The sequence below is a fragment of the Pristiophorus japonicus genome, unplaced genomic scaffold, assembly GCF_044704955.1.
Source record: "Pristiophorus japonicus isolate sPriJap1 unplaced genomic scaffold, sPriJap1.hap1 HAP1_SCAFFOLD_929, whole genome shotgun sequence".
NCBI classification, from domain to species: Eukaryota; Metazoa; Chordata; class Chondrichthyes; family Pristiophoridae; genus Pristiophorus; species Pristiophorus japonicus.
This window is the reverse complement of record NW_027254856.1, coordinates 5,343-147,067: the sequence shown is the minus strand read 5'-3', so window position 1 is coordinate 147,067 and position 141,725 is coordinate 5,343. Positions and strand designations below refer to the sequence as shown.

The following is a 141,725-nucleotide window of genomic DNA, read 5'->3' as shown; positions in this document are numbered from 1 at the left end:
GAGGGAGCGCCGTACTGCACTGTCGGAGGGGCAGTACTGAGGGAGCGCCGTACTGCTCTGTCGGAGGGGCAGTACTGAGGGAGCGCCGTACTGCGCTGTCGGAGGGGCAGTACTGAGGGAGCGCCGCACTGTTGGAGGGGCAGTACTGAGGGAGCACCGGACTGTCGGAGGGGCAGTACTGAGGGAGCGCCGGACTGTCGGAGGGGCAGTACTGAGGGAGCGCCGCACTGCGCTGTCGGAGGGGCAGTACTGAGGGAGCGCCGCACTGTTGGAGGGGCAGTGCTGAGGGAGCGCCGCACTGTCGGAGGGGCAGTGCTGAGGGAGCGCCGCAATGTCGGAGACGCTATCTTTCGGATGAGATGTTAAACCGAGGCCCCGTCTGCGCTCTTCGGTGGACATAAAGAACCCACGGCACTATTGGAAGACGAGCAGGTTAAGTTCTCCCCGGTGTCCGGGCCAATATTTATCCCTCAACCAAGATCACGAGCAAACAGATTATTTGGTCATTATCATATTGCTGTTTGTGGGGGCTTGCTGTGCACAAACTGCCTGCCGCATTTGTTATACTACAACAGTAACCACACTTCATAAAGTACTTCATTGGCTGTGAAGTGCTTTGCGGGCGTCCGGAAGTCGTGCAAGGTGCTGTCACAGGGTCAGGCACCCATGTCAGACCACGGGCCACGTGAGCTGTGAAGCCCCTCACAGTCAAACAACCACCCTCACTCACCCCCTCGGGCTTGCGTACAAGGACCAGACAACTTTCCGGGAAGCAGGAGGGCCAGGTGGGGAGGGGGGCTGAAGACGGATTCTAAAAACAATCGAGGCCAAATACAAAACCGGAAATAGGAGAACGTCGCAGGGAGAAGCAGGCGGTCTCCAGAAACGTAGTAGGGATAGTGTGTTAAGCAGATAAATTCAGCGTTTCACCTTGAAGGAGTCAGCAGGAAATGACGTGCGGGGGTGGGGGGAGCGGATTGAGTAGGAAAACAGCAAATGGAACAACAGGGAGAGATGCAGAGGGGCGGGAGGAGGCTCGAGTGTACCGGCAGGGAGTATTTGGGCCGAATGGTCTGTTTCCCTGCCGTATGTTCTTGGCTAATGTCATCGTGCCAACCAATCCCACCCCTGGGGCAATTGCGACGTTACCGAAAAAAAAATAATGCAAGCCCACAGGAGAAAAATGAACGATTCTGCAATCCACAGGCCTCAGGTCTGTGCTGAGCAGAGCGGACAAGGAGAGAGACTGTGTGTCAGCCGTGGCTCAGGGGGCAGCTCACTCGCCTCTGAGGCAGAAGGCTGTTGGTTCAAGTTCCACTCTAGAGACTCGAGCACAAAAATCTAGGCTGACACTCCTGTACATTGCTGAGGGAGCGCCGCACTGTCGGAGGGGCGGTACTGAGGGAGCGCCGCACTGTCGGAGGGGCGGTACTGAGGGAGTGCCGCACTGTCGGAGGGGCGGTGCTGAGGGAGCGCCGCACTGTCGGAGGGGCGGTGCTGAGGGAGCGCCGCGCTGTCGGAGGGGCGGTGCTGAGGGAGTGCCGCACTGTCGGAGGGGCAGTACTGAGGGAGTGCCGCACTGTCGGAGGGGCAGTACTGAGGGAGCGCCGCACTGTCGGAGGGGCGGTACTGAGGGAGCGCCGCACTGTCGGAGGGGCGGTACTGAGGGAGCGCCGCGCTGTCGGAGGGACAGTACTGAGGGAGCGCTGCACTGTCGGAGGGGCGGTGCTGAGGGAGTGTCGCACTGTCGGAGGGGCGGTGCTGAGGGAGTGCCGCACTGTCGGAGGGGCAGTACTGAGGGAGTGCCGCACTGTCGGAGGGGCAGTACTGAGGGAGCGCTGCACTGTCGGAGGGGCGGTGCTGAGGGAGCGCCGCGCTGTCGGAGGGGCGGTGCTGAGGGAGCGCCGCGCTGTCGGAGGGGCCATCTTTCGGGTGAGACGTTAAACCGAGGCCCCGTCTGCTCTCTCATGTAAAAGAAATCCCACGGCCACTATTTGGAAGAAGAGCAGAGGGGAGTTCTCCCCGGTGTCCTGGGGCCACTATTTATCCCTCAATCAACATAACAAAAACAGATTATCTGGGTCATTATCACATTGCTGTTTGTGGGAGCTTGCTGTGCGCAAATTGGCTGCTGTGTTTCCCACAATACAACAGTGACCGCACTTCATTGGCTGTAAAGCGCTTTGGGACGTCCGGTGGCCGTGAAAGGCGCTATGCAAATGCAAGACTCACTTTCCTTTTACTTAACCAAGTCGCTCTCCCTCCCTCCCTCCCTCACCTCCCCGCCGTGTCCCCAATCCCCGCGTACGTAAGTCACCCCCAGTCTCTCACTCACACCCTGTGTTTCCCCACCCCGCAGCTGGAGGTTGAAACTCTTTTATCCGGGACTCCCTCATCCACAACCACCCCTCGTCCGGCACCATTCCCAGCCACCAGGTGGCGCATTCGGAGAACTCAGACATGAACAAATAGAAGTCTTTCCTCGCTGCCAACCCCGCGATCCACCCCTCCCAACGAGCTCTCTGCCGCGCCCCCAGCCCCGATATTCTCTTGCTCAGTACCTGCACCATCCAATTTAACGAGACCATCCGCCCCCACCCCCCACCCCCAGGTACAGTGGCCTGTTTCTCTGCCGTACGCTCTTGCGTAATTGTCATCGTGCCAACCAATCCCTCCCCTGGGGCAATTGCGACGTTATCTAAAAAAAATGCGAGCCCACAGGAGAAAACTGAACGATTCTGCAATCCACAGGCCTCAGGTCTGTACTGAGCAGAGTGGACAAGTGAGAGACTGTGTGTCAGCCGTGGCTCAGGGGCCAGCTCACTCGCCTCCGAGGCAGAAGGTTGTGGGTTCAAGTCCCACTCCAGAGACTCGAGCACAAAATTCTAGGTCGACACCCCTGTGCAATGCTGAGGGAGCGCCGCACTGTCGGAGGGGCAGTACTGAGGGAGCGCCGCACTGCGCTGTCGGAGGAGCAGTACTGAGGGAGCGCCGCACTGCGCTGTCGGAGGGGCAGTACTGAGGGAGCGCCGCACTGTCGGAGGGGCAGTACTCAGGGAGCGCCGCACTGCGCTGTCAGAGGGGCAGTACTCAGGGAGCGCCGCACTGTCGGAGGGGCAGTACTGAGGGAGCACCGCACTGTCGGAGGGGCAGTACTGAGGGAGTGCCGCACTGTCGGAGGGGCAGTACTGAGGGAGCACCGCACTGTCGGAGGGGCAGTACTGAGGGAATGCCGCACTGTAGGAGGGGCAGTACTGAGGGAATGCCGCACTGTCGGAGGGGTAGTACTGAGGGAGCGCCGCACTGTCGGAGGGGCAGTACTGAGGGAGCGCCGCACTGTCGGAGGGGCAGTACTGAGGGAGCACCGCACTGTCGGAGGGGCAGTACTCAGGGAGCGCCGCACTGTCGGAGGGGCAGTACTCAGGGAGCGCCGTCTTTCGTTAAACCGAGGCCCCGTCCGTTCTCTCGGGGGGTGTAAAGAAAAAATCCCAAGACGTTATTTTGAAGAGGAGCAGGGGAGTTATCCCGGTGTCCCGGCTGATCTTTATCCCTCAACATAACAAAAACAGATTATCTGGTCATTATCACATTTCTGTGTGTGGGAGCTTGCTGTGCACAAATTGGCTGCCGTGTTTCCCACATTACAACAGTGACTACACTCCAAAAGTACTTCATTGGCTGTAAAGCGCTTTGGGACGTCCGGTGGTCGTGCTATATAAATGTAAGACTTTCTTTTTACTTAAACCCCAGTCTCTCACTCACTCACAGCCCCCCACCCCCCCGTTCCCAATCCCTGGTACAGTACATCACCTAGTCTCTCTCTCACTCACTACAGTCATTCCCCGGGAGCGTGTCCGTGTTTACAGTGGATCCCAGGAGCGTGTCAGTATTTATAGGGGATCCCCAGGGAGCGTGTCAATATTGACAGTAAATCTCAGAGTGCGTCAGAATTTACAGGCATTTCCCGGGAGTGTGTCAGTATTTACAGGGGGTCCCCGGGAGTGTGTCAGTATTTACAGGGGGTCCCCCGAGAGTGTGTCGGTATTTACAGGGGGTCCCAGGGAGTGTGTCAGTCTTTACAGGGGGTCCCAGGGAGTGCGTCAGTATTTACAGGGGGTCCCCGGGAGTGTGTCAGTATTTACAGGGGGTCCCCGGGAGTGTGTCAGTATTTACAGGGGGTCCCCGGGAGTGTCAGTATTTACAGGGGGTCCCCGGGAGTGTCAGTATTTACAGGGGGTCCCCGGGAGTGTGTCAGTATTTACAGGGGGTCCCCGGGAGTGTGTCAGTATTTACAGGGGGTCCCCGGGAGTGTGTCAGTATTTACAGGGGGTCCCCGGGAGTGTGTCAGTATTTACAGGGGGTCCCCGGGAGTGTGTCAGTATTTACAGGGGGTCCCCGGGAGTGTCAGTATTTACAGGGGGTCCCCGGGAGTGTGTCAGTATTTACAGGGGGTCCCCGGGAGTGTGTCAGTATTTACAGGGGGTCCCCGGGAGTGTGTCAGTATTTATAGGGGGTCCCCGGGAGTGCGTCAGTATTTACAGGTGTTTCCCGGGAGTGCGTCAGTATTGACAGGGGTCCCCGGGAGTGTGTTGATATTGGCAGGGGTTTGCCAGAGTGTGTCAGTATTTACACGGCATTTCACGGAGCGCGTCAGTATTTATAGGGGGTCCCCGGGAGTGTGTTGATATGGGCAGGGGCTTGCCAGAGTGTGTCAGTATTTACACGGCGTTTCAGGGAGTGCGTCAGTATTTACAGGGGGGTCCCCGGGAGTGTGTCGGTATTTCGGACCCAGCGACGTTGAAGGAACGGCCCAAGCCAAGGGATGGTGTGAGAGACTTGGGAGGGGAACAGAGAGGTGGTGGTGTACCCACGTGCCTGCTGCCCTTCTCGGTGGTCGAGGTCCCTGGGAGTGCGTCAGTATTTATCGTGGGTCCCTTGGAGCGTGTCAGTATTTACAGGGGGTCGCTGGAAGTGTGTCCTAGGCCAGTACCTACCCCTCACTAACGTCACAAAACAGATTATTACAGGATCATAGAATGATACAGCACGGAGGGAGGCCATTATACCTGTGCCTTCGATTTGAAACTGCTATACAATTATTCCCACTCCCTTGCTCATCCCTCACAGCTCTGTGAATGATTACTGCTTGAAGTATTTATCCAACTCCCTTTTGAAAGTTACTATCGAATAAACAACTTGCATTCATACAGTGCCTTTAATGTAGTAAAACGTCCCAAGTTGCTTCACAGGAGCCATTATCAAACACACTTTGACACTGAGCCACATAACAAGATACTGGGACAGGTGACCAAAAGCTTGGTCAGAAAGAGCATCTTGAAGGAGAGAGGCGGAGGGGTTTAGGGAATTCCAGAGCCTGTGGTCCAGCTGAAGACACGGCCACCAATCGTGGAGCGATGGAAATCGGGGGAGGATGTGCACAAGGCCAGGAGTGGAGGAGTGCAGATATCTCGGGGGGGCTTGTCGGGCTGAAGGAGGTTACAGAGATCGGGAGGGGCGAGAGCCATAAGGGATTTGAAAACAAGGACGAGCGCTTTTAAAAATCGAGGCGTTGCTGGACCGGGAGCCAATGTCGGTCAGCGAGCACAAGGGGTGATGGGTGAACGGGACTCGGTGCAGGTTAGGACACGGGGCAGCGAGCACATGGGGTGATGGGTGAGCGGGACTCGGTGCAGGTTAGGACACGGGGCAGCGAGCACATGGGGTGATGGGTGAGCGGGACTCGGTGTGAGTTAGGACACGGGGCAGCGAGCACAGGGGGTGATGGGTGAGTGGGACTTGGTGTGAGTTAGGACACGGGGCAGTGAGCACAGGGGGTGATGGGTGAGCGGGGCTCGGTGCGAGTTAGGACACGGGGCAGCGAGCACAGGGGGTGATGGGTGAGCGGGACTCGGTGTGAGTTAGGACACGGGGCAGCGAGCACAGGGGGTGATGGGTGAGCAGGACTCGGTGCGAGTTAGGACACGGGGTCAGAGAGCACAGGGGGTGATGGGTGAGCAGGACTCGGTGCGAGTTAGGACACGGGGATGCCGAGTTTTGGATCACCTCAAGTTTACGTAGGGTAGAATGTGGGAGGCCGACCAGGAGTGCGTTGGAATAGTCAAGTCTGGAGGTAACAAAGGCACGGATGAGGGTTTCAGCAGCAGATGAGCTGGGGCAGGGGTGGAGATGGGCGATGTTACAGAGGTGGAAATAGGCAGTTTAACTTCCTGGCTCTTGTACTCAAGGCCTCTATTGATAAAGCCCAGGATCCCATATGCTTTAACTGCTTCGTTAACCTGTCCTGTTCACCTTCGAAGAGCTCTAATGTGAATTGTAAATCCTACCCAGCCCCATTCTCTCCTGCCATCATTGTATTCAAATCACAATTCTCCATCCTGTCCCTGGAGGGGGAATCCCTCAGTCTCCTAGCAATCTACAGGATTCTGAAACATGTCTAACAAGCACTGGCAGTAAAAAAAAGTTTCAGAAGACAGAATTAAGCCTGGTTATAGAATCACAGAACTATACAGCACTGGAGGTAGCCATTCGGCCCATCGATCCTGTGCCAGCTGTGTGAAAGAACGATCCAATTAAGTCCCACTCCCGCCCTGCTCTTTCCCCACAGCCGTACAAATTATCCCCTTCAGGTATTTATCCAATTGCCTGTTTGAAAGTTACTATTGAATCTGCTTCCCCCGCCCTTTCAGGCAACAACTCGCTGCGTAACAACATTCTCCCCATCTCCCCCTCTGGTTCTGTTCCCAATCACCTTAAATCTGTGTCCCCCTGGTTACCCACTCTCCGACACTAGAAACAGTCACGGCCTTATTTACTCTTATCGAAACCACTCACAATTTAGAACACCTCTCGCAAACCTCTTCTGTTCGAAGGAGAGCAGCCCCAGCTTCTCCAGTCTCCACGTAACCCGAAATTCCTCATCCCTGGAACCATTCTGGTCAATCTCCCCACAACCTTCTCTGCTCTATGGGGAACAATCCCAGCTGCTCCAGTCTCTCCACATAACTGAATTTACGGTGTAGATGTGTAAGTTTGGGTACGAGAGTAAGGGAGGGACAGTCAGAGAGTAATTGCACACTACCCCTCTTCCCACACCCCCCCCACAACACATACATTGAACAGTTACATAAGAAATAGGAGTAGGCCATACAGCCCCTCGAGCCTGCTCCGCCATTTAATACGATCATGGCTGATCCGATCATGGACTCAGCTCCACTTCCCCGTCCGCTTCCCATAACCCCTTATTCCCTTATCGTTTAAGAAACTGTCTATTTCTGTCTTAAATTTATTCAATGACCCAACTTCCACAGCTCTCTGAGGCAGCGAATTCCACAGATTTACAACCCTCTGAGAAGAAATTCCTCCTCATCTCAGTTTTAAATGGGCGGCCCCTTATTCTAAGATCGTGCCCCCTAGTTCTAGTCTCCCCCATCAGTGGAAACATCCTCTCTGCATCCACCTCGTCGAGCCCCCTCATAATCTTATTCGTTTCGATAAGATCACTTCTCATTCTGCTGAATTCCGATGAGTCTCTCCTCATAACTGAAGTTACAGTGTAGATGTGTAAGTTTGGGTATGAGAGTAAGGGAGGGACAGTAAGAGAGTAATTGCCCCTCTTCCCGCACCCCCACGCACAACACATACATTGAACAGTTGCACTGTAAACCCCGCTGAAATGATCGAAAATCCCAGCCCTCTAATTCCCCTCCACTCCTCTAGGGTCAATTTCAAATCTTCGCAAAGCACCGAAATCTCGTCCGTGCCGAGGCACAGCGGGCTCCTGTTCCAACAGGCGCCCGCTGGCAACCTCGGGGCTCGCTCTGCTATTCGCCCGCAGGAGCATCACAGCTCGAGCTGCGATCCTGCCGAGGACAATTGCCGTTGCAACAGAGAACGCAGATCGAGCTTCAGTTTAACATCTCATCCGAAGTGCCAGCCCAGAGTTTTGTGCTCAACTTCCTGGAGTGGGACTTGATCCCACAGCCTTCTGACTCAAGAGGCAAGAGTGCTGCTCCACACAGCAGCAGCTACCCCTTCACGTAGCAGCAACTCCTTAAAGCAGCAGCAACCCTTTTAACAGAAAGATCCCCTTTGGCGGCTGCAGCCCTCCAACAGCAGCTGCGGCCCTTTATAACACACAAAAGCAAGATACTGCGGACGCTGGAACCTGAAATAAAAGCAGAAAATGCTGGAAATCTCAGCGGGTCTGCGGAGAGAGAGAGAGTTAACATTTCGGTTCTAACGAGGGGTCATTGACCCGAAACGTTAACTCGGTTTCGCTCCACAGATGCTGCCTGACCCGCTGAGATTTCCAACCTTTTCTGTTTTTATTATAGCCCTTTAGCAGCAGCTGTCGCCCCTTAAGCAGCAGCCCTTTAAAAGCAGCTGAAGCCCCTTAAGCAGCAGCCCTTTAAAAGCAGCTGTCGCCCCTTAAGCAGCAGCCCTTTAAAAGCAGCTGAAGCCCCTTAAGCAGCAGCCCTTTAAAAGCAGCTGAAGCCCCTTAAGCAGCAGCCCTTTAAAAGCAGCTGAAGCCCCTTAAGCAGCAGCCCTTTAAAAGCAGCTGTCGCCCCTTAAGCAGCAGCCCTTTAAAAGCAGCTGTCGCCCCTTAAGCAGCAGCCCTTTAAAAGCAGCTGAAGCCCCTTAAGCAGCAGCCCTTTAAAAGCAGCTGAAGCCCCTTAAGCAGCAGCCCTTTAAAAGCAGCTGAAGCCCCTTAAGCACTGTAGTATTAACAAAGGTTTAACAATCACGGCACATTACCCGTTCAACTATTTTTGTTGCGATCAGTAATCAAGTGCCCCCTGATTGAAGGGGGCGATCACCAAAATCTTTTCAAGCACCTCCTTGTTTTTTTTTTTGAGGGCACTGAAACACAACTTATGCTAGTGCCCCCTGGCTAAAAGGGGTAAAACCGGCAAATGAAACAAATTGACATTTAGACAGGAAAATCAAATTAAAATGTGGTTGCCGGGGGTGATGACTCACTCCAGCGCCCACCTCTTGCGGAAGGCCGCGAGCATACCAGTTGGCACCGCGTGCTCCATCTCCAGGGACAACCCGGCTCGGATGCAACCACAGAATAGAGGCAGGCAGTCGGGCTGAACGACCCCCTCGACCGCCCGCTGCCTGGACCGGCTGATGGCCCCTTTGTGGCCCCTCAAGCAGCAGCAGCCCTTGAACAACAGCTGCAGCGGCCCTTAGACAGCTGCTGCCGCCCTTTAAGCAGCAGCTGCTGCCCCTTTACTAACAGTACCAACAGCCCTTGAACGGCTGCGGCGGCCCTTAAAAAAGCAGCAGCCCTTAAAGAAGCAGCAGCGGCGGCCCTTAAAAAAGCAGCAGCGGCAGCCCTTAAACAGCTGCGGCAGTGGTCTAGCAGCTGCGGCGGCCCTTTAGCAGCAGCAGCGGCAGCCCTTTAACAGCAGCAGTGGTGGTTTAGCGGCTGCAGCGGCCCTTTAACAGCTGCGGCGGCCCTTTAGCAGCAGCAGCAGCAGCCCTTTAACAGCAGCAGTGGTGGTTTAGCGGCTGCGGCGGCGGCACTTTAGCAGCTGCGGCGGCCCTTTAACAGCTGCGGCGGCCCTTTAACAGCTGCGGCGGCCCCTTTAGCAGCTGCGGCGGTCCTTTAGCAGCTGCGGCGGCCCTTAAAGCAGCTGCGGCGGCCCTTTAGCAGCTTCGGCTGTCCTTTAGCAGCTGCGGCGGCCCTTTAGCAGCTGCGGCGGCCCCTTAGCAGCTGCGGCGGTCCCTTAGCAGCTGCGGCGGCCCTTTAGCAGCTGCGGCGGCCCCTTAGCAGCTGCGGCGGTCCCTTAGCAGCTGCGGCGGTCACTTAGCAGCTGCGGCGGTCCCTTAGCAGCTGCGGCGGCCCTTTAGCAGCTTCGGCTGTCCTTTAGCAGCTGCGGCGGCCCCTTTAGCAGCTGCGGCGGCCCTTTAGCAGCTGCGGCGGCCCCTTTAACAGCCTCCCTCCCTCCCCAAACACGAGGCCCCCCGCCCCCCCCCCCCGAGGGGGGGGCTGCTCGGCTCCTTTGGGTTAACCTGTGCGCCGCTCTCCTGCTCCTCATCCTCGGGGCTCAGCGCCATGTCAGGGCCGGGCCGATCCGCTGGCTCTCCTCAGCAGCGGCAGCAGCGCCTCCTCCTCCTCCGCCGCCGCCGCCATCCTCCTCCTCCTCCTCTTCCTCCCTCCTCCTCCGGTAAAAGCACAGAATGGCCGAGTGTGTGTGTGACAGACAGAGAGAGAGAGAGAGAGAGAGAGTGTGCGCGCTCTCTGAGGTAAATACAGAGAGAAAATCTTCGCTTTTTTAAAGTTTTTCTTCCATCACATCGCCGCTTTTCTTCCGCCCCGCTGCCGCTCCCGGCGCCGTTATTTACAAGCAGCGGACGCCCGCGGCCCGCGGCCTCTCTCCCTCTCCTCCATTTTGCCCCATTATGTCTCCATCATGGCCGCCGCCGCCCGCCCGCCGCTCCTCCTCCATCATCAGGCCAGCGCCGCGCACTGCCCGCCGGGACTTGTAGTGCCCGGCAGGCGGCGGCGGCGCACTACAATTCCCACAAGGCCACGCGGCGCGCACCCTCCCTTTGCCCTTTTTTTTGTTTTTAATAAAAAAAACTGGCTCGCTCACTGCGCACGCGCCACTGCCACTCTCGATTGCAGAAGCGAGCGGTTGGGCACGCCCCTGCCGCCGCTTGGCCCGACGGGAGTTGTAGTCCAGCCGCCTGAGCCCGACGGGAATTGTAGTCCAGCCGCCTGGGCCCGACGGGAATTGTAGTCCCGCCGCCAGCCGCCACACACGCTGCTGACACAGGGCGCCGGCCGACGCGCACTACAACTCCCACAGGGCGCCGCGCGGCGCTCCTCCCCGCAGCCTTGTGTGTGTTGTTTTTTTTCCAAAAATAGTTCCCAACCAATGTGTGTTGTTTTTAAAAATCGCGGCGACTTTATATTATTATTACAGAATCCGCTTTTCTTCTTGTTTTTTGGGTGGGCTTTTAAAAAAAAAAATTTCCCCCCTCAACAACTGGCGAAAGGGCGACAACAAACTGAGGGCGCATGCGCTGCGCCCGACCCCGCCCCCCCAATCGTTTGAACTACATCCCCCAGCAGGCAATGCGGCGAAGAGCCAGCGTGTGCAGGCGCCTGCCGCGCAGGCTGCACGACGGGAAATGTAGTCTTTTTCTTCCACCCCCCCCCCTTTCTTGCCCTCCCACCATATACAATAGACAGGCAGCAATGGTGGACTTTGTCAGTGGAGGTTGGCTGAAGGTTGGGTTGAATTCTCAATGCCATGGCTTTTAAAAAGGTGATGGGGAGCCAAGACTACTCGGAACTCCTTCACGGGCAAACAAGCCAAAGGCGGGCAGAGGAAACGTTACAGGGACACCCTCCAAGCCTCCCTGATCAACATAGAAAATAGGTGCAGGAGTAAGCCCTTCGAGCCTGCACCACCATTCAATATGATCGTGGCTGATCATGCAACTTCAGTACCCCATTCCTGCTTTCTCTCCATACCCCTTGATCCCTTTAGCCGTAAGGGCCACATCTAACTCCCTTTTGAATATATCTAACGATCTGGCCTCAACAACTCTCTGCGGTAGAGAATTCCACAGGTTCACAATTCTCCAAATGAAGAAGTTTCTCCCCATCTCGGTCCTAAATGGCTTACCCCTTATCCTTAGACTGTGTTCCCTGGTTCTGGACTTGCCCCAACATCGGGAACATTCTTCCCACATCTAACCTGTCCCGTCCCGTCAGAATGTTTAGATGTTTCTACGAGATCCCCTCTCATCCTTCTAAACTCCAGCGAATACAAGCCCAGTCGATCCAGTCTCCCCTCATATGTCAGTCCTGTCATCCCGGGAATTAGTCTGGTGAACCTTCGCTGCACTCCCTCAATACCAAGAATGTCCTTCCTCAGATTAGGGGACCAGAACTGAACACAATATTCCAGGTGAGGCCTCACCAAGGCCCTGTACAACTGCAGTAAGAGCTCCCTGCTCCTATACTCAAATCCCCTCGCTATGAAGGCCAACATGCCATTTGCCTTCTTCACCGCCTGCTGTACCTGCATGCCAACTTTCAATGACTGATGTACCATGACACCCAGGTCTCATTGCACCTCCCCTTTTCCTAATCTGCCGCCATTCAGATAATATTCTGCCTTCATGTGTTTGCCACCAAAGTGGATAACCTCACATTTATCCACATTATACTGCATCTGCCATGCATTTGCCCACTCACCTAACCTGTCCAAGTCACCCTGCAGCCTCTTTGCATCCTCCTCACAGTTCACACCGCCACCCAGCTTAGTGTCAACTGCAAACTTGGAGATATTACATTCAATTCCTTCATCTAAATCATTGATGTATATTGTAAATAGCTGGAGTCCCAGCACTGAGCCCTGCGGCACCCCACTAGTCACTGCCTGCCATTCTGAAAAGGACCCGTTTATCCCGACTCTCTGCTTCCTGTCTGCCAACCAGTTCTCTATCCACGTCAGTACATTACCCCCAATACCATGTGCTTTAATTCTGAAAATTAAGTCTGGGAAGTCCAGAACCAGGGGACACAGTCTAAGGATAAGGGGTAAGCCATTTAGGACCGAGATGAGGAGAAACTTCTTCACTCAGCGAGTTGTTAACCTGTGGAATTCTCTACCACAGAGAGTTGTTCATGCCACTGGGTATATTCAAGAGGGAGTTAGATATGGCCCTTACGGCTAATGGAGAGAAAGCAGGAAAGGGGTAATGAGGTGAATGATCAGCCATGATGTTATTGAATGGTGGTGCAGACTCAAAGGGCTGAATGGCCTACTCCTGCACCTATTTTCTATGTTTCTATGAAATTTAACGGGAGCATGCATTGGAATAAACAGGCGGTGCACCACAAAGACAATCACGAGGGGGACATGAGGGTTGTGGGCTGCCTCCTTTAACCATTGCGTTTCATCCAACTGAAGGGCTCGCCGGGCCACTGAGAGCAGGTAAGAGGCGACCATATCGGTGTGGGACTGGAGTCACATGTCGGGCCAGACCGGGTAAGGACGGCATGTTTTCTTCCCTGAAGGACATGAGTAATTGGTAGGAGGTTTAGAGGGGAAATGTCTTCACCCAGAGGGTGGTCGAGGCAGAAAGCCTCACCACATTTAAAAAGCACTTGGAGGTGCACCTGAAGTGCCGTAACCTAAAGGGCTGGAAAGTCATCACCATCAGAGGCAGGCCCTCGAAGCGAGGATGACTTGCTTCCACGCCAAAAACGGATAAGTTCACAGGCATTTCAACGATATTCCGCATCCCGAACTACATCCTGAAGGGGTGGGAGATGCCTGTGGGTGGATTTTTTTTAACGTGGGGTGACCGTTGCACACCAGCCACCACACGGGGCTCGACAGAGCTGGGTCTTGGTCCGGTGGCGAGGGTTAACCAGGACGTCTGGAGATGGCTGGAAAGTGGGATTAGGCTGGGTGGCTCTTTGTCGGCCGGCGCGGACAGAATGGGCTGATGTGGCCTCCTTCCGTGTTGTAAATTTTTAATGGTTCTCGTGAACCAGTTCTGTTTTTACATCAATTCGACAGCTTCACCGCGACCTTTACAGACCCTGGCTTTTTATTTCTAGATTAAAAACAAAACGGAATTCAAATTCCCAAACTCCCATGGGTGGCATTTGACCTCATGTTCTCTGGATCATTAGCCCAAGGGCACTGGGTTATGATCCAGTAACCGAACCACCATCATCATCATCCTTGGTGAGGCCACACCTGGAGTATTGTGTACAGTTTTGGTCTCCTAACTTGAGGAAAGACATTCTTGCTATTGAGGGAGTGCAGCGAAGGTTCACCAGACTGATTCCAGGGATGGTGGGACTGACCTATCAAGAAAGACTGCATCAACTGGGCTTGTATTCACTGGAGTTCAGAAGAATGAGAGGGGACCTCACAGAAACGTTTAAAATCCTGACGGGTTTAGACAGGTTAGATGCAGGAAGAATGTTCCCGATGTTGGGGAAGTCCAGAACCAGGGGTCACAGTCTAAGGATAAGGGGTAAGCCATTTAGGACTGAGATGAGGAGGGACTTCTTCACCCAGAGAGTGGTGAACCTGTGGAATTCTCTGCCACAGAAAGTGGTTGGGGCCAATTCACTAAATATATTCAAAAGGGAGTTAGATGAAGTCCTTACTACTCGGGGGATCAAGGGGTATGGCGAGAAAGCAGGAAGGAGGTACTGAAGTTTCATGTTCAGCCATGAACTCATTGAATGGCGGTGCAGGCTGGAAGGGCTGAATGGCCTGCTCCTGCACCTATTTTCTATGTTTCTATGTTCCCTCGAACCAGGATGACTTGCTCCCACGATAATTCACCGATGTTTCAATGAAGGACCCGATGTTCCAGTCCTGAATCCAGTTGAGGGTGGAAGATGCCTGTGCGTGGATTTTTTTGAGCGTGGGGTGACCGTTGCACACCAGCCACCACACGGGGCTCGACAGAGCTGGGTCTTGGTCCAGTGGCAAGGGTTAACCAGGACGTCTGGAAACCAGCTCTGCTGCACGGACCTAGTGCGCTCACGTATCGTGCAATGTGGGCTGGGCCCTGTGCTGCCCATGGGCCCTCGCCTCTCCTGGGCCCCGTACCCTCATTTGCCTCACCTTAGCCCACGATATTCCAGGGCCTGGTGCCCCAGCTCTATTTCTAGCCCTCGACCTGCAGTGATGTTCTCACACAGGTCTGGGCGGCCCATGAACAGTAACAGAACCATTACACTATCGGACCCCAACACTGAACCAGTTAAAATCTTAGCTGTATTAAAGGGTATTGAATGTATGGTAAAGAACGGTTGAGTCCCAATAATATCCTAGCTCTTGTGCTGAAGACTTGTGCTCCAGAACTAGCAGCGCCTCAAGTCAAGCTGTTCCAGTACAACTACAACACTGGACATCTATCCGACAATGTAGAAAACTGCCCGGGTATGTCCCATCCACAAAGAGCAGGACAAATCCAATCCGGCCAGATACCGCCCCATCAGACTACTCTCAATCATCAGCAAAGTCGTCGACAATGCTATCAAGCGGCACTTACTCACCAATAACCCGCTCACCACTGCCCAGTTTGGGTTGTGCCAGAACCACTCGGCTCCAGACCCCATTACAGCCTCGGTCCAAACATGGACACAAGAGCTGAATTCCAGAGGTGAGGCGAGAGCGACTGCCCTCGACATCAAGGCCCCATTTGACCGACTGTGGCTCCAAAGAGCCCTAGTAAAACTGAAGTCACTGGGAATCAGGGGGAAAACTCTCCACTGGCTGGAGTCATACCCAGCACAAAGGAAGATGGTTGTGGTGGTTGGAGGTCAATCATCTCAGCCCCAGGAACCCCCAGTTCCTCAGGGCAGTGTCCTGGGCCCAACCATCCTCAGCTGCTCCATCAATGACCTTCCCTCCATCCTAAGGTCAGAAGTGGAGATGTTCGCTGAGGACTGCACAGTGTTCAGTTCCATTCGCAACTCCTCAGATAACGGAGCACTCTGTGACCTCATACAGCAAGACCTGGACAACATTCAGGCTCGGGCTGGTACGTGGCAAGTAACATTTGCACCACACAAGTGCCAGGCAATGACCATCTCCAACAAGCGAGGGTCTAACCACCACCCCTCGACATTCAACGGCATTACCATGTCCGAATCCCCCCACCATCAACATCCCGGGGGTCACCATTGACCAGAAACTGAACTGGACCAGACACACAAATACTGTGGTAACAAGAGCGGGTCAGAGGCTGGGTATTCTGTGGCCAGTGTCTCACCTCCTGACTCCCCAAAGCCTTCCCACCATCTACAAGGCACAAGTCAGGAGTGTGAGGGAACACTCCCCACTTGCCTGGATGAGTTGCAGCTCCAACAACACTCGAGAAGCTCGACACCATCCAGGACAAAGCATCCCCGCTCGATCGACACGCTACCCACCACCTTCAACACTCACTCCCCCCACCACCGGCGCCCCCTGGCTGCAGTGTGGTCCATCCACAAGATGCACCGCGGCAACTGGCCAAGGCTTCTCCGGCAGCACCTCCCAAACCCGCGACCTCTACCGCCCAGAAGGTCAAGGGCAGCAGGTCCATGGGAACACCACCACCTCCACGTTCCCCTCCCAGTCACACACCATCCCCACTTGGAGATATATCGGCCGTTCCTTCATCGTCGCTGGGTCACAATCCTGGAACTCCCTCCCTAACAGCACTGTGGGAGCACCTTCACCACACGGACTGCAGCGGTTCAAGAAGGGGGCTCACCACCACCTTCTCAAGGGGCGACGAAGGATGGGCAATAAATGCTGCGCCTTGCCAGAGACGCCCAGATCCCATCAACGAATAAAAAAAAGATCAAGATAGAAAGTCGGAGTGGGGTGGAACTTTTTCAACCAACGGGGAAATATAATTTTGGGGAATTATTTAACAAGCGTACAATATGAATAGCATCAATAGACAATTAGGTGCGTTTCTGGTGAAAAGGAATTGAGGGATAGAGATACCGATTCCCCATTAATACTTGATTGCAAATCTTCTCTTTGCACGATCATCCTGTTTACAAAACCTCACTTCTTGTCGTCACACATCTGACTTTTCCCCCACTACAAGTTCTCATGTTCATGTGTTCAATATCCCACCCAGTCTAATCCCACTAGCCCCCTCACTCCCCATTCCCTTTAATACCCCACCCAGTCTAATCCCACTCTCCCTCTCACACCCCGTACCCTTTAATATCCCACCCAGTCTAATCCCACTCTCCCCGTACCCTTTAATATCCCACTCAGTCTAATCCCACTCTCCCCCTCACTCCCCGTACCCTTTAATATCCCACCCAGTCTAATCCCACTCTCCCCATACCCTTTAATATCCCACTCAGTCTAATCCCACTCTCCTCCTCACTCCCCGTACCCTTTAATATCCCACCCAGTCTAATCCCACTCTCCCCCTCACGCCCTGTACCCTTTAATATCCCACCCAGTCTAATCCCACTCTCCGTACCTTTTAATATCCCACCCAGTCTAATCCCACTCTCCCCCTCACTCCCCATACCCTTTAATATCCCACCCAGTCTAATCCCACTCTCCCCCTCACTCCCCTTACCCTTTAATATCCCACCCAGTCTAATCCCACTCTCCCCCTCATCCTTTAATATCCCACCCAGTCTAATCCCACTCTCCCCCTCACTCCCCGTACCCTTTAATATCCCACCCAGTCGAATCCCACTCTCCCCCTCACTCCCTGTACCCTTTAATATCCCACCCAGTCTAATCCCACTCTCCCCCTCACTCCCCGTAACCTTTAATATCCCACCCAGTCTAATCCCACTCTCCCCTCACTCCTCATACCCTTTAATATCCCACCCAGTCTAATCCCACTCTCCCCTCACTCCCCGTACAATTAATATCCCACCCAGTCTAATCCCACTCTCTCCTCACTCCCCATACCCTTTAATATCCCACCAGTCTAATCCCACTCTCCCCTCACCCTTTAATATCCCACCCAGTCTAATCCCATTCTCCCCCTCACTCCCCATACCCTTTAATATCCCACCCAGTCTAATCCCACTCTCGCTCTCACTCCCCATACCCTTTAATATCCCACCCAGTCTAATCCCACTCTCCCCCTCACTCCCCGTACCGTTTAATATCCCACCCAGTCTAATCCCACTCTCCCCCTCACCCTTTAATATCCCACCCAGTCTAATCCTACTCTCCCCCTCACTCCCTGTACCCTTTAATATCCCACCCAGTCGAATCCCACTCTCCCCCTCACTCCCCATACCCTTTAATATCCCACCCAGTCTAATCCCACTCTCTCCTCACTCCCCATACCCTTTAATATCCCACCAGTCTAATCCCACTCTCCCCTCACCCTTTAATATCCCACCCAGTCTAATCCCATTCTCCCCCTCACTCCCCATACCCTTTAATATCCCACCCAGTCTAATCCCACTCTCCCCCTCACTCCCCATACCCTTTAATATCCCACCCAGTCTAATCCCACTCTCCCCGTACCGTTTAATATCCCACCCAGTCTAATCCCACTCTCCCCCTCACCCTTTAATATCCCACCCAGTCTAATCCTACTCTCCCCCTCACTCCCCATACCCTTTAATATCCCACCCAGTCTAATCCCACTCTCCCCTCACTCCACATACCCTTTAATATCCCACCCAGTCTAATCCCACTCTCTCCTCATTCCCCGTACCCTTCAATATCCCACCCAGTCTAATCCCACTCTCCCCTCATTCCCCGTACCCTTCAATATCCCACCCAGTCTAATCACACTCTCGGCCTCACTCCCCGTACCCTTTAATATCCCACCCAGTCTAATCCCACTCACCGGCTCCCATGGCTCAGTTGGATCGCACTCACCTCCAGTCGGAAAGGTTGTGGGTTCGAGTCACCACGCAAAACACCTAGAGTCTGTAATCTGGGCTGAAGTGCGATCTGCTCTTCGGCAGCAGGTTGAGTGCAGAAAACGTGATCAAGAAATTGCCGGGGAAGTTTCTGAGGCAAATGCACTGAAATGAACCTAAAATGGTGGAGGACCTTGAAAGCGGACCACACAAAATGGAGGTCAGCCGCTAAACTGAACGCTGGAATAAGGCCTTCAGCTAACAGGTTCTCTGTTGGTTCAACCCACCACCCGAGCATTTGGGCACAGGTCGTTTCCCAGATAATCTGGCCATAACATCTTCTCAGATGAAGGTGATACCGCCATAAAACCTTTAAGGTTCATTGGGCCAGAGTGAGCCCCTCTTAAACTGCAGTGCTCCCTCAGTACTGCCCCTCCCACAGTGCAGGACTCCCTCAGTACTGCCCCTCCGACAGTGCGGCACTCCCTCAGTACTGCCCCTCCCACAGTGCAGGACTCCCTCAGTACTGCCCCTCCGACAGTGCAGCACTCCCTCAGTACTGCCCCTCCGACAGTGCGGCACTCCCTCAGTACTGCCCCTCCGACAGTGCAGGACTCCCTCAGTACTGCCCCTCCGACAGTGCGGCACTCCCTCAGTACTGCCCCTCCGACAGTGCAGGACTCCCTCAGTACTGCCCCTCCGACAGCACGGCATTCCCTCAGTACTGCCCCTCCCACAGTGCAGGACTCCCTCAGTACTGCCCCTCCGACAGTGTGGCACTCCCTCAGTACTGCCCCTCCGACAGTGCAGGACTCCCTCAGTACTGCCCCTCCGACAGTGCGGCGCTCCCTCAGTACTACCCCTCCGACAGTGCGGTACTCCCTCAGTACTGCCCCTCCGACAGTGCAGTAAAGCGCTCCCTCAGTACTGCCCCTCCGACAGTGCGGCGCTCCCTCAGCACTACCCCCCCGACAGTGCAGTAAAGCGCTCCCTCAGTACTGCCCCTCCCACAGTGCAGCGCTCCCTCAGTACCGCCATTCTTTGACAGTGCGGCGCTCCCTCGGTACTGCCCCTCCGACAGTGCGGCGCTCACTCAGAACTGTCCATCCGACATGCAGCGCTCACTCAGTACTGCCCCTCCGACAGTGCGGAGCTCCCTCAGTACTGCCCCTCCGACAGTGCGGCACTCCCTCAGTACTGCCCCTCCGACAGTGCGACACTCCCTCAGTACTGCCCCTCCTACAGTGCGGCGCTCCCTCAGTACTGCCCCTCCGACAGTGCGGCGCTCCCTCAGTACTGCCCCTCCGACAGTGCGGCACTCCCTCAGTACTGCCCCCTCCGACAGTACAGCACTCCCTCAGTACTGCCCCTCCGACAGTGCGGCACTCCCTCAGTACTGCCCCTCCGACAGTGCGGGGCTCCCTCAGTACTGCCCCTCCGACAGTGCGGCACTCCCTCAGTACTGCCACTCCGACAGTACGGCGCTCCCTCAGTACTGCCACAGAATTCCTTTGTCAGCCTTGCCTTTACTTATAACGAGGAGAGGAAAGGAAACCGGGGGGGGGAAAAAAAAAAGCTGCTTTTCAGACGTTCATTTAATGAGTATTATCATGTGTGTTGGGATATGTCCCTGTGGAATAGAAATTTCTGATTTGCAGTGAGAATCTGATGGTATGGAAGGATAAGCAAGTCTTTTGGAGCGGGGGGGGCGGTGTGATGGGGGCAGCGAGGTTAAGATGTCAAGCTGTTCCAACTGCCCCGTGCAGTGATATTCGGGCCACGGGACCCTGGCAGGAGAGGCTGAACATGAATGCTGGGGGTGTGTCACTGTGGAAAAATCCAGCTAAAAATCTAGGCCATACCCCTTTAAGGAACGGGCGTGTTCCCCTTTAAGAGACTCCCGCGCTCCGTGAAGCTTCTGCCTGAGTGGCGTGTTCCCTTAAAGGGGCGTGCGGGCCCCCCCCCGCGTGTTAAGGTGGGAGTGCACCGTGGCTAAGCCTTAAAGGGGCATGCCCGTAACCGTAACCACACCCACCCCTTGTGCCAACGCCCGTTGGCTCCACCAGCCGCAGAAAGAGAGACGTTCCCTCTTGCCCCCGCCCATCCACCACACAAAACAAAAAACAAAAACTCTGGAAAATCTCCACAGGCACGAGGTTGCTTGCAAGCAGGAAACATTTAAAGAGAAATAAAGATTAACAGGTTATTGTGACATGCTCGAGAGGGAGAGAGCGAGAGATTCCCGCAAATGTTCCCCACGGCCAAATGGTGGAATAACCCATAAACCAAAATGGCTTTCGCCGTGGACCAGATTTCTCGCGGGCAGAGCAATAGGCTGGCGGGGCAGGGGAGGGGGGAAGGGGGCGGGCAGCAGGGAGGCATCAAAATGGCCGCCAGATTGGTGACCTCTTGCTCGGAAATTTCCAACATGGCCGACGGCTTGGCCCTGCGTTAATTGGAGGGGAATGGCCTGGAATTCTCTAAATAGCCGGCAACTGGACGCTGCGTTAGTTGGAGGGGAACGGTCTGGAAATTTCTCAATGGCCGCCAACTTCACGGTGTGTTAGTTGGAGGGGAATGGTCTGGAAATTTCTCAATGGCCGCCAACTTCACGGTGTGTTAGTTGGAGTGAAATGGTCTGGAAATGTCTCAATGGCCGCCAACTTGAGGGTGTGTTAGTTGGAGTGAAATGGTCTGGAAATTTCTAAATGGCCGCCAACTTCACGGTGTGTTAGTTGGAGGGGAATGCTCTGGAAATTTCTAAATGGCCGCCATCTTGAGGGTGTGTTAGTTGGAGTGAAATGGTCTGGAAATTTCTAAATGGCCGGCAACTTCACGGTGTGTTAGTTGGAGGGGAATGGTCTGGAAATTTCTAAATGGCCGCCATCTTGAGGGCGTGTTAGTTGGAGTGAAATGGTCTGGAAATTTCTAAATGGCCGCCATCTTGAGGGCGTGTTAGTTGGAGTGAAATGGTCTGGAAATTTCTAAATGGCCGGCAACTTCACGGTGTGTTAGTTGGAGGGGAATGGTCTGGAAATTTCTAAATGGCCACCATCTTGAGGGCGTGTTAGTTGGAGTGAAATGGTCTGGAAATTTCTAAATGGCCGGCAACTTCACGGTGTGTTAGTTGGAGTGAAATGGTCTGGAAATTTCTAAATGGCCGCCATCTTGAGGGTGTGTTAGTTGGAGTGAAATGGTCTGGAAATTTCTAAATGGCCGCCATCTTGAGGGTGTGTTAGTTGGGAGTGAAATGGTTCCTAAACTTCGAAATGGCCGGCAGGTTAGCGATGGGCGTCGGTTGGAGTGGAATGGTCTGGAAATGAGAGAGAACTTGAAGTTGTATTCGTTGGAGGGGGGGGGGGGGGGGGGAGAACGGTCTTGAAATTTAAAATGGCCGCCGGATGGACAAAGCCCGAATTGGTAGGCCGCTTCACTCGAAAACAAAACAAAAAAAAAAACAAATTCGACAGACGACATCAACCGCCACACAAGTTGACACCACGGCCGTCTGACTACGCAGGAAACTCGCTCTCTCAATCTTCCCGCACGTTTTATGTTCTTCACTTAGGATTCCCCCTCCCGCCCCCCCGCCCCCCCCCCCACCCTCCCGCTTCGGTACTCCGCAGGCCTCACGGCATCAGGCCGATCCCATCAAATGCGGAAGCTCTCTTCCTTGCCGTCGATGTGCCTCAACCGCAGGTACACGTCGGTGCCGATCCCCTGGAGCGACTGGACCACGAGGGAGCCACTGAGGTACTCGGCGTAGGCACGGGAGGTGGGCAGTCCAAATCCGAAGCTAGGGGGCCGGAAAAAAAGAACACGCGGAAAAGGAGGCGTCAGACTGTATGAGACCATTTCTCTTTTTCGGCAAGGGGGTAGTAAAAGGGTTCATGCAACCAAGGCGGGGGGGAGTTGGAGCGGAGATACTGGTTGGCCACTGATTTGGCGGAACAGGTTCGAGGGGCTGAAGGGCCTCCTCGTGTTCCCATGTACAGATCTGCCACGGTCGAATTGAATGGGAAGGGGTTGGGTCCATTGGGATTGTGGAGAGTGGGAGTGAATGGGAAGGGGTTGGGTCCATTGGGATTGTGTGCAGTGGGAGTGAATGGGAAGGGGTTGGGTCCATTGGGATTGTGTAGAGTGGGAGTGAATGGGAAAGGTTTTGGTCCATTGGGATTGTGTACAATGGGAGTGAATGGGAAGGGGTTTGGGTCCATTGGGATTGTGTAGAGGGGGAGTGAATGGGAAGGGGTTTGGGTCCATTGGGATTGTGTAGAGGGGGAGTGAATGGGAAGGGGTTTGGGTCCATTGGGATTGTGTACAATGGGAGTGAATGGGAAGGGGTTTGGGTCCATTCGGATTGTGTACAATGGGAGTGAATGGGAAGGGGTTTGGGTCCATTGAGATTGTGTATAATGGGAGTGAATGGGAAGGGGTTTGGGTCCATTGGGATTGTGTAGAGTGGGAGTGAATGGAAAGGGGTTTGGGTCCATTGGGATTGTGCAGAGTGGGAGTGAATGGGAAGGGGTTTGGGTCCATTGGGATTGTGCAGAGTGGGAGTGAATGGGAAAGGGTTGGGTCCATTGGAATTGTGTAGAGTGGGAGTGAATGGGAAAGGGTTGGGTCCATTGGGATTGTGTACAATGGGAGTGAATGGGAAGGGGGTGGGTCCATTGGGATTGTGTCGAGTGGGAGTGAATGGGAAGGGGTTTGGGTCCATTGGGATTGTGTACAGTGGGAGTGAATGGGAAGGGGTTTGGGTCCATTGGGATTGTGTAGAGTGGGAGTGAATGGGAAAGGGTTTGGGTCCATTGGGATTGTGTACAGTGGGAGTGAATGGGAAGGGGTTTGGGTCCATTGGGATTGTGTAGAGGGGGAGTGAATGGGAAGGGGTTTGGGTCCATTGGGATTGTGTACAGTGGGAGTGAATGGAAAGGGGTTTGGGTCCATTGGGATTGTGCTGAGTGGGAGTGAATGGGAAGGGGTTTGGGTCCATTGGGATTGTGTTCAATGGGAGTGAATGGGAAAGGGTTGGGTCCATTGGGATTGTGTACAATGGGAGTGAATGGGAAGGGGGTGGGTCCATTGGGATTGTGTCGAGTGGGAGTGAATGGGAAGGGGTTGGGTCCATTGGGATTGTGTACAATGGGAGTGAATGGGAAGGGGTTTGGGTCCATTGGAATTGTGCAGAGGGGGAGTGAATGGGAAGGGATTTGGGTCCATTGGGATTGTGTAGAGGGGGAGTGAATGGGAAGGGGTTTGGGTCCATTGGGATTGTGTACAATGGGAGTGAATGGGAAGGGGTTTGGGTCCATTGGGATTGTGTACAATGGGAGTGAATGGGAAGGGGTTTGGGTCCATTGAGATTGTGTACAATGGGAGTGAATGGGAAGGGGTTTGGGTCCATTGGGATTGTGTAGAGTGGGAGTGAATGGAAAGGGGTTTGGGTCCATTGGGATTGTGCAGAGTGGGAGTGAATGGGAAGGGGTTTGGGTCCATTGGGATTGTGCAGAGTGGGAGTGAATGGGAAAGGGTTGGGTCCATTGGAATTGTGTAGAGTGGGAGTGAATGGGAAAGGGTTGGGTCCATTGGGATTGTGTACAATGGGAGTGAATGGGAAGGGGGTGGGTCCATTGGGATTGTGTCGAGTGGGAGTGAATGGGAAGGGGTTTGGGTCCATTGGGATTGTGTACAGTGGGAGTGAATGGGAAGGGGTTTGGGTCCATTGGGATTGTGTAGAGTGGGAGTGAATGGGAAAGGGTTTGGGTCCATTGGGATTGTGTACAGTGGGAGTGAATGGGAAGGGGTTTGGGTCCATTGGGATTGTGTAGAGGGGGAGTGAATGGGAAGGGGTTTGGGTCCATTGGGATTGTGTAGAGTGGGAGTGAATGGGAAGGGGTTTGGGTCCATTGGGATTGTGTTCAATGGGAGTGAATGGGAAAGGGTTGGGTCCATTGGGATTGTGTAGAGTGGGAGTGAATGGGAAGGGGTTTGGGTCCATTGGGATTGTGTACAATGGGAGTGAATGGGAAGGGGTTTGGGTCCATTGAGATTGTGTAGAGTGGGAGTGAATGGGAAGGGGTTTGGGTCCATTGGGATTGTGTACAATGGGAGTGAATGGGAAGGGGTTTGGGTCCATTGGGATTGTGCAGAGTGGGAGTGAATGGGAAAGGGTTGGGTCCATTGGGATTGTGTAGAGTGGGAGTGAATGGGAAGGGGTTTGGGTCCATTGGAATTGTGTAGAGTGGGAGTGAATGGGAAAGGGTTGGGTCCATTGGGATTGTGTACAATGGGAGTGAATGGGAAGGGGGTGGGTCCATTGGGATTGTGTCGAGTGGGAGTGAATGGGAAGGGGTTTGGGTCCATTGGGATTGTGTACAGTGGGAGTGAATGGGAAGGGGTTTGGGTCCATTGGGATTGTGTAGAGTGGGAGTGAATGGGAAAGGGTTGGGTCCATTGGGATTGTGTACAGTGGGAGTGAATGGGAAGGGGTTTGGGTCCATTGGGATTGTGTAGAGGGGGAGTGAATGGGAAGGGGTTTGGGTCCATTGGGATTGTGTACAGTGGGAGTGAATGGAAAGGGGTTTGGGTCCATTGGGATTGTGCAGAGTGGGAGTGAATGGGAAGGGGTTTGGGTCCATTGGGATTGTGCAGAGTGGGAGTGAATGGGAAAGGGTTGGGTCCATTGGGATTGTGTAGAGTGGGAGTGAATGGGAAGGGGTTTGGGTCCATTGGGATTGTGTTCAATGGGAGTGAATGGGAAAGGGTTGGGTCCATTGGAATTGTGTAGAGTGGGAGTGAATGGGAAAGGGTTGGGTCCATTGGAATTGTGTAGAGTGGGAGTGAATGGGAAAGGGTTGGGTCCATTGGGATTGTGTACAATGGGAGTGAATGGGAAGGGGGTGGGTCCATTGGGATTGTGTCGAGTGGGAGTGAATGGGAAGGGGTTGGGTCCATTGGGATTGTGTAGAGTGGGAGCGAATGGGAAGGGGTTTGGGTCCATTGGGATTGTGTACAATGGGAGTGAATGGGAAGGGGTTTGGTTCCATTGGGATTGGGTACAATGGGAGTGAATGGGAAGGTGTTTAGGTCCATTGGGATTGTGTACAGTGGGAGTGAATGGGAAGGGGTTGGGTCCATTGGGATTGTGTACAGTGGGAGTGAATGGGAAGGTGTTGGGTCTATTGGGATTGTGTACAGTGGGAGTGAATGGGAAGGGGTTTGGGTCCATTGGGATTGTGTACAATGGGAGTGAATGGGAAGGGGTTTGGGTCCATTGGGATTGTGTACAGTGGGAGTGAATGGGAAGGGGTTGGGTCCATTGGGATAGTGTACAGTGGGAGTGAATGGGAAGGGGTTTGGGTCCATTGGGATTGTGTACAATGGGTGTGAATGGGAAGGGGTTTGGGTCCATTGGGATTGTGTACAGTGGGAGTGAATGGGAAAGGGTTGGGTCCATTGGGATTGTGTTCAATGGGAGTGAATGGGAAAGGGTTGGGTCCATTGGGATTGTGTCGAGTGGGAGTGAATGGGAAAGGTTTTGGTCCATTGGGATTGTGTAGAGGGGGAGTGAATGGGAAGGGGTTTAGGTCCATTGGGATTGTGTACAGTGGGAGTGAATGGGAAGGGGTTTGGGTCCATTGGGATTGTGTAGAGGGGGAGTGAATGGGAAGGGGTTTGGGTCCATTGGGATTGTGTACAATGGGAGTGAATGGGAAGGGGTTTGGGTCCATTGGGATTGTGTACAGTGGGAGTGAATGGGAAGGGGTTTGGGTCCATTGGGATTGTGTAGAGTGGGAGTGAATGGGAAAGGGTTTGGGTCCATTGGGATTGTGTACAGTGGGAGTGAATGGGAAGGGGTTTGGGTCCATTGGGATTGTGTAGAGGGGGAGTGAATGGGAAGGGGTTTGGGTCCATTGGGATTGTGTAGAGTGGGAGTGAATGGGAAGGGGTTTGGGTCCATTGGGATTGTGTTCAATGGGAGTGAATGGGAAAGGGTTGGGTCCATTGGGATTGTGTAGAGTGGGAGTGAATGGGAAGGGGTTTGGGTCCATTGGGATTGTGTACAATGGGAGTGAATGGGAAGGGGTTTGGGTCCATTGAGATTGTGTAGAGTGGGAGTGAATGGGAAGGGGTTTGGGTCCATTGGGATTGTGTACAATGGGAGTGAATGGGAAGGGGTTTGGGTCCATTGGGATTGTGCAGAGTGGGAGTGAATGGGAAAGGGTTGGGTCCATTGGGATTGTGTAGAGTGGGAGTGAATGGGAAGGGGTTTGGGTCCATTGGAATTGTGTAGAGTGGGAGTGAATGGGAAAGGGTTGGGTCCATTGGGATTGTGTACAATGGGAGTGAATGGGAAGGGGGTGGGTCCATTGGGATTGTGTCGAGTGGGAGTGAATGGGAAGGGGTTTGGGTCCATTGGGATTGTGTACAGTGGGAGTGAATGGGAAGGGGTTTGGGTCCATTGGGATTGTGTAGAGTGGGAGTGAATGGGAAAGGGTTGGGTCCATTGGGATTGTGTACAGTGGGAGTGAATGGGAAGGGGTTTGGGTCCATTGGGATTGTGTAGAGGGGGAGTGAATGGGAAGGGGTTTGGGTCCATTGGGATTGTGTACAGTGGGAGTGAATGGAAAGGGGTTTGGGTCCATTGGGATTGTGCAGAGTGGGAGTGAATGGGAAGGGGTTTGGGTCCATTGGGATTGTGCAGAGTGGGAGTGAATGGGAAAGGGTTGGGTCCATTGGGATTGTGTAGAGTGGGAGTGAATGGGAAGGGGTTTGGGTCCATTGGGATTGTGTTCAATGGGAGTGAATGGGAAAGGGTTGGGTCCATTGGAATTGTGTAGAGTGGGAGTGAATGGGAAAGGGTTGGGTCCATTGGAATTGTGTAGAGTGGGAGTGAATGGGAAAGGGTTGGGTCCATTGGGATTGTGTACAATGGGAGTGAATGGGAAGGGGGTGGGTCCATTGGGATTGTGTCGAGTGGGAGTGAATGGGAAGGGGTTGGGTCCATTGGGATTGTGTAGAGTGGGAGCGAATGGGAAGGGGTTTGGGTCCATTGGGATTGTGTACAATGGGAGTGAATGGGAAGGGGTTTGGTTCCATTGGGATTGGGTACAATGGGAGTGAATGGGAAAGTGTTTAGGTCCATTGGGATTGTGTACAGTGGGAGTGAATGGGAAGGGGTTGGGTCCATTGGGATTGTGTTCAATGGGAGTGAATGGGAAAGGGTTGGGTCCATTGGGATTGTGTCGAGTGGGAGTGAATGGGAAAGGTTTTGGTCCATTGGGATTGTGTAGAGGGGGAGTGAATGGGAAGGGGTTTAGGTCCATTGGGATTGTGTACAGTGGGAGTGAATGGGAAGGGGTTTGGGTCCATTGGGATTGTGTAGAGGGGGAGTGAATGGGAAGGGGTTTGGGTCCATTGGGATTGTGTACAATGGGAGTGAATGGGAAGGGGTTTGGGTCCATTGGGATTGTGTACAGTGGGAGTGAATGGGAAGGGGTTTGGGTCCATTGGGATTGTGTAGAGTGGGAGTGAATGGGAAAGGGTTTGGGTCCATTGGGATTGTGTACAGTGGGAGTGAATGGGAAGGGGTTTGGGTCCATTGGGATTGTGTAGAGGGGGAGTGAATGGGAAGGGGTTTGGGTCCATTGGGATTGTGTAGAGTGGGAGTGAATGGGAAGGGGTTTGGGTCCATTGGGATTGTGTTCAATGGGAGTGAATGGGAAAGGGTTGGGTCCATTGGGATTGTGTAGAGTGGGAGTGAATGGGAAGGGGTTTGGGTCCATTGGGATTGTGTACAATGGGAGTGAATGGGAAGGGGTTTGGGTCCATTGAGATTGTGTAGAGTGGGAGTGAATGGGAAGGGGTTTGGGTCCATTGGGATTGTGTACAATGGGAGTGAATGGGAAGGGGTTTGGGTCCATTGGGATTGTGCAGAGTGGGAGTGAATGGGAAAGGGTTGGGTCCATTGGGATTGTGTAGAGTGGGAGTGAATGGGAAGGGGTTTGGGTCCATTGGAATTGTGTAGAGTGGGAGTGAATGGGAAAGGGTTGGGTCCATTGGGATTGTGTACAACGGGAGTGAATGGGAAGGGGGTGGGTCCATTGGGATTGTGTCGAGTGGGAGTGAATGGGAAGGGGTTTGGGTCCATTGGGATTGTGTACAGTGGGAGTGAATGGGAAGGGGTTTGGGTCCATTGGGATTGTGTAGAGTGGGAGTGAATGGGAAAGGGTTGGGTCCATTGGGATTGTGTACAGTGGGAGTGAATGGGAAGGGGTTTGGGTCCATTGGGATTGTGTAGAGGGGGAGTGAATGGGAAGGGGTTTGGGTCCATTGGGATTGTGTACAGTGGGAGTGAATGGGAAGGGGTTTGGGTCCATTGGGATTGTGCAGAGTGGGAGTGAATGGGAAGGGGTTTGGGTCCATTGGGATTGTGCAGAGTGGGAGTGAATGGGAAAGGGTTGGGTCCATTGGGATTGTGTAGAGTGGGAGTGAATGGGAAGGGGTTTGGGTCCATTGGGATTGTGTTCAATGGGAGTGAATGGGAAAGGGTTGGGTCCATTGGAATTGTGTAGAGTGGGAGTGAATGGGAAAGGGTTGGGTCCATTGGAATTGTGTAGAGTGGGAGTGAATGGGAAAGGGTTGGGTCCATTGGGATTGTGTACAATGGGAGTGAATGGGAAGGGGGTGGGTCCATTGGGATTGTGTCGAGTGGGAGTGAATGGGAAGGGGTTGGGTCCATTGGGATTGTGTAGAGTGGGAGCGAATGGGAAGGGGTTTGGGTCCATTGGGATTGTGTACAATGGGAGTGAATGGGAAGGGGTTTGGTTCCATTGGGATTGGGTACAATGGGAGTGAATGGGAAGGTGTTTAGGTCCATTGGGATTGTGTACAGTGGGAGTGAATGGGAAGGGGTTGGGTCCATTGGGATTGTGTACAGTGGGAGTGAATGGGAAGGTGTTGGGTCTATTGGGATTGTGTACAGTGGGAGTGAATGGGAAGGGGTTTGGGTCCATTGGGATTGTGTACAATGGGAGTGAATGGGAAGGGGTTTGGGTCCATTGGGATTGTGTACAGTGGGAGTGAATGGGAAGGGGTTGGGTCCATTGGGATAGTGTACAGTGGGAGTGAATGGGAAGGGGTTTGGGTCCATTGGGATTGTGTACAATGGGTGTGAATGGGAAGGGGTTTGGGTCCATTGGGATTGTGTACAGTGGGAGTGAATGGGAAAGGGTTGGGTCCATTGGGATTGTGTTCAATGGGAGTGAATGGGAAAGGGTTGGGTCCATTGGGATTGTGTCGAGTGGGAGTGAATGGGAAAGGTTTTGGTCCATTGGGATTGTGTAGAGGGGGAGTGAATGGGAAGGGGTTTAGGTCCATTGGGATTGTGTACAGTGGGAGTGAATGGGAAGGGGTTTGGGTCCATTGGGATTGTGTAGAGGGGGAGTGAATGGGAAGGGGTTTGGGTCCATTGGGATTGTGTACAATGGGAGTGAATGGGAAGGGGTTTGGGTCCATTGGGATTGTGTACAGTGGGAGTGAATGGGAAGGGGTTTGGGTCCATTGGGATTGTGTAGAGTGGGAGTGAATGGGAAAGGGTTTGGGTCCATTGGGATTGTGTACAGTGGGAGTGAATGGGAAGGGGTTTGGGTCCATTGGGATTGTGTAGAGTGGGAGTGAATGGGAAGGGGTTTGGGTCCATTGGGATTGTGTTCAATGGGAGTGAATGGGAAAGGGTTGGGTCCATTGGGATTGTGTAGAGTGGGAGTGAATGGGAAGGGGTTTGGGTCCATTGGGATTGTGTACAATGGGAGTGAATGGGAAGGGGTTTGGGTCCATTGAGATTGTGTAGAGTGGGAGTGAATGGGAAGGGGTTTGGGTCCATTGGGATTGTGTACAATGGGAGTGAATGGGAAGGGGTTTGGGTCCATTGGGATTGTGCAGAGTGGGAGTGAATGGGAAAGGGTTGGGTCCATTGGGATTGTGTAGAGTGGGAGTGAATGGGAAGGGGTTTGGGTCCATTGGAATTGTGTAGAGTGGGAGTGAATGGGAAAGGGTTGGGTCCATTGGGATTGTGTACAATGGGAGTGAATGGGAAGGGGGTGGGTCCATTGGGATTGTGTCGAGTGGGAGTGAATGGGAAGGGGTTTGGGTCCATTGGGATTGTGTACAGTGGGAGTGAATGGGAAGGGGTTTGGGTCCATTGGGATTGTGTAGAGTGGGAGTGAATGGGAAAGGGTTGGGTCCATTGGGATTGTGTACAGTGGGAGTGAATGGGAAGGGGTTTGGGTCCATTGGGATTGTGTAGAGGGGGAGTGAATGGGAAGGGGTTTGGGTCCATTGGGATTGTGTAGAGTGGGAGTGAATGGAAAGGGGTTTGGGTCCATTGGGATTGTGCAGAGTGGGAGTGAATGGGAAGGGGTTTGGGTCCATTGGGATTGTGCAGAGTGGGAGTGAATGGGAAAGGGTTGGGTCCATTGGGATTGTGTAGAGTGGGAGTGAATGGGAAGGGGTTTGGGTCCATTGGGATTGTGTTCAATGGGAGTGAATGGGAAAGGGTTGGGTCCATTGGAATTGTGTAGAGTGGGAGTGAATGGGAAAGGGTTGGGTCCATTGGAATTGTGTAGAGTGGGAGTGAATGGGAAAGGGTTGGGTCCATTGGGATTGTGTACAATGGGAGTGAATGGGAAGGGGGTGGGTCCATTGGGATTGTGTCGAGTGGGAGTGAATGGGAAGGGGTTGGGTCCATTGGGATTGTGTAGAGTGGGAGCGAATGGGAAGGGGTTTGGGTCCATTGGGATTGTGTACAATGGGAGTGAATGGGAAGGGGTTTGGTTCCATTGGGATTGGGTACAATGGGAGTGAATGGGAAGGTGTTTAGGTCCATTGGGATTGTGTACAGTGGGAGTGAATGGGAAGGGGTTGGGTCCATTGGGATTGTGTACAGTGGGAGTGAATGGGAAGGTGTTGGGTCTATTGGGATTGTGTACAGTGGGAGTGAATGGGAAGGGGTTTGGGTCCATTGGGATTGTGTACAATGGGAGTGAATGGGAAGGGGTTTGGGTCCATTGGGATTGTGTACAGTGGGAGTGAATGGGAAGGGGTTGGGTCCATTGGGATAGTGTACAGTGGGAGTGAATGGGAAGGGGTTTGGGTCCATTGGGATTGTGTACAATGGGTGTGAATGGGAAGGGGTTTGGGTCCATTGGGATTGTGTACAGTGGGAGTGAATGGGAAAGGGTTGGGTCCATTGGGATTGTGTTCAATGGGAGTGAATGGGAAAGGGTTGGGTCCATTGGGATTGTGTCGAGTGGGAGTGAATGGGAAAGGTTTTGGTCCATTGGGATTGTGTAGAGGGGGAGTGAATGGGAAGGGGTTTAGGTCCATTGGGATTGTGTACAGTGGGAGTGAATGGGAAGGGGTTTGGGTCCATTGGGATTGTGTAGAGGGGGAGTGAATGGGAAGGGGTTTGGGTCCATTGGGATTGTGTACAATGGGAGTGAATGGGAAGGGGTTTGGGTCCATTGGGATTGTGTACAGTGGGAGTGAATGGGAAGGGGTTTGGGTCCATTGGGATTGTGTAGAGTGGGAGTGAATGGGAAAGGGTTTGGGTCCATTGGGATTGTGTACAGTGGGAGTGAATGGGAAGGGGTTTGGGTCCATTGGGATTGTGTAGAGGGGGAGTGAATGGGAAGGGGTTTGGGTCCATTGGGATTGTGTAGAGTGGGAGTGAATGGGAAGGGGTTTGGGTCCATTGGGATTGTGTTCAATGGGAGTGAATGGGAAAGGGTTGGGTCCATTGGGATTGTGTAGAGTGGGAGTGAATGGGAAGGGGTTTGGGTCCATTGGGATTGTGTACAATGGGAGTGAATGGGAAGGGGTTTGGGTCCATTGAGATTGTGTAGAGTGGGAGTGAATGGGAAGGGGTTTGGGTCCATTGGGATTGTGTACAATGGGAGTGAATGGGAAGGGGTTTGGGTCCATTGGGATTGTGCAGAGTGGGAGTGAATGGGAAAGGGTTGGGTCCATTGGGATTGTGTAGAGTGGGAGTGAATGGGAAGGGGTTTGGGTCCATTGGAATTGTGTAGAGTGGGAGTGAATGGGAAAGGGTTGGGTCCATTGGGATTGTGTACAATGGGAGTGAATGGGAAGGGGGTGGGTCCATTGGGATTGTGTCGAGTGGGAGTGAATGGGAAGGGGTTTGGGTCCATTGGGATTGTGTACAGTGGGAGTGAATGGGAAGGGGTTTGGGTCCATTGGGATTGTGTAGAGTGGGAGTGAATGGGAAAGGGTTGGGTCCATTGGGATTGTGTACAGTGGGAGTGAATGGGAAGGGGTTTGGGTCCATTGGGATTGTGTAGAGGGGGAGTGAATGGGAAGGGGTTTGGGTCCATTGGGATTGTGTACAGTGGGAGTGAATGGAAAGGGGTTTGGGTCCATTGGGATTGTGCAGAGTGGGAGTGAATGGGAAGGGGTTTGGGTCCATTGGGATTGTGCAGAGTGGGAGTGAATGGGAAAGGGTTGGGTCCATTGGGATTGTGTAGAGTGGGAGTGAATGGGAAGGGGTTTGGGTCCATTGGGATTGTGTTCAATGGGAGTGAATGGGAAAGGGTTGGGTCCATTGGAATTGTGTAGAGTGGGAGTGAATGGGAAAGGGTTGGGTCCATTGGAATTGTGTAGAGTGGGAGTGAATGGGAAAGGGTTGGGTCCATTGGGATTGTGTACAATGGGAGTGAATGGGAAGGGGGTGGGTCCATTGGGATTGTGTCGAGTGGGAGTGAATGGGAAGGGGTTGGGTCCATTGGGATTGTGTAGAGTGGGAGCGAATGGGAAGGGGTTTGGGTCCATTGGGATTGTGTACAATGGGAGTGAATGGGAAGGGGTTTGGTTCCATTGGGATTGGGTACAATGGGAGTGAATGGGAAGGTGTTTAGGTCCATTGGGATTGTGTACAGTGGGAGTGAATGGGAAGGGGTTGGGTCCATTGGGATTGTGTACAGTGGGAGTGAATGGGAAGGTGTTGGGTCTATTGGGATTGTGTACAGTGGGAGTGAATGGGAAGGGGTTTGGGTCCATTGGGATTGTGTACAATGGGAGTGAATGGGAAGGGGTTTGGGTCCATTGGGATTGTGTACAGTGGGAGTGAATGGGAAGGGGTTGGGTCCATTGGGATAGTGTACAGTGGGAGTGAATGGGAAGGGGTTTGGGTCCATTGGGATTGTGTACAATGGGTGTGAATGGGAAGGGGTTTGGGTCCATTGGGATTGTGTACAGTGGGAGTGAATGGGAAAGGGTTGGGTCCATTGGGATTGTGTTCAATGGGAGTGAATGGGAAAGGGTTGGGTCCATTGGGATTGTGTCGAGTGGGAGTGAATGGGAAAGGTTTTGGTCCATTGGGATTGTGTAGAGGGGGAGTGAATGGGAAGGGGTTTAGGTCCATTGGGATTGTGTACAGTGGGAGTGAATGGGAAGGGGTTTGGGTCCATTGGGATTGTGTAGAGGGGGAGTGAATGGGAAGGGGTTTGGGTCCATTGGGATTGTGTACAATGGGAGTGAATGGGAAGGGGTTTGGGTCCATTGGGATTGTGTACAGTGGGAGTGAATGGGAAGGGGTTTGGGTCCATTGGGATTGTGTAGAGTGGGAGTGAATGGGAAAGGGTTTGGGTCCATTGGGATTGTGTACAGTGGGAGTGAATGGGAAGGGGTTTGGGTCCATTGGGATTGTGTAGAGGGGGAGTGAATGGGAAGGGGTTTGGGTCCATTGGGATTGTGTAGAGTGGGAGTGAATGGGAAGGGGTTTGGGTCCATTGGGATTGTGTTCAATGGGAGTGAATGGGAAAGGGTTTGGGTCCATTGGGATTGTGCAGAGTGGGAGTGAATGGGAAAGGGTTGGGTCCATTGGGATTGTGTACAATGGAGAGCGATGGAACCCGCTGTGCGTACACACATATACCCATACACACGCGCTCACGTACCCGTGCATGGGGCTGGACTGCCCACTGTTCACCATATCCACCATGTTCCCCAGGATGGTGTTGTTTGGCAGTTCCTGAGTGCTGGTTTCTGCTGTGGTGTAGTGGTAATGCATGACTTTCTCCAGGCTCTTGTGGGGAATACCTCCTCCTCGGTCTGAAATCCTGTCATCGAGATATGTCGAGATATTGGGGGAGGGGTGAAAACAGGACTGTTAAAGGGACCGCTCGCTACCTGACCGATCAAAACAACAGAGCTTCCAGCCAACTTGGCAGTGTGTGGCCGGGCGACCTGCTGAAGCGAGATCCAGAGCCCAGGGAGACAAGCCCTCCACAAAGACTGCTCATCTACCCCTCGTGATGGGCCATTCGAGTGCTACCGTATCTCAGCATTCCGAATCAGGAGGTCATGGGTCAAGCCCCACCCACTCCAGAGCCTCACGCTCCATCATCCAGACCGACACTCCCGAGTTGCCAGTGCCGAGGGAGCGCCTCACTGTCGGAGGGGCAGCACTGAGGGAGCGCCTCACTGTCGGAGGGGCAGCACTGAGGGAGCGCCTCACTGTCGGAGGGGCAGTGCTGAGGGAGCGCCGCACTGTCGGAGGGGCAGTGCTGAGAGAGCGCCGCACTGTCGGAGGGGCAGTGCTGAGGGAGCGCCGCACTGTCGGAGGGGCAGCACTGAGGGAGTGCCTCACTGTCGGAGGAGCAGTGCTGAGGGAGCGCCGCACTGTCGGAGGGGCAGTACTGAGGGAGTGTTGCACTGTCGGAGGGGCAGGACTGAGGGAGTGCTGCACTGTCGGAGGGGCAGTACTGAGGGAGTGTTGCACTGTCGGAGGGGCAGTACTGAGGGAGTGTTGCACTGTCGGAGGGGCAGGACTGAGGGAGTGCTGCACTGTCGGAGGGGCAGGACTGAGGGAGTGTTGCACTGTCGGAGGGGCAGGACTGAGGGAGTGCTGCACTGTCGGAGGGGCAGTACTGAGGGAGCGCCTCACTGTCGGAGGGGCAGCACTGAGGGAGCGCCTCACTGTCGGAGGGGCAGCACTGAGGGAGCGCCTCACTGTCGGAGGGGCAGTGCTGAGGGAGCGCCGCACTGTCGGAGGGGCAGTGCTGAGGGAGCGCCGCACTGTCGGAGGGGCAGTGCTGAGAGAGCGCCGCACTGTCGGAGGGGCAGTGCTGAGGGAGCGCCGCACTGTCGGAGGGGCAGCACTGAGGGAGTGCCTCACTGTCGGAGGAGCAGTGCTGAGGGAGCGCCGCACTGTCGGAGGGGCAGTACTGAGGGAGTGTTGCACTGTCGGAGGGGCAGGACTGAGGGAGTGCTGCACTGTCGGAGGGGCAGTACTGAGGGAGTGTTGCACTGTCGGAGGGGCAGTACTGAGGGAGTGTTGCACTGTCGGAGGGGCAGGACTGAGGGAGTGCTGCACTGTCGGAGGGGCAGGACTGAGGGAGTGTTGCACTGTCGGAGGGGCAGGACTGAGGGAGTGCTGCACTGTCGGAGGGGCAGGACTGAGGGAGTGCTGCACTGTCGGAGGGGCAGTACTGAGGGAGCGCCGCACTGTCGGAGGGGCAGTACTGAGGGAGAGCCGCACTGTCGGAGGGACAGTGCCGAGGGAGCGCCGCACTGTCGGAGGGACAGTACTGAGGGAGTGCCGCACTGTCGGAGGGGCAGTACTGAGGGAGTGTTGCACTGTCGGAGGGGCAGGACTGAGGGAGTGCTGCACTGTCGGAGGGGCAGTACTGAGGGAGTGTTGCACTGTCGGAGGGGCAGTACTGAGGGAGTGCCGCACTGTCGGAGGGGCAGTACTGAGGGTGCTGTGTTTCGGACGAGACATTAAACCAAAGCCCTGTGTGCCCTCTCGGGTGGACTAAAAGATCCTGCGGCACTATTGGTGTCTTGGGCCCAATATTTATCCCTCAAACAACATCACTAAAAGACAGATTACCTGGTCATTACCACATTGCTGTTTGTGGGAGCTTGCTGTTGGCTAGTTGCTTACCGCGCAGGGAGCTGGGTGACGGGGGGAGTTTGAACGGGTTACAGAGCCCATTAAAGGGCCATGCACCGAAAAAAAAATTGGAGGGAACACTGATTACAACAGTGACTGCATTTCAAAAGTACTTCAGTGACTGTAAAGTGCTTGAGGCACAACATAAATGCAAGTCTTATTCTTATTTTCTGTAGCTATACAGTCAGTAACACCGGGCGCTGGGGGAGAGGGGTTACTGAGTGACAGTGAGAGGGAGCTGGATTAACATCAGTACAGATACAGTCAGTAACACAGGGTGCTGGGGGAGAGGGGTTACTGAGTGACAGTGTGAGGGAGCTGGATTAACATCAGTACAGATACAGTCAGTAACACAGGGTGCTGGGGGAGAGGGGTTACTGAGTGACAGTGTGAGGGAGCTGGATTAACATCAGTACAGATACAGTCAGTAACACAGGGTGCTGGGGGAGAGGGGTTACTGAGTGACAGTGTGAGGGAGCTGGATTAACATCAGTGTAGATACAGTCAGTAACACAGGGTGCTGGGGGAGAGGGGTTACTGAGTGACAGTGTGAGGGAGCTGGATTAACATCAGTACAGATACAGTCAGTAACACAGGGTGCTGGGGGAGAGGGGTTACTGAGTGACAGTGTGAGGGAGCTGGATTAACATCAGTACAGATACAGTCAGTAACACAGGGTGCTGGGGGAGAGGGGTTACTGAATGACAGTGAGAGGGAGCTGGATTAACATCAGTGTAGATACAGTCAGTAACACAGGACGCTGGGGGAGAGGGGTTACTGAGTGACAGTGTGAGTGAGATTAACATCAGTACAGATACAGTCAGTAACACAGGGCGCTGGGGGAGAGGGGTTACTGAGTGACAGTGTGAGGGAGCTGGATTAACATCAGTACAGATACAGTCAGTAACACAGGGTGCTGGGGGAGAGGGGTTACTGAGTGACAGTGTGAGGGAGCTGGATTAACATCAGTAGAGATACAGTCAGTAACACAGGGTGCTGGGGGAGAGGGGTTACTGAGTGACAGTGTGAGGGAGCTGCATTAACATCAGTACAGATACAGTCAGTAACACAGGGCGCTGGGGGAGAGGGGTTACTGAGTGACAGTGTGAGGGAGCTGGATTAACATCAGTACAGATACAGTCAGTAACACAGGACGCTGGGGGAGAGGGGTTACTGAGTGACAGTGTGAGGGAGCTGGATTAACATCAGTACAGATACAGTCAGTAACACAGGGCGCTGGGGGAGAGGGGTTACTGAGTGACAGTGTGAGGGAGCTGGATTAACATCAGTACAGATACAGTCAGTGACACAGGGCGCTGGGGGAGAGGGGTTACTGAGTGACAGTGTGAGGGAGATTAACATCAGTAGAGATACAGTCAGTAACACAGGGCGCTGGGGGAGAGGGGTTACTGAGTGACAGTGTGATGGAGCTGGATTAACATCAGTACTGATACAGTCAGTAACACAAGGCGCTGGGGGAGAGGGGTTACTGAGTGACAGTGTGAGGGAGCTGGATTAACATCAGTACAGATACAGTCAGTAACACAGGGTGCTGGGGGAGTGGGGTTACTGAGTGACAGTGTGAGGGAGCTGGATTAACATCAGTACAGATACAGTCAGTAACACAGGGCGCTGGGGGAGAGGGGTTACTGAGTGACAGTGTGAGGGAGCTGCATTAACAGCAGTAGAGATACAGTCAGTAACACAGGACTCTGGGGGAGAGGGGTTACTGATTGACAGTGTGAGGGAGCTGGATTAACATCAGTGGAGATACAGTCAGTAACACAGGACGCTGGGGGAGAGGGGTTACTGAGTTACAGTGTGAGGGAGCTGGATTAACATCAGTACAGATACAGTCAGTAACACAGGGTGCTAGGGGAGAGGGGTTACTGAGTGACAGTGTGAGGGAGCTGGATTAACATCAGTACAGATACAGTCAGTAACACAGGGTGCTGGGGGAGAGGGGTTACTGAGTTACAGTGTGAGGGAGCTGGATTAACATCAGTACAGATACAGTCAGTAACACACGGCGCTGGGGGAGAGGGGTTACTGAGTGACAGTGTGAGGGAGCTGGATTAACATCAGTACAGATACAGTCAGTAACACAGGGTACTGGGGGAGAGGGGTTACTGAGTGACAGTGTGAGGGAGCTGGATTAACATCAGTACCGATACAGTCAGTAACACAGGGTGCTGGGGGAGAGGGGTTACTGAGTAACAGTGTGAGGGAGCTGGATTAACATCAGTACAGATACAGTCAGTAACACAGGGTGCTGGGGGAGAGGGGTTACTGAGTGACAGTGTGAGGGAGCTGGATTAACATCAGTACAGATACAGTCAGTAACACAGGGTGCTGGGGGAGAGGGGTTACTGAGTAACAGTGTGAGGGAGCTGGATTAACATCAGTACAGATACAGTCAGTAACACAGGGTACTGGGGGAGAGGGGTTACTGAGTGACAGTGTGAGGGAGCTGGATTAACATCAGTACAGATACAGTCAGTAACACAGGGTGCTGGGGGAGAGGGGTTACTGAGTTACAGTGTGAGGGAGCTGGATTAACATCAGTACAGATACAGTCAGTAACACAGGGTACTGGGGGAGAGGGGTTACTGAGTGACAGTGTGAGGGAGCTGGATTAACATCAGTACAGATACAGTCAGTAACACAGGGTGCTGGGGGAGAGGGGTTACTGAGTTACAGTGTGAGGGAGCTGGATTAACATCAGTACAGATACAGTCAGTAACACAGGGCGCTGGGGGAGAGGGGTTACTGAGTGACAGTGTGAGGGAGCTGGATTAACATCAGTACAGATACAGTCAGTAACACAGGGTGCTGGGGGAGAGGGGTTACTGAGTGACAGTGTGAGGGAGCTGGATTAACATCAGTAGAGATACAGTCAGTAACACAGGGTGCTGGGGGAGAGGGGTTACTGAGTGACAGTGTGAGGGAGCTGGATTAACATCAGTGCAGATACAGTCAGTAATACAGGGTGCTGGGGGAGAGGGGTTACTGAGTGACAGTGTGAGGGAGCTGGATTAACATCAGTAGAGATACAGTCAGTAACACAGGGTTCTGGGGGAGAGGGGTTACTGAGTGACAGTGTGAGAGAGCTGCATTAACATCAGTACAGATACAGTCAGTAACACAGGGTGCTGGGGGAGAGGGGTTACTGAGTGACACTGTGAGGGAGCTGGATTAACATCAGTACTGATACAGTCAGTAACACAGGGCGCTGGGGGAGAGGGGTTACTGAGTGACAGTGTGAGAGAGCTGGATTAACATCAGTACAGATACAGTCAGTAACACAGGACGCTGGGGGAGAGGGGTTACTGAGTGACAGTGTGAGGGAGCTGGATTAACATCAGTACAGATACAGTCAGTAACACAGGGCGCTGGGGGAGAGGGGTTACTGAGTGACAGTGTGAGGGAGCCGGATTAACATCAGTAGAGATACAGTCAGTAACACAGGGTGCTGGGGGAGAGGGGTTACTGAGTGACAGTGTGAGGGAGCTGGATTAACATCAGTACAGATACAGTCAGTAACACAGGGCGCTGGGGGAGAGGGGTTACTGAGTGACAGTGTGAGGGAGATTAACATCAGTAGAGATACAGTCAGTAACACAGGGCGCTGGGGGAGAGGGGTTACTGAGTGACAGTGTGATGGAGCTGGATTAACATCAGTACTGATACAGTCAGTAACACAGGGCGCTGGGGGAGAGGGGTTACTGAGTGACAGTGTGAGGGAGCTGGATTAACATCAGTACAGATACAGTCAGTAACACAGGGTGCTGGGGGAGTGGGGTTACTGAGTGACAGTGTGAGGGAGCAGGATTAACATCAGTACAGATACAGTCAGTAACACAGGGTGCTGGGGGAGAGGGGTCACTGAGTGACAGTGTGAGGGAGCTGGATTAACATCAGTACAGATACAGTCAGTAACACAGGGTGCTGGGGGAGAGGGGTCACTGAGTGACAGTGTGAGGGAGCCGGATTAACATCAGTAGAGATACAGTCAGTAAGACAGGGTGCTGGGGGAGAGGGGTTACTGAGTGACAGTGTGAGGGAGCTGGATTAACATCAGTACAGATACAATCAGTAACACAGGACGCTGGGGGAGAGGGGTTACTGAGTGACAGTGTGAGGGAGCTGGATTAACATCAGTAGAGATACAGTCAGTAACACAGGACGCTGGGGGAGAGGGGTTACTGAGTGACAGTGTGAGGGAGCTGGATTAACATCAGTACAGATACAGTCAGTAACACAGGGTGCTGGGGGAGAGGGGTCACTGAGTGACAGTGTGAGGGAGCTGGATTAACATCAGTACAGATACAGTCAGTAACACAGGGTGCTGGGGGAGAGGGGTTACTGAGTGACAGTGTGAGGGAGCTGGATTAACATCAGTACAGATACAGTCAGTAACACAGGGTGCTGGGGGAGAGGGGTTACTGAGTAACAGTGTGAGGGAGCTGGATTAACATCAGTACAGATACAGTCAGTAACACAGGGTACTGGGGGAGAGGGGTTACTGAGTGACAGTGTGAGGGAGCTGGATTAACATCAGTAGAGATACAGTCAGTAACACAGGGTGCTGGGGGAGAGGGGTTACTGAGTGACAGTGTGAGGGAGCTGGATTAACATCAGTACAGATACAGTCAGTAACACAGGGTGCTGGGGGAGAGGGGTTACTGAGTGACAGTGTGAGGGAGCTGGATTAACATCAGTAGAGATACAGTCAGTAACACAGGGTGCTGGGGGAGAGGGGTTACTGAGTGACAGTGTGAGGGAGCTGGATTAACATCAGTACAGATACAGTCAGTAACACAGGGCGCTGGGGGAGAGGGGTTACTGAGTGACAGTGTGAGGGAGCTGGATTAACATCAGTACAGATACAGTCAGTAACACAGGGTGCTGGCGGAGAGGGGTTACTGAGTGACAGTGTGAGGGAGCTGGATTAACATCAGTACAGATACAGTCAGTAACACAGGGCGCTGGGGGAGAGGGGTTACTGAGTGACAGTGTGAGGGAGCTGGATTAACATCAGTACAGATACAGTCAGTAAGACAGGGTGCTGGGGGAGAGGGGTTACTGAGTGACAGTGTGAGGGAGCTGGATTAACATCAGTACAGATACAGTCAGTAACACGGGGCGCTGGGGGAGAGGGGTTACTGAGTGACAGTGTGAGAGAGCTGGATTAACATCAGTACAGATACAGTCAGTGACACGGGGCGCTGGGGGAGGGGTTACTGAGTGACAGTGTGAGGGAGCTGGATTAACATCAGTACCGATACAGTCAGTAACACAGGGCGCTGGGGGAGAGGGGTTACTGAGTGACAGTGTGAGGGAGATTAACATCAGTACAGATACTGTCAGTGACACGGGGCGCTGGGGGAAGAGGGGTTACTGAGTAACAGTGTGAGGGAGCTGGATTAACATCAGTACAGATACAGTCAGTAACACAGGGTGCTGGGGGAGAGGGGTTACTGAGTGACAGTGTGAGGGAGCTGGATTAACATCAGTACAGATACAGTCAGTAACACAGGGTGCTGGGGGAGAGGGGTTACTGAGTAACAGTGTGAGGGAGCTGGATTAACATCAGTACAGATACAGTCAGTAACACAGGGTACTGGGGGAGAGGGGTTACTGAGTGACAGTGTGAGGGAGCTGGATTAACATCAGTACAGATACAGTCAGTAACACAGGGTGCTGGGGGAGAGGGGTTACTGAGTTACAGTGTGAGGGAGCTGGATTAACATCAGTACAGATACAGTCAGTAACACAGGGCGCTGGGGGAGAGGGGTTACTGAGTGACAGTGTGAGGGAGCTGGATTAACATCAGTACAGATACAGTCAGTAACACAGGGTGCTGGGGGAGAGGGGTTACTGAGTAACAGTGTGAGGGAGCTGGATTAACATCAGTACAGATACAGTCAGTAACACAGGGTGCTGGGGGAGAGGGGTTACTGAGTGACAGTGTGAGGGAGCTGGATTAACATCAGTACAGATACAGTCAGTAACACAGGGTGCTGGGGGAGAGGGGTTACTGAGTGACAGTGTGAGAGAGCTGGATTAACATCAGTACAGATACAGTCAGTAACACAGGGTGCTGGGGGAGAGGGGTTACTGAGTGACAGTGTGAGGGAGATTAACATCAGTGCAGATACAGTCAGTAATACAGGGTGCTGGGGGAGAGGGGTTACTGAGTGACAGTGTGAGGGAGCTGGATTAACATCAGTAGAGATACAGTCAGTAACACAGGGTGCTGGGGGAGAGGGGTTACTGAGTGACAGTGTGAGGGAGCTGGATTAACATCAGTGCAGATACAGTCAGTAATACAGGGTGCTGGGGGAGGGGGGTTACTGAGTGACAGTGTGAGGGAGCTGGATTAACATCAGTAGAGATACAGTCAGTAACACAGGGTGCTGGGGGAGAGGAGTTACTGAGTGACAGTGTGAGAGAGCTGCATTAACATCAGTACAGATACAGTCAGTAACACAGGACGCTGGGGGAGAGGGGTTACTGAGTGACAGTGTGAGGGAGCTGGATTAACATCAGTACAGATACAGTCAGTAACACAGGGCGCTGGGGGAGAGGGGTTACTGAGTGACAGTGTGAGGGAGCTGGATTAACATCAGTACAGATACAGTCAGTAACACAGGGTGCTGGGGGAGAGGGGTTACTGAGTGACAGTGTGAGGGAGCTGGATTAACATCAGTACTGATACAGTCAGTAACACAGGGCGCTGGGGGAGAGGGGTTACTGAGTGACAGTGTGAGAGAGCTGGATTAACATCAGTACAGATACAGTCAGTAACACAGGACGCTGGGGGAGAGGGGTTACTGAGTGACAGTGTGAGGGAGCTGGATTAACATCAGTACAGATACAGTCAGTAACACAGGGCGCTGGGGGAGAGGGGTTACTGAGTGACAGTGTGAGGGAGCCGGATTAACATCAGTAGAGATACAGTCAGTAACACAGGGTGCTGGGGGAGAGGGGTTACTGAGTGACAGTGTGAGGGAGCTGGATTAACATCAGTACAGATACAGTCAGTAACACAGGGCGCTGGGGGAGAGGGGTTACTGAGTGACAGTGTGAGGAAGATTAACATCAGTAGAGATACAGTCAGTAACACAGGGCGCTGGGGGAGAGGGGTTACTGAGTGACAGTGTGATGGAGCTGGATTAACATCAGTACTGATACAGTCAGTAACACAGGGCGCTGGGGGAGAGGGGTTACTGAGTGACAGTGTGAGGGAGCTGGATTAACATCAGTACAGATACAGTCAGTAACACAGGGTGCTGGGGGAGAGGGGTCACTGAGTGACAGTGTGAGGGAGCTGGATTAACATCAGTACAGATACAGTCAGTAACACAGGGTGCTGGGGGAGAGGGGTCACTGAGTGACAGTGTGAGGGAGCCGGATTAACATCAGTAGAGATACAGTCAGTAAGACAGGGTGCTGGGGGAGAGGGGTTACTGAGTGACAGTGTGAGGGAGCTGGATTAACATCAGTACAGATACAATCAGTAACACAGGACGCTGGGGGAGAGGGGTTACTGAGTGACAGTGTGAGGGAGCTGGATTAACATCAGTAGAGATACAGTCAGTAACACAGGACGCTGGGGGAGAGGGGTTACTGAGTGACAGTGTGAGGGAGCTGGATTAACATCAGTACAGATACAGTCAGTAACACAGGGTACTGGGGGAGAGGGGTTACTGAGTGACAGTGTGAGGGAGCTGGATTAACATCAGTAGAGATACAGTCAGTAACACAGGGTGCTGGGGGAGAGGGGTTACTGAGTGACAGTGTGAGGGAGCTGGATTAACATCAGTACAGATACAGTCAGTAACACAGGGTGCTGGGGGAGAGGGGTTACTGAGTGACAGTGTGAGGGAGCTGGATTAACATCAGTAGAGATACAGTCAGTAACACAGGGTGCTGGGGGAGAGGGGTTACTGAGTGACAGTGTGAGGGAGCTGGATTAACATCAGTACAGATACAGTCAGTAACACAGGGCGCTGGGGGAGAGGGGTTACTGAGTGACAGTGTGAGGGAGCTGGATTAACATCAGTACCGATACAGTCAGTAACACAGGGCGCTGGGGGAGAGGGGTTACTGAGTGACAGTGTGAGGGAGATTAACATCAGTACAGATACTGTCAGTGACACGGGGCGCTGGGGGAAGAGGGGTTACTGAGTGACAGTGTGAGGGAGCTGGATTAACATCAGTACAGATACAGTCAGTAACACAGGGCGCTGGGGGAGAGGGGTTACTGAGTGACAGTGTGAGGGAGATTATCATCAGTACAGATACAGTCAGTAACACAGGGTGCTGGGGGAGAGGGGTTACTGAGTGACAGTGTGAGGGAGCTGGATTAACATCAGTACAGATACAGTCAGTAACACAGGGTGCTGGGGGAGGGGTTACTGAGTGACAGTGTGAGGGAGCTGGATTAACATCAGTACAGATACAGTCAGTAACACGGGGCGCTGGGGGAGAGGGGTTACTGAGTGACAGTGTGAGGGAGCTGGATTAACATCAGTAGAGATACAGTCAGTAACACGGGGCGCTGGGGGAGAGGGGTTATTGAGTGACAGTGTGAGGGAGCTGGATTAACATCAGTACAGATACAGTCAGTAACACGGGGTGCTGGGGGAGAGGGGTTACTGAGGGACAGTGTGAGGGATCTGGATTAACATCAGTACAGATACAGTCAGTAACACAGGGTGCTGGGGGAGAGGGGTTACTGAGTGACAGTGTGAGGGAGCTGGATTAACATCAGTACAGATACAGTCAGTAACACAGGGTGCTGGGAGAGAGGGGTTACTGAGTGACAGAGTGAGTGAGCTGGATTAACATCAGTACAGATACAGTCAGTAACACAGGGTGCTGGGGGAGAGGGGTTACTGAGTGAGTGTGAGAGAGCTGGATTAACATCAGTACAGATACAGTCAGTAACACAGGGTGCTGGGGGAGAGGGGTTACTGAGTGACAGTGTGAGGGAGCTGGATTAACATCAGTACAGATACAGTCAGTAACACAGGGTGCAGGGGGAGAGGGGTTACTGAGTGACAGTGTGAGGGAGCTGGATTAACATCAGTACAGATACAGTCAGTAACACAGGGTGCTGGGGGAGAGGGGTTACTGAGTGACAGTGTGAGGGAGCTGGATTAACATCAGTACAGATACTGTCAGTAACACAGGGTGCTGGGGGAGAGGGGTTACTGAGTGACAGTGTGAGGGAGCTGGATTAACATCAGTACAGATACAGTCAGTAACACAGGGCGCTGGGGGAGAGGGGTCACTGAGTGACAGTGTGAGGGAGCTGGATTAACATCAGTACAGATACAGTCAGTAACACAGGGTGCTGGGGGAGAGGGGTTAAGGTTGTTCCTTACCGGATGATAAAGTCGATGTTGTTATTAGCAATCGTCACCACGATATCTGGAACATTGTACGGTGTGTCGAGGTGACTCTCCATTGTCGCCCTGGATCGGAAAGGTACAGGAGAATAATTCGATCCAAATTTCCCCCTCTTTCTTTCTCTCTCTCTGCTGTCAGCCGTGTCGCAACGGGACAGAAAGGTTGTGGGTTCAAGCCCCACTCCAGAGACCTGAGCACATCAATCTCGGCTGACACTCCCAGTGCAGTGCTGAGGGAGTGCTGCACTGTCGGAGGTGCCGTCTTTTGGCTGAGTCGTTAAACCGAGGCCCCGCCTGCGCTCTCAAGTCGGCGTAAAGGCTCCTCACGGCCACTATTCCGAAGAGGAGCAGGGGGAGTTATCCCCGGTGTCCTGGCCAATATTTGCCCCTCAATCCACATAACACAAACAGATCATCTGGTCGTTGCAACGTTGCTGTGTGTGGGAGCTTGCTGTGCACAAATTGGCTGCCGTGTTTCCCAACATTGCAACAGTGACTGCACTTCAAATGTAGTTCATTGGCTGTAATCTCGCTCTCTCTCTCCTTCTCCCCCCCTCGCTCGCTCTCCCCACACCCACCTTGGGAGGCAGGGTGGGGGGGGGGGCAGTCCCTTGGGTGGCTCGACTGCACCAAGAGGCACAAGTATCTCCGGGGAATGTCGATCAACGGAGGTATGGCAACAGATTTCCCCCCCACCTCCCACCCCCGAGGCCACGCACAATCTCCTGCCCGCACACTGCAGGATAGCGCGTCACTGGGCAGTGATTAGGAGTAGGAACCCTGCCCGATATCCAAACCAAACCCACACACGCCCCTTCCGGGACAAAGGGGTCAGCGAGCAGCATATTGTAGCAACCGTAGCCCTGCCCTGCCCCAACACACACACTTCCTGGATGGAGAGTGGCTGTTGCCGGGATCTTCCTGTTCCGTCCGGAGACGGCAGGCGAGATTGCAGGAGTTTGCACCAGTGCACTGTTGGGCGACACAGGGCGCTTTCACGCTCCCGAAGGAGCCTGGGTAAACTGGCATCCGTTAGCCACCAACCCGCGGAGGGGAGAGCCACGACATTTAGCAAGGGGGCCGCGCAGTAATCGCGGGTTACAGACACTGTCCTTTCCCCCTCTGGGACCGGGTGTCACAGTGCGTTAGATACACTGTCCTTTCCCCCTCTGGGACTGGGTGTCAGTGGGTTAGATACACTGTCCTTTCTCCCTCTGGGACCGGGTGTCACAGTGCGTTAGATACACTGTCCTTTCCCCCTCTGGGACCGGGTGTCACAGTGCGTTAGATACACTGTCCTTTCCCCCTCTGGGACCGGGTGTCACAGTGCGTTAGATACACTGTCCTTTCCCCCTCTGGGACCGGGTGTCACAGTGCGTTAGATACACTGTCCTTTCCCCCTCTGGGACCGGGTGTCACAGTGCGTTAGATACACTGTCCTTTCCCCCTCTGGGACCGGGTGTCACATTGCTTTAGATACACGGTCCTTTCCCCCTCTGGGACTGGGTGTCAGTGGGTTAGATACACTGTCCTTTCTCCCTCTGGGACCGGGTGTCACAGTGTGTTAGATACACTGTCCTTTCCCCCTCTGGGACCGGGTGTCACAGTGCGTTAGATACACTGTCCTTTCCCCCTCTGGGACCGGGTGTCACAGTGTGTTAGATACACTGTCCTTTCCCCCTCTGGGACCGGGTGTCACAGTGTGTTAGATACACTGTCCCTTCCCCCTCTGGGACCGGGTGTCACAGTGCGTTAGATACACTGTCCTTTCCCCCTCTGGGACCGTGTGTCACAGTGCGTTAGATACACTGTCCTTTCCCCCTCTGGGACCGGGTGTCACATTGCTTTAGATACACTGTCCTTTCCCCCTCTGGGACTGGGTGTCAGTGGGTTAGATACACTGTCCTTTCCCCCTCTGGGACCTGGTGTCACAGTGCGTTAGATACACTGTCCTTTCCCCTCTGGGACCGGGTGTCACAGTGCGTTAGATACACTGTCCGTTCCCCCTCTGGGACCGGGTGTCACAGTGCGTTAGATACACTGTCCCTTCCCCCTCTGGGACCGGGTGTCACAGTGCGTTAGATACACTGTCCTTTCCCCCTCTGGGACCGGGTGTCACAGTGCGTTCGATACACTGACCTTTCCCCCTCTGGGACCGGGTGTCACAGTGCGTTAGATACACTGTCCTTTCCCCCTCTGGGACCGGGTGTCACAGTGCGTTAGATACACTGTCCGTTCCCCCTCTGGGACCGGGTGTCACAGTGCGTTAGATACACTGTCCTTTCCCCCTCTGGGACCAGGTGTCACAGTGTGTTAGATACACTGTCCTTTCCCCCTCTGGGACCGAGTGTCACAGTGTGTTAGATACACTGTCCTTTCCCCCTCTGGGACCGGGTGTCACAGTGCGTTAGATACACTGTCCTTTCCCCCTCTGGGACCGGGTGTCACAGTGTGTTAGATACACTGTCCTTTCCCCCTCTGGGACCGGGTGCGTTAGATAGGCTGCGCTCTGACCTCATTGCGTTCTTCAGCAGTTCTGGGAGGATGTAGTCAAGCGGCATCGGAATGTACGGGAACCTGGCCGCCACGTGACCGCTGATCCGCACGCGGGGCGCGTTGCCGTACTTGTGCTCACACAGGCGCCTGGAAGACAGAGAGTCGGGAGGGTTCAGGGTTCATCTCGAAGCTAAATGAAAAATGCCTGCATTCGACCCACCTGGATAGACCTCGCCATCCCCCTCCATTATCCCGGTGTGTGTGTGTGTGTGTGTGTGTGGCTCTCTCTCTCCCTCTCCCTCCCTTCCTCCGTCTCTCTCTGTCTCGCCCCCTCCCTCCCTCCCTGTCTGTCTGTCTCTCCCCCTCCCTCCCTCCCTGTCTGCCTCTCCCCCTGCCTCCCTCCCTGTCTGTCTCTCCCCCTCCCACCGTCCCTGTCAGTCTCTCTCCCTCCCTCCGTCCGTGTCAGTCTCTCCCCCTCCCTCCGTCCCTGTCTGTCTCTCCCCCTCCCACCGTCCCTGTCAGTCTCTCTCCCTCCCTCCGTCCCTGTCAGTCTCTCTCCCTCCCTCCGTCCCTGTCAGTCTCTCCCCCTCCCTCCGTCCGTCTGTCTCCCTCCCTCCCTCTCTGTCTCCCTCCCTCCGTCCGTCTCTGTCTGTCTCCCTACCTCCCTCCGTCTCTGTCTGTCTCTCTCCCTCCCTCCATCTCTGTCTCTCTCCCTCCCTACCTCCCTCCGTCTCTGTCTGTCTCCCTACCTCCCTCCGTCTCTGTGTCTCTCCCTCCCTCCGTCCGTTTCTGTCTCTCTCCCTCCCTCTGTCTCTGTCTCCCTCCCTCCCTTCGTCTCTGTCTCCCTCCCTCCCTCTCTCTGGCTCTGTCTCCCTCCCTCGCTCCGTCTCTGTCTCCCTCCCTCCGTCTCTGTCTCTCTCCCTCCCTCCGTCCGTCTCTGTCTCTCTCTCTCCCTCCGTCTCTGTCTCTCTCTCTCTCTCTCTCTCCCTCCCTCCGTCTCTGTCTCTCTCCCTCCCTCCCTCCGTCTCCGTCTCCGTCTCTGTCTCTCTCCCTCCCTCCGTCCGTCCGTCTCCGTCTCCGTCTCTCTCCCTCCCTCCCTCCCTCCGTCCGTCCGTCTCTGTCTCTGAGTGACAAGTCCAAAATGGGAGTTGTTCTCTCACCAAGACAGTCGACTTTTGTCTCTGTAACGTTGCCCGTCTCCACCAGAGATCCTGATTCGTGCCTTTGTTACCTCTGGGCTCGACTCGGCTGACCTTTCCTGGCCGGCATCCCACCTTCCACGCTCCGTAAACCTCAGCTCAGTCAAAACTCCTGATGCCCCATCTCCACCGTGTCCTCACTCGCACCGAGTCCCGCTCACCCATCACCCCCTGTGCTCACTGACCCCGTGTCCTAACTCACACCCAGTCCCACTCACCCATCACCCCCTGTGCTCACTGCCCCCGTGTCCTAACTCACACCCAGTCCCACTCACCCATCACCCCCTGTGCTCACTGACCCCGTGTCCTAACTCGCACCGAGTCCCACTCACCCATCACCCCCTGTGCTCACTGCCCCGTGTCCTAACTCGCACCGAGTCCCACTCACCCGTCACCCCCTGTGCTCACTGCCCCCGTGTCCTAACTCACACCCAGTCCCACTCACCCATCACCCCCTGTGCTCACTGACCCTGTGTCCTAACTCACACCCAGTCCCACTCACCCATCACCCCCTGTGCTCACTGCCCCGTGTCCTAACTCACACCCAGTCACACTCACCCATCACCCCCTGTGCTCACTGCCCCCGTGCCCTAACTCACACCGAGTCCCGCTCACCCATCACCCCCTGTGCTCGCTGACCTACATTGGCTTCCGGTTGAGCAATGCCTCGATTTCAAAATTCTCATCCTCGTGTTCAAATCCCTCCATGGCCCTCGCCCCTCCCTATCTCTGTAACCTCCTCCAGCCCCTACACCCCTCCCTATCTCTGTAACCTCCTCCAGCCCCTACACCCCTCCCTATCTCTGTAACCTCCTCCAGCCCCTACACCCCTCCCTATCTCTGTAACCTCCAGCCCTTACACCCCTCCCTATCTCTGTAACCTCCTCCAGCCCCTACACCACTCCCTATCTCTGTAACCTCCTCCAGCCCCTACACCCCTCCCTATCTCTGTAACCTCTTCCAGCCCCTACACCCCTCCCTATCTCTGTAACCTCCTCCAGCCCCTACACCCCTCCCTATCTCTGTAACCTCCTCCAGCCCCTACACCCGTCCATATCTCTGTAACCTCCTCCAGCCCCTACACCCCTCCCTATCTCTGTAACCTCCTCCAGCCCCTACACCCCTCCCTATCTCTGTAACCTCCTCCAGCACCTACACCCCTCCCTATCTCTGTAACCTCCTCCAGCCCTACACCCCTCCCTATCTCTGTAACCTCCTCCAGCCCCTACACCCCTCCCTATCTCTGTAACCTCCTCCAGCCCCTACACCCCTCCCTATCTCTGTAACCTCCTCCAGCCCCTACACCCCTCCCTATCTCTGTAACCTCCTCCAGCCCCTATACCCCTCCCTAAATCTGTAACCTCCTCCAGCCCCTACAACCCTCAGGATCTCTGCACTCCTCCAATTCTGGCCTCTTGAGCATCCCCAGTTTTAATCGCTCCATCACTGATGGCCATTCCTTCAGCTGACTCTTGGACCGAGGTTTTGTGATTCGGTGACAAATTATGTTTGATAACATTCCTGTGTCTTGCAACATATTTACAGCACAGAGACAGGCCATTGGGCCCCACCGCTCCGTGCCGGGGTTTATGTTCCACACCAGCCCCCTCCCACCCCTCTCCATCTCACCCCATCACCATATCCTTCTATTCCTTTCTCCCTCATGTGTTTATCCAGCTCCCCCTTGAATCCATAGACGCTAATCCCATCAACCCCTCCCTGTGGCAGCGAGTTCCACATTCTCACCACTCTCTGGGTAAAGAGGTTTCTCCTGAATTCCCCACTGGGTTTATCAGTGACGATCTTATACTGATGGCCTCTAGTTCTGGTCTCGACCGTAAGTGCAAACATCTTCTCTACGTCTACCCTTTCAAAATCTTAAATACCTCTATCAGGCCACCCCTCAACCTCCTCTTTCCCAGAGAACTCCGAGTGTGGTCTAACCCAGGTATATGGAGACCAGAACTGTGCACAGTGTTCCAAGTGTGGTCTAACCAGACCAGAACTGTGCACAGTGCTCCAAGTGTGGTCTAACCAGACCAGAACTGTGCACAGTGCTCCAAGTGTGGTCTAACCAGACCAGAACTGTGCACAGTGCTCCAAGTGTGGTCTAACCAGACCAGAACTGTGCACGGTGTTCCAAGTGTGATCTAACCAGACCAGAACTGTGCACAGGGCTCCAAGTGTGGTCTAACCAGACCAGAACTGTGCACAGTGCTCAAAGTGTGGTCTAACCAGACCAGAACTGTGCACAGTGCTCCAAGTGTGGTCTAACCAGACCAGAACTGTGCACGGTGTTCCAAGTGTGGTCTAACCAGACCAGAACTGTGCACAGGGCTCCAAGTGTGGTCTAACCAGACCAGAACTGTGCACAGTGTTCCAAGTGTGGTCTAATCCAGGTATATGGAGATCAGAAGTGTGCACAGTGCTCCAAGTGTGGTCTAATCCAGGTATATGGAGACCAGAACTGTGCACAGTACTCCAAGTGTGGTCTAACCCAGGTATATGGAGACCAGAAGTGTGCACAGTGCTCCAAGTGTGATCTAACCCAGGTATATGGAGACCAGAACTGTACGCAGTGCTCCAAGTGTGGTCTAACCAGACCAGAACTGTGCACAGTGCTCCAAGTGTGGTCTAACCAGACCAGAACTGTGCACAGTGCTCCAAGTGTGGTCTAACCAGACCAGAACTGTGCACAGTGCTCCAAGTGTGGTCTAACCAGACCAGAACTGTGCACAGTGCTCCAAGTGTGGTCTAACCAGACCAGAACTGTGCACAGTGCTCCAAGTGTGGTCTAACCAGACCAGAACTGTGCACAGTGCTCCCAGTGTGGTCTAACCAGACCAGAACTGTGCACAGTGCTCCAAGTGTGGTCTAACCAGACCAGAACTGTGCACAGTGCTCCAAGTGTGGTCTAACCAGACCAGAACTGTGCACAGTGCTCCAAGTGTGGTCTAACCCAGGCTTGATATAAGTTTAACAAAATTTCTCTGCTTTTCCATTCTATCCCTGCTTTGTTTGCTTTTTCATGGCGTTATTAACCTGTGTCGCCACCGTTAGTGATTTTTGTATCTGAATTTGTTGTTCCTATATTGGGGAGGAGAAGGATCGGGGATGGGTGCCAAAAACCAAGGCGTCGTTGCTCGTTTTGGGTCACTGGATGGCGCTCTGGGACTGTTCTATGAATTCAGCTCCCCCAGTGGAAACAGCGCCTCCCTGCTGCTCGGAGGGTAAAACTGCAAGGACTTGGTGGAAGGCTGGTCAGGGAGATCTTACACTTTGTACATTGAGCATATTATTTCACAAACCACACACAAAGCTGGGTTCTGTGCATTTACCCACTGGCAATGCCCACTTACAACCGGCAACTATTGGTGATCTTCAACCAACACCCCCTCCGAAGATACCCATTTACAACCAGCGACTGTGGATGGTTGCCAGAGTAGGCAGGTTCAGGGACCCTCGCTGCCCCACAGTTCCTTGTTGCCACGTGAAGAACGGGCTTGTAGGCAAGTGAGACAGAGACACTGAGCGAGAGAGAGGGGGAGAGAGGGCAACAGACAGAGAGACCGAGGGGGAGAGAGGGAGAGAGACAGAGAGACCGAGGGGCAGAGAGGGAGACAGATAGAGAGACCGAGGGGGAGAGAGGGAGACAGACAGAGACACCGAGGGGGAGAGAGGGAGACAGACAGAGAGACCGAGGGGGAGAGAGGGAGACAGACAGACCGAGGGGGAGAGAGGGAGACAGACAGAGAGCGCGAGGGGGAGAGGGGGAGACAGACAGACTGAGGGGGAGAGAGGGAGACAGACAGACCGAGGGGGAGAGAGGGAGACAGACAGACCGAGGGGGAGAGAGGGAGACAGACAGAGAGAGCGAGGGGGAGAGAGGGAGACAGACAGAGAGACCGAGGGGGAGAGAGGGAGATAGACAGAGAGAGCGAGGGGGAGAGAGGGAGACAGACAGAGAGACCGAGGGGGAGAGAGGGAGACAGACAGAGAGACCGAGGGGGAGAGAGGGAGATAGACAGAGAGAGCGAGGGGGAGAGAGGGAGACAGACAGAGAGACCGAGGGGGAGAGAGGGAGACAGACAAGACCGAGGGGGAGAGAGGGAGACAGACAGAGAGACTGAGGGGTAGAGATGGCGACAGATAGAGAGACCGAGGGGGAGAGAGGGAGACAGACAGAGAGAGCGAGGGGGAAGAGAGGGAGACAGACAGAGAGACCGAGGGGGAGAGAGGGAGACAGACAGAGAGACCGAGGGGGAGAGAGGGAGACAGACAGAGAGAGCGAGGGGGAAGAGAGGGAGACAGACAGAGAGACCGAGGGGGAGAGAGGGAGACAGACAGAGACCCCGAGGGGGAGAGGGAGACAGACAGAGAGAGCGAGGGGGAGAGAGGGAGGCAGACAGAGAGACCGAGGGGGAAGAGAGGGAGACAGACAGAGAGACCGAGGGGGAGAGAGGGAGACAGACAGAGAGACCGAGGGGGAGAGGGAGACAGACAGAGAGAGCGAGGGGGAGAGAGGGAGGCAGACAGAGAGACCGAGGGGGAAGAGAGGGAGACAGACAGAGAGACCGAGGGGGAGAGAGGGAGACAGACAGAGAGACCGAGGGGGAGAGGGAGACAGACAGAGAGAGCGAGGGGGAAGAGAGGGAGGCAGACAGAGAGAGCGAGGGGGAAGAGAGGGAGACAGACAGAGAGACCGAGGGGGAGAGAGGGAGACAGACAGAGACACCGAGGGGGAGAGAGGGAGACAGACAGAGAGACCGAGGGGGAGAGAGGGAGACAGACAGAGACACCGAGGGGGAGAGAGGGAGACAGACAGAGAGACCGAGGGGGAGAGAGGGAGACAGACAGACCGAGGGGGAGAGAGGGAGACAGACAGACCGAGGGGGAGAGAGGGAGACAGACAGAGAGAGCGAGGGGGAGAGAGGGAGACAGACAGAGAGACCGAGGGGGAGAGAGGGAGATAGACAGAGAGAGCGAGGGGGAGAGAGGGAGACAGACAGAGAGACCGAGGGGGAGAGAGGGAGACAGACAAGACCGAGGGGGAGAGAGGGCGATAGACAGACCGAGGGGGAGAGAGGGCGACAGACAGAGAGACTGAGGGGTAGAGATGGCGACAGATAGAGAGAGCGAGGGGGAGAGGGAGACAGACAGAGAGACCGAGGGGGAGAGGGAGACAGACAGAGAGAGCGAGGGGGAGAGAGGGAGGCAGACAGAGAGACCGAGGGGGAAGAGAGGGAGGCAGACAGAGAGACCGAGGGGGAGAGGGAGACAGACAGAGAGACCGAGGGGGAGAGGGAGACAGACAGAGAGACCGAGGGGGAGAGGGAGAGAGGGAGACAGAGAGACCGAGGGGGAGAGAGGGAGACAGACAGACCGAGGGGGAGAGGGAGAGAGGGAGACAGACAGAGAGACCGAGGGGGAGAGGGAGAGAGGGAGACAGACAGAGAGACCGAGGGGGAGAGGGAGAGAGGGAGACAGACAGAGAGACCGAGGGGGAGAGGGAGAGAGGGAGACAGACAGAGAGACCGAGGGGGAGAGGGAGAGAGGGAGACAGACAGAGAGACCGAGGGGGAGAGGGAGACAGACAGAGAGACCGAGGGTGAGAGGGGGAGAGGGAGACAGACAGAGAGACTGAGGGGGAGAGGGAGACAGACAGAGAGACCGAGGGTGAGAGGGGGAGAGGGAGACAGACAGAGAGACCGAGGGGGAGAGAGGGAGACAGACAGACCGAGGGGGTGAGAGCGAGGGGGAGAGAGGGAGACAGACAGACCGAGGGGGAGAGAGGGAGACAGACAGACCGAGGGGGAGAGAGCGAGGGGGAGAGAGGGAGACAGACCGAGGGGGAGAGAGCGAGGGGGAGAGAGGGAGACAGACAGACCGAGGGGGAGAGAGCGAGGGGGAGAGAGGGAGACAGACAGACCGAGGGGGTGAGAGCGAGGGGGAGAGAGGGAAACAGACAGACCGAGGGGGAGAGCGCGAGGGGGAGAGAGGGAGACAGACAGACCGAGGGGGTGAGAGCGAGGGGGAGAGAGGGAGACAGACAGACCGAGGGGGAGATAGCAAGGGGGAGAGAGGGAGACAGACAGAGCGAGGGGGAGAGAGCGAGGGGGAGAGAGGGAGACAGACAGACCGACGGGGAGATAGCGAGGGGGAGAGAGGGAGACAGACAGACCGAGGGGGAGAGAGCGAGGGGGAGAGAGGGAGACAGACAGACCGAGGGGGTGAGAGCGAGGGGGAGAGAGAGAGCGCGGGGGAGAGAGGGAGACAGACAGACCGAGGGGGTGAGAGCGAGGGGGAGAGAGAGAGCGCGGGGGAGAGAGGGAGACAGACAGACCGAGGGAGAGAGAGCGAGGGGGAGAGAGAGAGACAGACAGACAGACCGAGGGGGTGAGAGCGAGGGGGAGAGAGGGAGACAGACAGACCGAGGGGGAGAGAGCGAGGGGGAGAGAGCGAGACAGACAGACCGAAGGGGAGAGAGCGAGGGGGAGAGAGGGAGACAGACAGACCGAGGGGGAGAGAGCGAGGGGGAGAGAGGGAGACAGACAGACCGAGGGGGAGAGAGCGAGGGGGAGAGAGGGAGACAGACAGAGAGACCGAGGGGGAGAGAGCGAGGGGGAGAGACGGAGACAGACAGACCGAGGGGGAGAGAGCGAGGGGGAGAGAGGGAGACAGACAGACCGAGGGGGTGAGAGCGAGGGGGAGAGAGAGAGCGCGGGGGAGAGAGGGAGACAGACAGACCGAGGGGGAGAGAGCGAGGGGGAGAGAGGGAGACAGACAGACCGAGGGGGTGAGAGCGAGGGGGAGAGAGGGAGACAGACAGACCGAGGGGGAGAGAGCGAGGGGGAGAGAGGGAGACAGACAGACCGAGGGGGAGAGAGCGAGGGGGAGAGAGGGAGACAGACAGACCGAGGGGGAGAGAGCGAGGGGGAGAGAGGGAGACAGACAGACCGAGGGGGAGAGAGCGAGGGGGAGAGAGGGAGACAGACAGACCGAGGGGGTGAGAGCGAGGGGGAGAGAGAGAGCGCGGGGGAGAGAGGGAGACAGACAGACCGAGGGGGTGAGAGCGAGGGGGAGAGAGAGAGCGCGGGGGAGAGAGGGAGACAGACAGACCGAGGGGGAGAGAGCGAGGGGGAGAGAGAGAGACAGACAGACCGAGGGGGTGAGAGCGAGGGGGAGAGAGGGAGACAGACAGACCGAGGGGGAGAGAGCGAGGGGGAGAGAGCGCGGGGGAGAGAGGGAGACAGACAGACCGAGGGGGTGAGAGCGAGGGGGAGAGAGAGAGCGCGGGGGAGAGAGGGAGACAGACAGACCGAGGGGGAGAGAGCGAGGGGGAGAGAGGGAGACAGACAGACCGAGGGGGAGAGAGCGAGGGGAAGAGAGCGAGGGGGAGAGAGGGAGACAGACAGACCGAGGGGGAGAGAGCGAGGGGGAGAGAGGGAGACAGACAGACAGACCGAGGGGGTGAGAGCGAGGGGGAGAGAGAGAGCGCGGGGGAGAGAGGGAGACAGACAGACCGAGGGGGAGAGAGCGAGGGAGAGAGAGGGAGACAGACAGAGACACCGAGGGTGAGAGGGGGAGAGGGAGACAGACAGACCGAGGGGGTGAGAGCGAGGGGGAGAGAGCGAGGGGGAGAGAGGGAGACAGACAGACCGAGGGGGAGAGAGGGAGACAGACAGAGAGACCGAGGGGGAGAGAGCGAGGGGGAGAGAGCGAGGGGGAGAAAGGGAGACAGACAGACCGAGGGGGAGAGAGCGAAGGGGAGAGAGCGAGGGGGAGAGAGGGAGACAGACAGACCGAGGGGGAGAGAGCGAGGGGGAGAGAGGGAGACAGACAGACCGAGGGGGAGAGAGCGAGGGGGAGAGAGGGAGACAGACAGACCGAGGGGGAGAGAGCGAGGGGGAGAGAGGGAGACAGACAGACCGAGGGGGAGAGAGCGAGGGGGAGAGAGGGAGACAGACAGACCGAGGGGGAGAGAGCGAGGGGGAGAGAGGGAGACAGACAGACCGAGGGGGAGAGAGCGAGGGGGAGAGAGGGAGACAGACAGAGAGACCGAGGGGGAGAGAGGGAGACAGATAGACCGAGGGGGAGAGATAGCGAGGGGGAGAGAGGGAGACAGACAGACCGAGGGGGAGAGACCGAGGGGGAGAGAGGGAGACAGACAGACCGAGGGGGAGAGAGCGAGGGGGAGAGAGGGAGACAGACAGAGAGACCGAGGGAGAGAGAGGGAGACAGATAGACCGAGGGGGAGAGAGAGCGAGGGGGAGAGAGCGAGGGGGAGAGAGGGAGACAGACAGACCGAGGGGGAGAGAGCGAGAGGGGGAGAGGGAGACAGACAGAGAGAGCGAGGGGGAGAGAGCAAGGGGGAGAGAGGGAGACAGACAGAGAGAGCGAGGGGGAGAGAGGGAGACAGACAGACCGAAGGGGAGAGAGCGAGGGGGAGAGAGGGAGACAGACAGACCGAGGGGGAGAGAGCGAGGGGGAGAGAGGGAGACAGACAGACCGAGGGGGAGAGAGCGAGGGGGAGAGAGGGAGACAGACAGAGAGACCGAGGGGGAGAGAGGGAGACAGATAGACCGAGGGGGAGAGAGAGCGAGGGGGAGAGAGGGAGACAGACAGACCGAGGGGGAGAGAGCGAGAGGGGGAGAGGGAGACAGACAGAGAGAGCGAGGGGGAGAGAGCGAGACAGACAGACCGAGGGGGTGAGAGCGAGGGGGAGAGAGGGAGACAGACAGACCGAGGGGGAGAGAGCGAGGGGGAGAGAGGGAGACAGACAGAGAGACCGAGGGAGAGAGAGGGAGACAGATAGACCGAGGGGGAGAGAGAGCGAGGGGGAGAGAGCGAGGGGGAGAGAGCGAGGGGGAGAGAGGGAGACAGACAGACCGAGGGGGAGAGAGCGAGAGGGGGAGAGGGAGACAGACAGAGAGAGCGAGGGGGAGAGAGCGAGGGGGAGAGAGGGAGACAGACAGAGAGAGCGAGGGGGAGAGAGCGAGGGGGAGAGAGCGAGGGGGAGAGAGGGAGACAGACAGACCGAAGGGGAGAGAGCGAGGGGGAGAGAGGGAGACAGACAGACCGAGGGGGAGAGAGCGAGGGGGAGAGAGGGAGACAGACAGACCGAGGGGGAGAGAGAGAGAGCGCGGGGGAAGAGAGAGAAACACCGGTGAAGGAAGTTGGAAAGCCAAACGCCCACCACCGACATTACCTGGCGAAATCCACCCACTTTTCGATAATTTTCTTTGGCGAAAGGCGTGTGCAGATAATCCCAACGAAGTCAGGCTGGAAGGGAATTGCAGAAGGGTTAGAGGACGGGCCGGCGTCAGGCAATGGGTGGGGGTGTAGGGCGAGGGGAAACAAGTCAGCCGATATATACACCCCGCTCACCGAGATCGCGCTTCACCAAACTGCCGGGCAGGTACATTTTGAATGTCCCAATCCCTTCTCAACGCCCCAAAAATCCCTCCTGAAGACATTGGCCCTTCCGTGACCCCGCCGCGGTGGGGGGCGTCGAAGAGCCAGCTATTCGACTGCGGGAGGGGGCATCGCGCGCGCAGGTCTCGCTGCAGGGCTGGCTGGGAACGCGATTGCGAGTAGGGACCCTGGCCTCATTTTCTCTCTCGAATCTGTTGGCAAACAGCGACACTGCCGATTCCCCCATACCACCACCCTGGGTGGGATCAAGTTATCTCAGCACTAGGCCGGGAATGGAGCCTGGGAGTGTGTGTGTGTGTGTGTGTGTGTGTGTGTGTAGGGCTCATTCCCCACACTAGCTGTGAATTGAATCAGAGAAGTTTACAGCACGGAGGGAGGCCATTCGGCCCATCATGTCCGCCCCGGCCGACCAAGAGCTACCCAGCCTAATCCCACTCTCCAGCTCTGGGTCCGTAGCCCTGTAGGTTACGGCACTTCAAGTGCACCTCCAAGTACTTTTTAAATGTGGTGAGGGTTTCTGCCTCTACCACCCTTTCAGGCTGTGAGTTCCCCCCCAGACCCCCACCACCCTCTGGGTGAAGACATTTCCCCTCAAATCCCCTCTACACCTCCCCCCAATTACTTTAACTCCATGCCCCCTGGTTGTTGACCCCTCTGCCAAGGGAAACAGGTCCGTCCTATCCACTCTACCCAGGCCCCTCATCATTTTATACACCTCAATCAGGTCTCCCCTCAGCCAAAGCAAACAACCCCAGCCTATCCAATCTTTCCTCATCGCTAAAATTCTCAGTCCCGGCAACATCCTGGTAAATCTCCTCTGCACCCTCTCCAGTGCAATCACATCTTTCCTGTAATGTGGTGACCAGAACTGCACGCAGTACTCCAGCTGTGGCCTAACCCAGTGTTTTATACAGTTCAAGCATAACCTCCTTGTTCTTGTATTCCATGCCCCGGCCAATAAAGGCAAGTATTCCGTATGCCTTCTTAACCACCTGATCTACCTGGCCTGCACCTTCAGGATCTGTGGACCTGCACTCCAAGGTCCCCCTGTTCCTCTACACCTCTCAGTGTCAGACCATTTAATGTGTATTCCCTCGCCTTGTTAGACCTCCCCAAATGCATTACCTCACACTTCTCTGGATTAAATTCCATTTGCCACTGTTCTGCCCACCTGACCAGTCCATCGATATCTTCCTGCAGCCTACAGCTTTCTGCTGGGCGAGATCAGGCTCTTTCAGCACTAGGCCCGGGATGGAGCCTGGCCCTTGCCTGCTCTGTGTGCATGTGTGTGTGTGTGTGTGTGTGGGGGCCTCAGTCCCACACCGGGTGCGAGATCAGGCTCACTCAGCACTAGGCCCGGGTTGGAGCCTGGCCCTTGCCTGCTCTGTGTGTGCGTGTGCGTATGCGTGTGGGGGCCTCAGTCCCACACCGGGTGCGAGATCAGGCTCACTCAGCACTAGGCCCGGGTTGGAGCCTGGTCCTTGCCTGCTCTGTGTGCATGTGCGTGTGCGTGTGCGTGTGCGCCTCAGTCCCACACTGGGTGCGAGATCAGGCTCACTCAGCACTAGGCTCGGGATGGAGCCTGGCCCTTGCCTGCTCTGTGTGCATGCGTGTGCGTGTGCGTGTGGGGGCCTCAGTCCCACACCGGGTGCGAGATCAGGCTCACTCAGCACTAGGCCCGGGATGGAGCCTGGCCCTTGCCTGCTCTGTGTGCATGTGCGTGTGCGTGTGCGTGTGCGCCTCAGTCCCACACTGGGTGCGAGATCAGGCTCACTCAGCACTAGGCCCGGGATGAAGCCTGGGCTTTTCCTGTTCTGTGCGGCTCGGTCTGGAGTCCACATAGCTTCACCTCACGGGACTGCAGCGGTTGATGGAGGCGGCTGACCACCTCCTTCACAAGGGGCAAGAAGGGATGGGCAATGTTGTAGGCATTAGGCACCTGCTGAATATATCTAAACTCATATAAGTTTAAAGTGGCCACATATAAAATGGCTGCCCAGGCATGATGGGAAATCAGGTAGTCAAGCTGTGAACTATTGACTGAGGCTGACCGAGCAGTAACCCTGTGAGGCCCACTGCCAGGAATGCCTTGCAATAAAGATAACTATAGCAAACCATTATAACTCCACACAGCAGAGCCCCGAGAAATAGAGTTAAGAGGGGCCGACATCACATAACGAGGGCATGAATCAGTCCGAGCTGACAAGAACCGAATATGTAACTCTAATAAGGAGGCTACCAAAGACAGCATCCAAGGACAGTAAGATAAGGGAGGCCCAGGCCATGTTACAAGACACATTCCGAGCAACACACTCCTTAGCAACACATCTCTTGGCAACACATGAGCCACTTTACGTTTAGAGACTAAACTCTATCTATTGGTCTAATGTAACTGTAGTAAACTGTTGTATGCAACTGTAGTAAACTGTTGTAAAACATATAAAGATCCATGAAACCCTTTGTTCTGCGGAGTGAAGTGCCTGGATCCAGTCCTGAGGCTTCCTCCCCGCTGAGCGTTAATAAAGGCCGCATTGGCGTTGGAACCGACTCAGAGTGTTGAGTGATTCTTCTGAGAAAACATTCACGCTAACAGGCAATAAATGCCAGCCTTGTCAGTGACGCCCACATCCCACGAGCGAATATTAAAAAAGCCTCTCTTCACAAGAATTGCCAAAATGACAAGTATTGGTCACCCAGGCGGTCTCACGTGAACAGGGGTGTTTTACTGGACTCATTGGCCCAGAAATCCCGGGCTCCCGGGTCCGTACACAGTTTCTACGGACCCGGGAAGGCATCGGAAAAGCCGGTTTTCAGCGGGCAATGCTCGACAGATCCAACGCATATCGGGAGCGAGAACACTTGCAAGGGCAAGAACTGCGGGACTCACGGCGTATCCTACTGTTACAGGCGTGAGAGTTTTAAAATATAGAAAAACATTTTAAAATAAAGTTATAAAAACACATTTTATGGTTAAAAACCCTCCCCACTACGGTAAGTTTATTTTAAAGCATAATTTTTAAAAACTTTTTTTTTTAAATGGGGAAAATATATATTTTTTTTAAACATAGACAATAGGTGCAGGAGTAGGCCATTCGGCCCTTCGAGCCTGCACCACCATTCAATATGATCATGGCTGATCATGCAACTTCAGTACCCCATTCCTGCTTTCTCTCCATACCCCTTGATCCCTTTAGCTGTGAGGGCCACATCTAACTCCCTCTTGAATATATCCAACGAACTGGCCTCAACAACTTTCTGTGGTAGAGAATTCCACAGGTTCACCACTCTCTGGGTGAAGAAGTTTCTCCTCATCTCGGTCCTAAATGGCTTACCCCTTATCCTTAGACTGTGACCCCTGGTTCTAGACTTCCCCCAACATCGGGAACATTCTTCCTGCATCTAACCTGTCCAGTCCCGTCAGAATTTTATATGTTTCTATGAGATCCCCTCTCATTCTTCCACTTTAATAACTTTAATTTAAATTAATAAAAAATTGTTGTGCAATTTTTCTATCTTTTAGGGGTGTTTCTCATTCATAGTAACAGAAGTTTCATAAGTCTGATTGGCTGCCCAGAGCTATTTGACTCCAGCTCCAGGCCGACGCACGCCCTAGAACATAAGAAATAGGAGCAGGAGTCGGCCATTCGGCCCCTCGAGCCTGCTCCACCATTTAATACGATCATGGCTGATCCGATCATGAACTCAGTTCCACTTCCCCGCCCGCTCCCCATAACCCTTCACTCGCTTATCGGTTAAGAAACTGTCTATCTCTGTCTTAAATATATTCAATGTCCCAGCCTCCACAGCTCTCTGAGGCAGAGAATTCCACAGATTTACAACCCTCTGAGAGAAGAAATTCCTCCTCATCTCAGTTTTAAATGGGCGGCCCCTTATTCTAAGATCGTGCCCTCTAGTTCTAGTCTCCCCCATCAGTGGGAACATCCTCTCTGCATCCACCTTGTCAAGCCCCCTCATAATGTTATACGTTTCGATAAGATCACCTCTCATTCTTCTGAACTCCAATGAGTAGAGGCCCAACCTCCTCAACCTTTCCTCATAAGTCAACCCCCTCATCCCCGGAATCAACCGAGTGAACCTTCTCTGAACTGCCTCCAAAGCAAGTATCTCCTTTCGTAAATATGGAAACCAAAACTGCACGCAGTACTCCAGGTGTGGCCTCACCAATACCCTGTACAACTGTAGCAAGACTTCCCTGCTTTTATACTCCATCCCCTTTGCAAGGTCAGGAGGGGCCTCAGGACCGGGATCTCGCGTGGCCGCAACACCTTCAGCTCGGTGGGCATCTTTTTTCTGAAATCTATTCGAGCTTCCCGCCCGCGGGGAAGGAGAAACCGGGATTTCTGGGCCATTAAAACACGTCAAACTCAACAAACTAAAGTCAGCACGGAACGGGGTCAGATCCAGCGCAATGGTTAGACTCAACAGATGTAAAACACAGCTGGAGTATTGTGTCCAATTCTGGGCCACGCACTTGAGGAAGGATGTGAAGGCCTTGGAGAGGGTGCAGAGGGGATTGGCCAGAATGGTTCCGGGGATGAGGGAGTTCAGTGACGTGGAAAGGCTGGAGAAGCTGGGGTTGTTCTCCTTGGAGCAGAGGTGGAGATTTGATCGAGGTGTTTCAGATCATGAAAGGGTTTAGATAGAGTAAATAAGGAGGCACTGTTCCCAATGGCTGTAGGGTCGATAATCAGAGGACACAAGTTTAAGGCGATTGGTTAAAAGAACCAGAGGCAGCGAGTTGTTGGGATCGGGAACGCGCTGCCTGAAAGGGCGGTGGGAGCAGATTCAATAGTGACTTTCCAACCGGGAATTGGATAAATGTTGACGGAGATACGGGGAAAGAGCACGGGAGTGGGCCGAAACCGATTTGCTCTTGGATAGAGCTGGTGCAGACCTGATGGGCCGAATGGCCGGCTTCTGTGTGGTACTATTCTACGTTTACCCTTCCAGCAAACCGCATCCAACCACTCTTAGCAGTGGGATTGTGTAGAGTGGGAGTGAATGGGAAGAGGTTTGGGTCCATTGGGAGTGAATGGGAAGGGTTTGGGTCCATTGGGATTGGGTACAGTGGGAGTGAATGGGAAGGGGTTTGGGTCCATTGGGATTATGTACAGTGGGAGTGAATGGGAAGGGGTTTGGGTCCATTGGGATTGTGTAGAGTGGGAGTGAATGGGAAGGGGTTGGGTCCATTGGGATTGTGTAGAGTGGGAGTGAATGGGAAGGGGTTGGGTCCATTGGGATTGTGTACAGTGGGAGTGAATGGGAAGGGGTTTGGGTCCATTGGGATTGTGTAGAGTGGGAGTGAATGGGAAGGGGTTGGGTCCATTGGGATTGTGTAGAGTGGGAGTGAATGGGAAGGGGTTGGGTCCATTGGGATTGTGTAGAGTGGGAGTGAATGGGAAGGGGTTGGGTCTATTGGGATTGTGTAGAGTGGGAGTGAATGGGAAGGGGTTTGGGTCCATTGGGATTGTGTAGAGTGGGAGTGAATGGGAAGCGGTTCGGTCCATTGGGATTGTGTACAGTGGGAGGTAATGGGAAGGGGTTTGGGTCCATTGGGATTGTGTACAATGGGAGTGAATGGGAAGGGGTTTGGGTCCATTGGGATTGTGTACAGTGGGAGTGAATGGGAAGGGATTTGGGTCCATTGGGATTGTGTACAATGGGAGTGAATGGGAAGGGGTTCGGTCCATTGGGATTGTGTACAGTGGGAGGTAATGGGAAGGGGTTTGGGTCCATTGGGATTGTGTACAATGGGAGTGAATGGGAAGGGGTTTGGGTCCATTGGAATTGTGTACAGTGGGAGTGAATGGGAAGGGATTTGGGTCCATTGGGATTGTGTACAATGGGAGTGAATGGGAAGGGGTTGGGTCCATTGGGATTGTGTAGTGTGGGAGTGAATGGGAAGGGGTTGGGTCCATTGGGATTGTGTACAGTGGGAGTGAATGGGAAGGGGTTTGGGTCCATTGGGATTGTGTACAATGGGAGTGAATGGGAAGGGGTTGGGTCCATTGGGATTGTGTACAATGGGAGTGAATGGGAAGGGGTTTGGGTCCATTGGGATTGTGTAGAGTGGGAGTGAATGGGAAGGGGTTGGGTCCATTGGGATTGTGTAGAGTGGGAGTGAATGGGAAGGGGTTGGGTCCATTGGGATTGTGTACAGTGGGAGTGAATGGGAAGGGGTTTGGGTCCATTGGGATTGTGTAGAGTGGGAGTGAATGGGAAGGGGTTGGGTCCATTGGGATTGTGTAGAGTGGGAGTGAATGGGAAGGGGTTGGGTCCATTGGGATTGTGTAGAGTGGGAGTGAATGGGAAGGGGTTGGGTCTATTGGGATTGTGTACAATGGGAGTGAATGGGAAGGGGTTTGGGTCCATTGGGATTGTGTAGAGTGGGAGTGAATGGGAAGGGGTTCGGTCCATTGGGATTGTGTACAGTGGGGGTGAATGGGAAGGGGTTTGGGTCCATGGGATTGTGTACAATGGGAGTGAATGGGAAGGGGTTTGGGTCCATTGGGATTGTGTACAGTGGGAGTGAATGGGAAGGGATTTGGGTCCATTGGGATTGTGTACAATGGGAGTGAATGGGAAGGGGTTGGGTCCATTGGGATTGTGTACAATGGGAGTGAATGGGAAGGGGTTTGGGTCCATTGGGATTGTGTACAATGGGAGTGAATGGGAAGGGGTTCGGTCCATTGGGATTGTGTAGAGTGGGAGTGAATGGGAAGGGGTTGGGTCCATTGGGATTGTGTACAGTGGGAGTGAATGGGAAGGGGTTGGGTCCATTGGGATTGTGTACAGTGGGAGTGAATGGGAAGGGGTTTGGGTCCATTGGGATTGTGTACAATGGGAGTGAATGGGAAGGGTTTGGGTCCATTGGGATTGTGTCGAGTGGGAGCGAATGGGAAGGGGTTTGAGTCCATTGGGATTGTGTAGAGTGGGAGTGAATGGGAAGGGGTTTGGGTCCATTGGGATTGTGTCGAGTGGGAGCGAATGGGAAGGGGTTTGAGTCCATTGGGATTGTGTAGAGTGGGAGTGAATGGGAAGGGGTTTGGGTCCATTGGGATTGTGTACAATGGGAGTGAATGGGAAGGGTTTGGGTCCATTGGGATTGTGTCGAGTGGGAGTGAATGGGAAGGGGTTTGGGTCCATTGGGATTGTGTCGAGTGGGAGCGAATGGGAAGGGGTTTGAGTCCATTGGGATTGTGTAGAGTGGGAGTGAATGGGAAGGGGTTTGGGTCCATTGGGATTGTGTCGAGTGGGAGCGAATGGGAAGGGGCTGGGACTCTGCCCAGCGGAAGTCAATGGGAAGGAACCTGGTACATTCTGTACACAGCCAATCTACACCAGGGGAATCCGGTGGCCGATGAAGCAGCTATTCAACTGCAGTAGCCCGCGCACCCCCCCCCCCCCTCCTCTCCCTGCCCTCTCCCCCCCGCTGAGTGGAGCAGCTCCGCTTACCCTGTCCTCGTGAAGAGCAAGGTGGTGAGAAGCCAGCATTCGGATTCCCAGCCGGGATGTCAAAGTCTTGTCCAGGAACAATCGGATCACCGCCTCGTCCTAAAACAACGTGGGGGGGGAGCGGGGGGGGGAAACCAGTCAGTGAATGATTACACTCAGCTCCCTGCCGCTTCTCCGTCACTTAAATACTTCCCTCCTCAGTCATTTGGCAGAATGCCTCGTTGACGGAGCTTTCAAACAAGCACCAAGGCCGAGCTTGGCTGGTGGGGAGAAGCGCCCCCCCCCCACCGTCAGATCCTTCATGCACGGCCGGTGTCTCAGCACCACGGCACGCTGTCCTCGAGTCGGCTGCGGTGGGAACCAGACCGGCAGCCATCCCCTTCTGGAAGGCGCCTTTGCAACGGTCTGGAAAGTGATGCACACGCGCGCACACAGACACACGTACACACATGCACACAGACACGTACACACACATACACACATGCACACAGACACGTACACACGCGCGCACACAGACACACGTACACACATGCACACAGACACGTACACACACACACAGACACGTACACACATGCACACAGACACGTACACACATGCACACAGACACGTACACACACACACACACACACGTACACATGCACACAGACACGTACACATGCGCGCACACAGACACACGTACACACATGCACACCTGTACGCGCACACACATGTGCACGCACACATACATACACGCACACATACATACACACACACACATACACACACACACATACACACACACACTCACAACATACACGTGCACGCACATACACGTGCACGCACACATACATACACGCACACATACATACACGCACACATACATACACGCACACATACATACACGCACACATACATACACGCACACATACATATACACACACACGCACACATACACACACTCACACACATACACACACACAGACATGCGCACATACATACACAGAGCAGGAAAGGCACAGTTTCAAGCCCTTCCACTACAGTATATCGAGGGGCTGCACTCAGTGTTAAACCCCCCTCGGGCTCTATGTATCAGAAAATGTTGAAATGAAATGCACATTTAATCCGTTGTGTAAATTGAGTACCATGTACTGCATTTAATTTGTACAGTGTTACACATAATGTAACTTGTGGATTGCATTGTACTGAATTTCGACCAGTGTATTGTATTAAATTTTTATGAATAAAGAACATTTTTGAAACAAAAAACCCCCCCCTGCTTTTCCCTCAGTCCCACACCGCACAAGATCAGGGATGGAGCCTGGGCTTTTCCTGCTGTGTGTGTGTGGGGGGGGGGGGGGGGGGGGGGAGGGGGGCTCAGTCCCACACCGGGTGTGAGATCAGGCTAACTCGGCACTAGGCCGGGAATGGAGCCTGGGTTTTTCCTGCTCTGTGTGTGTGCGTGTGTGTGGGGGCGCTCAGTCCAACACCGGGTGTGAGATCAGGCTAACTCAGCACTAGGCCGGGAATGGAGCCTGGGGCTCTCCTGCTCTGTGTGTGCGTGTGTGTGTGTGGGGGCGCTCAGTCCCACACCGGGTGTGAGATCAGGCTAACTCGGCACTAGGCCGGGAATGGAGCCTGGGGCTCTCCTGCGGACGTAATTGAATATTGGGAAGACCGAAGCCATTATCTTCAGTCCCCGCCACAAACTGCGTTCCCTATCCACTGACTCCATCCCTCTCCCTAACTCCTGTCTGAGGCTGAACCACACGGTTCGCTACCTCGCTGTCACATTTGACCCCGAAACGAGCTTCCCACCACATATCCCGCAGCATAACTAAACCCGCCTGTTTCCCCCTCCCTCACATCGCCCGTCTCCGGCCCCTGTCTCAGCTCATCCGCTGCTGAAGTCCTCATCCGTGCCTTTGTTATCTCCAGACTTGACTATTCCAACGCACTCCTGGCCGGCCTCCCACATTCTACCCCACGTAAAGTAGAGGTGATCCAAAACTCGGCTGCCCCCGTGTCCTAACTCACACCCAGTCCCACTCACCCATCACCCCCTGTGCTCACTGCCCCGTGTACTAACTCACACCGAGTCCCACTCACCCATCACCCCCTGTGCTCACTGCCCCGTGTTCTAACTCACACCAAGTCCCGCTCACCCATCACCCCCTGTGCTCACTGCCCCCGTGTCCTAACTCACACCCAGTCCCACTCACCCATCACCCCCTGTGCTCACTGCCCCGTGTCCTAACTCACACCGAGTCCCACTCACCCATCACCCCCTGTGTTCACTGCCCCGTGTCCTAACTCACACCCAGTCCCACTCACCCATCACCCCGTGTTCACTGCCCCGTGTCCTAACTCACACCGAGTCCCACTCACCCATCACCCACTGTGCTCGCTGCCCCGTGTCCTAACTCACACCGAGTCCCACTCACCCATCACCCCCTGTGCTCACTGCCCCGTGTCCTAACTCACACCCAGTCCCGCTCACCCATCACCCCCTGTGCTCACTGCCCCGTGTCCTAACTCACACCGAGTCCCACTCACCCATCATCCCCTGTGCTCACAGCCCCGTGTCCTAACTCACACCGAGTCCCACTCACCCATCACCCGCTGTGCTCGCTGCCCCGTGTCCTAACTCACACCCAGTCCCGCTCACCCATCACCCCCTGTGCTCGCTGCCCCGTGTCCTAACTCGCACCCAGTCCCGCTCACCCATCACTCCCTGTGCTCACTGCCCCGTGTCCTAACTCACACAGAGTCCCGCTCACCCATCACCCGCTGTGCTCACTGACCTACATTGGCTCCCGGTTAAGCAACGCCTCAATTTCAAAATTCTCATCCTTGTATTTAAATCCCTCCATGGCCCCTTGCCCCCTCCCTATTTCTGTAACCTCCTCCAGCCCCTACACCCCTCCCTATCTCTGTAACCTCCTCCAGCCCCTACACCCTTCCCTATCTCTGTAACCTCCTCCAGCCCCTACACCCCGCCCTATCTCTGTAACCTCCTCCAGCCCCTACACCCCTCCCTATCTCTGTAACCTCCTCCAGCCCCTACACCCCTCCCTATCTCTGTAACCTCCTCCAGCCCCTACACCCTTCCCTATCTCTGTAACCTCCTCCAGCCCCTACACCCCGCCCTATCTCTGTAACCTCCTCCAGCCCCTACACCCCTCCCTATCTCTCGAACTTCCTCCAGCCCCTACACCCCTCCCTATCTCTGTAACCTCCTCCAGCCCCTACACCCCTCCCTATCTCTGTAACCTCCTCCAGCCCCTACACCCTTCCCTATCTCTGTAACCCCCTCCAGCCCCTACACCCCTCCCTATCTCTCGAACTTCCTCCAGCCCCTACACCCCTCCCTATCTCCGTAACCTCCTCCAGCCCCACAACCGAGATCTCTGCGCTCCTCTAATTCTGCCCTCTTGAGCATCCCCGATTATAATCGCTCAATTATTGGCGGCCGTGCCTTCAGCTGCCTGGGCCCTCAGCTCTGGAACTCCCTCCCTAAACCTCTCCACCGCTCTTTCCTCCTTCAAGACGCTCCTTAAAGCCTTCCTCTATGACCAAGCTGTTGGTCACCTGCGCTAATTTCTACTTGTGCAGCTCGGTGTCAAATTTTTATCGCATAATCCTCCTGTGAGTTGCCTTGGGACGTTTCACGACGTTAAACGCACTCTATAAATACAAGTCGTTATTGCCGTAACCCGCCAGCTCACCTGGACGTGTTTACGGCTCTCTCGGAAGCCCTCGGCCAGTAGAGTGACAACGTCCTTGTGGTCGTCGAGCAGTTGCTGCAGGAGCCGGCAGTACTGCCCCTCCACCTCGCTGTTCTTGATCTGGGACGGGAAAGGAAGACCCGCCGGGCGGGCGGGAGTCAGCGGCCGCGCACACATTCACATTTATTGCCCCGGTAGCCGCACAACTCGAGGGGGTGTGTGCGTGTGTCGAGGGGGGTGTGTGTCGAGGGGGGTGTGTGTCGAGGGGGGCGAGGGGTGTGTGCGTCGAGGGGGGTGTGTGTCGAGGGGGGTGTGTGCCGAAGGGGGTGTGTGTCGAGGGGGGCGAGGGGGGTGTGCGTCGAGCGGGGTGTGTGTCGAGGGGGGTGTGTGTCGAGGGGGGTGTGTGTCGAGGGGGGCGAGGGTCGAGGGGGGTGTGCGTCGAGGGGGGCGTGCGTCGAGGGGGGTGTGCGTCGAGGGGGGTGTGCGTCGAGGGGGGTGTGCGTCGAGGGGGGTGTGCGTCGAGGGGAGTGTGTGTGTCGAGGGGGGTGTGTGTCGAGGGGGGTGTGTGTCGAGGGGGGCGAGGGGTGTGTGCGTCGAGGGGGGTGTGTGTCGAGGGGGGCGAGGGGTGTGTGCGTCGAGGGGGGTGTGCGTCGAGGGGGGTGTGTGTCGAGGGGGGTGTGCGTCGAGGGGGGTGTGTGTCGAGGGGGGCGAGGGGTGTGTGCGTCGAGGGGGGTGTGTGTCGAGGGGGGCGAGGGGTGTGTGCGTCGAGGGGGGTGTGTGTCGAGGGGGGCGAGGGGAGTGTGTGTGTCGAGGGGGGTGTGTGTGTCGAGGGGGGTGTGCGTCGAGGGGGGTGTGCGTCGAGGGGAGTGTGTGTGTCGAGGGGAGTGTGTGTCGAGGGGAGTGTGTGCGTCGAGGGGGGGTGGGTGTGTCGAGGGGGGTGGGTGTGTCGAGGGGGGTGGGTGTGTCGAGGGGGGTGGGTGTGTCGAGGGGGGTGGGTGTGTCGAGGGGGGTGGGTGTGTCGAGGGGGGTGGGTGTGTCGAGGGGGGTGGGTGTGTCGAGGGGGGTGTGTGTGTCGAGGGGGGTGTGTGTGTCGAGGGGGGTGTGCGTCGAGGGGGGTGTGCGTCGAGGGGAGTGTGTGTGTCGAGGGGAGTGTGTGTCGAGGGGAGTGTGTGCGTCGAGGGGGGGTGGGTGTGTCGAGGGGGGTGGGTGTGTCGAGGGGGGTGTGTGTGTCGAGGGGGGTGGGTGTGTCGAGGGGGGTGGGTGTGTCGAGGGGGGTGGGTGTGTCGAGGGGGGTGGGTGTGTCGAGGGGGGTGGGTGTGTCGAGGGGGGTGGGTGTGTCGAGGGGGGTGGGTGTGTCGAGGGGGGTGGGTGTGTCGAGGGGGGTGGGTGTGTCGAGGGGGGTGGGTGTGTCGAGGGGGGTGGGTGTGTCGAGGGGAGTGTGTGTCGAGGGGAGTGTGTGTCGAGGGGGGTGGGTGTGTCGAGGGGGGTGTGTGTGTCGAGGGGGGTGGGTGTGTCGAGGGGGGTGTGTGTGTCGAGGGGAGTGTGTGTCGAGGGGGGTGGGTGTGTCGAGGGGAGTGTGTGTCGAGGGGAGTGTGTGTCGAGGGGGGTGGGTGTGTCGAGGGGGGTGGGTGTGTCGAGGGGGGTGGGTGTGTCGAGGGGGGTGTGTGTGTCGAGGGGGGTGGGTGTGTCGAGGGGGGTGGGTGTGTCGAGGGGGGTGGGTGTGTCGAGGGGGGTGTGTGTGTCGAGGGGGGTGTGTGTGTCGAGGGGGGTGTGTGTGTCGAGGGGGGTGGGTGTGTCGAGGGGAGTGTGCGTCGAGGGGGGTGGGTGTGTCGAGGGGGGTGTGTGCGTCGAGGGGGGTGGGTGCGTCGAGAGGGGTGTGTGTGTCGAGGGGAGTGTGTGTCGAGGGGGGTGGTTGTGTCGAGGGGGGTGGGTGTGTCGAGGGGGGTGGGTGTGTCGAGGGGGGTGTGTGTGTCGAGGGGAGTGTGTGTCGAGGGGGGTGTGTGTGTCGAGGGGGGTGTGTGTGTCGAGGGGGGTGTGTGTGTCGAGGGGAGTGTGTGTCGAGGGGGGTGGTTGTGTCGAGGGGGGTGGGTGTGTCGAGGGGGGTGTGTGTGTCGAGGGGGGTGTGTGTCGAGGGGAGTGTGTGTGTGTCGAGGGGGGTGTGTGTGTCGAGGGGAGTGTGTGTGTTCTGTGCGAAGGCTCGGTGGCGATGGGCTTTCTTCTGGACTGAGCTGCTTCCCTCCTCAGTCCTCAGGGCTGTGGTGATACCCGCCCTCCTGTGTGGCTCAGAGACACGGACCATGTACAGTAGGTATCTCACCCCCAGCTCATGGTCTACAGGGCTGTAGTGATACCCGCCCTCCTGTGTGGCTCAGAGACACGGACCATGTACAGTAGGTATCTCACCCCCAGCTCATGGTCTACAGGGCTGTAGTGATACCCGCCCTCCTGTGTGGCTCAGAGACACGGACCATGTACAGTAGGTATCTCACCCCCAGCTCATGGTCTACAGGGCTGTAGTGATACCCGCCCTCCTGTATGGCTCAGAGACACGGACCACGTACAGTAGACACCTCGAGTCGCTGGAGAAATACCACCAACGCTGTCTCCGCAAGATCCTGCAAATCCCCCGGGAGCACAGACGCACCAACGTTAGCGTCCTCGACCAGGCCCAACATCCCCAGCATCGAAGCACTGACCACACTCGACCAGCTCCGCTGGGCAGGGCCACATTGGCCGCATGTCCCCCCGAGACACGAGACTCCCAAAGCAAGCGCTCTACTCGGAACTCCTTCACGGCAAACGAGCCAAAGGTGGGCAGAGGAAACGTTACAAGGGACCACCCTCAAAGCCCCTCCCTGATATAAAGTGCAACATCCCCACCGACACCTGGGAGTCCCTGGGCCCAAAGACCAGTCCGCCCCTAAGTGGAGGAAGTGCATCCGGGAGGGCGCTGAGCACCTCGAGTCTCGTCGCCGAGAGCGCGCAGAAACCAAGCGCAGGCAGCGGAAGGAGCGTGCGGCAAACCAGTCCCACCCTCCCCTTCCCTCAACGTCTGTCTGTCCCACCTGTGACAGGGACTGTGTGTGTCGTATCGGACTGTTCAGTCACCTCAGGGCTCAAGTTAAGAGTGGAGGCAAGTCTTCCTCGATTGCGAGGGACTGCGTGTGCGTGCGTGCGTTCCTCAGTCCCACACTGCGCGGGATCAGGCTCACTCAGTTCGAGGCCGGGGTTAGATTACTTGTCCGATATCCAGTACTGGATCAGCAGAAATCTTCTCCAGTTAAATATTGGGAGGGCCGAAGCCATTGTCTCGGCGGCCCTGGAAAGGGTGCAGAAGGGGGCCACTGGACTAATTCCAAGTCTAAGGCATCTTAGTGATCGAGATGGGTTAAAAGAGTTGGGACTCTTTCCCTGAGAGCAGCACAGACTTAGGGGGGGGTATCTGACAATGAAAAGATGGTGTTCCAGCTGACCGTTTATTTCAATGAAATAGGTCAGGCAGGACCAGGGGGCACAGATTGAAGTTGTCGCCATGCTCCACGGCGACATGCAAGGCCGCGATCCTGACCAACGCATCCACCACAGACCCAGTCCACGTCCGGACCGGGGTCAAGCGAGGCTGCGTCAATGGCCCCGACCCTCTTCCCAATCTTCCTCGCTGCCGTGCTCCGCCTCACAGCCGACAAGCTCGCCGCTGATCTCGGTCCGATGTCAGGAGGTGGTTTTTTCCCCGGAGAAGCGCCGACCTCTGGTACAAGCGGTTGTTTCAGGTGGTGGGTGACAACTCGCTGAATTCCTTGGAGCGCGAGCCGGATTCGTTCCTGGCTGCGGGGCGATCGCCTCCGACAGAACCTGGGGAACTGCAGGGAAGTTAATGGCCAGAGCGATCTCCTGGACTGATTTCGATCGCACAGATGGGTTGCAGAGGAATTTCCCAGATTTCTCACCCCACCTCCCCGGAATTGGCCTGGGTTTTTTAAAAATCTGGGGTTTTTTTTGCCTCTCCCGGGAGATAAAATGCTTTGGGGTGGGGTGGAGTGTCGATATTGAGATGCACAACCTATCGCAATTGTGTGGGACAGGCTCGAGGGCCCAGATGGTCTTGGCCTGTCGTCACTGTCCGCAGGTCTTTGCTACCCACCACAAACTGCGTTCCCTGGCCACCGACTGCATCCCTCTCCCGAGCATCTGTCCGAGGCGGAACCAGACTGTTCGCAATCTGGGTGTCATATTTGACCCTGAAATGAGCTTCCGGCCACATATCCGCAGCACAACTAAGGCTGCCTCGCTCCCCCTCCGGAACACCGCCCTCGTCTCCGCTCATCCACTGCTCAAACCCTCATCCGTGCCTTTGTTACAGCGAGACTTGACTATGTTAACGCACTCCTCTCCCCTACGTAAACTTGAGGTCAGCCAACTCTCGGCTGCCCCGTGTCCTAACTCGCACCACGTCCCGCTCACCCAGAAAATAGGTGCAGGAGTCGGCCATTCGGCCCATCGAGCCTGCACCACCATTCAATGTGATCATGGCTGATCATTCCCTCAGTACCCCATTCCTGCTTTCTCTCCATACCCCTTGATCCCTTTAGCCGTAAGGGCCACATCTAACTCCCGTTTGAATATATCTAACGAACTGGCCTCAACAACTCTCTGTGGTAGAGAATTCCACAGGTTCACCACTCTCTGGGTGAAGAAGTTTCTCCTCATCTCGGTCCTAAATGGCTTACCCCTTATCCTTAGACTGTGACCCCTGGTTCTGGACTTCCCCAACATCGGGAACATTCTTCCTGCATCCAACCTGTCCAGTCCCGTCAGAATTTTATATGTTTCTATGAGATCCCCTCTCATTCTTCTAAATTCCAGTGAATACAGGCCCAGTCGATCCAGTCTCTCCTCATATGTCAGTCCTGCCATCCTGGGAATCAGTCTGGTAAACCTTCGCTGCACTCCCTCAATAGCAAGAACATTCTTCCTCAGATTAGGAGACCAAAACTGAACACAATATTCCAGGTGTGGCCTCACCAAGGCCCTGTACAACTGCAGTAAGACCTCCCTGCTCCTATACTCACATCCTCTCGCTATGAAGGCCAACATACCATTTGCCTTCTTCACCTCCTGCTGTACCTGCATGTTAACTTTCAATGACTGATGTACCATGACACCCAGGTCTCGTTGCACCTCCCCTTTTCCTAATCTGTCATTATTCAGATAATATTCTGCCTTCCTGTTTTTGCCACCACTGTGCTCGCTGGCCTACATTGGCTCCCGGTCAAGCAACGCCTCAATTTCAAAACTCTCATATATTTTCAAATCCCTCCAACCCCCCCCCCCCCCCCCACTGGGGCCTCCCCCACCCCCGACCCTCGCAGATGTCTGCGCTCCTCTAATTCTGCCCTCCTGACCATCCCTGATTATAATCGCTCCACCATCGGTGGCCGTGCCTTCTGTTGCCTGGGCCCCAAGCTCTGGAACTCCCTCCCTAAACCTCTCCACCTCTCTTCCTCTCTTTCCTCCATCAAGACGCTCCTTAAAACATCTCTCTTTGACCAAGCTGCGTTAATTTCTACTTACGCGGCTCAGTGTCAAATTTCTATCTCATAACACTCCTGTGAATCGCCTTGGGACGTTACACTATGTTAACATCGCTATATAAATTTGTTGTTGATGTTCCTGGGATGTGGGCGTCGCTGGCAAGGCCGGCATTTATCGCCCATCCCTAATTGCCCCTTGAGAAGGTGGTGGTGAGCCCCCTTCTTGAACCGCTGCAGTCCCGTGTGGTGAAGGTGCTCCCACAGTGCTGTTAGGGAGGGAGTTCCAGGATTGTGACCCAGCGACGATGAAGGAACGGCCGACACATGACCAAGTCGGGATGGAGTGCACGAGACTGGGAGGGGAACGTGGAGGTGGTGGTGTTCCCATGCGCCTGCTAGGTGGTAGAGGTCGCGGGATTGGGAGGTGCTGCCGAAGAAGCCTTGGCCAGTTGCTGCAACGCTTCCTGTGGACAGTATACACTGGTACGCCGATGTTGGAGGGAGTGGATGTTTAAACCGGTGGTTGGCATACAGAGACTGGTGTATTTGGATTTCCAAAAAGCATTCGATAAGGTGCCACATAAGAGGTTACTGTGCAAGATAAAAGTTCACGGGGTTGGGGGATATATATTAGCATGGAGAGAGGATTGGCTAACAGAACACAGAGAGTCGGGATAAATGGGTCATTTTCCGGTTGGCAACCAGTAACCAGTGGGGTACCGCAGGGATCGGTTCTGGGACCCCAACTATTTACAATCTATATTAACGACTTGGAAGAAGGGACTGAGTGTAACGTAGCCAGGTTTGCTGATGATACAAAGATGGGAGGAAAGGCAAATTGTGAGGAGGACACAAAAAATCTGCAAAGGGACATAGACAGGCTAAGTGAGCGGGTGAAAATTTGGCAGATGGAGTATAATGTTGGAAAGTGTGAGGTCATGCACTTTGGCAGAAATAACAGAAAAGCAAATTGCAATGCATCTCCATTTAAATTATAAAGTGCTGCAGTACAGCGGGACCTGGGGGTACTTGTGCATGAAACACAAAAGGATAGTATGCAGGTACAGCAAGTGATCAGGAAGGGCCAATGGTATCTTGGCCTTTATTACAAAGGGGATGGAGTATAAAAGCAGGGAAGTCTTGCTACAGTTATACAGGGTATTGGTGAGGCCACACCTGGAATACTGCGTACAGTTTTGGTTTCCATATTTACAAAAGGATATACTTAATTTGGAGGCAGTTCAGAGAAGGTTCACTCGGTTGATTCCGGAGATGAGGGAGTTGACTTATGAGGAAAGGTTGAGTAGGTTGGGCCTCTACTCATTGGAATTCAGAAGAATGAGGTGTGATCTTATCGAAACTCTAAGATTATGAGGGGGCTTGGCAGGGTGGATGCAGAGAGGATGTTTCCACTCATAGGTGAAACTAAAATTAGGGGACATAGTCTTAGAATAAGGGGCCGCCCATTTAAAACTGAGATGAGGAGGAATTTCTTCTCTCAGAGGGTTGTAAATCTGTGGAATTCGCTGCCTGAGAGAGCTGTGGAAGCTGGGACAGTGAATAAATTTAAGACAGTTTCTTAACTGATGTGAGGGGATAAGGGGTTATGGGGAGCGGGTGGGGAAGTGGAGCTGAGTCCATGATCGGATCAGCCATGATCTTATTGAATGGCGGAGCAGGCTCGAGGGGCCGAATGGCCTACTCCTGCTCCTATTTCTGATGGTCTTATACTTATTTATTGGGGACTTGGCCTGGAGGGTGTTGCACGGAGCAGTCCCGTGCATTAAGTTTTTAAGTTGGTTCACGGGCTCCCAGGCCGCCTGTAATTTCTGCGGTCTGGAGGAGTCCATGTTCCATGCTTATGTTGAGTGTGCGAGATTGCAGCCCCTGTTCCAATATCTGAGTGGGGCTGCTCCTCAAATTCGGGTTGCACTTCAGTCCCACACTCCTGATCTTTGGGGTACCCTGTGCGGAGGGGAGCGGGCAGGTCGGAAGGCCTCCTCGTCGGTCTGCTCCTGGGCCTGGCCAAAGGGGGCCATCAGCCGGTCCGGGCAGCGGGCGGTCGTTCAGCCCGACTGCCTGCCTCTCGTCCGCGGTTACATCCGAGCCAGGGTGTCCCTGGAGATGCAGCACGCGGTGTCCACCGGTACGCTCGCGGCCTTCCGCGAGAGGTGGGCGCCGGAGGGACTGGAGTGCGTCATCGCCCCCGGCAACCACATTTTACTTTGATTCTTAATGCCTAAAGTTTAATTTGTTTAACATTGTCGGTTTTGGTGCCCCTTTAATAAGGGGGCACTTGTATTAACGTTTCAACTTAAAATTGCCGAGGCTCCTTGAGCCATGAACTCATTGAATGGCGGTGCAGGCTCGAAGGGCCGAATGGCCTACTCCTGCACCTATTTTCTGTGTTTACTCACCGGTGGAAAGTCACTGAGTTTCTGGAAGGCTCGAATGTACAACTCGTGCTGCAAGAAGAGGAAACACAGGTCAGGCACAAATTAACTCAAGGCGGCAAGGGGTTTTGCTCCGGCATAGAGCATGAAAGGCAGCCCCTCGAGCTTGTTCGTCGTCCAATCAGATCGCGGCTGACCTGTGACCTCTACTCCATTTACCCACCCGTGCTCCATACCCCTAACGTAAGATCACATCAGATATACGGCACAGAAACAGGCCGTTCGGCCCAACCAGTCCGTGCCGGCGTTTGTACTCCACTCGAGCCCCCTCCTGTCTTTCCTCATCTAGCTCTATCAGCATAACCCTCTATTCCCTTCTCCCTCATATCCCTGTCCAGCCTCCCTTTAAATACATCGATACTATTCCCCTCAACCCCTCCCTGTGGCAGCGAGTTCCACATTCTCACCAAGCTCTGGGTAAAGAAGTTTCTCCTGAATTCTCCATTGGGTTTATCAGTGATGATCTTATTTTGATGGCCTCTAGTTCTGGTCTTCCCAAAAGTGGAAACATTCTCTCTGTATCTACTCTATCAAAACCTTTCGTCATTTTAAAGACCTCTATGAGGTCACCCCCTCAGCCTTCTTTTTTCAAGAGACAAGAGACCCAGCCTGTTTATCCTTTCCTGATATGTATACCCTCATATTTCTGGTATCATCCTTGTAAATCTTCTCTGCACCTTCTCCAGTGCCTCTATATCCTTTTTATAATATGGCGACCAGAACTGTGCGCAGTGCTCCAAGTGTGGTCTAACCAGACGAGAACTGTGTACGGTGCTCCAAGTGTGGTCTAACCAGACCAGAACTGTGCACAGTGCTCCAAGTGTGGTCTAACCAGACCAGAACTGTGCACGGTGCTCCAAGTGTGGTCTAACCAGACCAGAACTGTGCACGGTGCTCCAAGTGTGGTCTAACCAGACCAGAACTGTGCACAGTGCTCCAAGTGTGGTCTAACCAGACCAGAACTGTGCACAGTGCTCCAAGTGTGGTCTAACCAGACCAGAACTGTGCACGGTGCTCCAAGTGTGGTCTAACCAGACCAGAACTGTGCACGGTGCTCCAAGTGTGGTCTAACCAGACCAGAACTGTGCACGGTGCTCCAAGTGTGGTCTAACCAGACCAGAACTGTGCACGGTGCTCCAAGTGTGGTCTAACCAGACCAGAACTGTGCACAGTGCTCCAAGTGTGGTCTAACCAGACCAGAACTGTGCGCAGTGCTCCAAGTGTGGTCTAACCAGACCAGAACTGTGCACAGTGCTCCAAGTGTGGTCTAACCAGACCAGAACTGTACACAGTGCTCCAAGTGTGGTCTAACCAGACCAGAACTGTGCGCAGTGCTCCAAGTGTGGTCTAACCAGACCAGAACTGTGCGCAATGCTCCATGTGTGGTCTAACCAGACCAGAACTGTGCACAGTGCTCCAAGTGTGATCTAACCAGACCAGAACTGTACACAGTGCTCCAAGTGTGGTCTAACCAGACCAGAACTGTGCGCAGTGCTCCAAGTGTGGTCTAACCAGACCAGAACTGTGCACAGTGCTCCAAGTGTGGTCTAACCAGACCAGAACTGTGCACAGTGCTCCAAGTGTGGTCTAACCAGACCAGAACTGTGCACAATGCTCCAAGTGTGGTCTAACCAGACCAGAACTGTGCACAGTGCTCCAAGTGTGGTCTAACCAGACCAGAACTGTGCACGGTGCTCCAAGTGTGGTCTAACCAGACCAGAACTGTGCACGGTGCTCCAAGTGTGGTCTAACCAGACCAGAACTGTGCACAGTGCTCCAAGTGTGGTCTAACCAGACCAGAACTGTGCACAGTGCTCCAAGTGTGGTCTAACCAGACCAGAACTGTGCACGGTGCTCCAAGTGTGGTCTAACCAGATCAGAACTGTGCACGGTGCTCCAAGTGTGGTCTAACCAGACCAGAACTGTGCACGGTGCTCCAAGTGTGGTCTAACCAGACCAGAACTGTGCACGGTGCTCCAAGTGTGGTCTAACCAGACCAGAACTGTGCACAGTGCTCCAAGTGTGGTCTAACCAGACCAGAACTGTGCGCAGTGCTCCAAGTGTGGTCTAACCAGACCAGAACTGTGCGCAGTGCTCCATGTGTGGTCTAACCAGACCAGAACTGTGCACAGTGCTCCAAGTGTGATCTAACCAGACCAGAACTGTACACAGTGCTCCAAGTGTGGTCTAACCAGACCAGAACTGTGCGCAGTGCTCCAAGTGTGGTCTAACCAGACCAGAACTGTGCGCAGTGCTCCATGTGTGGTCTAACCAGACCAGAACTGTGCACAGTGCTCCAAGTGTGATCTAACCAGACCAGAACTGTACACAGTGCTCCAAGTGTGGTCTAACCAGACCAGAACTGTGCACAGTGCTCCAAGTGTGGTCTAACCAGACCAGAACTGTGCACAGTGCTCCAAGTGTGGTCTAACCAGACCAGAACTGTGCACAGTGGTCCAAGTGTTGTCTAAGGTTCGATACAGGTTCAGCATAAATTCCCTACTTTTCAAATCTAGTCCTAGTGCTTGCTTTGCTTTTTCTATGGCCTTGCTATCCTGTGTTGCAACCTTTAGTGATTTGTGTCTTTGTACTCCGAGATCCCTTTGTTCCTCTATCCCACCCTCCAAGTAATAAGTGACCTCCCTATTCTTCCTACCAAACTGTAATCATCATCATCATGGGCAGTCCCTCGGAATCGAGGAAGACTTGCTTCCACTCTTAACATGAGCCCTTTGGTGGCTGAACTGTCCAATACGGGAGCCACAGTCCCTGTCACAGGTGGGACAGACAGTGGTTGAGGGAAGGGGAGGGTGGGACTGGTTTGCCGCACGCTCCTTCCGCTGCCTGTGCTTGTTTCTGTGCGCTCTCGGCACCCCCTCCCGGATGCACTTCCTCCACTTAGGGGCGGACTGGTCTTTGGGCCCAGGGACTCCCAGGTGTCGGTGGGGATGTTGCACTTTATATCAGGGAGGCTTTGAGGTAATACCTCACATTTATCTGTGTTGAACTTAATTTGCCAATTCGATGCCCACTCTGCAAGTTTATTAATGTCCGGCAATTTGTTGCAGTCCTCATCAGTACTGACGATCGCCCCGCGCCCCTCTCCCATCCCAATTTGGTGTCATCTGCAAATTTAGAAATTGGGCCAAAAATTGTGGCCTCACCAGCTGAGTACGAAGTACATAGGCCCCCTCGAGGCCTCGCAAAAGCCGGTTCTCATTTTTTCCCCTCCCTCCCTATCGAACCGCTTTCATAATCTTAAAGTCATCTATCAGGTCACCTCTCAGTATGTTCTAAGTAACTGTAAGTCGCACTCACCACTTGAAGAATAGTGGGGTTGCAGCCCAGGATGAAGGGAAGGTTCCGAATGCTCTTTATCCGATGTGCGATGCGTACCGGAAGCTCCTTGAGAAGATAGCGGGAACTTTTCTAGATTTCCAAGAAAGCATAGGAGACAAATACGTTCAAATGTAACCCCGGTTTAGTGGAATATCTCATCCCCTCACTCCCCGTACCCTTTAATATCCCACCCAGTCTAATCCCACTCTCCCCTCACTCCCCATACCCTTTAATATCCCACCCAGTCTAATCCCACTCTCCCCTCACTCCCCATACCCTTTAATATCCCACCCAGTCTAATCCCACTCTTCCCTCACTCCCCGTACCCTTTAATATCCCACCCAGTCTAATCCCACTCTCCCCCTCAATCCCCATACCCTTTAATATCCCACCCAGTCTAATCCCACTCTCCCCTCACTCCCCATACCCTTTAATATCCCACCCAGTCTAATCCCACTCTCCCCTCACTCCCCATACCCTTTAATACCCCACCCAGTCTAATCCCACTCCCCCCGCTCACTCCCCATACCCTTTAATACCCCACCCAGTCTAATCCCACTCCCCCCCCTCACTCCCCATACCCTTTAATATCCCACCCAGTCTAATCCCACTCTCCCCTCACTCCCCGTAACCTTTAATATCCCACCCAGTCTAATCCCATTCTCCCCCTCACTCCCCGTACCCTTTAATATCCCACCCAGTCTAATCCCACTCTCCCCTCACTCGCCATACCCTTTAATATCCCACATGGTCTAATCCCACTCTCCCCCTCACTCCCCGTACACTTTAATATCCCACCCAGTCTAATCCCACTCTCCCCCTCACTCCCCGTACCCTTTAATATCCCACCCAGTCTAATCCCACTCTCCCCTCACTCCCCGTACCCTTTAATATCCCACCCAGTCTAATCCCACTCTCCCCTCACTCCCCGTACCCTTTAATATCCCACCCAGTCTAATCCCACTCTCCCCCTCACTCCGCATACCCTTTAATATCCCACCCAGTCTAATCCCACTCTCCTGTTCACTTCCCATGTGCCAAGCAAACGCACCCCCATATACACATGCACACACATATGTATAGCCTCGTGCAAGAAAAACTATACACACTCTCGCTCGCGCGCGCACACACACACACACACACAAACACCTCCACCTACCAGCAGGTGGGATCCATCTGGAGACTTCCCGGCGTACAGCATTGTAGTCGGAGTGAGACGTACTGAAGCCTGGAGACAAAAGAACAAATTGGTGAACTCAAAACCACTCTCAATCCCCCATCCCCCTCCGACAGAGCGGCACTCCCTCAGTACTGCCCCTCCGACAGTGCAGCACTCCCTCAGTACTGCCCCTCCGACAGTGCGGCCCTCCCTCAGTACTGCCCCTCCGACAGTGCAGCACTCCCTCAGTACTGCCCCTCCGACAGTGCGGCTCTCCCTCAGTACTGCCCCTCCGACAGTGCGGCACTCCCTCAGTACTGCCCCTCCGACAGTGCGGCACTCCCTCAGTACTGCCCCTCCGACAGTGCGGCTCTCCCTCAGTACTGCCCCTCCGACAGTGCGGCACTCCCTCAGTACTGCCCCTCCGACAGTGCGGCGCTCCCTCAGTACTGCCCCTCCGACAGTGCGGCACTCCCTCAGTATTGCCCCTCCAACAGTGCGGCACTCCCTCAGCACTGCCCCTCCGACAGTGTGGCGCTCCCTCAGTACTGCCCCTCCGACAGTGCGGCACTCCCTCAGCACTGCCCCGCCGACAGTGCGCCGCTCCCTCAGTACCGCCCCTCCGACAGTGCGGCGCTCCCTCAGTACTGCCCCTCCAACAGTGCGGCGCTCCCTCAGTACCGCCCCTCCGACAGTGCGTCGCTCCCTCAGTACTGCCCCTCCGACAGTGCGGCGCTCCCTCAGTACTGCCCCTCCGACAGTGCGGCACTCCCTCAGTACTGCCCCTCCGACAGTGCGGCGCTCCCTCAGCACTGCCCCTCCGACAGTGCGGTGCTCCCTCAGTACCGCCCCTCCGACAGTGCGGTGCTCCCTCAGCACTGCCCCTCCGACAGTGCGCCGCTCCCTCAGTACTGGTAACTGGGAGTGTCGATCTGGATTAAGGGGCTCAAACCCACACAACCGGCGACCTTTCACCGTTTTGTTGTGTTGGATTTCCCGCTGCCATGTGGACCTTACGGCTAAAAGGATCAAGGGGTATGGAGAGAAAGCAGGAGTGGGGTTCTGAAGTTGCATGATCAGCCATGATCATATTGAATGGTGGTGCAGGCTCGAAGGGCCGAATGGCCTGCTCCTGCAGCTATTTTCTATGTTTATATGTCTCATATTCCGATTTAAAATTTCCCCTTTGCCCTAAAACACCAACTCGTATTTATATATCGCCTTTAACGTAGCAAAACATCCCAAGGTGCTTCACAGCGGAGTAAATCAGACAAAATTTGACACCGAGCCACATAAGGAAATAATAGCCAAGAAATCCTGGCCTCCGTGGGTCCATACATAAGAACATAAGAAATAGGAGCAGGAGTAGGCTATACGGCCCCTCGAGCCTGCTCCACTATTTAATACGATCATGGCTGATCCGATCATGGACTCAGCTCAACTTCCCCGCCCGCTCCCCATAACCCCTGATCGGTTAAGAAACTGTCTCTCTCTGTCTTAAATATATTCAATTACCCAGCCTCCACAGCTCTCTGGGGCAGAGAATTCCACAGATTTACAACCCTCTGAGAGAAGAAATTGCTCCTCATCTCAGTTTTAAATGGGCGGCCCCTTATTCTAAGACCGTGCCCCCTAGTTCTAGTCTCCCCCATCAGTGGAAACATCCTCTCTGCATCCACCTTGTCGAGCCCCCCTCATAATCTTATACGTTTCGATAAGATCACCTCTCATTCTTCTGAACTCCAATGAGTAGAGGCCCAACCGACTCAACCTTTCCTCATAAGTCAACCCCCTCATCCCCGGAATCAACCGAGTGAACCTTCTCTGAACTGCCTCCAAAGCAAGTATATCCTTTCGTAAATATGGAAACCAAAACTGCACGCAGTACTCCAGGTGTGGCCTCACCAATACCCTGTATAACTGTAGCAAGACTTCCCTGCTTTTATACTCCATCCCCTTTGCAATAAAGGCCAAGATACCATTGGTCTTCCTGATCACTTGCTGTATCTGCATACTATCCTTTTGTGTTTCATGCACAAGTAACCCCCAGGTCCCTCTGTACTGCGGCACTTTGTAATCTTTCTCCAGTGCGCCAGTGCAGCCTTCGGCCGCCTGAGGAAAAGAGTGTTTGAAGACCAGGCCCTCAAATCTGCCACCAAGCTCATGGTCTACAGGGCTGTAGTGATACCCGCCCTCCTGTATGGCTCAGAGACGCGGACCATGTACAGTAGACACTTCAAGTCGCTGGAGAAATACCACCAACGATGTCTCCGCAAGATCCTGCAAATCCCCCGGGAGGACAGACGCACCAACGTTAGCGTCCTCGACCAGGCCCAACATCCCCAGCATCGAAGCACTGACCACACTCGACCAGCTCCGCTGGGCAGGGCCACATTGTCCGCACGCCCCCGACACGAGACTCCCAAAGCAAGCGCTCTACTCGGAACTCCTTCACGGCAAGCGAGCCCAAGGTGGGCAGAGGAAACGTTACTGCCCCTCCGACAGTGCTGCACTCCCTCAGTACTGCCCCTCCGACAGTGCTGCGCTCCCTCAGTACTGCCCCTCCGACAGTGCGGCGCTCCCTCAGTACCGCCCCTCCGACAGTGCGGCGCTCCCTCAGTACTGCCCCTCCGACAGTGCGGCGCTCCCTCAGTACTGCCCCTCCGACAGTGCGGCGCTCCCTCAGTACTGCCCCTCCGACAGTGCTGCGCTCTCTCAGTACTGCCCCTCCGACAGTGCGGCACTCCCTCAGTACTGCCCCTCCGACAGTGCGGCGCTCCCTCAGTACTGCCCCTCCGACAGTGCGGCGCTCCCTCAGTACTGCCCCTCCGACAGTGCGGCGCTCCCTCAGCACTGCCCTTCCGACAGTGCTGCGCTCTCTCAGTACTGCCCCTCCGACAGTGCTGCACTCCGTCAGTACTGCCCCTCCAACAGTGCTGCACTCCGTCAGTACTGCCCCTCCAACAGTGCTGCACTCCCTCAGTACTGCCCCTCCAACAGTGCTGCACTCCCTCAGTACTGCCCCTCCGACAGTGCTGCACTCGCTCAGTACTGCCCCTCCGACAGTGCGGCGCTCCCTCAGTACTGCCCCTCTGACAGTGCGGCGCTCCCTCAGTACTGCCCCTCCGACAGTGCGGCGCTCCCTCAGTACTGCCCCTCTGACAGTGCGGCGCTCCCTCAGTACTGCCCCTCCGACAGTGCGGCGCTCCCTCAGTACTGCCCCTCTGACAGTGCGGCGCTCCCTCAGCACTGCAGTGGGAGTGTCAGCCTAGTTTTTGTGCTCAAGTCCCTGGAGTGGGGCTTAAACCCACAACCTTCTGACTCAGAGGTGAGGGTGCTACCCACTGAGACATGGCTGACACGATGGGGAAAGAGCGGGGGGGGGGCAGCGGTGAGTGGGGATAACCAGATAGCTCTTTCTAAGATCGTAAAAGCAGTAAATGCTGGAAATGCTCAGCGGGTCAGGCAGCATCTGTGGAGAGCGACACAGAGTTAATGTTTGAGGTCGACGACCCTTCTCTGGAACGGGACTCTTTCAGATAGCCAGCACAGCCTCGGAGTGCTGCCCGATTCTGTCATTTATCTGCACCAATGCAGAACGTGTATTTATATAGCGCATGTATTCACTGGAGTTTACCAGAATGAGAGGGGATCTCATCGAAACATATAAAATTGGGGGTTGTGAGGCTGGAGGAGGTTACGGGGCTGGAGGAGGTTACAGAGATAGGGGGGGGGTGTAGGGGCTGGAGGAGGTTAGAGATAGGGAGGGGTGTAGGGGCTGGGAGGTGGTTACAGAGATAGGGAGGGGTGTAGGGGCTGGAGGAGGTTACAGAGATAGGGGGGGGGTGTAGGGGCTGGAGGAGGTTAGAGATAGGGAGGGGTGTAGGGGCTGGAGGAGGTTACAGAGATAGAGAGGGGTGCAGGGGCTGGAGGAGGTTACAGAGATAGAGGGGTGCAGGGGCTGGAGGAGGTTACAGAGATAGGGAGGGGTGTAGGGGCTGGGGGTGGTTACAGAGATAGGGAGGGTTGTAGGGGCTGGAGGAGATTACAGAGATAGGGAGGGGTTGTGGGGCTGGAGGAGATTACAGAGATAGGGAGGGGTTGTGGGGCTGGAGGTGGTTACAGAGATAGGGGGGTTGTGGTGCTGGAGGCGGTTACAGAAATAGGGAAGGGGCGAGGGCCATGGAGGGATTTGTAAACAAGGATGAGAATTTTGAAATCGAAGCGTTGCTTGACCGGGAGCCAATGTCGGTCAGCGAGCACAGGGGGTGATGGGTGAGCGGGACTCGGTGCGAGTTAGGACACAGGGGCAGCCGAGTTTGGGATCACCTCTAGTTTACGTCGGGTAGAATGTGGGAGGCCTGCCAGGAGTGCGTTGGAATAGTCAAGACTGGAGGTCGCAAAAGGCACGGATTAAGAGGTGCACAGCCTCCATCTGTGAGCAGACCAGGAACGCATCAGGATCTAATCACTGCTCTCCCTCCCTGGTCTGCGGTGATTTCGTGCGCACACTGCCCCCTCTGCTCTCCTCTGCTCTCCTCTCCTCTCCTCTCCTCTCCTCTCCTCTCCTCTCCTCTCCTCTCCTCTCCTCTCCTCTCCTCTCCTCTCCCCTTCCCTCTCCTCCCCTTCCCCAGGATAGGTCTGAACAGAAATTTAAAAACTTGCCAAAGTTCCTGCTTTTGATCCGGTGGACGCGCGGGGCAAAAGGAAAGGAGGCGGCTGGAGCTGTGCCGCCTCTGCAGTCGAAGAGCATCATCATAGGCAGTCCCTCGAAACGAGGATGGTTTGCTTCCACGCCAAAAAGGGATGAGTTCACAGGTGTTTCAATGAAGGACCTAATATTCCGGATCCCGAACTACATCCTGAAGGGTGGGAGATGCCTGTGGGTGGATTGTTGTAACGTGGGGGTGACCCTTTGAACACCAGCCACCACACGGGGCTTGACAGAGCCGGGTCTTGGTCCAGTGGCAAGGGTTAACCAGGACGACTGGAGACCAGCTCTGCTGCACGGGCCCAGTGCGCCCACAGATCGCACAGTGTGGGCTGGGCCCCCGTGCTGCCCCCTGGGACCCTCGCCTCTCCTGGGCCCCGAACTCACGCCTCCCCTGGGCCCCCGATCACGTCCCTCCACGATCTCTCGCCGCTCCTTCGCCCCGACCTCGCCGCTCCTGCTGTGTCTGGCCCACGCTCCAATCACCGACCTGGACCGTGATGATGGCCCCCTTCACTGCCGTTGCCCTCCTGCTCCAGCTCGCGCTACAGCTTGCCATGGTGCACCGCCACGCTGGTCCAGGGGCCGCTCACCGCTCCTTTTATGGCCCCGACCCGCCGCTGATGGTCTCTCGCAGGTTGGGGTCGCCACGCCAGGCCGAAGAGCACGTCACCCGTCACCGTCTTAATCCTTGCACCTCGGGTGTGCCAGCCGCGGCTCAGTTGGTGGCACTCTGGCCTCGGAGTCAGAAGGTCGAGGGTTCTTCAAGTCCCACTCCAAAGATCTGAGCACAAAAATCCAGGCTGACACTCACAGTGCAGTACTGAGGGAGTGCCGCACTGTCGGAGGGTCAGTACTGAGGGAGTGCCGCACTGTCGGAGGGGCAGTACTGAGGGAGCGCCGCACTGTCGGAGGGGCGGTGCTGAGGGAGCGCCGCACTGTCGGAGGGGCGGTACTGAGGGAGCGCCGCACTGTCGGAGGGGCGGTGCTGAGGGAGCGCCGCACTGTCGGAGGGGCAGTACTGAGGGAGTGCCGCACTGTCGGAGGGGCGGTACTGAGGGAGTGCCGCACTGTCGGAGGGGCAGTACTGAGGGAGCGCCGCACTGTCGGAGGGGCAGTACTGAGGGAGCGCCGCACTGTCGGAGGGGCAGTACTGAGGGAGTGCCGCACTGTGGGAGGGGCAGTACTGAGGGAGCGCCGCACTGTCGGAGGGGCGGTGCTGAGGGAGCGCCGCACTGTCAGAGGGGCGGTACTGAGGGAGCGCCGCACTGTCGGAGGGGCGGTGCTGAGGGAGCGCCGCACTGTCGGAGGGGCAGTACTGAGGGATTGCTGCACTGTCGGAGGGGCGGTACTGAGGGAGCGCCACACTGTCGGAGGGGCGGTGCTGAGGGAGTGCCGCACTGTCGGAGGGGCTGTACTGAGGGAGCGCCGCACTGTCGGAGGGGCGGTACTGAGGGAGCGCCGCACTGTCGGAGGGGCGGTGCTGAGGGAGTGCCGCACTGTCGGAGGGGCAGTACTGAGGGTGTGCCGCACTGTCGGAGGGGCAGTACTGAGGGAGCGCCGCACTGTCGGAGGGGCAGTACTGAGGGAGCGCCGCACTGTCGGAGGGGCGGTACTGAGGGAGCGCCGCACTGTCGGAGGGGCAGTACTGAGGGATTGCTGCACTGTCCGAGGGGCGGTACTGAGGGAGCGCCACACTGTCGGAGGGGCGGTGCTGAGGGAGTGCCGCACTGTCGGAGGGGCAGTACTGAGGGAGTGCCGCACTGTGGGAGGGGCAGTACTGAGGGAGTGCCGCACTGGCGGAGGGGCAGTGCTGAGGGAGCGCCGCACTGTCGGAGGGGCGGTGCTGAGGGAGTGCCGCACTGTGGGAGGGGCAGTACTGAGGGAGTGCCGCACTGTCGGAGGGGCAGTACTGAGGGAGCGCCGCACTGTCGGAGGGACGGTGCTGAGGGAGTGCCGCACTGTCGGAGGGGCAGTACTGAGGGAACGCCGCACTGTCGGAGGGGCAGTACTGAGGGAGCGCCGCACTGTCGGAGGGGCAGTACTGAGGGAGCGCCGTACTGTCGGAGGGGCAGTACTGAGGGAGCGTCGCACTGTCGGAGGGGCAGTACTGAGGGAGTGCCGCACTGTCGGAGGGGCAGTACTGAGGGAGCGCCACACTGTCGGAGGGGCGGTGCTGAGGGAGCGCTGCAGTCGGAGGGGCAGTACTGAGGGAGTGCCGCACTGTCGGAGGGGCAGTACTGAGGGAGAGCCGCACTGTCGGAGGGGCAGTACTGAGGGAGTGCCGCACTGTCGGAGGGGCGGTGCTGAGGGAGAGCCGCACTGTCGGAGGGGCGGTGCTGAGGGAGCGCCGCACTGTCGGAGGGGCCGTCTTTCGAATAAGACGTTAAAACTGAATGTGCCCTGTCAGCTGGATGTAAAAGATCCCAGGGCACTCTTTCGAAAAAGAGCAGGGAAGTTAGCCCTGGTGTCCTGGGGCCAATATTTCATCATCATCGTCGGCAGTCCCTCGGAATCTTGCTTCCACTCTTAACATGAGTCCTTCGGTGGCTGAACAGCCCAATACGAGAGCCACAGTCCCTGTCACAGGTGGGACAGACAGACGTTGAGGGAAGGGGAGGGTGGGACTGGTTTGCCGCACGCTCCTTCCGCTGCCTGCGCTTGGTTTCTGCACGCTCTCGGCGACGAGACTCGAGGTGCTCAGCGCTCCCTCCCGGATGCACTCCCTCCACTTAGGGGCGGACTGGTCTTTGGGCCCAGGGACTCCCAGGTGTCGGTGGGGATGTTGCACTTTATATCAGGGAGGGATTTGAGGGTGGTCCCTTGTAACGTTTCCTCTGCCCACCTTTGGCCCGTTTGCCCGTGAAGGAGATCCGAGTAGAGCGCTCGCTTTGGGGAGTCTCGTGTCTGGGGGACATGCGGACAATGTGGCCCTGCCCAGCGGAGCTGGTCGAGTGTGGTCAGTGCTTCGATGCCGGGGGATGTTGGGCCTGGTCGAGGACGCTAACGTTGGTGCGTCTGTCCTCCCGGGGGATTTGCAGGATCTTGCGGAGACAGCGTTGGTGGTATCTCTCCAGCGACTTGGTGTCTACTGTACAATAGTTATCCCTCAATCAACATCACTAAAAATGGATTATCTGGTCATCATCACATTGCTGTTTGTGGCCGTTTGCTGTGCGCAGGTTTGCTGCCATGTTTCCCACATTACAAGTGGTCACACAAGTGCCAGGCAATGGCCATATCCAACAAGTGAGAGTGCAAGCGCCACCCTTTGACATTCAACGGCATTACCATGGCCGAATCCCCCCACCATCAACATCCTGGGGGTCACCATTGACCAGAAATCGAAGTGGACCAGCCACATAAATACTGTGGCAACAAGAGGTCAGCAGGGTCTACGGTCTGGAACTCCCTGCCTAAACCTCTCCACCTCCCTACCTCTCTTTCCTCCTTCAAGATGCTCCTTGAAACATATCTCTTTGACCAAGCTTTTGGTCACCGCTCCCCAATTTCTACCCCGGCGGCTCGGTGTCAAATTTTTCGCGCATAATACTCCTGTGAAGCACCTTGGGACGTCGCACTAAGCTAAAGGCGCCGTATCAATGCAGAGCTGTTGTTGGGAAAGTTGCAGCTGTGGCTCGGTGCGAGGCTCAAGCACGTGGGGCGATCCCGTCCGGACTGACCCCCCCCCCCCCGTCCGGACGGACGGAATTCCTCCAAGCCCCGAAACCTCCCTCGGGAGCCGGCGCCTCACAGCTCGAGCCTTCCTCCGGGAAACCCCCTCCTGTGCCTTGCAGTTCTGCGCGGAGCGGGATTCCCGTACGGGCTGCTCCTGCACGCTCCCCACTTTGCCGTCCGGACACGCCATGGCGCGCCATCTTGCCGTCCCGGAGGAGGCGGGGGGGGTTCCCCGATGGAGTGCACTCCACGCGGGAGGTCCTCCCTCTATTTATCGGGGACTTGGCCTGGAGGGTGGTGCACGGGGCAGTCCCGCGCAGTAAGTTTTTAAGCGGGTTCACGGGCTCCCGGGCCGCCTGCAATTTCCGCGGTCTGGAGGAGTCCCGTGTTCCACGTTTTTATTGAGTGCGCGAGGTTGCACGATATCTGAAAGGGGGCAGCTCCTCAAATTCTGGTTGCACTTCAGTCCCACGCGCCCCTGGTCTTTGGGGCACCCTGTGCGGAGGGGGAGCGGGCAGGTCGGAAGGGCCTCCCTCGTAGGCCCTGCTCCTGGGCACGGCCAAGGTGGGGCCATCAGCCGGTCCGGGCAGCGGGCGGTCGAGGGGGTCGTTCAGCCCCGACTGCCTGCCTCTCGTCCGCGGTTACATCCGAGCCAGGGGTGTCCCTGGAGATGGAGCACGCGGTGTCCACCGGTACGCTCGCGGCCTTCCGCGAGAGGTGGGCGCCGGAGGGACTGGAGTGTGTCGTCACCCCCGGCAACCAAACTTTAATTAATTTGATTCTTCAATGTTTAAAAGTTTAATTTGGTGAATTTGTCGGCTTCAGTGCCCCTTTAATAAGGGCGCACTTGACTTATCGATTCAGCCAACAATCGTTGTGGCTCAGTGCGTAGCACTCCCGCCTCGGAGTCCGAAGGTTGTGAGTTCAAGTCTCACTCCCGAGACTTGCACACAAATAAATCTGGGCAGACACTCCAGTACACTGCCAGCTTTCGAATGGGGCATTAAACCGAGGCCCCGCCTGTTCTCTCGGGTGGACGCGAAAGATCCCATGGCACTATTTCAAAGAAGAGCAGGGGAGTTATCCCTGAGTATTCAACATTCAGGAAGGATAGAATAAAAGGAAAAGGAGGTGGGGTAGCATTGCTGGTTAAAGAGGAGATTAATGCAATAATTAGGAAGGACATTAGCTTGGATGATGTGGAATCTATATGGGTAGAGCTGCAGAACACCAAAGGGCAAAAAATGTTAGTGGGAGTTGTGTACAGACCTCCAAACAGTAGTAGTGATGTTGGAGAGGACATCAAACAGGAAATTAGGGGTGCATGCAATAAAGGTGCAGCAGTTGTAATGGGTGACTTTAATATGCACATAGATTGGGCTAGCCAAACTGGAAGCAATAGGGTGGAGGAGGATTTCCTGGAGTGCATAAGGGATGGTTGTCTAGACCAATATGTCGAAGAACCAACTAGGGGGGAGGCCATCTTAGACTGGGTGTTGTGTAATGAGAGAGGATTAATTAGCAATCTCATTGCCCCTTGGGGAAGAGTGACCATAATATGGTGGAATTCTGCATTAGGATGGAGAATGAAACAGTTAATTCAGAGACCATGGTCCAGAACTTAAAGAAGGGTAACTTTGAAGGCATGAGGCGTGAATTGGCTAGGATCGATTGGTGAATGATACTTAGGGGGTTGACTGTGGATGGGCAATGGCAGACATTTAGAGACCGCATGGATGAACTACAACAATTGTACATTCCTGTCTGGCGTAAAAATAAAAAAGGGAAGGTGGCTCAACCGTGGCTATCAAGGGGAATCAGGGATAGTATTAAAGCCAAGGAAGTGGCATACAAATTGGCCAGAAATAGCAGCGAACCCGGGGACTGGGAGAAATTTAGAACTCAGCAGAGGAGGACAAAGGTTTGATTAGGGCAGGGAAAATGGAGTACGAGAAGAAGCTTGCAGGGAACATTAAGATGGATTGCAAAAGTTTCTATAGATATGTAAAGAGAAAAAGGTTAGTAAAGACAAACGTAGGTCCCCTGCAGTCAGAATCAGGGGAAGTCATAACGGGGAACAAAGAAATGGCAGACCAATTGAACAAGTACTTTGGTTCGGTATTCACTAAGGAGGACACAAACAACCTTCCGGATATAAAAGGGGTCAGAGGGTCTAGTCAGGAGGGGGAACTGAGGGAAATCTTTATTAGTCGGGAAATTGTGTTGGGGAAATTGATGGGATTGAAGGCCGATAAATCCCCAGGGCCTGTTGGACTGCATCCCAGAGTACTTAAGGAGGTGGCCTTGGAAATAGCGGATGCATTGACAGTCATTTTCCAACATTCCATTAACTCTGGATCAGTTCCTATCGAGTGGAGGGTAGCCAATGTAACCCCACTTTTTAAAAAAGGAGGGAGTCAGCCTGACCTCAGTAGTGGGTAAAATGATGGAATCAATTATTAAGGATGCCATAGCAGCGCATTTGGAAAGAGGTGACATGATAGGTCCAAGTCAGCATGGATTTGTGAAAGGGAAATCATGTTTGACAAATCTTCTGGAATTTTTTGAGGATGTTTCCAGTAGAGTGGACAAGGGAGAACCAGTTGATGTGGTATATTTGGACTTTCAGAAGGCTTTCGACAAGGTCCCACACAAGAGATTAATGTGCAAAGTTAAAGCACATGGGATTGGGGGTAGTGTGCTGACATAGATTGAGAACTGGTTGTCAGACAGGAAGCAAAGAGTAGGAGTAAATGGGTACTTTTCAGAATGGCAGGCAGTGACTAGTGGGGTACCGTAAGGTTCTGTGCTGGGGCCCCAGCTGTTTACATTGTACATTAATGATTTAGACGAGAGGATTAAATGTAGTATCTCCAAATTTGCGGATGACACTAAGTTAGGTGGCAGTGTGAGCTGTGAGGAGGATGCTATGAGGCTGCAGAGTGACTTGAATAGGTTAGGTGAGTGGGCAAATGCATGGCAGATGAAGTATAATGTGGATAAATGTGAGGTTATCCACTTTGGTGGTAAAAACAGAGAGACAGACTATTATCTGAATGGTGACAGATTAGGAAAAGGGGAGGTGCAAAGAGACCTGGGTGTCATGGTACATCAGTCATTGAAGGTTGGCATGCAGGTACAGCAGGCAGTTAAGAAAGTATATGGCATGTTGGCCTTCATAGCGAGGGGATTTGAGTACAGGGGCAGGGAGGTGTTGCTACAGTTGTACAGGGCCTTGGTGAGGCCTCACCTGGAGTATTGTGTACAGTTTTGGTCTCCGAACTTGAGGAAGGACATTCTTGCTATTGAGGGAGTGCAGCGAAGGTTCACCAGACTGATTCCCGGGATGGCGGGACTGACCTATCAAGAAAGACTGGATCAACTGGGCTTGTAGTCACTGGAGTTCAGAAGAATGAGAGGGGACCTCATAGAAACGTTTAAAATTCTGATGGGTTCAGACAGGTTAGATGCAGGAAGAATGTTCCCAATGTTGGGGAAGTCCAGAACCAGGGGTCACAGCCTAAGGATAAGGGGTAAGCCATTTAGGACCGAGATGAGGAGAAATTTCTTCACCCAGAGAGTGGTGAACCTGTGGAATTCTCTGCCACAGAAAGTTGTTGAGGCCAATTCACGAAATATATTCAAAAGGGAGTTAGATGAAGTCCTTACTACTCGGGGGGGATCAAGGGGTATGGCGAGAAAGCAGGAATAGGGTACTGAAGTTGCATGTTCAGGCATGAACTCATTGAATGGCGGTGCAGGCCCGAAGGGCCGAATGGCCTACTCCTGCACCTATTTTCTATGTTTCTATGTCTGTTTCCTGGCCAATATTTATCCCTCAATCAACATAATTAAAAAAATAAATAAACAGATTATCTGGGTCATTATCACATTGCTGTTTGTGGGAGCTTGCTCTGCGCAAATTGGCTGCCGCGTTTCCTACATTACAACAGTGACTACATCAGGCCATAAACCCTGCTCATATATATTCCTTTTTTTTTTATATAACCGCCCCCGCACCCCATTTTCCAACAGTCTATCAACTCTGGATCAGTTCCTATGGACTGGAGGGTAGCTAATGTAACACCACTTTTTAAAAAAGCAGGTAATTATCGACCGGTTAGCCTGACATCAGTAGTGGGGAAAATGTTGGAATCAATTATTAAAGATGAAATAGCAGCGCATTTGGAAAGCAGTGATAGGATCGGTCCAAGTCAGCATGGATTTATGAAAAGGAAATCATGCTTGACAAATCTTCTGGAATTTTTTGAGGATGTAACTAGTAGAGTGGACAAGGGAGAACCAGTGGATGTGGTGTATTTGGACTTTCAAAAGGCTTTTGACAAGGTCCCACACAAGGTTGGTGTACAAAATTAAAGCACATGGTATTGAGGGTAATGTACTGATGTGGATAGAGAACTGGTTGGCAGACAGGAAGCAGAGTGTCGGGATAAACGGGTCCTTTTCAGAATGGCAGGCAGTGACTAGTGGGGTGCCGCAGGGCTCAGTGCTGGGACCCCAGCTATTTACAATATACATTAATGATTTAGACGAAGGAACTGAACGTAATATCTCCAAGTTTGCAGATGACAATAAGCTGGGTGGCAGTGTGAGCTGTGTGGAGGATGCTAAGAGGCTGCAGGGTGACTTGGACAGGTTAGGTGAGTGGGCAAATGCATGGCAGATGCAGTATAATGTGGATAAATGTGAGGTTATCCACTTTGGTGGCAAAAACAGGGAGGAAGATTATTATCTGAATGGTGACAGATTAGGAAAAGGGGAGGTGCAACGAGACCTGGGTGTCATGGTACATCAGTCATTGAAAGTTGGTATGCAGGTACAGCAGGCGGTGAAGAAGGCAAATGGTATGTTGGCCTTCATAGCGAGAGGATTTGAGTATAGGAGCAGGGAGGTCTTACTGCAGTTGTACAGGGCCTTGGTGAGGCCTCACCTGGAATATTGTGTTCAGTTTTGGTCTCCTAATCTGAGGAAGGACATTCTTGCTATTGAGGGAGTGCAGCAAAGGTTCGCCAGACTGATTCCCGGGATGACAGGACTGACATATGAGGAGAGACTGGATCGACTAGGCTTATATTCACTGGAATTTAGAAGAATGAGAGGGGATCTCATAGAAACATATAAAATTCTGACGGGACTGGACAGGTTAGATGCAGGAAGAATGTTCCCGATGTTGGGGAAGTCCAGAACCATGGGACACAGTCGAAGGATAAGGGGTAGGCCATTTAGGACCGAGATGAGGAGAAACTTCTTCACTCAGAGAATTGTGAACCTGTGGAATTCTCTACCACAGAGAGTTGTTGAGGCCAGTTCATTAGATATATTCAAAAGGGAGTTAGATGTGGCTCTTAGCGCGAAAGGGATCAAGGGGAATGGAGAGAAAGCAGGAATGGGGTACTGAAGGTGAATGATCAGCCATGATCATATTGAATGGTGGTGCAGGCTCGAAGGGCCGAATGGCCTACTCCTGCACCTATTTTCTATGTTTCTATGTTAACAAAAATGTCTCTTTCCCAGGGCAGCTGGTGATGGTTCTACCATTCACACCCCACCGAGACTCAGCTCATGTTTCCGAACTTGTGCCATTAGCATCTCATTTTTGCCCATCAACCCTTTTGTCACTCCTGCCTTTCACCCTATCACAGGCCTTCCCTGTTGTTCTTTCTCCCCCATCAGTGTCCCTGCACTACCTGGGGAACATGTTACATCTCGACCTTTTACAGTTCAGACGAAGGGTCAGGGACTGAACCGTTAACTCTGTTTCTCTCCACAGTTGCCGCCCGACCCGCAGAGAATTCCAGCGTTTTCTGCTTATACTCCAAAAGAAATAGGTGTCGGCCATACGGCCCCTCGAGCCTGCTCCGCCATTTAATACGATCATGGCTGATCCGATCATGGACTCAGCTCCACTTTCCCGCCCGCTCTACATAACCGATAAGAAAATAAGGGGTTATGGGGAGCGGGCGGGGAAGTGGAGCTGAGTCCATGATCGGATCAGCCATGATCGTATTAAATGGCGGAGCAGGCTCGAGGGGCCGAATGGCCTACTCCTGCTCCCATTTCTTATGACTCCCTTATCGCTCAAAAATCTGTCTATCTCCGCCTTAACTATATTCAATGACCCAGCCTCCACAGCTCTCTGGGGCAGAGAATTCCAGATTTACAACCCTCTGAGAGAAGAAATTCCTCCTCATCTCCGTCTTAAATGGGCGAGCCCCTTATTCTGAGACTATGCCCCCTGGTTCTAGATTCCCCCACGAGTGGAAACATCCTCCCTGCATCCACCTTGTCGAGCCCCCTCAGAATATTATGTTTCAATAAGATCACCTTTCATTCCTCTAAACTCCAATGAGTACAGGCCCAACCTGATCAACCTTTCTTCATAAGACATAGAAACATAGAAAATAGGTGCAGGAGTAGGCCATTCGGCCCATCGAGCCTGCACCACCATTCAATATGATCATGGCTGATCATGCAACTTCAGTACCCCATTCCTGCTTTCTCTCCATACCCCCTGATCCCTTTAGCCGTAAGGGCCACATCTAACTCCCTTTTGAATATATCTAACGAACTGGCCTCAACAACTCTCTGTGGTAGTGAATTCCACAGGTTCACAATTCTCTGGGTGAAGAAGTTTCTCCTCATCTCGGTCCTAAATGGCTTACCCCTTATCCTTAGACTGTGAGCCCTGGTTCTGGACTTCCCCCAACATCGGGAACATTCTTCTTGCATCTAACCTGTCCCGTCCCGTCAGAATTTTACATGTTTCTATGAGATCCCCTCTCATCCTTCTAAACTCCAGTGAATATAAGCCTAGTCGATCCAGTCTTTCAGTCCTGCCATCCCGGGAATCAGTCTGGTGAACCTTCGCTGCACTCCCTCAATAGCAAGAACGTCCTTCCTCAGATTAGGAGACCAAAACTGAACACAATACTCCAGGTGTGGCCTCACTAAGGCCCCTGTACAACTGTAGCAAGACCTCCCTGCTCCTATACTCAAATCCCCTCGCTATGAGGATTTTAGGGGGGGGGGAAAAAACATTTTGAAGGCTAAAGGGCCAGAAGAATGATGGGGGAGGAGGAGGGAGACCTGCTCCTACATTCAAATCCCCTCGCTATGAGGATTTTAGGGGGGGGAAAAAAACATTTTGAAGGCTAAAGGGCCAGAAGAATGATGGGGGAGGAGGAGGGAGACCTGCTCCTACACTCAAATCCTCTCGCTATGGGGATTTGAGGAAAAGGCAACCCCTTTTTGAAGGCTAAAGGGTGGTGGGGGGGGGGGGGGGGGCGGTAGAAGACACAGGAGGGGGAAGGGGGGGGGGAAAGGGGAGGTGGAAAGCCAGCGAGCCAGCCCGTTACCTTCTCCGCCGCGCTGTCGATGTGCGACTGGTTGTAGAACGAGCCGACGGCCTTGGACCGCTCCTTGGTGACCTCGTGGTGGTGGTGGTGGAGCTGGTGGTGGTCATTGTCGCTGGCCGAGGTGGACCAGCGCCTGGCCGCGACCGAGGCCAGGGCCGCCGAGCAGGAGGAGGAGGAGGAGGAGGAGGAGACGCCGGCCCGGCCCATCGCCAGCAGCAGCAGCAGCATGGCGGCGGAGCCCAGAGACCACCGCCGCTTCCTCAGTCTTGGTGGTTGGCTCGCTTTTTTTTTTCTTTGTTAATGTCCTTTTTTCTTTCAAAGGTGACCTTTTCTGCCGAGCAAAGGACTCTGGAGGCTTAACTCTTCCATGCTGCTGTGAGAAAACCTGGGCCCCATTGCCCTCTTTGTGGGGGGGGAGGAATGAGAGAAGTTAGCTGCAGTTGGCCAAGGGCGCCATTTTGGTTGGCCTATTTTCTGTCCCCCCCCTTGCAGTCCGGCCCTTGTTCCCCAGGAGAAGGCTCGACGTCAGGCGTGCGTCGTGACGTTCCGTGCGTGCCTTTTGCGCGCGCGGATGGGGTGGGGGGGGTGGTGTGGTGTGGTCGCTGAGGAGGTGGGATGGGGGCGTGGTCGCACCTCAACCAATCAAGCTCCCCCCCCCCCCCCCACCTACCTCCCCGCCAGACAAAGGGAGACGTCATCGCGCCCGGCTTGCGTGTGGCAAGCCACGCCCCCCCCTTCCAAACACACACCACAGCAGGCTGCCAGTGCGCGTGCGCGTTCTCCTCACCGCCACCTCGACGAACCAGCCCCCCCCCCCCCCCCCCGCCGGTCCGCAAACACAGACCAAGGGTGACGTCATCGCGCCGTCTTGCGTGGGGCAAAAGCCACGCCCCCTCTCCCTCCATCGCGACTCGGCGTCCAGTGCGCGTGCGCGTTCTCCATTCGACCTCGGATGGGGATGGGGGGGGGGGGGGCCACCCCTCTGACAAAAATGGGCGACGTCATCACGCCCGGCTGGCGTGCGGCAAAAGCCACGCCCCCTCTCCGGCCATCCCGGCTCGGCGTCCAGTGCGCGTGCGCGTTCTCCTCTCCGCCACCTCGATCAATCGACCTCGGATGGGGATGGGGATCAGACGAAGGGCGACGTCATCGCGCCCGGCTTGCGTGGGGCAAAAGCCACGCCCCCCCACGGCTCCGCGGCCAGCGCGCGTGCGCGGCTCCATTCCCTTCCCTCCCGCCGGCAGCCAGTGTCATGGCGGCGGTCGCCCTGACGCAGACGCCGATCAAGACGGAGCAGATGGAGACGGAGGCCGAACCCAGCACCGCGGCCGCCGCCGCCCTCCTGCGCGACGGGGCGAAGGCGAGCGCCGGCCCGGGGCCGCCGCCGGCGGAGGTCAAGCGGGAGGCGGGACTGGAAGAACCGGCGGCGGCGGCGGCGGCGGCATCGCTTCAGCCTCCGCCTCAGGGGCCGCCGCCGTCGTCGTCGTCCCAGCAGCGCCGCGGCGCCGAGACACCGCCCCCCAGCGGCGGCGGCCGGCACTGCAACAACAACAACAACAGCAGCTACAACAACAACAGCTACAACAACAACAACAACACCACCCCCAGCAACAGGGAGCAAGAGGTGACGGTGGAGATTGGGGAGACGTACCTGTGCAGGAGGGCGGACAGCTCTTGGCGTAAGCTTCCCCGCCGCCAGATTCCACCGCCGCGGCGGGCCTGGCGCGGTCGCCTTTTCCCCCCGGCCCCCGGCCCTGGAGATTCCCCCGGCCGTGGAGGCCAGTTTGTTGGATATATTCGACAGGGAGTGAGATGTGGCCCTAACGGCGAAAGGGATCGAGGGGGTTACGGAGAGAAAGCAGGAACGGGGGCACTGAGGGAGCGATCAGCCGTGATCTTATTGAATGGCGGTGCGGGCTCGAAGGGCGGAATGGCCGACTCCTGCACCTATTTTCTATCTTTCGATGTGGGGTGTCAGTGGGACTTGGGTCGATGGTGTGTCAGTGGGACTTGGGTCGATGGTGTGTCAGTGGGACTTGGGTCGATGGTGTGTGGTGTTTCAGTGGGACTTGGGTCAATGGTGTGTCAGTGGGACTTGGGTCAATGGTGTGTCAGTGGGACTTGGGTCAATGGTGTGTCAGTGGGACTTGGGTCGATGGTGTGTCAGTGGGACTTGGGTCGATGGTGTGTCAGTGGGACTTGGGTCGATGGTGTGTGGTGTGTCAGTGGGACTTGGGTCGATGGTGTGTCAGTGGGACGTGGGTCGATGGTGTGTCAGTGGGACTTGGGTCGATGGTGTGTGGGGTGTCAGTGGGACTTGGGTCGATGGTGTGTGGTGTGTCAGTGGGACTTGGGTCGATGGTGTGTCAGTGGGACTTGGGTCGATGGTGTGTCAGGTGTCAGTGGGACTTGGGTCGATGGTGTGTCAGTGGGACTTGGGTCGATGGTGTGTCAGTGGGACTTGGGTCGATGGTGTGTGGTATGTCAGTGGGACTTGCGTCGATGGTGTGTGGTGTGTCAGTGGGACTTGGGTCAATGGTGTGTCAGTGGGACTTGGGTCAATGGTGTGTCAGTGGGACTTGGGTCAATGGTGTGTCAGTGGGACTTGGGTCAATGATGTGTCAGTGGGACTTGGGTCGATGGTGTGTGGTGTGTCAGTGGGACTTGGGTCGATGGTGTGTGGTGTGTCAGTGGGACTTGGGTCGGTGGTGTGTCAGTGGGACTTGGGTCGATGGTGTGTGGTGTGTCAGTGGGACTTGGGTCGATGGTGTGTGGTGTGTCTGTGGGACTTGGGTCGATGGTGTGTCAGTGGGACTTGGGTCGATGGTGTGTCAGTGGGACTTGGGTCGATGGTGTGTGGTGTGTCAGTGGGACTTGGGTCGATGGTGTGTGGTGTGTCAGTGGGACTTGGGTCGATGGTGTGTGGTGTGTCAGTGGGACTTGGGTCGATGGTGTGTCAGTGGGACTTGGGTCGATGGTGTGTCAGTGGGACTTGGGTCGATGGTGTGTCAGTGGGACTTGGGTCGATGGTGTGTCAGTGGGACTTGGGTCGATGGTGTGTGGTGTGTCAGTGGGACTTGGGTCGATGGTGTGTCAGTGGGACTTGGGTCGATGGTGTGTCAGTGGGACGTGGGTCGATGGTGTGTCAGTGGGACTTGGGTCGATGGTGTGTCAGTGGGACTTGGGTCGATGGTGTGTGGTGTTTCAGTGGGACTTGGGTCAATGGTGTGTCAGTGGGACTTGGGTCAATGGTGTGTCAGTGGGACTTGGGTCAATGGTGTGTCAGTGGGACTTGGGTCGATGGTGTGTCAGTGGGACTTGGGTCGATGGTGTGTCAGTGGGACTTGGGTCGATGGTGTGTGGTGTGTCAGTGGGACTTGGGTCGATGGTGTGTCAGTGGGACGTGGGTCGATGGTGTGTCAGTGGGACTTGGGTCGATGGTGTGTGGGGTGTCAGTGGGACTTGGGTCGATGGTGTGTGGTGTGTCAGTGGGACTTGGGTCGATGGTGTGTCAGTGGGACTTGGGTCGATGGTGTGTCAGGTGTCAGTGGGACTTGGGTCGATGGTGTGTCAGTGGGACTTGGGTCGATGGTGTGTCAGTGGGACTTGGGTCGATGGTGTGTGGTATGTCAGTGGGACTTGCGTCGATGGTGTGTGGTGTGTCAGTGGGACTTGGGTCAATGGTGTGTCAGTGGGACTTGGGTCAATGGTGTGTCAGTGGGACTTGGGTCAATGGTGTGTCAGTGGGACTTGGGTCAATGATGTGTCAGTGGGACTTGGGTCGATGGTGTGTGGTGTGTCAGTGGGACTTGGGTCGATGGTGTGTGGTGTGTCAGTGGGACTTGGGTCGGTGGTGTGTCAGTGGGACTTGGGTCGATGGTGTGTGGTGTGTCAGTGGGACTTGGGTCGATGGTGTGTGGTGTGTCAGTGGGACTTGGGTCGATGGTGTGTGGTGTGTCTGTGGGACTTGGGTCGATGGTGTGTCAGTGGGACTTGGGTCGATGGTGTGTCAGTGGGACTTGGGTCGATGGTGTGTGGTGTGTCAGTGGGACTTGGGTCGATGGTGTGTGGTGTGTCAGTGGGACTTGGGTCGATGGTGTGTGGTGTGTCAGTGGGACTTGGGTCGATGGTGTGTCAGTGGGACTTGGGTCGATGGTGTGTCAGTGGGACTTGGGTCGATGGTGTGTCAGTGGGACTTGGGTCGATGGTGTGTCAGTGGGACTTGGGTCGATGGTGTGTGGTGTGTCAGTGGGACTTGGGTCGATGGTGTGTCAGTGGGACTTGGGTCGATGGTGTGTCAGTGGGACGTGGGTCGATGGTGTGTCAGTGGGACTTGGGTCGATGGTGTGTCAGTGGGACTTGGGTCGATGGTGTGTGGTGTGTCAGTGGGACTTGGGTCGATGGTGTGTCAGTGGGACTTGGGTCGATGGTGTGTCAGTGGGACTTGGGTCGATGGTGTGTCAGTGGGACTTGGGTCGATGGTGTGTGGTGTGTCAGTGGGACGTGGGTCGATGGTGTGTCAGTGGGACTTGGGTCGATGGTGTGTCAGTGGGACTTGGGTCGATGGTGTGTGGTGTGTCAGTGGGACTTGGGTCGATGGTGTGTGGTGTGTCAGTGGGACTTGGGTCGATGGTGTGTGGGGTGTCAGTGGGACTTGGGTCGATGGTGTGTGGTGTGTCAGTGGGACTTGGGTCGATGGTGTGTGGTGTGTCAGTGGGACTTTGGTCGATGGTGTGTCGGGTGTCAGTGGGACTTGGGTCGATGGTGTGTGGTGTGTCAGTGGGACTTGGGTCGATGGTGTGTGGTGTGTCAGTGGGACTTGGGTCGATGGTGTGTGGTGTGTCAGTGGGACTTGGGTCGATGGTGTGTGGTGTGTCAGTGGGACTTGGGTCGATGGTGTGTGGTGTGTCAGTGGGACTTGGGTCGATGGTGTGTCAGTGGGACTTGGGTCGATGGTGTGTCAGTGGGACTTGGGTCGATGGTGTGTGGTGTGTCAGTGGGACTTGGGTCGATGGTGTGTGGTGTGTCAGTGGGACTTGGGTCGATGGTGTGTCGGGTGTCAGTGGGACTTGGTTCGATGGTGTGTCGGGTGTCAGTGGGACTTGGTTCGATGGTGTGTCGGATGTCAGTGGGACTTGGGTCGATGGTGTGTGGTGTGTCAGTGGGACTTGGGTCGATGGTGTGTCAGTGGGACGTGGGTCGATGGTGTGTGGGGTGTCAGTGGGACGTGGGTCGATGGTGTGTCAGTGGGACTTGGGTCGATGTTGTGTCAGTGGGACTTGGGTCGATGGTGTGTCAGTGGGACTTGGGTCGATGGTGTGTCAGTGGGACTTGGGTCGATGGTGTGTCAGTGGGACTTGGGTCGATGGTGTGTGGTGTGTCAGTGGGACGTGGGTCGATGGTGTGTCAGTGGGACTTGGGTCGATGGTGTGTCAGTGGGACTTGGGTCGATGGTGTGTGGTGTGTCAGTGGGACTTGGGTCGATGGTGTGTCAGTGGGACGTGGGTCGATGGTGTGTGGGGTGTCAGTGGGACTTGGGTCGATGGTGTGTCAGTGGGACTTGGGTCGATGGTGTGTCAGTGGGACTTGGGTCGATGGTGTGTCAGTGGGACTTGGGTCGATGGTGTGTGGTGTGTCAGTGGGCATTGGGTCGATGGTGTGTCGGGTGTCAGAGGGACTTGGGTCGATGGTGTGTGGTGTGTCAGTGGGACTTGGGTCAATGGTGTGTGGTGTGTCAGTGGGACTTGGGTCGATGGTGTGTCAGTGGGACTTGGGTCGATGGTGTGTGGTGTGTCAGTGGGACTTGGGTCAATGGTGTGTGGTGTGTCAGTGGGCATTGGGTCGATGGTGTGTCGGGTGTCAGTGGGACTTGGGTCGATGTTGTGTCAGTGGGACTTGGGTCGATGGTGTGTCAGTGGGACTTGGGTCGATGGTGTGTGGTGTGTCAGTGGGACTTGGGTCGATGTTGTGTCAGTGGGACTTGGGTCGATGGTGTGTGGTGTGTCAGTGGGCATTGGGTCGATGGTGTGTGGTGTGTCAGTGGGACTTGGGTCGATGGTGTGTCGGGTGTCAGTGGGACTTGGGTCGATGTTGTGTCAGTGGGACTTGGGTCGATGGTGTGTCAGTGGGACTTGGGTCGATGGTGTGTGGTGTGTCAGTGGGACTTGGGTCGATGGTGTGTGGTGTGTCAGTGGGACTTGGGTCGATGGTGTGTGGTGTGTCAGTGGGACTTGGGTCGATGGTGTGTCGGGTGTCAGTGGGACTTGGGTCGATGGTGTGTCAGTGGGACTTGGGTCGATGGTGTGTGGTGTGTCAGTGGGACTTGGGTCGATGGTGTGTGGTGTGTCAGTGGGACTTGGGTCGATGGTGTGTCGGGTGTCAGTGGGACTTGGGTCGATGGTGTGTGGTGTGTCAGTGGGACTTGGGTCGATGGTGTGTCAGTGGGACTTGGGTCAATGGTGTGTGGTGTGTCAGTGGGACTTGGGTCGATGGTGTGTGGTGTGTCAGTGGGACTTGGGTCGATGATGTGTCAGTGGGACTTGGGTCGATGGTGTGTCAGTGGGACTTGGGTCGATGGTGTGTGGTGTGTCAGTGGGACTTGGGTCGATGGTGTGTCAGTGGGACTTGGGTCGATGGTGTGTGGTGTGTCAGTGGGACTTGGGTCGATGGTGTGTCAGTGGGACTTGGGTCGATGGTGTGTCAGTGGGACTTGGGTCGATGGTGTGTGGTGTGTCAGTGGGACTTGGGTCGATGGTGTGTCAGTGGGACTTGGGTCGATGGTGTGTCAGTGGGACTTGGGTCGATGGTGTGTGGTGTGTCAGTGGGACTTGGGTCGATGGTGTGTCAGTGGGACTTGGTTCGATGGTGTGTCGGATGTCAGTGGGACTTGGGTCGATGGTGTGTGGTGTGTCAGTGGGACTTGGGTCGATGGTGTGTCTGTGGGACTTGGGTTGATGGTGTGTCGGGTGTCAGTGGGACTTGGGTCGATGGTGTGTCGGGTGTCAGTGGGACTTGGGTCGATGGTGTGTCTGTGGGACTTGGGTCGATGGTGTGTGGTGTGTCAGTGGGACTTGCGTCGATGGTGTGTCGGATGTCAGTGGGACTTGGGTCGATGGTGTGTGGTGTGTCAGTGGGACTTGGGTCGATGGTGTGTGGTGTGCCAGTGGGACTTGGGTCGATGGTGTGTGGTGTGTCAGTGGGACTTGGGTCGATGGTGTGTGGTGTGTCAGTGGGACTTGGGTCGATGGTGTGTCGTGTGTCAGTGGGACTTGGGTCGATGGTGTGTCAGTGGGACTTGGGTCGATGGTGTGTGGTGTGTCAGTGGGACTTGGGTCGATGGTGTGTCAGTGGGACTTGGGTCGGTGGTGTGTCAGTGGGACTTGGGTCGATGGTGTGTGGTGTGTCAGTGGGACTTGGGTCGATGGTGTGTCGGATGTCAGTGGGACTTGGGTCGATGGTGTGTGGTGTGTCAGTGGGACTTGGGTCGATTGTGTGTCAGTGGGACTTGGGTCGATTGTGTGTCAGTGGGACTTGGGTCGATGGTGTGTCTGTGGGACTTGGGTCGATGGTGTGTCGAATGTCAGTGGGACTTGGGTCGATTGTGTGTCAGTGGGACTTGGGTCGATGGTGTGTCTGTGGGACTTGGGTCGATGGTGTGTGGTGTGTCAGTGGGACTTGGGTCGATTGTGTGTCAGTGGGACTTGGGTCGATGGTGTGTGGTGTGTCAGTGGGACTTGGGTCGATTGTGTGTCAGTGGGACTTGGGTCGATGGTGTGTCAGTGGGACTTGGGTCGATGGTGTGTGGTGTGTCAGTGGGACTTGGGTCGATTGTGTGTCAGTGGGACTTGGGTCGATGGTGTGTCTGTGGGACTTGGGTCGATGGTGTGTCTGTGGGACTTGGGTCGATGGTGTGTCTGTGGGACTTGGGTCGATGGTGTGTCAGTGGGACTTGGGTCGATGGTGTGTCAGTGGGACTTGGGTCGATGGTGTGTGGTGTGTCAGTGGGACTTGGGTCGATGGTGTGTGGTGTGTCAGTGGGACTTGGGTCGATGGTGTGTGGTGTGTCAGTGGGACTTGGGTCGATGGTGTGTCAGTGGGACTTGGGTCGATGGTGTGTCAGTGGGACTTGGGTCGATGGTGTGTCAGTGGGACTTGGGTCGATGGTGTGTGGTGTGTCAGTGGGACTTGGGTCGATGGTGTGTCAGTGGGACTTGGGTCGATGGTGTGTGGGGTGTCAGTGGGACTTGGGTCGATGGTGTGTTGGGTGTCAGTGGGACTTGGGTCGATGGTGTGTCAGTGGGACTTGGGTCGATGGTGTGTGGTGTGTCAGTGGCACTTGGGTCGATGGTGTGTGGTGTGTCAGTGGGACTTGGGTCGATGGTGTGTGGTGTGTCAGTGGGACTTGGGTCGATGGTGTGTGGTGTGTCAGTGGGACTTGGGTCGATGGTGTGTGGGGTGTCAGTGGGACTTGGGTCGATGGTGTGTGGTGTGTCAGTGGGACTTGGATCGATGGTGTGTGGTGTGTCAGTGGGACTTGGGTCGATGGTGTGTGGTGTGTCAGTGGGACTTGGATCGATGGTGTGTGGTGTGTCAGTGGGACTTGGGTCGATGGTGTGTGGTGTGTCAGTGGGACTTGGGTCGATGGTGTGTGGTGTGTCAGTGGGACTTGGGTCGATGGTGTGTCGGGTGTCAGTGGGACTTGGGTCGATGGTGTGTCAGTGGGACTTGGGTCGATGGTGTGTCAGTGGGACTTGGGTCGATGGTGTGTCAGTGGGACTTGGGTCGATGGTGTGTGGTGTGTCAGTGGGACGTGGGTCGATGGTGTGTGGGGTGTCAGTGGGACTTGGGTCGATGGTGTGTGGTGTGTCAGTGGGACTTGGGTCGATGGTGTGTCAGTGGGACTTGGGTCGATGGTGTGTCAGTGGGACTTGGGTCGATGGTGTGTCAGTGGGACTTGGGTCGATGGTGTGTCAGTGGGACTTGGGTCGATGGTGTGTGGTGTGTCAGTGGGACTTGGGTCGATGGTGTGTGGTGTGTCAGTGGGACTTGGGTCGATGGTGTGTCAGTGGGACTTGGGTCGATGGTGTGTGGTGTGTCAGTGGGACTTGGTTCGATGGTGTGTCAGTGGGACTTGGATCGATGGTGTGTCTCGGACTTGGGTCGATGGTGTGTCAGTGGTACTTGGGTCGATGGTGTGTGGTGTGTCAGTGGGACTTGGGTCGATGGTGTGTCAGTGGGACTTGGGTCGATGGTGTGTCAGTGGGACTTGGGTCGATGGTGTGTCTGTGGGACTTGGGTCGATGGTGTGTGGTGTGTCAGTGGGACTTGGGTCGATGGTGTGTCAGTGGTACTTGGGTCGATGGTGTGTGGTGTGTCAGTGGGACTTGGGTCGATGGTGTGTCAGTGGGACTTGGGTCGATGGTGTGTCTGTGGGACTTGGGTCGATGGTGTGTGGTGTGTCAGTGGGACTTGGGTCGATGGTGTGTCAGTGGTACTTGGGTCGATGGTGTGTGGTGTGTCAGTGGGACTTGGGTCGATGGTGTGTGGTGTGTCAGTGGGACTTGGGTCGATGGTGTGTCTGTGGTACTTGGGTCGATGGTGTGTGGTGTGTCAGTGGGACTTGGGTCGATGGTGTGTGGTGTGTCAGTGGGACTTGGGTCGATGGTGTGTGGTGTGTCAGTGGGACTTGGGTCGATGGTGTGTGGTGTGTCAGTGGGACTTGGGTCGATGGTGTGTCAGTGGGACTTGGGTCGATGGTGTGTCAGTGGGACTTGCATCGATGGTGTGTGGTGTGTCAGTGGGACTTGGTTCGATGGTGTGTGGTGTGTCAGTGGGACTTGGGTCGATGGTGTGTGGTGTGTCAGTGGGACTTGGGTCGATGGTGTGTGGTGTGTCAGTGGGACTTGGGTCGATGGTGTGTCAGTGGGACTTGGGTCAATGGTGTGTCAGAGGGACTTGGGTCGATGGTGTGTCAGTGGGACTTGGGTCGATGGTGTGTGGTGTGTCAGTGGGACTTGGGTCGATGGTGTATCGGGTGTCAGTGGGACTTGGGTCGATGGTGTGTGGTGTGTCAGTGGGACTTGGGTCGATGGTGTGTCAGTGGGACTTGGGTCAATGGTGTGTCAGTGGGACTTGGGTCGATGGTGTGTGGTGTGTCAGTGGGACTTGGGTCGATGGTGTGTGGTGTGTCAGTGGGACTTGGGTCGATGGTGTGTCAGAGGGACTTGGGTCGATGGTGTGTGGTGTGTCAGTGGGACTTGGGTCGATGGTGTGTCAGTGGGACTTGGGTCGATGGTGTGTCAGTGGGACTTGGGTCAATGGTGTGTCAGTGGGACTTGGGTCGATGGTGTGTGGTGTGTCAGTGGGACTTGGGTCGATGGTGTGTCAGTGGGACTTGGGTCGATGGTGTGTCTGTGGGACTTGGGTCGATGGTGTGTCAGTGGGACTTGGGTCGATGGTGTGTCAGTGGGACTTGGGTCGATGGTGTGTCAGTGGGACTTGGGTCGATGGTGTGTCAGTGGGACTTGGGTCGATGGTGTGTGGTGTGTCAGTGGGACTTGGGTCGATGGTGTGTCAGTGGGACTTGGGTCGATGGTGTGTGGTGTGTCAGTGGGACTTGGGTCGATGGTGTGTGGTGTGTCAGTGGGACTTGGGTCGATGGTGTGTCAGTGGGACTTGGGTCGATGGTGTGTCAGTGGGACTTGGGTCGATGGTGTGTCAGTGGGACTTGGGTCGATGGTGTGTCAGTGGGACTTGGGTCGATGGTGTGTGGTGTGTCAGTGGGACTTGGGTCGATGGTGTGTGGTGTGTCAGTGGGACTTGGGTCGATGGTGTGTTGGGTGTCAGTGGGACTTGGGTCGATGGTGTGTGGTGTGTCAGTGGGACTTGGGTCGATGGTGTGTCAGTGGGACTTGGGTTGATGGTGTGTCAGTGGGACTTGGGTCGATGGTCTGCAGTGACAGGATCGGTCCAAGTCAGCATGGATTTATGAAAGGGAAATCATGGTTGACAAATCGTCTCGAATTATTTGAGGATGTAACTGGTAGAGTGGACAAGGGAGAACCAGTGGATGTGGTGTATTTGGACTTTCAAAAGGCTTTTGACAAGGTCGCACACGAGATTGGTGTGCAAAATCAAAGCACATGGTATTGGGGGTAATGTACTGACGTGGATAGAGAACCGGTTGGCAGACAGGAAGCAGAGAGTCAGATTAAACGCGTCCTTTTCAGAATGGCAGGCAGTGACGGGTGGGGTACCGCAGGGCTCAGTGCTGGGACCCCAGCTATTTACAAGATACGTTCATGATTTAGACAAAGGAATTAAATGTAATATCTCCAAGTTTGCAGATGACATGAAGCTGGGTGGCGGTGTGAGCTGTGAGGAGGATGCTAAGAGGCTGCAGGGTGACTTGGACAGGTTAGCTGAGTGGGCAAATGCATGGCAGATGCAGTATAATGTGGATAAATGTGAGGTTATCCACTTTGGTGGCAAAAACAGGAAGGCAGAATATTATCTGAATGGTGACAGATTAGGAAAAGGGAAGGTGCAACGAGACCTGGGTGTCATGGTACATCAGTCATTGAAAGTTGGCATGCAGGTACAGCAGGCGGTGAAGAAGGCAAATGGCATGTTGACCTTCATAGCTAGGGGATTTGAGTATAGGAGCAGGGAGGTCTTACTGCAGTTGTACAGGGCCTTGGTGATGCCTCACCTGTAATATTGTGTACAGTTTTGGTCTCCTAATCTGAGAAAGGACGTTCTTGCTATTGAGGGAGTGCAGCGAAGGTTCACCAGACTGATTCCCAGGGTGGCAGGACTGACATATGAGGAGAGACTGGATCGACTGGGCTTATATCCACTGGAGTTTAGAAGGATGAGAGAAACATATAAAATTCTGACAGGATTGGGCAGGTTAGATGCAGGAAGAACGTTCCCGATGTTGGGGAAGTCCAGAACCGAGGTCACAGTCGAAGGATAAGGGGTGAGCCATTTAGGACCGAGATGAGGAGAAACTTCTTTGCTCAGAGAGTTGTTAACCTGTGGAATTCTCTACCGCAGAGAGTTGTTGAGGCCAGTTCATTAGATATATTCAAAAGGGAGTTAGATGTGGCCCTTACGGCTAAAAGGATCAAGGGGTATGGAGAGAAAGCAGGAATGGGGTACTGAGGTGAATGATCAGCCATGATCATTTTGAATGGTGGTGCAGGCTCGAAGGACCGAATGGCGTACTCCTGCACCTGTTTTCTATGTTTGCGCGTGGTGCTGGCTCAGGAGGGTCAACGAGGGCAGCGCGTCTGACGCAATCTATCTGCTCCACAACGTGAGGAATAGCAGCAGCGGCCCCTTGGGCCCCCTCCGTCATTCACTGAGATCACGGCCGATCCGATCTGGGTCTCGACTCTGCTTCCCTGCCTGCTCCCCATAACCCTTCACTCCCTTATCGTTCAAAAATCTGTCTATCTCCACCTTGAATATATTCAATGACCCAGCCTCCACAGCTCTCCGGGGCTGAGAATTCCACAGATTTGCAACCCTCTGAGAGAAGAATTTCATAGAAACATTGCAAATAGGTGCAGGAGCAGGCCATTCGGCCCTTCGAGCCTGCACCACCATTCAATAAGATCATGGCTGATCATTCACCTCAGTACCCCATTCCTGCTTTCTCTCCATACCCCTTGATTCCTTTAGCTGTAAGGGCCACATCTAACTCCCTCTTGAATATATCCAATGAATTGGCCTCAACAACTTTCTGTGGTCGAGAATTGCACAGGTTCACAATTCTCTTGAGTGAAGAAGTTTCTCCTCATCTCGGTATAAATGGCTTACCCCCTATCCTTAGACTGTGACCCCTGATTCTGGACCTCCCCAACATTTCCGTTTTAAATGGGCGGCCCCTTACTCTGAAACTATGGCCCCTAGTTCGAGATTCCCCCACGAGGGGAAACATCCTCTCTGCAGCTACCCTGTCCGGCCCCCTCAGAATCTTATACGTTTCAATAAGATCACCTCTCATTCTTCTAAACTCCAATGAGTATAGGCCCAACCTGCTCAACCTTTCTTCATAAGACAACCCCCCTCATCTCCGGAATCAACCTCATGAACCTTCTTGATGAGGGCAGTGCATTTGATGTAGTGTGCATGGATTTCCGCAAGGCTTTTGATAAGGTCCCACATGGCAGACTGGTCACGAAAGTCACAGCCCACGAGATCCAGGGCAAAGTGGCAAGTTGGATCCAAAATTGGCTCAGAGGCAGGAAGCAAAGGGTAACGGTTGATGGGTGATTTAGTGACTGGAAGGCTGTATCCAGTGAGGTTCCGCAGGGCTCAGTGCTGGGTCCCTTGCTTTTTGTGATATACATCAATGATATAGACTTGAATATTGGGGGTATGATTAAGAAGTTTGCAGATAATATTAAGATCGGCTATGTGGCTAATGGCAAAGAGGAAACTGTGGACTGCAGGAAGATATCGATGGACTGGTCAGGGGCAGAACAGTGGCAAATGGAATTCAATCTGTAGAAGTGTGAGGTAATGCATTTGGGGGAGGGCTAACAAGGCGAGGGAATACACAATAAATGGTAGGACACTGAGAGGTGTAGAGGAACAGAGGGACCTTGGAGTGCAGGTCCACAGATCCCTGAAGGCAGCAGGCCAGGTAGATCAGGTGGATAAGAAGGCACACGGGATACTTGCCTTTATTAGCCGAGGCACAGAATATAAGAACTTGAACTGTATACAATACCAGTTAGGCCACAGCTGGAATACTGCGTGCAGTTCTGGTCACCACATTACAGGAAGGATGTGATTGCACTGGAGAGGGTGCAGAGGAGATTTACCAGGATGTTGCCGGAACTGGAGAATTTTAGCGATGAGGAAAGATTGGATAGGCTGGGGTTGTTTTCTTTGGAACAGAGGAGGCTGAGGGGAGATCTTATTGAGGTGTATAAAATTATGAGGGGCCCAGATAGAGTGGATAGGACGGACCTGTTTCCCTTAGCAGAGGGGTCAACAACCAGGGGGCATAGATTTAAAGTAATTGTGGGGAGGTGTAGAGGGGCTTTGAGGGGAAATGTCTTCACCCAGAGGGTGGTGAGGGTCTGGAACTCACTGCCTGAAAGGGTGGTAGAGGCAGAAACCCTCACCACATTTAAAAAGTACTTGGAGGTGCACTTGAACTGCCCTCGTATATGAAACACGAAAAGTTACCATGCAGGCACAGCAAGTAATTAGGAAGACAAATGGAACGCTGGCCTTTATAGCAAGGGGGAAGGAGTATCAAAGTGGAGATGTCTTTCTCTAACTGATGAGCCCACACCTGGAGTACTGCGTGCAGGTTTAGTCTCTGTATTTAAGGAGGGATATACTTGCATTGGAGGCAGTTCAGAGAAGGTTCACTCGGTTGATTCCTGAGATGAAGGGGTGGTCTTTTGAGGACAGGTTGAGCAGGGCCTATCCTCATTGGCGTTCAGAAGAATGAGAGGCGATCTTATTGAAACGTATAAGATTCTGAGGGGGCTTGACAAGGTAGATGCAGAGAGGATGTTCCCCCTCGTGGGGGAATCTAGAACTAGGGGGCATAATCTCAGAATAAGGGGTCGTCCATTTAAAACTGAGATGAGGAGGAATTTCTTCTCTGAGGGCCGTGAATCTTTGGAATTAAGAACATAAGAAACAGGAACAAAGTCGGCCATATGGCCCCTCGAGCCTGCTCCGCCATTCAATAAGATCATGGCTGATCCGATCATGGACTCAGCTCCACTTCCCCGGCCACTCCCTATAACCCCTTATCCCCTTATCGTTTAAGAAACTGTCTATTTCTGTCTTAAATATATTCAATGTCCCAGCCTCCACAGCTCTCTGAGGCAGCAAATTCCACAGATTTACAATCCTCTGAGAGAAGAAATTTCTCCTCATCTCAGTTTTAAATGGGCGGCCCCTTATTCTAAGACCATGCCCCTAGTTCTAGTCTCCCCCACGAGGGGGAACATCCTCTCTGCATCCACCTTGTCAAGTCCCCTCATAATCTTATACATTTCGATAAGATCACCTCTCGTTCTTCTGAACTCCAATGAGTAGAGGCCCAACCTACTCAACCTTTCCTCATAAGTCAACCCCCTCATCTCCGGAATCAACCTAGTGAACCTTCTCTGAACAGCCTCCAAAGCAAAGTATATCCTTTTGTAAATATGGAAACCAAAACTGCACGCAGTACTCCAGGTGTGGCCTCACCAATACCCTGTATAACTGGAGCAAGACTTCTCTGCTTTTATACTCCATCCCCTTTGCAATAAAGGCCAAGATACCATTGGCCTTCCTGATCACTTGCTGTACCTGCATACTAACCTTTTGTGTTTCATGCACAAGTAACCCCCAGGTCCCGCTGTACTGCGGCACTTTGCAATCTTTCTCCATTTAAATAATAACTTGCTCTTTGATTTTTTTTTTGCCAAAGTGCATGACCTCACACTTTCCAACATTATACTCCATCTGCCAAATTTTTGCCCACTCACTTAGCCTGTCTATGTCCTTTTGCAGATTTTGTGTGTCCTCCTCACACATTGCTTTTCCTCCCATCTTTGTATCCAACTTCGAGACATCCCTGTCCCGCGTCCCCACGGGCGACAAATATATTTTCCTAGGTGACTTTAATGCCGTGTCTCCTATATTCAAGACTGAGATGGACAGATTCTTGAACTGTAGGGGGCATCAAGGGATAAATATGAGGTTATCCACTTTGGTGGCAAAAACTCGAAGACAGAATATTATCTGAATGGTGGCAGATTAGAAAAAGGGGAGGTGTAACGAGACCTGGGTGTCATGGTTCATCAGTCATTGAAAGTTGGCATGCAGGTACAGCAGGTGGTGAAGAAGGCAAATGGTATGTTGGCCTTCATAGCTGGGGGATTTGAGTATAGGAGCAGGGAGGTCTTACTGCAGTTGTACAGGGCCTTGGTGAGACCACACCTGGAATATTGTGTTCAGCTTTGGTCTCCTAATCTGAAGAAGGACGTTCTTGCTATTGAGGGAGTGCAGCGAAGGTTCACCAGACTGATTCCCGGGATGGCTGGACTGACATATGAGGAGAGACTGGATCAACTGGGCTTGTATCCACTGGAGTTTAGAAGGATGAGAGGGGATCTCATAGAAACATCTAAAATTCTGACGGGACTGGACAGGTTAGATGCAGGAAGAATGTTCCCGATATTTGGGGAAGTCCAGAACCAGGGGTCACAGTCTTAGGATAAGGGGTAAAGCCATTTAGGACCAAGATGAGGAGAAACTTCTTCACTCAGAGAGTTGTGAACCTGTGGAATTCTCTACCACAGAAAGTTGTTGAGGCCAGTTCGTTAGATATATTCAAAAGGGAGTTAGACGTGGCTGTTACGATTAAGGGGATCAAGGGGTATGGAGAGAAAGCAGGAAAGGGGTACTGAAGGAATGATCAGCTGTGATCATATTGAATGGTGGTGCAGGCTCGAAGGGCTGAATGGCCAACTCCCGCTCCTATTTCTTATGTTCTTATTCCACGCCTGCTGTATTTTATATCTTTCGTATGGTCGTAGCAAATCAAATGTCAACAACAACAACTTGTATTTATATAGCACCTTCAACGTCTCAAGGCGCTTCACAGGAGCGTCATCAGACAAAATATGACACCCGCTCACATGAGGAGAAATTAGCGCAGGTTGGTCAAAGAGGTCGGTTTTAAGAAGCATTTTGAAGGAGGAAAGAGAGACGGAGAGGTTTAGGGAGGGAGTTCCAGAGCTTGGGGCCCCGGCAACAGAAGGCACGGCCACCAATGGTGGAGCGATTATAATCAGGGATGGTCAGGAGGACAGAATTAGAGGACCGCAGACATCTCGGGGGGTTGTGGGGCTGGAGGAGGTTACAGAGATAGGGAGGGGTTGTAGAGGCTGGAGAAGGTTGCAGAGATAGGGAGAGGTCTAGGGGCTGGAGGAGGTTACAGAGATAGGGAGGGGTTGTGGGGCTGGAGGAGGTTACAGAGATAGGGAGGGCTGTAGAGGCTGGAGAAGGTTGCAGAGATAGGGAGAGGTGTAGGGGCTGGAGGAGGTTACAGAGATAGGGAGGGGGGCGAGGGCCATGGAGGGATTTGAAAACAAGGATGAGAATTTTGAAATTGAGGCGTTGCTTAACCGGAAGCCAATGTAGGTCAGCGAGCACAGGGGTGATGGGTGAGCGGGACTCGGTGTGAGTTAGGACACGGGGCAGCGAGCACAGGGGGTGATGGGTGAGCAGGACTGGGTGTGAGTTAGGACACGGGGCAGTGAGCACAGGGGTGATGGGTGAGCGGGACTCGGTGTGAGTTAGGACACAGGGCACCGAGCACAGGGGGTGATGGGTGAGTGGGACTCGGTGCGAGTTAGGACACGGGGCAGCGAGCACAGGGGGTGATGGGTGAGCGGGACTCCGTGTGAGTTAGGACACGGGGCAGCGAGCACAGGGGGTGATGGGTGAGTGGGACTGGGTGTGAGTTAGGACACGGGGTCAGTGAGCACAGGGGGTGATGGGTGAGTGGGACTCGGTGCGATTTAGGACACGGGGTCAGTGAGCACAGGGGGTGATGGGTGAGCGGGACTGGGTGCGAGTTAGGACACGGGACAGCGAGCACAGGGGGTGATGGGTGAGCGGGACTCGGTGTGAGTTAGGACACGGGGCAGCGAGCACAGGGGGTGATGGGTGAGCGGGACTGGGTGCGAGTTAGGACACGGGACAGCGAGCACAGGGGGTGATGGGTGAGTGGGACTCGGTGTGAGTTAGGACACGGGGTCAGTGAGCACAGGGGGTGATGGGTGAGTGGGACTCGGTGCGAGTTAGGACACGGGGTCAGTGAGCACAGGGGGTGATGGGTGAGCGGGACTGGGTGCGAGTTAGGACACGGGACAGCGAGCACAGGGGGTGATGGGTGAGCGGGACTTGGTGCGAGTTAGGACAGGGGGCAGCGAGCACAGTGGGTGATGGGTGAGCGGAACTCGGTGCGAGTTAGGACACGGGGCAGTGAGCACAGGGGGTGATGGGTGAGTGGGACTCGGTGTGAGTTAGGACACGGGGCAGTGAGCACAGTGGGTGATGGGTGAGTGGGACTTGGTGCGAGTTAGGACACGGAGCAGTGAGCACAGGGGGTGATGGGTGAGCGGGACTTGGTGCGAGTTAGGACATGGGACAGCCCAGTTTTGGATGACCTCAAGTTTATGTCAATATCTAAGTCGGATATCCAGGCCAAAGCTTCCGGTGTAACCGCGTGGATATCTTGTTGGCTGCCTGCGAACTTCCTCTGAGGGCAGTGCTCGGTGATGTGCTCCGGGGTCTGATTCGGAGCTCCACAGTCATATAATGGAGATGCTTTAATCTTCTACCTGTGGAGACGGTGGCAGTATCGACCGTGACCGGTCATTGAAAGTTGGTATGCAGGTACAGCAGGTGGTGAAGAAGGCAAATGGTAGTATGTTGGCCTTCATAGCGAGAGGATTTGAGTACAGGAGCAGGGAGGTCTTACTGCAGTTGTACAGGGCCTTGGTGAGACCACACCTTGAGTATTGTGTGCAGTTTTGGTCTCCTAATCTGAGGAAGGACATTCTTGCTATTGAGGGAGTGCAGCGAAGGTTCACCAGACTGATTCCCAGGATGGCAAGTCTGACATATGAAGAAAGACTGGATCGACTGGGCCTTTATTCATTGAAATTTAGAAGAATGAGAGGGGATCTCATAGAAACATATAAAATTCTGATGGGACGGGACAGGTTAGATGCAGGAAGAATGTTCCCGATGTTGGGGAAGTCCAGAACCAGGGGTCACAGTCTAAGGATAAGGGGTAAAGCCATTTAGGACCGAGATGAGGAGAAACTTCTTCACCCAGAGAATTGTGAACCTGTGGAATTCTCTGCCACAGAGAGTTGTTGAGGCCAGTTCGTTGGATATATTCAAAAGGGAGTTAGATGTGGCCCTTACGGCTAAAGGGATCAAGGGGTACGGAGAGAAAGCAGGAATGGGGTACTGAAGTTGCATGATCAGCCATGATCATATTGAATGGTGGTGCAGGCTCGAAGGGCCGAATGGCCTGCTCCTGCACCTATTTTCTATGTCTCTATGAGACGGTTGGTGGTTGTCCACTGTTTGCGAGGGAGGTTTGATCCGAGAGGTTGTACTGTGGGGTCCTCTATAAGGAACCCATTCTGAATGTTGTGGTTCTTCCAAGCGTTTCGCCGTCGGTCGTCGAGGCTGAGGGGAGACCCGCGACGGTCCAAAATGGGCGCCTAGATTTGCGAGGTGTTGGTGGTAGGTTGTTTAAGTCGGCCCGGATTGGCGTGTCTTTGCTGACATAGCGGCCGTATTCTCTGGAGACGGCATATTCGCGGCGTAGGTGTGGCGGTGCGATGTTTGCGAGCACGGGCAGCCGAGGTATTGGTGTCGATAAAAGCGTGACAGTGATAATTCTCATAGTAGACGAGAGAGTTGTTGAGGCCAATTCATTGGATATATTCCAGAGGGAGTTAGATACGGCTCTTACGGTTAAGGGGATCAAGGGGTATGGCGAGAACGCAGGAAAGGGGTACTGAAGGAATGATCAGCCATGATCTTATTGAATGGTGGTGCAGGCTCGAATGGCCTACTCCTGCACCTATTTTCTATGTTTCTATGACAAAAAACAGATTATCTGGTGATTATCACATTGCTGTTTGTGGGAGCTTGCTGTGCGAGAATTGGTGCCGAGTTTCCCAGTGACAACACTCCAAAACTACGGCTGTAAAGCACTTTGAGACGTCCGGTGGACGTGAAAGGCGCTATATAAATACAAGTCTTTTGTCAAGCGCCTCGGGACGACTCACTACGTGAAGGGCGCTGCAGAAATACATGTTGCTGTTAAAGTTTGGCAACAAGACGTGACGGGAGAACGCAAGAAAGGGCTTGACTTCCTGTTCCCCCTGTCACAACAGCAGAGGCAAGGGCTCCCTGCTGACCTCTGGCTCAGGGCTGTGGGAGCAAAGTATGGTTTAACAGGGATTGGCTCGGGCAGACACCTTTGACGGGAAAAGTGGATAAATACTTGACACAGAGTACGATACAGGACTATGGGGAGAGAGCGGGGCAGTGGGATTAGTTTGGGGATTGATACAGATCTATGGGGAGAGAGCGGGGCTGTGGGATTAGTTTGAGGATTGATACAGGGCTATGAGGAGAGAGCGGGGCAGTGGGATTAGTTTGGGGATTGATACAGGGCTATGAGGAGAGAGCGGGGCAGTGGGATTAGTTTGGGGATTGATACAGATCTATGGGGAGAGAGCGGGGCTGTGGGATTAGTTTGAGGATTGATACAGGGCTATGAGGAGAGAGCGGGGCAGTGGGATTAGTTTGGGGATTGATACAGGGCTATGGGGAAAGAGTGGGGCAGTGGGATTAGTTTGGGGATTGATACAGGGCTATGGGGAGAGAGCGGGGCAGTGGGATTAGTTTGGGGATTGATACAGGGCTATGGGGAGAGAGCGGGGCAGTGGGATTAGTTTGGGGATTGATACAGGGCTATGGGGAGAGAGCGGGGCAGTGGGATTAGTTTGGGGATTGATACAGGGCTATGGGGAGAGAGCGGGGCAGTGGGATTAGTTTGGGGATTGATACAGGGCTATGGGGAGAGAGCGGGGCAGTAGAATTAGTTTGGGATTGATACAGGGCTATGAGGAGAGAGCGGGGCAGTGGGATTAGTTTGGGGATTGATACAGGGCTATGGGGAGAGAGCGGGGCAGTGGGATTAGTTTGGAGATTGATACAGGGTTATGGGGAGGGAGCGGGGCAGTGGGATTAGTTTGGGGATTGATACAGGGCTATGAGGAGAGAGCAGGGCAGTGGGATTAGTTTGGGGATTGATACAGGGCTATGAGGAGAGAGCAGGGCAGTGGGATTAGTTTGGGGATTGATACAGGGCTATGGGGAGGGAGCGGGGCAGTGGGATTAGTTTGGGGATTGATACAGGGCTATGGGGAGAGAGCGGGGCAGTGGGATTAGTTTGGGGATTGATACAGGGCTATGGGGAGAGAGCGGGGCAGTGGGATTAGTTTGGGGATTGATACAGGGCTATGAGGAGAGAGCGGGGCAGTGGGATTAGTTTGGGGATTGATACAGGGCTATGGGGAGAGAGCGGGGCAGTGGGATTAGTTTGGAGATTGATACAGGGTTATGGGGAGGGAGCGGGGCAGTGGGATTAGTTTGGGGATTGATACAGGGCTATGAGGAGAGAGCAGGGCAGTGGGATTAGTTTGGGGATTGATACAGGGCTATGAGGAGAGAGCGGGGCAGTGGGATTAGTTTGGGGATTGATACAGGGCTATGGGGAGAGAGCGGGGCAGTGGGATTAGTTTGGGGATTGATACAGGGCTATGGGGAGAGAGTGGGGCAGTGGGATTAGGGATTAGTTTGGGGATTGTTACAGGGCTATGGGGAGAGAGCGGGGCAGTGGGATTAGATTGGGGATTGATACAGGGCTATGGGGAGAGAGCGGGGCAGTGGGATTAGTTTGGGGATTGATACAGGACTATGGGGAGAGAGCAGTGGGATTAGTTTGGGGATTGATACAGGGCTATGGGGAGAGAGCGGGGCAGTGGGATTAGATTGGGCATTGATCTAGCGAAGAGCTGGGCTTGAGATGGGCCGAATGGCCTCCTGGACACCTCCGCGGTTCCGTGCACTCGACGACTGCGCTGCTTCTCGCGTTGCTTGACCCCCCCCCCCCCAGCTAACCTCGTGACATTTGAACTCTTGCAGACTCGGCGGAGGTAATCCAGTCGCGACTGAACGAGCAGGAGGGCCGGGAAGAGTTCTACGTGCATTACGTGGGCTGTGAGTACTGGCGCCGGTCAAGAAATGCAACCCCCTCCCATCCATCGCGAGCTCCTTTCATTTTCTACAGCTGCTCCATCTCCGACCACCATTTACTTTCCCTTTTCCCCCCTCGCCCCGCTCCCCGAATCCACGCCGAGGACTGTTCTACTGGCGCCCACCGGTGTCTCGCCCGCTTTGCGTTGGCGGCGTATTCAACCGGTGTGCTCACGTCCACATTTAGCGGCATGGTGGTCCTCACAGAGGGACCAGAATCCGCAACGCGATTCACCCACCCCCCACCAACTTAATGAGCATCGAGGGCCCTGGGTGTTTGGTATTCAGAGAGACCTGGGTGTCCTTGTACCCCAATCACCGAGAGTTAACACGCAGGTACAGCAAGCAATTAAGAAAGCAAATGGTATGTTGGCCTTAATTACAGGAGGATTTGAGTATAAGAGTAAAGGCGTCTTACTGCAATTGTACAGGGTCCTGGTGAGACCACACCTGGAGTATTGTGCACAGTTTTGGTCTCCTTACCAAAGGAAGGATATCGTTGCCCTTGAGGGAGTGCAACGAAGGTTCACCAGACTGATTCCCGGGATGGGGGGATTGTCCTATGAGGAGAGATTGAGTATAAAAGCAGAGAAGTCCTGCTACAACTGTACAGGGTACTGGCGAGGCCACACCTGGAGTACTGCGTGCAGTTTTGGTCTCCGCATTTAAGGAAGGATATATTTGCTTTGGAGGCAGTTCAGAGAAGGTTCACTCGGTTGATTCTGGAGATGAGGGGGTTGACTTATGAGGAAAGGTTGAGTAGGTTGGGCTTATACTCAGTGGAGTTTAGAAGAATGAGAGGTGATCTTATTGAAACTTGGAAGATAATGAGGGGGCTCGACAAGGTGGATGCAGAGAAAATGTTTCCACTCACAGGTGAAACTAAAATTAGGGGACATAGTCTTAGAATAAGGGGCCGCCCATTTAAAACTGAGATGAGGAGGAATTTCTTCTCTCAGAGGGTTGTAAAGCTGTGGAATTCTCTGCCCCAGAGAGCTGTGGAGGCTGGGACATTGAATATATTTAAGGCGGAGATAGACAGATTTTTGAGCGATAAGGGAGTGAAGGGTTATGGGGAGCGGGCGGGGAAGTGGGGCTGAGTCCATGATCGGATCAGCCATGATCGTATTAAATGGCGGAGCAGGCTCGAGGGGCCGAATGGCCGACTCCTGCTCCTGTTTCTTATGTAAATTACATCGTCAGCTTACTAGGCCGGGAACGGAGCCTGGATCTTTCCTGCTGTGTGTGTGTGTGTGTGTGTGTGTGTGTGTGTGTGGGGCCTACTCCACACCGGATGTGTTTTCTATATCTGAAGGGAGCTGACAGACCTTGTCACTTACCCAACGGTAATGTAGTTGCTTCATGGGTTCTTTGCTGAAGAATTCATAGTAACACATTGCTATTAAGAACTAGTTAGTTTATTAGCAGAAGCTTTAACAATCGCACTACACATTACCAGTTCATCCACCAGGCTCACAACCACCTGCCCCATCGTGGATCCCCCAAACCCAACTGGCCGGGGTTTTATTGAGTCTTGTGAACATCACGTGACTGGCTAAGCCACTCCCACCTCAACAGCTCTACAACTATTTTAAGTAGAACTTTAAATCAAATGCCCCGCCTGGCAAGGGCAGTAGAAGCCACAAATTTTCAAATTAAACTTTAATGGAAACTTAGATCAAATTAAAGTTTGGTTGCCGGGGGCGATGATGCACTCCAGCCCCTCTGGCGCCCACCTCTCGCGGAAGGCCGCGAGCGTACCGGTGGACACCGCGTGCTCCATCTCCAGGGACACCCTGGCTCGGAGGTAACCACGGAAGAGAGGCAGGCAGTCGGGGCTGAACGACTCCCTCGACCGCCCGCTGCCTGGACCGGCTGATGGCCCACCTTAGCCGTGCCCAGGAGCAGGCCTACGAGGAGGCCTTCCCACCTGCCCGTTCCCCTCCGCACAGGGTGCCCCAAAGATCAGGGGGCGTGGGACTGAAGTGCAACCAGAATTTGAGGAGCTGTCCCTTCAGATATTGGAAGAGGGGCTGCAACCTCACACACAATAAAAACGTGGAACACGGACTCCTCCAGACCGCAGAAATTGCAGGCGGCCCGGGAGCCCGTGAACCGACGTAAAAACCTATTGCACGGGACTGCCCCGTACAACACCCTCCAGGCCAAGTCCCCGATAAATAGAGAGAGGACTCCCTCGTAGGGTGCACTCCATCGGGGACCCCCACCTCCTCCGGGACGGCAAGATGGTGCGCCATGGCGTGTCCGGACGGCAGACGAGGATGGCAAGGTTGGAGAGTGTGCAACAGCAGCCCGTACAGGAAACTCCTCCCTCCGCGCAGGACTGAAAGCTGAGGGGATTTCCCGGAGGAGGCTCAAGTTGTGAGGCGCTGGCTCCCGAGGGAGGTCTCGGGGCTCGGCGCTGATGAGGAATTCCAGCTGAGCGGGGGGGGGGGGGGGGGGGGGGGGTCAGGGGTCAGTTCAAACGGGATTCTCCCCCCCCCCCCCCCTCAGTGGTGGGAAAATTATTGGAAAAAATTGAAAGACAGGATAAATCTGCATTTGGAAAGGCAAGCATTAATTCGGGACAGTCAGCATGGATTTGTTAAGGGAAGATCGTGTTTGACTAACCTGATTGAATTTTTTGAGGAGGTAACTAAGAGGGTCGATGAGGGTAGTGCGTACGATGTAGTGTATATGGACTGTAGCAAGGCTTTTGATAAGGTCCCACATGGTAGACTGGTCATGAAGGTTAAAGCCCAAGGGATCCAGGGCAAAGTGGCAAGTTGGATCCAAAATTGGCTCGGAGGTAGGAAGCAAAGGGTAATGGTTGATGGATGTTTGTGTGACTGGAAGGATGTTTCCAGTGGGGTTCCGCAGGGCTCAGTACTGGGACCCTTGCTTTTTGTGGTATAGATCAACGATTTAGATTTGAATATAGGGAGTATGATTAAGAAGTTTGCAGAGGAAAGTCATGGGCTGCAGGAGGATATCAATCTACTGGTCAGGTGGGCAGAGCAGTGGCAAATGGAATTTAATTCAGAGAAGTGTGAGGTGATGCACTTTGGCAGGGCTAATAAGGAAAGGGTATACACATTAAGCGGTAGGCCACTTAATAGTGTAGATGAACAAAGGGACCTGGGAGTGCTTGTCCACAGATCCCTGAAAGTAGCAGGCCAGGTGGATAAGGTGGTTAAGAAGGCATACGGAATGCTTGCCTTTATTGGCCAAGGCATAGAATATAAGAGCGGGAAGGTCATGCTTAAATTGTATAATACTTTGGTTAGGCCACAGCTGGAGTACTACGTGCAGTTCTGGTTGCCGTATCATAGGAAGGACGTGATTGCACTGGAGAGAGTGCAGAGGAGATTTACGAGGATGCTGCCTGGAATGGAGAATCTTAGTTATGAGGACAGATTGGATAGGCTGGGTTTGTTCTCATTGGAACAGAGGAGACCTCATTGAGGTGTACAAAATATTGAGGGGCCTGGACATAGTGGATAGCAAGGGTCTATTTCCATTGGTGAAGAGGGTTATTACGAGGGGGGCATAGTTTTAAGGTGGTTGGTGGAAGGTTTAGAGGGGATTTGAGGGGAGGGCTTCTTTACACAGAGGGTTGTGGGGATCTGAAACTCGCTGCCTGGAAGAGTGGTGGATACAGAAACCCTCACCACTTTTAAGAGATGGTTGGATGGGCCCTTAAAGTGCAGTAACCTGGTCATTGGGGTTAGACTGGATAACCTTTTGTTGGGTATAATGGTAAGTACTGCAGGGAATAGAATACGGCCAGGGTGATCTCCTGGAGTAGTTTCGATCGCCTGGATGGGTCGGAGAGGAATTTTCCCAGATTTTTTTCTCCCTAAATTGGCCTGGGTTTTTATCTGGTTTTTGGCCTCTCCCAGGAGATCACATGGGCTCCGGTTGGGGTGGAGTGTAGAATGTTTCAGTGTGAGGGGTGTCGCAGTGGTGTGTGAGGCGGGCTGGTTGGGCTGGGTGCTCTTTGCCTTTCCGTCATTGTTCATAGGTTTATATGTAACCTTCAGGGCTGCTGACCGAGGGCCGTGTGGCTCTGTGTCGGCCGGCGCGGACACGATGGGCCGGAATAGCCTCCTGCGCTGTAAATTTCGATGTTGCTATGTGTTTGAGCCTCCTCGACGTACCTAGTGGAGTCGGGGCCCAGTGCTGTTGTAAGGGGATAAAAAACGGTCACTAGAGTGGAGACAGACCGATGGTCACGAAAGTGGATACTGAAAGTCGTGAATGGTCCAGATTAAAAGGGCTCATCGGTATTGGGAGGTTGTGAGGAATCAGGAGTTCCTCTGTCTTGTAGTAGGGTTTGTGATTGACCGATTATATGTAAAGTACGCTTATACACTCGCTTACATTGGGTTAAGAAGAGGGAAGCACCAATGCCTGATGGGTAATGAACCATGCGTTGGATTAACCTTACAACAGACTCATTGAAGCGTATATTCAGTACACAAAATTCGAGAACATAGACTATAGCAGCAGGGGAACAGGATGGTAACGACTGGTAGTTTTCACTCGAGTTCTTGGGAGAGGGATAAGGAGGCATCATCCTGGTTGCCGCAGGGTTCAGTGCTGGGACCCCAGCTATTTACAATATACATTAATGATTTAGACGAAGGAATTGAATGTAATATCTCCCAAGTTTGCAGATGACACTAAGCTGGGTGGCAGTGTATGCTGCGAGGAGGATGCTCGGAGGCTGCAGGGTGACTTGGACAGGTTAAGTGAGTGGGCAAATGCATGGCAGATGCAGTATAATGTGAGGTTATCCACTTTGGTGGAAAAAACAGGAAGGCAGATTATTATCTGAATGGTGACAAATTAGTGAAAGGGGAGGTGCAACGAGACCTGGGTGTCATGGTACATCAGTCATTGAAGGTAGGCATGTAGGTACAGCAGGCGGTGAAGAAATCAAATGGCATGGTGGCCTTCATAGTGAGTATAGGAGCAGGGAGGTCTTATTGCAGTTGTACAGGGCCTTGGTGAGACCACACCTTGAGTATTGTGTGCAGTTTTGGTCTCCTAATCTGAGGAAGAACGTTTTGCTACTGAAGGAGTGCAGCGAAGGTTCACCAGACTGATTCCCGGGGTGGCAGGACTGACATATGAAGAAAGACTGGATCGACTAGGCTTATATTCACTGGAATTTAGAAGAATAAGAGGGGATCTCATAGAAGCATATGACGGGATTGGACAGGTTAGATGCAGGAAGAATGTTCCCGATGCTGGGGAAGTCCAGAACCAGGGATCACAGTCTAAGGATAAGAGTTAAGCCATTTAGGACTGAGATGAGGAGAAACTTCTTCACTCAGAGAATTGTGAACCTGTGGAATTCTCTGCCACAGAAAGTTGTTGAGGCCAGTTAGTTAGATATATTCAAAAGGGAGTTAGATGTGGCCCTTACGGCTAAAGGGATCAAGGGGTATGGAGAGAAAGCAGGAATGGGGTACTGAAATTGCATGATCAGCCATGATCATATTGAATGGTGGTGCAGGCTCGAAGGGCCGAATGGCCTACTCCTGCCCCTACTTTCTTTGTTTCTATGAAACAAGGTTAATCAACACGTCACGAGGAACTGAGACAGGGATGACACCGTTGAATAACACATTCCGGGAGGGCGACGTATGATGGGAGATGGACAGCTGGGGAAGAACCAATCACACCCAGTCTGAGCAGTCGGCCAATCGGAGGGTCGCACACCTCGGGGAACTGTATAATTGTAATTGTCAGACCCCTGATCGGGCAAGAGTTCATCGGAAACCTTCCCAAGCATGTTCGAATAAAAACCGGTTGAACCGAGGTTTGGACCGATTGATTCCGTGGTCGCTATGTGGCGGGCAGGTGTCGATTCCTTCTATCAGGGAGTGTACCTTGAGGAACAGAAGTCTTTTTACCCCTCCCTTTTACAGTCAACCGACGGCTGGACGAATGGGTGGACAAGAACCGACTGGCCCTGACCAAGACAGTGAAGGAGGCGGTGCAGAAAACCAGCGACCAGTACATGAGTGAGCTCTCCGAGCAGCCCGAACGCAAGATCACCCGCAACCAGAAACGCAAGCACGACGAGATCAACCACATTCAGAAGGTAAGGGCACGCGTGCAGGTGGAACAAGCCCCCAGCGTAGAACCAGAGGCGTTTCATCATCATCATCATGGGCAGTCCCTCGCAATCGAGGAAGACTTGCTTCCACCCTTAACATGAGTCCTCAGGTGGCTGAACAGTCCAATACGAGAACCACAGTCCCTGTCACAGGTGGGATAGACAGACGTTGAGGGAAGGGGAGGGTGGGACTGGTTTGCCGCACGCTCCTTCCGCTGCCTGCGCTTGGTTTCTGCGCGCTCTCGGCGACGAGACTCGAGGTGCTCAGCCCCCTCCCGGATGCACTTCCTCCACTTAGGGCGGACTGGTCTTTGGGCCCAGGGACTCCCAGGTGTCACACGGTGGGGATGTTGCACTTTATATCAGGGAGGCTTTGAGGGTGGTCCCTTGTAACGTTTCCTCTGCCCCACCTTTGGCTCGTTTGCCCGTGAAGGAGTGTCGGAGTTCCGAGTAGAGCGCTTGCTTTGGGGAGTCTCGTGTCTGGGGGACATGCGGACAATGTGGCCCTGCCCAGCGGAGCTGGTCGAGTGTGGTCAGTGCTTCGATGCTGGGGATGTTGGGCCTGGTCGAGGACGCTAACGTTGGTGCGTCTGTCCTCCCGGGGGATTTGCAGGATCTTGCGGAGACATCGTTGGTGGTATTTCTCCAGCGACTTGAGGTGTCTACTGTACATGGTCCACGTCTCTGAGCCATACAGGAGGGCGGGTATCACTACAGCCCTGTAGACCATGGGAGTCTCGTGTCTGGTATGCAGACAATGTGGCCTGCCCAGTGGAGCTGCTTAATGACCCTGAGACGCATAGCCATTTACGCCGCGGAGGGAGGCCATTTCGGCCCATCGTGTCCGCCCCGGCCGACCAAGAGCTACCCAGCCTAATCCCACTTTCCAGCTCTCGGTCCGTAGCCCTGTAGGTTACAGCACTTCAAGTGCACCTCCAGGTACTTTTTAAATGTGGTGAGGGTTTCTGCCTCTAGCACCCTTTCAGGCAGTGAGTTCCCCCCCAGACCCCCACCACCCTCTGGGTGAAGACATTTCCCCTCAGATCCCCTCTAAACCTCCCCCCAATTACTTTAAACCTATGCCCCCTGGTTGTTGACCCCTCTGCCAAGGGAAACAGGTCCGTCCTATCCACTCTATCCAGGCCCCTCATCACTTTATACGCCTCAATCAGGTCTCCCCTCAGCCTCCTCTGTTCCAAAGAAAACAACCCCAGCCTATCCAATCTTTCCTCATCGCTAAAATTCTCCAGTTCCGGCAACATCCTGGTAAATCTCCTCTGCACCCTCTCCAGTGCAATCACATCTTTCCTGTAATGTGGTGACCAGAACTGCACGCAGTACTCCAGCTGTGGCCTAACTGGTGTTTTATACAGTTCGAGCATAACCTCCCTGCTCTTGTATTCTATGCCTCGGGCTAATAAAGCCATCACCACTTCAAGTTACATTCGAGCGCAAAATCAGGGTATTTGGCCCACACGAGTCTCCTATCCCACCGCCCGTCTAACCCCATCAACAAATCCTTCTCTTCCTGTCTCCCTCATATGTTTATTTAGCCTCTCCTTCAATGCATCTCTGATCTTCGCCTCAACCACTCACTGTGGCAGCAAGTTCCACCTTCACGCCTCTCGCTGGGTAAAGAAGTTTCTCCTGAATTCCGTATTGGATTTATTCGTAATTATCCTATGTTGATGGCCCCCAGTTCTGGTCTCTCCCCACAAGTGAAAACATCTATTTTCAGTCTACCCTTTCAAAGCCATAAGAACCCCGGTCTGGCCACCCCTCTTCCAGAGAAAACAGCCCCAGTCTGATCCTCTTAGTTCGGATATCATCCATTTTTGCACCTTCTCCAGCGCCTCTCTATACTACTTCATAATATGGAGACCAGAACTGTGCACGGTGCTCCAAGTGTAGTCTAACCAGACCAGAACTGTGCACAGTGCTCCCAAGTGTGTTCTACCCAGACCAGAACTGTGCACAGTGCTCCAAGTGTGGTCTAACCAGACCAGAACTGTGCACAGTGCTCCAAGTGTGTTCTACCCAGACCAGAACTGTGCACAGAGCTCCAAGTGTGGTCTAACCAGACCAGAACTGTGCACAGTGCTCCAAGTGTGGTCTAACCAGACCAGAACTGTGCACGGTGTTCCAAGTGTGGTCTAACCAGACCAGAACTGTGCACAGGGCTCCAAGTGTGGTCTAAACCAGACCAGAACTGTGCACGGTGCTCCAAGTGTGGTCTAACCAGACCAGAACTGTGCGCGGTGCTCCCAAGTGTGGTCTAACCAGACCAGAACTGTGCACGGTGCTCCAAGTGTGGTCTAACCGGACCAGAACTGTACGCGGTGCTCCAAGTGTGGTCTACCCAGACCAGAACTGTGCACAGTGCTCCAAGTGTGGTCTAACCGGACCAGAACTGTACACGGTGCTCCAAGTGTGGTCTAACCAGACCAGAACTGTGCACAGTGCTCCAAGTGTGGTCTAACCAGACCAGAACTGTGCACAGTGCTCCAAGTGTGGTCTAACCAGACCAGAACTGTGCACAGTGCTCCAAGTGTGGTCTAACCAGACCAGAACTGTACACGGTGCTCCAAGTGTGGTCTAACCAGACCAGAACTGTACACGGTGCTCCAAGTATGGTCTAACCAGACCAGAACTGTGCACGGTGCTCCAAGTGTGGTCTAACCAGACCAGAACTGTGCACAGTGCTCCAAGTGTGGTCTAACCAGACCAGAACTGTGCACAGTGCTCCAAGTGTGGTCTAACCAGACCAGAACTGTACACCGTGCTCCAAGTGTGGTCTAACCAGACCAGAACTGTACACGGTGCTCCAAGTGTGGTCTAACCAGACAAGAACTGTGCGCAGTGCTCCAAGTGTGGTCTAACCAGACCAGAACTGTGCACAGTGCTCCAAGTGTGGTCTAACCAGACCAGAACTGTACACGGTGCTCCAAGTGTGGTCTAACCAGACCAGAACTGTGCACGGTGCTCCAAGTGTGGTCTAACCAGACCAGAACTGTGCACAGTGCTCCAAGTGTGGTCTAACCAGACCAGAACTGTGCACAGGGCTCCAAGTGTGGTCTAACCAGACCAGAACTGTGCACAGTGCTCCAAGTGTGGTCTAACCAGACCAGAACTGTGCACGGTGCTCCAAGTGTGGTCTAACCAGACCAGAACTGTGCACAGTGCTCCAAGTGTGGTCTAACCAGACCAGAACTGTGCACGATGCTCCAAGTGTGGTCTAACCAGACCAGAACTGTGCACAGGGCTCCAAGTGTGGTCTAACCAGACCAGAACTGTGCACAGTGCTCCAAGTTCGGTTGTTATTCATTCTCCGCATTTATCACCGGTATCCGGAATATCATTGAAACACCTGTGAACTCATCCGTTTTCGGCGTGGAAGCAAGTCATCCTCGCTTCGAGGGCCTGCCTCTCTTGATGATGGTGAATCTTTGGAATTCTCTACCCCAGAGGGCAATGGAGGCTCCGTCTTTGAGTAATTTCACAGGCAGACCCTCGAAACGAGGATGACTCGTTTCCACGCCAAAAAGGGATGAGTTCACAGGTGTTCCAGTGAAGGACCTAATATTCCAGATCCCGAACTACATCCTGAAGGGTGGAAGATGCCTGTGGGTGGATTGTTGTAACGTGGGGTGACCCTTTGAACACCAGCCACCACACGGGGCTCGACAGAGCTGGGTCTTGGTCCAGTGGCGAGGGTTAACCAGGACAACTGGAGACCAGCTCTGCTGCACGGGCCCAGTGCGCACACGTATCGCACAGTGTGAGCTGGGCCCCCGTGCAGCCCCCTGGGGCCCTCGGCTCTTCTGGGCCCCCGAACTCGCGCCTCTCCCGGGCCCCCGATCACGTCCCTCCACGATCTCTCGCCGCTCCTTCGCCCCCGACCCTCGCCGCTCCTGCTGTGTCTGGCCCACGCCCCAATCACCGACCTGGACCTTGGTGACGTCCCTATTCCCTGCCGTCGCCCTCCCCCCGCGGCCGGCTGGCACTGCTCCCTGGAGTGGCAGGTTCAAGGCCGAGATCGCTAGGTTTTTGGATATTAAGGGAGTCGAGGGATTATGGGGACAGTGCAGGAAAGTGGAGTTGAGGTCGATCAGCCAAATGGCGGACAGTCTCGAAAGGGGCCGAATGGCCGACTCCTGACTCTTGAGTTCCCGTCCCAGCAACCCTCCTCGCTGGAGGGTGAACACAGTCGGGTTTGGCTTCGATGCGCGCGCCCACCATGGTAGAAAGGCGTGCCGAAGCTCAGTGGCGAGGGTCATGTTCGATTCAGAAGCCAGGCAGTCCCAGATCGGCCGGAATGGGGTCGAGGCAGCCGGCAATTCAGCTGCAGGAGGCAGCACAGTCCAGCGGGTAATCCCCGGGAGCGCGAGGCTGTCTCGCTCCCATTGAGAGAAGTGCAACGGGCTGGGGCCTGACAGCTAGTCGGCGCGAAGCTGCCTGGGAAATCCACGCGAGATTGCCAACGTGCCCCCCCCGTGGCACTGCTCCCCGGTGCGTGTACGGGTTCGCCAGGAGGTCAGGGAGCCGATGGCAGTCGATGTTGTGCATTTATCCTCCTCTCTCTTCCCGCTCTCTCTCTCTCGTTCTTTTTCAGACGTACGCGGAGATGGACCCGACCACAGCGGCTCTGGAGAAGGAACACGAAGCGGTCAGTGGAGCTGCACCACTTGGAAATCTATTCAATACACCCCCGGGAAACCCCCCCCCCCCCCCCTCCGTGTGTCACACCCCCGGGAAACCCCCCCCCCCGTGTGTCACACCCCCGGGGAACCCCCCCCCCATGTGTCACACCCCCCCGGGAAACCCTCCCGTGTGTCACACCCCCAGGGAACCCATCCCCCCCCCCCCCCCGTGTGTCACACCCCCGGGGAACCCCCCCCCCCCCCATGTGTCACCCCCCCCCGGGAAACCCCCCCCCCGTGTGTCACACCCCCGGGGAATCCCCCCCCGTGTGTCACACCCCCAGGGAACCCACCCCCCCCATGTGTCACACCCCCGGGAAACCCCCCCCCCCGTGTGTCACACCCCCAGGGAACCCCCCCCCCCCCCCATGTGTCACCCCCCCCCGGGAAACCCCCCCCCCGTGTGCCACACCCCCGGGGAATCCCCCCCCGTGTGTCACACCCCCAGGGAACCCACCCCCCCCATGTGTCACACACCCCCGGGGAATCCCCCCCCGTGTGTCACACACCCCCGGGGAATCCCCCCCTGTGTGTCACACCCCCGGGGAATCCCCCCCCCCCATGTGTCACACCCCCCCCGGGAAACCCTCCCGTGTGTCACACCCCCCCCGGGAAACCCTCCCGTGTGTCACACCCCCCCGGGAAACCCCCCCGTGTGTCACACGTCACACTCCCAGGTCTCCTTCCCCCCGCCCCCCGTGTGTCACACTCCCGGGAAACCCCCCCCCCCCCCCGTGTGTCACACTCCCGGGCTCCCCCCTCGTGTGTCACACGTCACACTCCCAGGTCTCCTTCCCCCCGCCCCCCGTGTCGCGCTCCCGGATGTATCGGAGGGTAAGCCCTTGCTGTCTAATCCGCTCTGTCCTGTCCCCCCCCCCCCCACAGATCACCAAGGTGAAGTACGTGGACAAGATCCAGATTGGGAACTACGAGATCGACGCCTGGTATTTCTCACCTTTCCCGGAGGATTACGGGAAGCAGCCTAAGCTCTGGGTTTGCGAGTACTGCCTCAAGTACATGAAGTTTGAGAAAACCTACCGCTTTCACCTGGTAAGGTCACTGCCAACAGACGTAAGAACCACAAGAAACAGGAGCAGGAGTCGGCCATTCGGCCCCTCGAGCCTGCTCCGCCATTTAATACGATCGTGGCTGATCCGATCATGGACTCAGCTCCACTTCCCCGCCCGCTCCCCATAACCCTTCACTCCCTTATCGCTCAAAAATCTGTCTATCTCCACCTTAAATATATTCAATGACCCAGCCTCCACAGCTCTCTGGGGCAGAGAATTCCACAGATTTACAACCCTCTGAGAGAAGAAATTCCTCCTCATCTCAGTTTTAAATGGGCGGCCCCTGATTCTAAGATTATGCCCCCTAGTTCTAGTCTCCCCCATCAGTGGGAACATCCTCTCTGCATCCACCTTGTCGAGCCCCCTCATAATCTTATATGTTTGAATAAGATCACCTCTCATTCTTCGAAACTCCAATGAGTAGAGGCCCAACCTCCTCAACCTTTCTTCATAAGTCAACCCCCTCATCCCCGGAATCAACCGAGTGAACCTTCTCTGAACTGCCTCCAATGCAAGTTATATCCTTTCGTAAATACGGAGACCAAAACTGCACGCAGTACTCCAGGTGTGGCCTCACCAATACCCTGTATAACTGGAGCAAGACTTCCCTGCTTTTATACTCCATCATGGTGTATACCGTGGTGCTCAGTGATGTGCTGTAGTGATACCCGCCCTCCTGTCTGGCTCAGAGACATGGACCATGTACAGTAGACACCTCAAGTCGCTGGAGAAATACCACCAACGCTGTCTCCGCAAGATCCTGCAAATCCCCCGGGAGGACAGAAGCACCAACGTTAGCGTCCTCGACCAGGCCCAACATCCCCAGCATCGAAGCACTGACCGCACTCGACCAGCTCCGCTGGGCAGGGCCACATTGTCCGCATGTCCCCCCGACACGAGACTCCCCAAAGCGAGCGCTCTACTCGGAACTCCTTCACGGGCAAACAAGCCAAAGGTGGGCAGAGGAAACGTTACAAGGGACCACCCTCAAAGCCCTCCCTGATATAAAGTGCAACATCCCCACCGACACCTGGGAGTCCCTGGGCCCAAAGACCAGTCCGCCCTAAGTGGAGGGAGTGCATCCGGGAGGGTGCTGAGCACCTCGAGTCTCGTCGCCGAGAGCGTGCAGAAACCAAGCGCAGGCAGCAGAAGGAGCGTGCGGCAAACCAGTCCCACCCTCCCCTTCCCTCAACGTCTGTCTGTCCCACCTGTGACAGGGACTGTGGTTCCCGTATTGGACTGTTCAGCCACCTAAGGACTCACTTTTAGAGTGGAAGCAAGTCTTCCTCGATTCCGAGGGGCTGCCCGTGATGAGACCATGGTGTTCAGTGATGGGGGAACCCTAGACCATAATGTTCGGTAACCAGGGTAACTGCTGTTGCCCTCACGGACTCTTCCTCTCCCACCACCTGCAGTGTCAGCTGTGGCTCAGTGGGGAGCACTCGGTCGCCTCGGAGTCAGAAAGTTGTGGGTTCCAGTCCCACTCCAGAGACTTGAGCACATCAATCTAGGCTGACAGTCCACTGCAGTACTGAGGGAGCCCCGCACTGTCGGAGGGGCAGTGCTGAGGGAGCCCCGCACTGTCGGAGGGGCAGTACTGAGGGAGCCCCGCACTGTCGGGGGGGCAGTACTGAGGGAGCGCCGCACTGTCGGAGGGGCAGTACTGAGGGAGCCCCGCACTGTCGGAGGGGCAGTACTGAGGGAGCCCCGCACTGTCGGAGGGGCAGTACTGAGGGAGTGCTGCACTGTCGGAGGGGCAGTACTGAGGGAATGCTGCACTGTCGGAGGTGCAGTACTGAGGGTGTGCTGCACTGTCGGCGGGGCAGTACTGAGGGTGTGCTGCACTGTCGGAGGGGCAGTACTGAGGGAGAGCTGCACAGTCGGAGGGGCAGGACTGAGGGAGCACTGTGCTGTCAGAGGGACTGTTACTGAGGCAGTGCTGCACTGTCAGAGGGACTGTTACTGAGGCAGTGCTGCACTGTCGGAGGGGCAGTGCTGAGGGAGCTCTGCTTTGTCTTTCGGATGAGACGTTAAACCGAGGCCCTGATTGCCCTTTCGGGTGGACACACAAGATCCCACGGCACTATTTTGAAGAAACGCAGGGGAGTTATCTCCGCTGTCCTGGGAGCAGCATTTCTCCCTCAATCAACATAACAAAAAAGCCCCGGGTGATCTGGGTTATATAGCTCCACCTAGTGGTCCACTGATGTAATGCAACTACTGACGTTTTAACAATAAACGGTCATGTGGCAAAGTCACATGTTGACAGATTCTGGTAAGCAGCCATCTTGTGGAGTGTGCTGTAAGTGGTCTCTGCAAAGATATCACAATCTGGGTCATTATCACATTGCTGTTTGTGGGAGCTTGCTGTGCGCAAGTCGGCTGCCACGTTTCCCACATTGCAACAGTGACCGCACTCCAAAAATAAAACGTACTTCATTGGCTGTGAAACGCCCGGTGGTCGTGAACGGCGCTATATAAATGCAAGTCTTTCTTTCCTTCGCAGGCCCAATGCCAATGGCGACAGCCCCCTGGGAAGGAGATCTATCGGAAGACCAACATCTCCGTGTACGAGGTGGACGGGCGAGACCACAAGGTGCGGGCGGGCTGATTGACTGTGGGAGGCGTCACCGGGACGTGCGGGCCCCACTCTCAGTTCCCGCGGTGGGTGGGGGGGGGAAACGAGAATGGGCCGCGATGTGGTGCTGGGGCCTCGGCTATTTGCAATCGATGTCAATGACCTAGATGAAGGGACCGAGTGGAATGTTGCCAAACGGTGATGGTTTGGGAAGTGTCGATGTACAGAGGGACCCTGGGTGTCCTTGTACACCAGTCATTGCAAGCAAACATGCAGGTGCAGCAAGCAGTTAGGAAGGCAAATGGTACGTTGGCCTTCATTGCAAGAGGGTTTAAGTACAGGAGCAAGGATAGAAACATAGAAAATAGGAGTAGGCCATTCGGCCCTTTGAGCCTGCACCACCATTCAATATGATCATGGCTGATCATGCAACTTCAGTACCCCATTCCTGCTTTCTCTCCATACCCCTTGATCCCTTTAGCCGTAAGGGCCACATCTAACTCCCTTTTGAATATATCTAACGAACTGGCCTCAACAACTCTCTGCAGTAGAGAATTCCACAGGTTCACAATTCTCTGAGTGAAGAAGTTTCTCCTCATCTCGGTCCTAAATGGCCTACCCCTTATCCTTAGACTGTGACCCCTGGTTCTGGACTTCCCCAACATTGGGAACATTCTTCCTGCATCTAACCTGTCCAGTCCCGTCAGAATTTGATATGTTTCTATGAGATCCCCTCTCATTCTTCTAAATTCCAGTGAATATAAGCCTAGTCGATCCAGTCTTTCTTCATATGTCAGTCCCGCCGTCCCGGGAATCAGTCTGGTGAACCTTCGCTGCACTCCCTCAATAGCAAGAATGTCCTTCCTCAGATTAGGAGACCAAAACTGTACACAATACTCAAGGTGTGGTCTCACCAAGGCCCTGTACAACTGTAGCAACACCTCCCTGCTCCTGTACTCAAATCCTCTCACTATGAAGGCCAACATGCCATTTGCCTTCTTCACCACCTGCTGTACCTGCATGCCAACCTTCAATGACTGATGTACCATGACACCCAGGTCTCATTGCACCTCCCCTTTTCCTAATCTGTCACCATTCAGATAATATTCTGCCGCCTTGCTTTTGCCACCAAAGTGGATAAGCTGACATTTATCCACATTATACTGCATCTGCCATGCATTTGCCCACTCACCTAACCTGTCCAAGTCACCCTGCAGCCTCTTAGCATATAGGCCCTTGGTGAGACCGCACCTGGAGTATTGTGTGCAGTTTTGGTCTCCTTACCTAAGGAAGGATATACTTGCCACAGAGGGAGTGCAGCGAAGGTTCACCAGACTGATTCCTGGGATGGCAGGACTGTCGTATGAGGAGAGATTGGGTCGACTGGGCCTGTATTCACTGGAGTTTAGAAGAATGAGAGAGGATCTCACTGAAACATATAAAATTCTGAAGGGGTTGGACAGACTGGATGCGGGGAGGGTGTTTTCCCCGGGGCTGGGAAGTCTAGAACAAGGGGTCACAGTCTCAGGATACGGGGTAGGAAATTTCGGACCGAGATGAGGAGAAATGTTTTCACTCCGAGGGTGGTGAACCTGTGGAATTCTCTACCACAGGAGGCTGTGGAGGCCAAGTCACTGAATATATTTAAGAGGGCGATAGATAGATTTCTAGACACAAAAGGCATCAAGGGGTGTGGGGAAAAAGCGGGAATATGGTGTTGAGATAGAGGATCAGCCAGGATCATATTGAATGGTGGTGCAGGCTCGAATGGCCGACTCCTGCTCCTATTGTCTATGTTTCAATGCCAAGTTTGCTAACGATACAAAGCTGGGTGGGACAGTGAGCTGTGGGGAGAACGCAGTCTGGAATTCTCTGCCCCAGAGAGCTGTGGAGGCTGGGACATTGAATATATTTAAGGACAGATTTTTGAGCGATAAAGGAGTGAAGGGTTACGGGGAGCGGGCGGGGAAGTGGAGCTGAGTCCATGATCGGATCAGCCATGATCGTATTAAATGGCAGAGCAGGCTCGAGGGGCCGAATGGCCCACTCCTGCTCCTGTTTCTGATGTTCTTAAAGTGTCTGTAAAGGGATGTAGATAGACTTAAGTGAGTGGGCAGTAAGGTGGCAAATGGAATATAATGTCGGGAAATGTGAGGTGATTCACTTTGGTTGGAAGATTAGAAAAAGAGAATATTTTTTAAATGGGGAGAAACATTTGAATGTTGATGTTGACAGAGATTTGGGCGTCCTTGTGAATGAAACACAGAAAGTTAGTATGCAGGTTCGGCAAGCAACAAGGAAGGCAAATGGCATGTTGGCCTTTATTGCAAGGGGGATAGAGTATAAAAGCAGAGAAGTCCTGCTACAACTGTACAGGGCCCTGGTGAGACCACACCTGGAGTATTGTGCACCGTTCTGGTCTCCTTATCCAATGAAGGATATACTTGCCATTGAGGGAGTGCAGCGAAGGTTCACCAGACTGATTCCTGGGATGGGGGGGATTGTCCTATGAGGAGAGATTGAGTAGACATAGAAACATAGAAAATAGGTGCAGGAGTAGGCCATTCGGCCCTTCTAGCCTGCACCGCCATTCAATGAGTTCATGGCTGAACATTCAACTTCAGTACCCCATTCCTGCTTTCTCTCCATACCCCTTGATCCCCCGAGTAGTAAGGACCTCATCTAACTCCTTTTTGACATATGAAGAAAGACTGGACTGATATTCTCTCGAGTTTAGAAGAATGAGAGGGGATCTCATTGAAACACTCACAATTCTTACAGGGCTTGACAGGGTAGATACAGGGAGGGTGTTTCCCCCCCGGGGCTGGGGAGTCTAGAACCAGGGGTCACACAGTCTCAGGATAAGGGCTCGGCCATTGAGGACTGAGATGAGGAGAAACTTCTTCACTCAGAAGGTGGTGAATCTTTGGAGTTCTCTGCCCCAGAGGGCTGTGGAGGCTCAGTCTTTGAGTATATTCAAGGCCGAGATCGATAGGTTTTTGGATACGAAGGGAATCGAGGGATATGGGGATCGGGCGGGATAGTGGAGTTAAGGTCGAAGGTCAGCCGTGATCTCATTGAATGGCGGAGCAGGCTCGAAGGGCCGAATGGCCGACACCTGCTCCTATTTCTGATGTTCTTATGAAGATAACGAACTCGCAATGTGCCGCTGATCCATCGGGTCAGCCTGTCCTCACACGGCGTGGCGATACATGGACTCCCCAACTCGCAGCCGAGGCCCAGCCTTGGTTCCATGGGCAGCACACTTCCTCGAAGTCAGAAGGTGGTGGGTTCAAGTCGCACTCCAGAGACTCGAGCACAAAAATCTAGGCCGACACTTCCAGCGCAGTACTGAGAGAGCGCCGTACTGTCGGAGGCGCGGTACTGAGGGAGTGCCGCACTGTCGGAGGGGCAGTACTGAGGGAGCGCCGATCTGTCGGAGGGACAGTACTGAGGGAGTGCCGCACTGTCGGAGGGGCGGTACTGAGGGAGCGCCGCACTGTCGGAGGGGCAGTACTGAGGGAGCGCCGCACTGTCGGAGGGGCAGTACTGAGGGAGCGCCGCACTGTCGGAGGGGCAGTACTGAGGGAGCGCCGCACTGTCGGAGGGGCAGTACTGAGGGAGCGACGCACTGTCGGAGGGGCGGTACTGAGGGAGCGCCGCACTGTCGGAGGGGCGGTATTGAGGGAGCGCCGATCTGTCGGAGGGACAGTATTGAGGGAACGTCGCACTGTCGGAGGGGCAGTACTGAGGGAGCTCCGCACTGTCGGAGGGGCAGTACTGAGGGAGTGCCGCACTGTCGGAGGGGCAGTACTGAGGGAGCGCCGCACTGTCGGAGGGGCAGTACTGAGGGAGCTCCGCACTGTCGGAGGGGCGGTACTGAGGGAGCGCCGCACTGTCGGAGGGGCAGTACTGAGGGAGCGCCGCACTGTCGGAGGGGCAGTACTGAGGGAGCGCCGCACTGTCGGAGGGGCGGTACTGAGGGAGCGCCGATCTGTCGGAGGGACAGTACTGAGGGAACGTCGCACTGTCGGAGGGGCAGTACTGAGGGAGCGCCGCACTGTCGGAGGGGCGGTACTGAGGGAGCACCGCACTGTCGGAGGGGCTGTACTGAGGGAGTGCCGCACTGTCGGAGGGGCGGTACTGAGGGACTGCTGCACTGTCGGAGGGGCAGTACTGAGGGAGCGCCGCACTGTCGGAGGGGCGGTACTGAGGAGTGCCGCACTGTCGGAGGGGCGGTACTGAGGGAGTGCCGCACTGTCGGAGGGACAGTACTGAGGGAGTGCCGCACTGTCGGAGGGGCGGTACTGAGGGAGCGCCGCACTGTCGGAGGGGCAGTACTGAGGGAGCGCCGCACTGTCGGAGGGGCAGTACTGAGGGAGCGCCGCACTGTCGGAGGGGCAGTACTGAGGGAGCACCGCACTGTCGGAGGGGCGGTACTGAGGGAGGAGACGTTGAACCCGGGGGTCCTGTCTGCCCCCTCAGGTGGGCGTAAAAACACCATTTGAAGAAAACCCCTTAGCCGATATTACTTTTAAAGAACGACAGATTATCTGTGTGTGGGAGCTTGCTGTGGTCAATTTCCTCGATTACAGCTGTGACTACAGTTCGAAAGATTTCCTCATTGGCTGGGAAGCGATGCGGGAAATCCTGAGGTGCTGTATAAACGCAGGTCCTTTCTCTCTCTGTCTCTCCCCTCGCAGATCTACTGCCAGAACCTGTGCCTGTTGGCCAAGCTGTTCCTCGACCACAAGACACTGTACTTTGACGTGGAGCCCTTTGTCTTCTACATCCTGACAGAGGTCGACCGGCATGGGGCGCACATCGTTGGCTACTTCTCCAAGGTCAGGGGTCATTTGGGGGTCGGGGGGCAAGGGGCGCGGGAGGGCAACACTGGCTCTGTTACCGATGCTACTGAGACCACCCCATTCTCTCTCTCGCTCACACGCACACACTCAGCAAGAAAGGCCCAGGCTCCATTCCCGACCTAGCGCTGAGTTAGCCTGATCTCACAGCCGGTGTGGGACTGAGCCACGTGCACACACGCTCCCTCAGTACCGCCCCTCCGACAGTGCGGCACTCCCTCAGTACTGCCCCTCCGACAGTGCGGCGCTCCCTCAGTACCGCCCCTCCGACAGTGCGGCGCTCCCTCAGTACCGCCCCTCCGACAGTGCGGCACTCCCTCAGTACTGCCCCTCCGACAGTGCGGCACTCCCTCAGTACTGCCCCTCCGACAGTGCGGGGCTCCCTCAGTACTGCCCCTCCGACAGTGCGGCACTCCCTCAGTACTGCCCCTCCGACAGTGCGGCGCTCCCTCAGTACGGCCCCTCCGACAGTGCGGCGCTCCCTCAGTACTGCCCCTCCGACAGTGCGGTGCTCCCTCAGTACCGCCCCTCCACCAGTGCGGACTCCCTCAGTACTGCCCCTCCGACAGTGCGGCGCCCCTCCGACAGTGCGGCACTCCCTCAGTACTGCCCCTCCGACAGTGCGGACTCCCTCAGTACTGCCCCTCCGACAGTGCGGTGCTCCCTCAGTACTGCCCCTCCGACAGTGCGGCGCTCCCTCAGTACTGCCCCTCCGACAGTGCGGCACTCCCTCAGTACTGCCCCTCCGACAGTGCGGCGCTCCCTCAGTACTGCCCCTCCGACAGTGCGGACTCCCTCAGTACTGCCCCTCCGACAGTGCGGCGCCCCTCCGACAGTGCGGCACTCCCTCAGTGCTGCCCCTCCGACAGTGCGGCACTCCCTCAGTACTGCCCCTCCGACAGTGCGGCTCTCCCTCAGTACTGCCCCTCCGACAGTGCGGCACTCCCTCAGTACGGCCCCTCCGACAGTGCAGAGCTCCCTCAGTACTGCCCCTCTGACAGTGCGGCGCTCCCTCAGTACTGCCCCTCCGACAGTGCGGCGCTCCCTCAGTACTGACCCTCCGACAGTGCGGCACTCCCTCAGCACGGCCCCTCCGACAGCGCGACTTGGGCCCACAACCGATGAAGGGGGCTAGAGGAGGGTCGGGTGGAGCATAAACGCCCGCTGAGACCAGTTGGGCCGAATGACCTGTTTCTGTGCTGTATATCCGATGCGATAAAATAATATACATCGTAAGCTGAATACCCACGTTTCTCTCTGCTGAATAGGAGAAAGAGTCACCAGACGGGAATAACGTAGCGTGCATCTTAACCCTGCCACCGTACCAACGGAGGGGCTACGGGAAATTTCTCATCGCATTCAGTAAGTGCGCGCAGTGTCCGTAATATTCCCACTCTTCCTGTCGACAAGCATGACTTCCTGTTCCCACATTTCCCGGTCGATATTTTATCCCCATTTAATTTTGCTATGTAAACGGTCACGGCCATTCAGGACGTGCTGTTGCCCATTGTGCGTTCAGTCACTTCCGCCTTCCCGTATCCTAACCCCGCATCAAGTCCCGTCACCCAACCACTCGCTGGCCAACATTGGCTCCCGGTTCCCTCTTTCATGTTCAAGGCACTCTTTCCCCCCCCCCCCGCCATCTATGTAATTTCCGACAACCCTCCTTAATCTCTGAGCTCCTCCAATTGAACTCTGAAATAAGAACATAAGAAATGGGAGCATGAGTTGGCCACACGGCCCCTCGAGCCTGCTCCGCCATTTAATAAGATCATGGCTGATCCGATCATGGACTCAGCTCCACTTCCCCGCCCGCTCCCCATAACCCTTCACTCCCTTATCGCTCAAAAATCTGTCTATCTCCACCTTAAATATATTCAATGACCCAGCCTCCACAGCTCTCTGGGGCAGAGAATTCCACAGATTTACAACCCTCAGAGAGAAGAAATTCCTCCTCATCTCAGTTTTAAATGGGCGGCCCCTTATTCTAAGACCATGCCCCCTAGTTCTAGTCTCCCCCATCAGTGGGAACATCCTCTCTGCACCCACCTTGTCGAGCCCTCTCATAATCTGATACGTTTTGATAAGGTCACCTCTCATTCTTCTGAATTCCAATGAGTAGAGGCCCAACCTCCTCAACCTTTCCTCATAAGTCAACCCCCTCATCCCCG

The 141,725-nt window shown here is 54.8% G+C and overlaps 3 protein-coding genes across 3 annotated transcripts in view; 1 reads left to right on the top strand and 2 right to left on the bottom strand.

Annotated features, from left to right (window-relative positions):
- Nucleotides 1–10,506, bottom strand: part of LOC139257917 (F-box/LRR-repeat protein 19-like) — a gene marked incomplete at its 3' end in the record, with an annotated part of 13,611 nt that extends 3,105 nt beyond the window's left edge. The window contains exon 1 of the mRNA XM_070874664.1: nt 10,042–10,506. Within this exon, the coding sequence (XP_070730765.1) occupies nt 10,042–10,086 (45 nt within the window). The remainder of the gene's footprint in view (nt 1–10,041) is intronic.
- An 11,467-nt stretch (nt 10,507–21,973) lies between these two features.
- Nucleotides 21,974–99,023, bottom strand: LOC139257918 (branched-chain alpha-ketoacid dehydrogenase kinase-like). The gene is made up of 11 exons (XM_070874665.1): nt 98,330–99,023; nt 82,565–82,633; nt 81,385–81,495; nt 78,031–78,078; nt 70,083–70,202; nt 66,379–66,477; nt 58,676–58,749; nt 48,287–48,415; nt 45,749–45,838; nt 34,354–34,515; nt 21,974–22,172 (listed from the first exon to the last, which is right to left on the bottom strand). The coding sequence occupies exons 1-11, from the start codon at nt 98,555–98,557 to the stop codon at nt 22,028–22,030; spliced, it is 1,275 nt and encodes a 424-aa protein (XP_070730766.1). The 5' UTR covers nt 98,558–99,023; the 3' UTR covers nt 21,974–22,027.
- Nucleotides 99,024–99,307: 284 nt separating this feature from the next.
- On the top strand, nt 99,308–140,916 carry kat8 (K(lysine) acetyltransferase 8; the record flags this gene model as incomplete). Its single annotated transcript, XM_070874666.1, has 8 exons — nt 99,308–100,008; nt 120,101–120,175; nt 126,151–126,326; nt 130,954–131,007; nt 131,927–132,091; nt 134,618–134,707; nt 139,393–139,533; nt 140,823–140,916. Coding segments are annotated over exons 1-8 (1,483 nt in total), but the record flags the coding sequence as incomplete, so codon positions are not given.
- Nucleotides 140,917–141,725: the final 809 nt, after the last annotated feature.

What these genes read in the sequence shown, in the direction of transcription:
- LOC139257918 (XM_070874665.1), bottom strand. Translation starts at nt 98,557, where the DNA reads ATGCTGCTGCTGCTGCTGGCGATGGGCCGGGCCGGCGTCTCCTCCTCC. An exon ending in TCGACAGCGCGGCGGAGAAG is followed by an intron (nt 82,634 to 98,329) that starts GTAACGGGCTGG and finishes TTTTGTCTCCAG; the next exon opens with GCTTCAGTACGTCTCACTCC. An exon ending in CAGATGGATCCCACCTGCTG is followed by an intron (nt 81,496 to 82,564) that starts GTAGGTGGAGGT and finishes TTGGAAATCTAG; the next exon opens with AAAAGTTCCCGCTATCTTCT.